The sequence below is a fragment of the Scomber japonicus genome, chromosome 1, assembly GCF_027409825.1.
Source record: "Scomber japonicus isolate fScoJap1 chromosome 1, fScoJap1.pri, whole genome shotgun sequence".
NCBI lineage: Eukaryota > Metazoa > Chordata > Actinopteri > Scombriformes > Scombridae > Scomber > Scomber japonicus.
This window is the reverse complement of record NC_070578.1, coordinates 14,884,395-15,025,374: the sequence shown is the minus strand read 5'-3', so window position 1 is coordinate 15,025,374 and position 140,980 is coordinate 14,884,395. Positions and strand designations below refer to the sequence as shown.

General features: G+C 39.1%; 14 protein-coding genes across 15 annotated transcripts in view; 7 read left to right on the top strand and 7 right to left on the bottom strand.

The window, feature by feature from the left end:
- slc7a9 (solute carrier family 7 member 9) overlaps positions 1-2,808 on the bottom strand; it is a 7,811-nt gene extending 5,003 nt beyond the window's left edge. Inside the window, exons 1-2 of the mRNA XM_053318502.1 lie at positions 2,674-2,808; positions 1,976-2,123 (exon numbers count right to left, since the gene is read on the bottom strand). Of these exons, the coding sequence (XP_053174477.1) occupies positions 1,976-2,123; positions 2,674-2,808 (283 nt within the window). The remainder of the gene's footprint in view (positions 1-1,975; positions 2,124-2,673) is intronic.
- A 7,402-nt stretch (positions 2,809-10,210) lies between these two features.
- nudt19 (nudix (nucleoside diphosphate linked moiety X)-type motif 19) lies at positions 10,211-12,197 on the top strand. Its single transcript, XM_053320635.1, has 3 exons — positions 10,211-11,061; positions 11,519-11,726; positions 11,880-12,197. The coding sequence occupies exons 1-3, from the start codon at positions 10,291-10,293 to the stop codon at positions 12,077-12,079; spliced, it is 1,179 nt and encodes a 392-aa protein (XP_053176610.1). The 5' UTR covers positions 10,211-10,290; the 3' UTR covers positions 12,080-12,197.
- Positions 12,198-17,873: 5,676 nt separating this feature from the next.
- On the bottom strand, positions 17,874-18,617 carry si:ch73-167i17.6 (regulator of G-protein signaling 9-binding protein). The gene has a single exon (XM_053322660.1). It carries the CDS (start codon positions 18,615-18,617, stop codon positions 17,874-17,876), a length of 744 nt encoding a protein of 247 aa, XP_053178635.1.
- Positions 18,618-31,606: 12,989 nt separating this feature from the next.
- On the top strand, positions 31,607-43,388 carry zdhhc7 (zinc finger DHHC-type palmitoyltransferase 7). Its single transcript, XM_053319392.1, has 8 exons — positions 31,607-31,730; positions 32,919-33,017; positions 38,471-38,821; positions 40,193-40,317; positions 40,502-40,598; positions 41,315-41,396; positions 42,349-42,479; positions 42,764-43,388. Exons 3-8 carry the CDS (start codon positions 38,477-38,479, stop codon positions 42,944-42,946), a joined length of 963 nt encoding a protein of 320 aa, XP_053175367.1. The 5' UTR covers positions 31,607-31,730; positions 32,919-33,017; positions 38,471-38,476; the 3' UTR covers positions 42,947-43,388.
- Positions 43,389-47,250: 3,862 nt separating this feature from the next.
- Positions 47,251-54,208, top strand: terfa (telomeric repeat binding factor a). Its single transcript, XM_053319324.1, has 12 exons — positions 47,251-47,404; positions 47,950-48,045; positions 48,240-48,370; positions 48,647-48,733; positions 49,276-49,416; positions 50,021-50,133; positions 50,331-50,864; positions 51,173-51,298; positions 52,948-53,079; positions 53,441-53,517; positions 53,610-53,653; positions 53,972-54,208. The coding sequence occupies exons 1-12, from the start codon at positions 47,251-47,253 to the stop codon at positions 54,128-54,130; spliced, it is 1,794 nt and encodes a 597-aa protein (XP_053175299.1). The 3' UTR covers positions 54,131-54,208.
- Positions 54,209-54,291: 83 nt separating this feature from the next.
- Positions 54,292-57,289, bottom strand: nip7 (NIP7 nucleolar pre-rRNA processing protein). The gene is made up of 5 exons (XM_053319426.1): positions 57,157-57,289; positions 56,315-56,401; positions 56,078-56,216; positions 54,957-55,097; positions 54,292-54,756 (listed from the first exon to the last, which is right to left on the bottom strand). The coding sequence occupies exons 1-5, from the start codon at positions 57,210-57,212 to the stop codon at positions 54,637-54,639; spliced, it is 543 nt and encodes a 180-aa protein (XP_053175401.1). The 5' UTR covers positions 57,213-57,289; the 3' UTR covers positions 54,292-54,636.
- A 48-nt stretch (positions 57,290-57,337) lies between these two features.
- Positions 57,338-62,145, top strand: cdc42se2 (CDC42 small effector 2). The gene is made up of 5 exons (XM_053319446.1): positions 57,338-57,401; positions 59,164-59,410; positions 60,080-60,181; positions 60,263-60,341; positions 61,402-62,145. The coding sequence occupies exons 2-4, from the start codon at positions 59,357-59,359 to the stop codon at positions 60,335-60,337; spliced, it is 231 nt and encodes a 76-aa protein (XP_053175421.1). The 5' UTR covers positions 57,338-57,401; positions 59,164-59,356; the 3' UTR covers positions 60,338-60,341; positions 61,402-62,145.
- Positions 62,146-65,534: 3,389 nt separating this feature from the next.
- irf1a (interferon regulatory factor 1a) lies at positions 65,535-69,483 on the bottom strand. Its single transcript, XM_053319402.1, has 7 exons — positions 69,353-69,483; positions 69,060-69,159; positions 66,713-66,892; positions 66,466-66,636; positions 66,329-66,381; positions 66,021-66,111; positions 65,535-65,735 (listed from the first exon to the last, which is right to left on the bottom strand). The coding sequence occupies exons 1-7, from the start codon at positions 69,440-69,442 to the stop codon at positions 65,617-65,619; spliced, it is 804 nt and encodes a 267-aa protein (XP_053175377.1). The 5' UTR covers positions 69,443-69,483; the 3' UTR covers positions 65,535-65,616.
- A 1,221-nt stretch (positions 69,484-70,704) lies between these two features.
- Positions 70,705-76,852, bottom strand: LOC128358907 (uncharacterized). Its single transcript, XM_053319313.1, has 10 exons — positions 76,758-76,852; positions 76,602-76,663; positions 76,381-76,504; positions 76,062-76,210; positions 75,814-75,959; positions 75,343-75,505; positions 74,076-74,172; positions 73,861-73,939; positions 73,038-73,111; positions 70,705-72,955 (listed from the first exon to the last, which is right to left on the bottom strand). Exons 1-10 carry the CDS (start codon positions 76,769-76,771, stop codon positions 71,968-71,970), a joined length of 1,896 nt encoding a protein of 631 aa, XP_053175288.1. The 5' UTR covers positions 76,772-76,852; the 3' UTR covers positions 70,705-71,967.
- Positions 76,853-78,871: 2,019 nt separating this feature from the next.
- LOC128358965 (uncharacterized) lies at positions 78,872-82,038 on the bottom strand. Of its 2 annotated transcripts, XM_053319374.1 has the most exons (8): positions 81,993-82,038; positions 81,633-81,778; positions 81,247-81,386; positions 81,024-81,171; positions 80,638-80,731; positions 80,428-80,506; positions 80,086-80,159; positions 78,872-79,987 (listed from the first exon to the last, which is right to left on the bottom strand). In XM_053319374.1, the coding sequence occupies exons 2-8, from the start codon at positions 81,664-81,666 to the stop codon at positions 79,570-79,572; spliced, it is 987 nt and encodes a 328-aa protein (XP_053175349.1). In that variant the 5' UTR covers positions 81,667-81,778; positions 81,993-82,038; the 3' UTR covers positions 78,872-79,569. The 2 variants fall into 2 exon arrangements, with proteins under 2 accessions (XP_053175349.1, XP_053175357.1); XM_053319382.1 differs by lacking the exon at positions 81,993-82,038 and having other exon boundaries at positions 81,633-81,826.
- Positions 82,039-89,804: 7,766 nt separating this feature from the next.
- ddias (DNA damage-induced apoptosis suppressor) lies at positions 89,805-95,332 on the top strand. The gene is made up of 5 exons (XM_053319289.1): positions 89,805-90,050; positions 90,256-90,417; positions 91,972-92,080; positions 92,517-92,830; positions 93,344-95,332. The coding sequence occupies exons 1-5, from the start codon at positions 89,929-89,931 to the stop codon at positions 95,298-95,300; spliced, it is 2,664 nt and encodes an 887-aa protein (XP_053175264.1). The 5' UTR covers positions 89,805-89,928; the 3' UTR covers positions 95,301-95,332.
- A 1,740-nt stretch (positions 95,333-97,072) lies between these two features.
- Positions 97,073-99,428, top strand: tmed3 (transmembrane p24 trafficking protein 3). The gene is made up of 3 exons (XM_053319416.1): positions 97,073-97,248; positions 97,566-97,811; positions 98,687-99,428. The coding sequence occupies exons 1-3, from the start codon at positions 97,105-97,107 to the stop codon at positions 98,918-98,920; spliced, it is 624 nt and encodes a 207-aa protein (XP_053175391.1). The 5' UTR covers positions 97,073-97,104; the 3' UTR covers positions 98,921-99,428.
- A 1,354-nt stretch (positions 99,429-100,782) lies between these two features.
- LOC128358939 (isocitrate dehydrogenase [NADP], mitochondrial-like) lies at positions 100,783-105,336 on the top strand. The gene is made up of 11 exons (XM_053319344.1): positions 100,783-100,960; positions 102,098-102,189; positions 102,290-102,455; positions 102,688-102,848; positions 102,943-103,086; positions 103,222-103,358; positions 103,544-103,695; positions 103,833-103,945; positions 104,447-104,544; positions 104,638-104,730; positions 104,866-105,336. The coding sequence occupies exons 1-11, from the start codon at positions 100,858-100,860 to the stop codon at positions 104,948-104,950; spliced, it is 1,344 nt and encodes a 447-aa protein (XP_053175319.1). The 5' UTR covers positions 100,783-100,857; the 3' UTR covers positions 104,951-105,336.
- A 1,936-nt stretch (positions 105,337-107,272) lies between these two features.
- On the bottom strand, positions 107,273-135,028 carry znf710b (zinc finger protein 710b). The gene is made up of 5 exons (XM_053319300.1): positions 134,918-135,028; positions 114,343-115,920; positions 110,740-110,931; positions 110,452-110,623; positions 107,273-109,036 (listed from the first exon to the last, which is right to left on the bottom strand). The coding sequence occupies exons 2-5, from the start codon at positions 115,876-115,878 to the stop codon at positions 108,855-108,857; spliced, it is 2,082 nt and encodes a 693-aa protein (XP_053175275.1). The 5' UTR covers positions 115,879-115,920; positions 134,918-135,028; the 3' UTR covers positions 107,273-108,854.
- Positions 135,029-140,980: the final 5,952 nt, after the last annotated feature.

Genomic DNA, 140,980 nt, shown 5'->3' with positions numbered 1-140,980 from the left:
ATTGTGGGAGATACTTTTTTTATTTCTATGAACCACTGTTTTCTCTGGTATTTTATTACCCAGGACTGAACTTGGCACGGTGTGTTAACACTTAGAAGGTACATGGTACAAGGACAAAACTGGCTCATAATATTTTATTACAAAGAACATTTCAGGGTGTTAGTAATGATTACACTGCTGCTGCCAAACCAACCTTAATGATAAACATTAACATTTACCACCTTTAAACTAAAGGACAAAGTATCAAAACCTTAGGTATAAAATGAGAGATTTAGAACACAAACCCAGAATCTTTAACCAAGCTCATAAAGAGCAGCTTGGCTGTGTGAAAGTCTTGGCAAGTTTCCATCAAATAAAGGAACTCTTTCAGCAGTATGTTTGATACATCTGTTGTTAAACACAAAAACACAAGTTTCTCCTTGTGTCCTTTGAGTGACATCATTTTGTCCAGTGTGGCATCTCTTGTTAAAGCACTATGGAGATGATGTATGTTTACCAGAACAGAGAAAACTGAAACATGTGCTGTTAAGCAAACACCAACTGCTGCATCTGACAGACATGTTCAATTGGTTTCTGATGATTCCCTCCCCGCATAACAGAGGGCCATACATATACATGAGGATTTAGTGAGATATGGTTGGAATTAGAATTGAGTTGTACGTGTTACACAGCAAAGTATGTTATATATATTTTCTTTATACAGTAATTTATCCCATAAGAAGATACAAAGAAGTGGCAAAAATATAACAAAAACAATGTCTTATAAAGTGATGTCATAGGTATGCTGTTTGCTTAGAGGATGTACAATTTTTGGTCTATGTATACGTGTGTTTGTGTTTCAGTCAGTCCACAGCCCTTGTTTAAGTACACTTGTATCTATCAGAAAGCCCCTTGAAAAAGGGGCTCAGATACGCTGCTTGGTAAGGTAGGACACAGCAGCAGAGAGATAAACGTCTTTTGTTTTCTTTTCTTTTCTTTTCTTTTCTTTTCTTTTCTTTTCTTTTCTTTTCTTTTCTTTTCTTTTCTTTTCTTTTCTTTTCTTTTCTTTTCTCTTTCCTTTGCTTTGCTTTGCTTTGTTGAAAAACATGATGGAAAGGTCAAGATGTAGCCCTCTTGGCTTTTTTATGAAAGCACAAGGTGCTTGTGATAAACTTTGCCTCTCCAGACTCCCTGAAGGACATCCTCTGATTGAATTCTGCCACCTCTGATGCAGCTAGAGACTCTCGATGACACACTTATTTGATTTTCAGACAACACCATCAATAGCTAATAAGACCCAGGTGCCATCTTATGACCAGCTTACCAGGTTTACGTGATTCATAATGTTATAATGATATACGCAATTGGATGTTGCTTTTTCACACAAGCTTAGCACAAATCACACTTAACAGGTCCCCTCAGGCAAGAACTTTTTTCCATCTTTTAGTTTTGTGTCCAACACAAACAGCTGACAGGGACACTAGCTTGGATAGCAGTTCTGCTTGCGACTGCAGCCTATTCATGTGTAAAGTGAGGATTGGCTTCAACCAGTGAAAATACTCATGTTTGGGCTCTACCTCAAGTTCAAATTTGAAAATTGAGCTCCCAGCTTAACATTATTGACAGTTCATGATGAATGTCTCTAATAGTTATTCAGGCATACAAAGGACAAGGCAGCTGTAAATCTCAAATCTCTTAGCTTTCTTGCAGCCAACCTCCCTCCTATCCAACACAAGACGTGTCTTTTGTTTCATTTACTATCATTTACACCTCTCAATTTAATTCCAACCATTAAACCATCACCTCAAAAATGACAAAATTGCATGTGTTATATAACCAGAGCTATTATCATTATTATTGTGTCTATCATGTTCACTGTGTGTCAGGAACTGAAATACTCTGTGAATCTCTGAGTCAGTCTCTATGCAAAATGAAAGAGACACAGATATCTCTGATGCTGATTTAAGTGATGCATTAGTTTGATTTCCCTTCTTACCCAGAGTGGCTAACACACCACAGGCAGCCCAGATAAGGAGGCAGGGTCCCACAGCTCCAGAGTACAGCAGAACAGACTTGGGAGAAATGAAGATGCCTGAACCAATCATAGTCCCCACAATCAGACAGATGCCGCTCAGCAGACCAACCTGAGCTCACATACACAGAAAAAAAGAATAGTTACTTCAAAGGTCACATCTCTTGGGTGTTATCCAGCATCCGTTTCAAAGGAACTTATCTTAGGCAATTAGATTTCACTAAAGTTTAAAACACACTGGGATTTATGTTGTGATATGATTGTGTTGTGAAATATAAATTACTTTACTAGCTGAAAGCCAAACCAATGCTAAAAGACAACTGAATATTTGACTTATGAATAACTTATAAATGTCTCAGGTTTGTTTCTTTATTCTAAGCTGTCACAATTTAGTCATGGTTATAATTTACCCAGTGAAACACTTTCATTCCCCCTCAATTCCTGTTAGGGCTTAGGAGGCTTAGGGGACCAAGACAGCACCATGGAAATCATTGTGGAGTTAATGTCTAGAGACAGTTGTTGTGGTACTGCCTGGTACTAAGTCTCAACCACCATTACTTTAAAAAAAAAAGTATGGTGGGATCCTACAGTTTGAACATCTAATGAGACTTTTTCCCACACACATACAAAGAAAAGGAAAAGAGATACACACACATACTCACATCCTTTTGAAGCACAGTGGCTTTCACAGGCAGCTTGTCTTCAGCCTGAGAGTCCACGCTGAGGCCAGTGGAGCCATTCTTTGACTCCTTCCTCTTCCTAATGCTGTCTTCACCCATTTCAGTCTGCCAGTGCATGTGAAAACACAAAATCATGCACGTAAAAATGTTTATTTTGGTATCTCATTTGAGTTGAAATTCTGATCAGATTTTGTTAATACATTGATTGAGTTTATGCTCATTTTGTTGGTTTCATAATTGTGCACTTATTAAGGTATGTACTTTTTATAGAGATGATGGCTGTTAAGTTGTAAGTTTTCTACCTGCATCCTGATACAATGTGTTCAACTTAAGCTCATCCCTTGGTCTCTGTGTCTCCTTTATTACTATCACTCAGCACAGCATTTACCTCCATGAACCCAGACACTGGTCCACTACTCAGGTAACTAGTCCAAGCTTACTTATGGGTTTCAATCATTACAGGAAGGTTAACAGGGTTACAGTAATTCCTGGTGAGCCAGCCCAGAGGTAAATTACTGAATTTGCATTTCAGATTTAATATTGATCTCAAACCAAAATGGATATCATTCAGAAGCAGATGAAAAAGCTGGGGATGAGAGAGATGAGGGAATTGCAGATTTCCTGAAACAATATGGTCCACAAACATAATCATACAAGCAAAATGATCTTACCTTAGAGCTTCTCCAGAGCTTAACAGTAGAGTTCAACTCAGGAGCTCCTATACAGGAATTATAACCGTTTTTACCCTGTGTTCACACAGTTGAAGATATTGGTATTAGCTATCACATACACGCTCTTGCTAGTGTTTACACACAGAGAGTGGGGGATAGTACAACTGGGTCTTACCATACTGAGCTTAAATATTATTCTAAACATCATTCTTAAGAACATGATGTCCCACAGAAGAGTTAAATGATAACTCACCTGATTCACATATAGCTGAACATCACCATCAGCTGTGGCATCTCCTGTTAAGGCACACCATTGAAAGTTGATAAGCCACCTCTCCCACCTCAATGTAGTGGAGCTGTGAGTTCTCACAGCACAGGTTTTAAGTTCTCCAGAAGGGCAATATATGGTGGTGGAGCATATTGTATAGAGGGATAACAGTGCACTGCAGACACAGTCTTCACTGAGACTCAGTGGTTTCTCAGGCAAGGCATCAACATGCAGCAAAAGCTATGTGCATGAGACAACAGGAGAAGAAGGAAAATAAATATATGCTACCTTACATACAGTCACCCTAGAACTCACTAAACAGGTATGAGCCATTCAGAGCCAGTTAGTAACAGTAACTGCAAAGCAACAGACAAGAGAGCCTTCAATGCTAAGGGAGCTTACGCTAACAAACCAAGAAAAATGGAAACCAGAGAAACAGGAAAAAGGGTCTGTTGATCAGACCAAAAACCAAAGCTCCAGACCTAAACCATCGTACTGTTTTTCATTGTGGAGAATATGTCACATTAAACCTGACTGTGAAAAGGATGCAACCCCAGCTCAGGTCTCAGAGAAAGGAAGTTGCTTAAAGAAAAGCTAAGGATATGGGAACTGGAAAACCCCACAGCTGCAACTAAACACATAAACTAGGGACAGTCTCAGTTATGGGGTAGCTGTAGCTAGTCAATCATGTCCCTCTTAAGCAGGAGCAGCATGCCTACAAACTGCCTAAAGGCTTAGTAGGATCCAAATGCACGGCTTCAGTAAGAATAACTGGTTTTGATTGTAACTGTACTCTGGATATTTATTCACAAGTAACTACAATCTCAGAGTTACTTTAAAAACACAACTTTTCAGATCAAGACATCAGACCACTTCGCGATTTTTTAGAGAAAGAAGGTGCAGCTGTCCCATACTTTGGTTATGTAGAGATGTCTGTTTCATTCACAAATTTCTTGAAATTGACATTTAAATACCAACACTTGCTCTTGTTGTTCATGATGTCCACCCTGATAGCCAAACACCAGTGCTGATAGGAACCAACACACTGGATATGCTCTATGTTCTAAAAATCCCAAATTCCCTAGCTGGTCCATACTGTACTGTACACACTTGAGCTGAGACAGAAAAAGAAACAAAGACGACAAGTCAGGTTTAGTCACTTTGCTGAGCAAGACTACAGCTGTCATCCTAGCCGATCCGACTGTTGTTCTTGAAGGGGCAGCCGAGGCTCTTCACCCTTCAGCAGACAAATGCTCTATTACTGAGCACCCTACCCAGTCCTCCTTGCCTGGTGGCCTCTGTATCAAGAATTGCTTGATCCCCCTTCCTACTTGTGCGCCAATACAAAGTCCCAATGAATCAGAGCAGGACATTACTATTCTACCTACCTGTGTCATCGGAGAGCTTGGAGCTTTCCAATGTATTTTGTCTTAACACAATAGGATCAGTGCAAATGACTCAAACAAACCCCAGATATCCAAGTTGAGCTTTAACTTTGGTAATTCTCCCATAGAACCGGAGTAGAAAGAATAAATCTACAAAAAGCACACAGTGACCAAGGTTCTGATTTTGAGTCTAAGCTGATCAAGGAGCAACTCCCTATGAGCTGATGTTTGGACTCAAGCCCAGATCGGCTGTAGATCTAGCTTTTTGATTTCTCCTGAAAGGAGACCAGCAAAAATATAATTTGCAATATGTACAGAATCTCAAATCCAGCTAAAAAGAAAGCTACCAATTTGCTTCCAGAAATGCACAGACAGTCACTGAGAAGAACAAGGCCCAATTTGATTTAAGTGAGATACTGTCATCCATGCTGTGATCAAACGTGCTAGAGATCTGCCAGTTTACACCGTTAAACCAGAAGGCAAAGAGGGCCCTACCTATATATCTCCACAGGGATCAACCACTGAGAACACAGTTGACGAGGAAATTTTATTTTAATTCTAGATTGTCTTTTGAGTATCCTATACCTGTAAAAGACAACGCTGCCAGAATACTGGCCCACAGTCTGATTCTGTTCCTTCCTTCAGACAATCAACCTATGGACATGCTATTTCAGTAGAGCTTTTGAATAGAAATCCGCCACGGACACCTGGCAAACATGATGAAAACTCAAACAGTCTATTTAAGAGTCAAGATTAATCCTCTGACATATCTCGAATGGAAAAGGGAACCCAGATCATGAAGCAACCTGAGATTCTACAAGATGATGATCCCATCACATCTCAACCTCCGAGAAGGTTAGAGAGAAACCAACAACCACTACAAAGACTTGACTATTCAGATCTTGGAAATCCCTCAATTACTGTAGTGAAGTCATTGTTCCAGGGCTTAAGTTAAGCCTTTATTGATTCTCTAATTAATGATGATAGAGCTTTTGTGACATCATTCCCACTACAAACATATAGTAACATGCCCCAGGGTGTGTATGATATTTAAAAGGGGTGGGTGTAACCAGTAGTAATGTTTCCTTATTTTATTTCATTTTATTTCATTTTTCTATACTTTCTGGTTTGTAAAAGTTATTAGGTTGATCCCTTTGAAATCTCTTTCAAATCAAGGTGTGAAAGAGATTTCACACCTGTTACACCTTTCACCTAACTAGTCAAAGTTGACTTATTTGTCTCAATCATTACAGGCAGGATAGCACAGTTACACAAACACACTGGTCCGTTACCAAGTCCAGCGGTAGGCTTTCCTCACTTCTAGTTAAAACAATGAGGCTCACACAAGAAAAAACTACTTCTTCAAAGTCCACACAAAACATTTTTTTCACAATGTTAATCTTGTGATTTTACTCATCGTATTAAAAGGTGCTAACCCTGATCTATTGCACAGATTTTGTTTTTATTTTTTCTTTAAGGTCCTAGGTGATGACTGATAGTAGGTCTGAGCCAAAAACGCATTAAGTGGTATCTTACAGCACTGTCAGCAGGGCCACTCAAGAAAATGTTAGCAAAATATTAGCATTTGGAGACTTGATCAAGTTTTAGAAAAATTTAATCTACCCTAAAAGCAAGGCTTAATTATTAAGTTTTGATCTAGTTCAGGATTTAATATATTCCAAGAAGTAACACAACTTATAAAAAACATTGTTGCTGTTTGCTGTGTAAATTTAAAAAATAAAATAAGAAAAGGTTTATTCAGCTTGATGCACTTTTTGTAAGTATTAAAATTATGAGTGAGTGTTCTGCAGTATCTTAAGAAATAGACTAATGGCATATTTTAAGGACAGAGGTGGTTGAAAATAGGTTTGTAAGAGCAACTTTGTTCGCATTCATTCATTTTATCGAGTCAAATTAATTTTTTACACCTCCAACACATGCAAGATGAGATACTGGACAAACTGTAAACACACTACACAGTCCACACCATAATGTCTAACTGCCAAACGTTATGTTAATGTCTAACAAACATAAAAACATTCTTCCTTTAAATGTTTTACTTACATATGACCAGCACTATAACCGCCTCAGAGATGCTCTATGATCCTTCAGTTAAGCTGTTTTCAAATCCAGGTGCAGTGATGTGAACCCACAAATTATACTGAGCCCAGTTAAGCAAGGGAATGCAGGAATGTCTGATGCAGATGAAAACCTGGGGCTCCCTGTAACCAAGCACACTACTGCTGTGGGAGGTTCCTAGACCTGATTGGACATGCCAGATGGCCCTGGAGGAAAAAGGAGGTGGACACTCAGAGTGAATGAAATCCAGTCATCAAAAACATTCTCAAAGGGAAATGATTGCTTCTTGTTTTTGTTTTTTCAGATCACTTTTTTTAATTACAGTGCACTAATATTTTCTTTATTATTACATCACTATTATTTCCTTTCTTTCTTTTTTTCAATATATAACAATCAAAATGAGCCACACTCATATAATATTATATGGTTGTGGTGTAATAACAGGCATAATGCCAAGTTTCAGTAAGCAAAACAGATAGTGCCATTCCTCATTATCAGCAGTGTTTTGTGACAGATCAGTGTATCTGTTATGTGTTATCAGTTTATGTGTTGCTAAGGTAATAAATAGGCCATCAATCCCATGGAGATGCTACAAGGGGTCACTGATCCATGAAGGGATGTTTTATAGTTGTTGTTTTGTTATTTTTACTAGTTTTTATTATATTGTCCATGCTTTCAAGGCAGTTCAGTTTTCAATAAAAACTCTGATATACTCCCTCTGCTGTAAGCTTGCTTAGCCTGACTTCCTTCACAATGCCTCTTTGATAAGGATATATGACACCAATGTGTGTGTGTGTGTTTGTGTGCGTGTGTGTGTGTGTGTGTGTGTGTGTGTGTGTGTGTGTGTGTGTGTGTGTGTGTGTGTTTTTTTTTTTACATTCCCTCTCCAATCTGTGCCTCATTATCCTTTCTTCTCTTCAAAAATGCCCCTGTGTTTTTGTGTGTGTGTTTAAGTTCTTATTTAACTTCTGAGCATTTCCAACTTCTTTAATTTCACTTCAACTTATAATTTATAAGCTGAGAGTCAATATTGATGGTTGAGTCTGAATCTAAAATAATATCAGAAATTCAAATGACATTGATATTGTAAACTACTGCTTGGAGGATGCCAAGTTAATAAAGCTATTTAATCATATACGCATCATAGATTTTATTACACACTTATCTCCACTTCAGCATAAGTCCTGTTTTGTCTTGAAAAGTCAGACCCCTGCGATGTTGACTGAGGCTCCCCTTTATCTATATAAGCTCCAGCTTAAGTTGCAGACTAGTCTAGACTCTGAAATAGGGGGGGTGGTCTAAATATGAAAAGAATTTGCTTATATGATTGACCAAAAACAATGAAAAGTATAGATGTTAATTAAAACTAGCAGATTGTTTTCTGTGGCATCTACATGGATTTTGAGCATGACCTGTGACATATCTTCTCGGCATGTTCAACATCAGATTCGATTTCTTTACATTTCAAACCAAGTTAAGAATAATTTCATTGGTTCAGGTACAAGGTGGAATCTTTCATACAGACTGCTGGGATAAAAAAAATAGATGGATACCTACTGAAAGACACTACAATATGTATATACAGTAGGTATGGCAGCTCTTGCTGCAACATACAGAACATGTGTTTGTAAAGCCTGTAATACTGTGGAACTTGAACAGTTGCCGCAGACACAGTTGCCGCAGACAGACAGCCTTGCCTGCTCATGGTAATCTACTACCACAAGAACACATTGGCACATGAACCCAGTAACCCTGACAAAAAGAATTTATGACTAATAACAGACTGCATGTTTCGGACACGGTCACTGGGGCTTAGGATCTGAGGACTGGGGGTATTTCTGCACAGCAACAAACTCAGTCTTGTTAAGCCTGTGTACTTAGAGTGCTGCATATTAGATTTTTGCTTGAAAAAATGTCTCCAAATGTATAACTCTTGCATTTTTGTTGCTACCTGTACAAATTCAGGTGGTGAAACATTCAGCTGATCTGGTGATAAGCATGGACATTTTACCACATGTACATTGTCAAATTTTATCCCATATTGTGTTATTCCTGAAATTACAAATACTATAATAATAATAATAATAATCATTATATTTTGCCTATAATAATAGTAAACAATATGTTTCATGTTCTATTTAAATTTACCTTTTGTATTATTGTAAGCCTGTAAGTTAAAGAATTTTACACCTTTCTCTTTTAAGCAACCGGGGATGAAAAGGAGGAATATCACACTCACGCCAATTTACTCACACCAATGCCTCTAGACCCGGTAAACATCATTAATAGTGTCAAGAAGAAATCAATGATATTACAATGTAGACTGTTCTTTGATTTATAGAAAAACGAAGCACAGTTTATGTTTTCAGAGTCATTAAAAATTGTGAAAAAGAAAAACTTAGACAGCACTCCGAATTGACTTTTTTTTATTGCTACATAGATGTTTCGGGCTTTACACCCTCCTTCAGCTTGTGTATTGACAATTTGGCAAGCAATAGACACAAGTTAATTATATATGTCCACAACTGGTACAACAGGTCTATCCCAGCAGGGGGAGCCACAATTATATGATAGAAAATAATATGTAATAAAAAAGATCTTTTTTAAAGAAAAAAACAACAACACAGATTGCGTTTCCTTTATAATAAACAAGAAAATGAAATCTCTTTATTCAACCCACTGGGAATTAAATTATCAAGGGAGTGTATCCAACAAGCCTCCCTCATTTAAAGGTGAGCAATGTTACAATGTTGTAAAAACTGGTGGTTTCTATGGGCTTTGGTATTTGATTGCAATAGATTTTGTAAAATATAAATGAAGAAATATTTTTTCGAAAGAAAGAAAGAAAAGGTGATATTGGCCACGCTCAGTCACTTCTGTTATTAAAAAAGTTTTTCTGGGTTCCCTGATTAATTTAATAGTTTGTGCAAAATACAAAACATATTTTGATCAAAAATATTAAAGTGCATCAGTTCCATAAAATCCAGTGATAGACACCTTAAAACGGTCTGATCTTGTTTCTGTGCAGCTCATGAGTCATCCAGCCTGTAGGTGGCACCAGTGGCTCAGATGAGACTCTCTGATCACTTCCACCAAAACAATGTGGGGAAACAACATTCCAGCGTGACCTTAACTTGCAGAGGTTCTTTAAAAATCAAATGAGTGAAAGTTAAGGAGACAAGCTCGTAGATACAGGATGAACACCGCTCTGAAGCACTGGAAGGAGGCGGCCACTCTCATCTTAGCCGCCGGTAACAGACTCGGCGTGGACGCTTTATCGTCGAGGACACCACCGGCCAGCGGCTGCTACGGACGGTCACACCTGCCACACAAGTCCCGCTATGATTACGACGTTTTACTGCTAAAACGAAGCAGTAAAAGTGGATTCATGCCCAATGCGTATGTGTTTCCCGGCGGTATGGTGGACTCTTCGGACTTTTCCAGTGAATGGTTGGACATTTTCAAATCTTTCACGAACTCTCCTAATTTCGGGTTGAGGAGCGTCAAACAGTCTGCGGAGACCAGACCTCCTATCTTCGCCACCAATCGGCTGAAACTGGGCTCCCCAATCCCGGGAGAGGTCGCCTTCCGGATCTGCGCCCTGAGGGAGACGTTTGAAGAGTCCGGTGTGCTCTTAGTTGTGCCTCAAACGGAGGAGGAAAGCTTGTTAAAAAGCACAGAGGACAGATGTGCTACTGATCAAATCCTCCACTACAAGGTAAACGAGCTGTGCAGTAATGAACTTACCAAGTGGAGGGCTTTGGTGAATCAGAACCCCTCCAACTTCATCAGGATGTGCAGAGAGTTGCAGGTGTTGCCCAACATCTGGGCTTTACATGAGTGGGGCAACTGGCTGACTCCTGCCGGCCGATACGGAGTGTCAAGGTTTGACACAGCTTTCTTCATCTGCTGCCTGCAGGAGACCCCCCACACACTGCAGGACCAGAGGGAAATAGTGCGCTTTCAGGTGATATATAAAGTCACTTTATAGAGCATACTTAAAACTTGTTGTGGAAAGTGCTTTACAGAATCTTAAGATGGGTAAGCAAAAAGATAAATAACATGTATGCAGGCATGTTATTTTTTTTATCACTGAGGGAACTCAGAAGCAGGTGTAAATTTGCAGTTCTTCAAACAGATGTGGAAGTGGCATCTGATTTTACTATCTTACAAGACTCAGTAAACCAGAAAATATTCACAGAATTTGGATTATTTTTCTTTAAAAGAGTACTCGGAACCATAGATCAATTATTAATTTCTGTCAATCAATTCAGCTCTATCAGTGCAGCTCTATCAGTCTCTGAAAATACTAACGGTGGTTGATGATTATATAACCACTACCTCTGTGTGTGTGTGTGTGTGTGTGTGTGTGTGTGTGTGTGTGTGTGTGTGTGTGTGTGTGTGTGTGTGTGTGTGTGTTTCAGTGGTCCACACCTTCAGAAGTCCTGCAAAGCTACCAGGCACGAGAGTTGTGGATCGCCCCTCCGCAGTTCTACGAGCTCAGCCGCATGTGCCGCTACCCTTTGCTGAGTGACCTCCACAAGTTTTCCAGCCAGCGAGCAACAGAGGGCTGCGAGCACTGGCTGCCTGTTATTTTACCAAAAGATGAACACTACATATCACTGCTGCCAGGTGCTGATCGTCTGTCTCATTCATTCCACCAATGAAACATGCCAAACAGATGTTTACTAAGTCAGTTTATATGTGATGCTGTTTTATAATATGAATATGAAGTGGTGTTCTGAATAATAACACTACTCTCACTACTCTCACTACTCTCTGCAGGTGACAAACTTTACCCGTTGAACAGTTCAGGAGAAGCTAACCCTCAGGTGGAGGATCGTCAGGATAATTCTGCACTGCACCGCATCCATATCTCAGATCCATACACTGTGACGCTACATGTCAACATCACACCCAAGTACAACCACCTGTTGCCTGTTGTCGGGTCAGCCGCACCACCTGACTTAAAAAGTGAGCTCTGATTTGCTCCATGTGCTGTACGAGCCCCTCAACTTCACTGTGCACACATGAAGAAAAACACTCTTAAAACAATACAAGTTTATTTTATTAATATCATTATTATTATTATTAAACATTCATATTTACAGCACTGTCCAAAGTGGTTTGATTGTATCAGAGATGCTTCTTTCATTGCAGATGTTTTGACATGTTGTAGAGAACGGAAAGTGCACATGTCACTGATAACACTAACAAGGCTGCACTCCATTTGTGGGCTAGTTTGAAGGTTCTGGTACTGTGCATGCTCACTCAGTCATAGACTTATATACATAGATGCTGCATTGACTGTTTCAACCCATTGCTGTGATACATCAGTGTCATCACCATTTTGGACCAGGCAAGACCGCCTCTTAACAAATACAAGTAAATGGTGAGCTGGGTTTTTTTCTGGATAAAAAGCACTAACATTTGCATTTCTCAACTTCAGTTAGTCTTTTTTATATGTAAGAGTTTATGATCTACGTTTTGGTACAAAAAAAAGATTTTGCCCCCAGGTATAAAGAATGTCGATAGTTGTGCTGTAATTGCTGCTAGACACTCAATGGAAGAGTGTGTATCAACTTTAGGTTTATAGTACATGAACTTCATTTTCATGCACTCTAATTCTCAATATTTATAACTTGTAATTCTCGGGAAAATATATTTTTTGAAAATTACATTTAGCTATAGCCACACCATGCAGCTTGATACAAATCAGCACCACAGTTGTGGTTCATCAGGTTTGCAAAGTAGAGTTTGAAAAAGATATATTTACTGAATAAACTAGTAATTGCACAGCGTTTAGATGATTTATGTTAAGAAAAAGTAAAGATTTTAATTTATTTCAGATACAACTGTGTTTCTCTGAATTGAAGGAGAATCAATGAAAACTAATGGCCTTAATGATAATCGTACTGTTGAGTTGTAAAGGATACATTTACAGCCCTTTTTTCACAGACACATGAGTGGACGCAGGTCAGTAGAAAATAATAGGCCGGGGAAATAAACATTATTGTGAAACTAATACATTTTGTGTTGTGGACCAATGTAGCTATTGCATATTTTGATGTGAGGCTGGGCTGCATCTCACAGTCAGGGCCATCAGATCTTGACAGTTTCCATATTTTTTCTGTAGTAAATCTGTTTTTGAGAAATTTTTACTAATGGCCTGATTTTACACAGGACTCACAGTTTTTACATGGACTCATTTTTAATTTGCAGCGGTACATTAAGAGGATCAGACATGGAGTGCGTCTGTCAAAAGTGTCTTTAGTGTAAGCTTTTGGGTTTTGTCTCATCAATGGTGCTCATTCATTCTTACACATGTTTGATATGAAACAGGAGCCATGAGGTCATGTCTTATGATCTCAAAAACAATGACAACAAATGCATCTGACTTTGTTGGTATTGATTGCTTAAAGCTGTTTACTGCTCTGTGCCAGTTTCCTCCATAATGTAAAGAAAGTAATTATGTAACCATTTCATTTTTGATCAAATTTAGTTTGTAACCATAGAAACAGTCTGACTACCAAGTATATCAACAGGATTTAGAGACAACACCTGCGGTTAATAGGTGATGTGTGTGTGTGTGTGTGAGAGAGAGAGAGAGAGAGAGAGAGACACTCTCAGTAGGAGTGCACATGTCAGTGGTGGAGGCTCTGTGGGATTTCCACCCTCTCTCCTTTGGGTGTCTTTCCTGCTCACAGCAGTGTCTTTCATGGCAAATTAATAACTCATAAGAAATCATCTCTGTCAAACGGGTTGTACCCTGTGTCTGCTATTTACAAATTAATTTATTATTAAAGACAATCAATTAATTAATGATTCATTTGATCTTTTAACCTATGCTGTCTCAAACTGCTTTAAGCTGATTTCTTCTACAGTGTTTTATGAAGGTTTGTGATGTACAATGGTAAAAACACGGAGCAAACAAGCTCATTGAAATAGGCAGAATATTAAGTCTAATGGGTGCTTGACAAATTTTTACATCTGTCCTCCCAATACATGCTCATAAGGCAATTTATGTACAGTAACTGGATTTGTTTTTCCATTTCTACCACCTATTAGTCCAAATATGTAATGTTATCATGACTACACACACCATATCACTTTATAGTATAATTTATAGGAATTATGATCAGGTCTTTATTGTATAATATCTGTGCTTCTGTATACTTAAAGTGTTACTATATTGTTATACATTTCATGTTCTTAAAAAATAACCTCATACAAGAAAACAAAAGAACAAACTAAATATGGGGTATATAGGATCACAGTTTCTGGTCATCAATCCTCATAATGTTGGCATCAGCTCTCTTAAAACACTGCACTTTACATGTGACAATCCAGGAAAGATCTTTAGAGGATTGAGTAAACAGTGACAAAAAACATACATAAATCTCTATTTTGTATATACAGTATATAGAGAGAGTCTGTCCCTGTATGGGGCTGACTTATCTTTATGTCTGTCTGATCTGAATGAAGCATTTTGTTGATGATAAAGCAGACTGTAACAGGTCAGCACTGAATTTCATCATTTGACACATTTCATCTGGCAGCTTGAAAAGTGTGTGTCTGTGTCTGTGTGTGTGTGCGCGTGTGTCTGTGTGCGTGTGTGTGTGTGTGTGTAGGGTGGTGGCGGTGGCAGAAGGGGGTGAGTTGAAATAACAGCTCAACCGTCTGTGCTGTTTGTGGTGGCGAGTCCGTTGAGGGTTTCTATGGCAACCCACAGCCTTGGAAACCCTCCATCTTCGTCCAGATGAGGTGATGATACTGTGGTCTGTCTCTGCCAAGTGTGTAGGTAGCCTCTCTGCTTAGTTTATTTGTTTCCAAGCAACAGGGTGAGACAAATTAATAGTGCTGTCATAAGTTGAAATAAAATGCCTCCAAACAACTGTAGAGAAAGTCGATTTACTCACCTGTGAAGGGCCCACGAAGGTCAAATTTTATACCTAATGAAGCACATATAAAACTTTGATGCTGTGACTATTTTGAGGAACTGCTTGCATAACAGATTGCAACAAAATCATTCCAGCATGCCTGAAACCGTCTCAAAGTGGCATAAAAGTAGACTCTGGCATTCCTCTTCCTCTGGAACTATGAGGGACAAATTTTAAAGTGCAGTGTTTTAGGAGGCTTTATCTCGTTCACTATTTAAATCCCTTCCCTCTCCTCCTCATGTTTAATTAATCACCTTTGTATTTTTGGATCTCTGGATGACAAAGTCTGTCAGGAATTTCAAGTAGACTGTGTCTCACTGTTAGCAGAACTTACAGTAGTGCCAATGTGAAATGACAATAAGGATAAACAAGATGTCAGAAAATCTACTGTGAATCTGGTGTGAGCTTAGCATGCCACTGATTTCATGCTCGCAAAGTCCTGCCAAAAAGGGATGCTCTCGACTCCACAGCCTCAGTGCTTTTAGGAGTCGGATTATTTTGCATGTGCACTTTTTTGTACAATGTCCTATTAATGTTTCTCCACAGGTCCAGCCTCAAGAGACAGACAGCCAGGGGCAGAATGATACAAAGGGATAAGAGAGACAGAGCACAATGGACAGCAGAAAAAGGCATTTGTCTGCTGAATAAACAATTAAGGTTGCAGAAATATTTGCATACTTGTCAGCATTTTTTTAAATGAGAAAAATACAATTTTCTTGTGTGCAATCCATTACTCCTAAGGGGAATCAGGCCTCTGTGTACAAGTGGAGGGCAGTTATTACATGTGCCCCATTGAGATTATTACATACTTTTAACGGGCTGCAACTAAAACTGAATGTTTCTTAAATACCAGGGATCTATTTACCCTTTACAGTTATTGGAGAACCTCCTCAAGAATGGGGGAGGTGATCACTCCAGTCAATTAAATGAGGCCTCATTTAATGTGCAACTGTTGAGCAGTTACATCAGACTTTTCATTAGAATTCACATCAGAGCAAATATCGAACAAAAAGATAATTAGAGAAAGAAGCGGCTGATATATTCCTTCAGCTGTATTGTGGATGTAAATATGCAGGGGAGCGTATGGATTTAAGCATCCTCGCAGAAACTGTGGGGAAAAGTCTCAGCATTGATAATCAAACACCTCTCTTTACCAGTTATAGAGAACTCACTGGTTTATCTGTACCTTGTTTATCCTGAACTGCAAGACCAACAGAGAGATATATTTTAATTTTTTTTTAATTAAATGTGGAACTTTGTTCAACTATGAATAAGCATAGTTATTTTGGGTCAATATGTGAATATTTTGAATTTGAATAATGGTTTCCTTAAAACTGTGATTTGAAAAAAGAAATATGGGAGTGAACACACAAAATAAAGTGAATTTATATCAAAATTAACTTTTCTGAATTTGCATCTTGATTTTTAGTTTTCAAACCCTCCCAAAAAAGATAAGCCATTGCACAGAAGTATATCAATTACTAAGTCATTTTTGTTTCTGGTGCCAGCCATTAGCCTTAGAGGCTTTCCCCATCTGTCTTCAGTTAACCTACGTGCTATTCCAGGAATACCCTCAAAGACTCTTACAACTAAAACCATTAGGGAGGGAGATAAAGCATCTTCATTAATCACCTTTCCCGTTTAAATTCACCATCATGATTACGTCTGAGGTAATAATCCTTATCTTAAAATACCTCTGCAAACATCTGATGTATGTATCTCGAACTTTGCAGTGATTACAAACTAGGCCTGACTTTTGGCTCATCTAAAACCATTAGGCTTATCTCAAAGCAGGGATAAATATATCCCAAAGCCTTGCTCCTAATAGAAATGTGACATTCAATCCATGTTGGTTTGGCACTGTGTGCTCCTTTTTAAGCACCTGGGAGCAACTTCTCTAAAACTACAAGTGCTCGATGTGTGTTCAAAAATGTTTTATTATAATAAATATACTCGATTGTATGTACATTATCTGACACAGCAGGAGACAGTATGTACAAACCACTCTATTCACATGTTGCAACATTCATCACTGTTTGCAAGAAAAACCCTGAAAAGGAGCTTGAGTGGGGTGCATTATTAAAAGACTGTGGACGTCTCTTAGGTCCCAAGGCTCTCAAGAAGTACATTGTGATTTGATGCAATGAAGATGTGGACTATTCAAATCTGGCTGTACAGATTTTATCATGTGTTAAAGCTGTGCTAACAGGAGTGTAAGAACAGTGCAGATTTAATCACATCCAAGCTGTGTGGTGTGAAGAGCAAACCTTTATACTGGCTCTGTTGTTTTCCAAATAACATAACCCTACTTCTCTTACTAGGGTCCCCTTTTTCGTCTGAACACATCTGACTTTGATGGTTTAAATTCATAAATTTAAAGCATCAATCAGCAGAACATCAAGGGGAATACTTAACAGTAGACTACATTTATGCTTGAGCTTTTCCACTAATCCACTTGGATTACGGGTAGTTTATATCATCCTGATGGCCAGACACTGTCACGTAATTTTATGACTTTTTTTTCCTCTCTCCAAAAATACAGGACTCCTTGGCCACTCAAAATAGGCCTACTTAACCTCAAAATTCTCCATTCATCCATAGCCTAATCTCCGAATGACAGCTATGTTGTTCTACATTTTATATCTAGTGCATATCCTCAACTCCACCGAATACATTCACAAATCCGAAAAGATTAATAACTTCGTGTGTCCACAATATTTTCCCCTTCAAGCCCACAAAAGCTTTTCTCTCTTGTGGGGCTGCTGGCTCTTACCCACGGTGGCGCTCCTGTGGGCAGTCTGGCAGGGTGTCCGTCAGGGTGGGCTGGTGGTTATCTAGTTCATGACATATTGATTACCAAGTATCCTAGAACCCCAGCGACCATAATAATGACAAGGAATACAAACACAGCGCAGACCGGCGCCAAACTTGAGCCTCCACTGCCTCCTCCTCCTTCTTCTTCTTTTGGCTCCTCTTCGCAGATGGAGATGACACCCACGGAGGAATTCCCCACGCTCATGTTGGACTTCAGCTCCGCGCCTGCCTCCTGCTTCGCCTCGACGGCCCACGGTGCCACCTGCACTTTCATCTCCATCTCCTCCACCATCTGGGTCACCTGGGTGATCTCGGTCTGCAGATCCCTGAGGTCCGCCGTGTCGATATTGCTGTCCGCCTCGTACTTCATGTTCTGCACGCTCATGGCCCGGGCCGCCACGGTGGTGGTGCTGCCGGTCATCCCCGTCTGGATGAGGTGCCTCGTTGGCACCTTCAGTGGGAAATCCTGCCCTATCTCCAGGGACCTTTTCATGTCTACCTCCAGGAGGTCCATGCTGCTGGAGAACAGCACCCATAGGCGCTCGTATTCGGCCCGGTCCTCTTTGCTGATGGTCTTATCTTTGAGCAGAGAGGTCAGTTTAGTCCTGTTGGCCACGGCCAGCTCCTGGGCCTTTTTGCGGGTCCTCTTCAGCTCCTCTCGCAGGTTCTGCGAGTCCGAGGTGCTTCCCAGAGCGATCACCAAATGCCTGTAGCAGGCGGTCACTTTGTTCAAAGCATCCAGCATTGTTTTGCACTCGTCTTTCCCCATGACTGATTTAAAAAATCTCCTCGCCCAAAAAAATTATATGAAACAATAAACAAAAGAGGCTTGAAGAGAAATGGCGAACTGTTTATGACGGAGGTTTAGCCACTGTCCTTAGTTTAGTTTCCACGGGAGCACACCCCCAGCTCTACAAATCCCCTCAATGCACTAGTAAGAGCAAATTCCTCTCTATCCATGCTCCTTCCTGTCAGCAAGCAAGCACAGAGAGCGGCTTAGAAATTAATGCGTAAATGGCTTTAGACTACCTTTGCGCGTCCTCACTCGAGATCAAACAGCGCCGGAGCACCTCTGTTGCAGGACGGATGAGAATGGATGTAAAACAATGCGACCTCCCTTTTCATGAGACTGCAAATGTCTGTTCAGATTCAGCTACAGGTGTCACAACATCCGCCTCTGACTGCTGACAATCTCGTCATCAGCTTAAAATAAGTCCGTTAATGTTCACAGATGACGCGCGGCTGGGATATGGAGATCGTCATTTGGGAGGAAAAAAAAATCTTCAAAGCCTCCAAAACATGGGGAAAACAAGCTATTGGTTTGTTTATCTGCACGGGGAGCTGTCCACTTCAGCACCCATTCGATGATGTTTAAATACCAGTAAGCGCCTTCTGTGGTCACATGTGAGCACAAAACAGAGCCATTCAGCGACAGGAGGAGAGGCTGGCATTGAAACACAGCTGCTTCACTCCCATTGGTTTGGTCATGTAGTTGTCTAGTCTAAATGTATCCCGTCATTGGCTGTTCAGTCCCTCCGGTGGGCAGGACTGTGTTGCCCATCCAAGTGGATGTCAAATCACAAAGCCCTAAACTATCTGCCACTATCTGCTATTTGTCATCAGGCTCCCCCATACTGTATATTGTCAGCTACATGTCCGTGAAGCCAGTGAAGCAATGGCTGATGACTGACAAGATCTTACCTATATGATGTGATCATGAGATACAAGGCCTACCATACCCAGAAGCAGCTTCAGATTTATGAATGAGGTTATTCAACTTCATTTATGATCATCTTTGCATTCAAACAACATTTCTGTTGTCATTTTATACCTCTTGATAAAATTAAATAGATGATCACTGTCATGTGCATTAACCCACATATTTGTCTCTTTCTAGGTAGTTGCATGCCTTGCAGTCAATTAGACACACACATGCCTGGACATAGTTTATGGCCATAGAGAATGTCAGTTGTCACACATAGTATTGATTGGATAATGTGTTGTTTGCATAGTTGACTCCTGCTGTGTTGAGAGATGAGAGGCAGATAAGGCTGTGAGGTGTTTGCATGGTTTGCTCTTTTTGCATTATTTAAGCAGATGGGGCCTAATGATCCAGTGACTGGAGTGTAAAGCTAATAGACTGGAGCTCAGAGGATGCTTGAGGAATCAAGGGCGAGGCTCATTGTTTGCTTTGCATAAAATGACGTCTGCTGTAGCACAGGGATTTATGTCTTCTATTCTCTTCTTTCCCTATTTTGTAAATATATATTTTTTAATATATTTGCTCATGCTTTTTGTTGATGCACATTATGGAAACGTGTCACATTTTCGCGATACACCAATATCTATAACTCGGAATTTCATTCAATTGAATCTAATTCTGTTCTGTTTGACATGTCTTAACTTCTGCCATTGATGCCGATGATGTCCGACTAATAACAAATATCTTGGCTGAGTCAGATGTTTTGTTAAAGATCTTGACAAATGCATCTTCTTTCCTTTGAATCTGTTTCTATGGCAACCTATCCACTCTTGACAATCACTCCAGTTATTTTTCACAAGGTTACTGACAGCACAGTAAATTGTCATTCCCATATTGTATTTAGAAAAAACATGTCAAATAAAGATTTGTGAATAGCAGTGAGATTAACTGTACAGTCAATTGGATTTAAATTATATATGATTTTAATTTTGATGACCTATTTACATGTTTTAATTGGGTAGTACATGGGGTATTTTTTTAAAATAAGTAATGTATATTTGTAAAAATGCTTTAGTTTTACAAAGAATGAATGAACAAATACAGGAGCACAGTTAGATTCAGTGACACAAACAACATGCAATATTTGGCACCCAACACCAAACTTCAAAAGTTCAAAAATCAGTCTCTTCTTTATCACCTTTGCATGGAACCACGGACAGTATACAGGTAGAATTGCAAGGTTACATAGTAAAATTGGCTGTGCTGTATCTCTCTGCATTCCTATAATAAGACTGCCAATAACCCGGTCTGTTAGATTCAAGTGTTGGGATGAGTCAGACATGCTGTGGCCAAATTGCTCTCAGAGTGAACACATCATGGAAAACTCAGTGTGATTTCCTGTGGTTTGCTGTTACACAGAGATGAGTAACAATGCAGAAACGAGTTTAAGATGTTATTATTCTCTTAACACTGATGTATGCATCACACTGACTCAGGAAAAGACAAGTAAAGCCCCCCAAAAAGGGTTTTTAATCAAGATTTCTGATTGTGATTAGTGAATGGCACATATTTAAGGTCTTTTTGTGTTTTGTTTTTGTCTGTATATTTTTGAGCAACATTTCCTTAATATAGATAAAAGTATCTAAGATGAACCATCCATTGTTTGGTTTTTGGTCAGATTTTGTATGTATGAGCCGGATTATAAACAAGACGCAAAATCTGGCTGGATCAAAAGTAGTATTAATTTTATATTTAAGGCAATACCATAATGAATGATGTCATAATAACACCAGTTAGCAGTATTTTAAAGCATTTAGTACACCAAAGCACAAGTGAAAGGTGTCTACAATGTGACTGTGCCAAAACAATTATTGCATTGTTCATGGATTGAACAACTGAAAGAGATGTTTCAAACAGCTACACCAGTGTCTGTATCAGGCTGTACTTCACACAAAATGCTAACATCAGCAGGCTAACAATGCTCACAATGACAGTGTCAAGCATCATACTTTAGCATGTTAGCATGAGAGTGTGATCAGTTTTGTGGGTATTTGGTTATGAATTGGAAACATTTTAATTTTGACCCTTATAATGGCACTAGATACCGTAACATATCGAAGCCTGACTAGATGAATTCTTGCATGATCTTGTGATATTTTCATCTCATGAATCCAGCTGCCTTGCAATGTAAGACACTAGATGAAAAGTTAAGGGCTCACCAAAGGACATTAATGTCTGTGATAAATTTCATGGTAATACATCCAAAAGTTGTCAAGACCTCACACACAACAACTCATGGTGGCACAAGAGGAAATGTCAGTGCGTCATCCTCTGGGCACTATGAATATCTGTACAAAATTTCATGGCAATCTACAAGTAGTTGTTAAGACATTTCAGTTTGGACCAAAGTGGTGGAAGAACCAGGTAACGGACATTGTCATGCTTCCTAACATGGCTAAAAACACATAATGCCACAAGGTGAACATCAACCACCAGCAACAACTAGATAAGATAAGATAAGATAAAATAGATTTTATTTGTCATTCAGATTATACACTATTATATACAGTGCACAACCAAATTAAATGTCACTTCAGTAGCTAAACAATAACCTTTTGAATATTAGATTTTTGTTGGACATGATTTGCAACATCATGTGAATTTAATTGCAAACAAAAGAAGAAAATATAATATTTTGATCATATTTAAACTGTAGCTAAATGTCAGTTATGAGAGAAGTATACTTAATTGAGTGTGACTATCGAGACTGTTGGGTAGACATGGCAGTTTTTGTTGCTACTGTGTGATATCAGTTTGTTGCATTTAACCCATATTCAGATGTCCTGTGACATCTGAATATGGGCTCAGATTTGTTTGTGTTCACAGCAGACCCCTGGAAATGCTTTGCAACTTAAAGTGGTATCTGCTTAGGGAGTGGCTTTTGTATTTACAAACAGAGCCCTAGCTCACTGAACTGAGCCGGACATTAACCCCCAACCCGCTGGACACAAATTGTGTTATTTTTCCATAAAAATTATCCTAAAACACGTCTGATACCACTCACACATAAAATGACAGCATTTTGTAAGAGCCTAAACTGTCCTGAAAATATCAATAGGCGGAGACATGACATGGTAATACCTAAAGCAGAGATAAAATGAAACATGACCAAGATACTCTCAGGTTCAAGAGGTTAAGATGACAAGGAAACCAAAGATGAGGAGAATAACTTGGTATAGGGAGGTTAACAACTAATGCTATAAAATGATCTACAAACTGTAATCCAGATTAGCAGGTTCCTAAAGGTCATGGGATTAGCAGTATAATGCTCACTAATGTATCTTTTAATGGAGGCTGTCGTCTCTCGCTCATGTATTTTCATCATATGGAATTGATGGTTTAGGTAGGAAATAGAGCGTGCTGGCACTCACTACACTTCGTGTGAGATAATGGTCAAAAGGGGACAAACATAAAGATGTTTTGCCTCAAAGCGCAATAATACTGCATGCAAACACATTAGAAAACTCTTGAATAACCTCTGTCATCTGCCTTAATAATCCCAGTAAAAAGCGTGTGCACTGCCCTTTGCGCTAACATGCACGGATGCTTTCTAGATAAGGCCTCACCTAAAGTTTACTCTAATGCAGTTACCATAATGTGCTGTTTTTGTTACAGTAAATACTTGTGTGTATGTATTTGTTATTTAATAAAAGGCAAAAGGCTGTCCTGACAGCCACTGTCATAACATCCAACTGGAAACCACACATTTAACACCTGTACAACACTTTTGTACAATAAACATGTTTTATGATGTCACATTATTATATCATGCAGATCTTTTTTTTATTGTGTTGTCGTACCTTCTTCCTTTATGTTTTTTTTTAATGGTCAGGAATAGTGATCAGGAATAGTGATCCTCAGCTCCTCAGTCAGTGTGGTTTGAATGCAAGAACTTCTGGCTGTGAGGAAGTAATAATTACGAACCATTTAGCCACTCTTTGGTCAACATAATTTGCTAAAATCCCGTCCTTTGACTCCTCTAAGTTTGACATCTTACTTAACAGTGCCCACATTTGAGCGAAAGTGTCCAGAACAGGATTAGCACAGCGTGTAGCACTAATCTTACATGATCATGGAAAGCTGACTTGATGTCTTGTTACTAATGTGGAAAAAAAATCCCTAAAAGCCAACGATTACTTGACTGCGCCTCAGATTTAAATTTGGTAGTGTGTAACAGCTTGTTTTAAGTGGTTTGGGACGGTTGGGTTGGCAGAGAGGCAGGCAGGCGAGAGAGCTCAGAGATGGACGCTGTTTGTGGTAGTATGAGGAAGATTCAGTCAGTCAGAAACAGAGGCATGAAGGAGAGCGAGAGAGAGCGAGAGAGAGAGAGAGAGAGAGAGAGAGAGAGAGAGAGAGAGAGAGGAAGTCTGTCTTTGTTGAATTATTGATGGACCTCATCCACTATGTGGACACGGCGCAGCAGGATGAACCATGACTCATGCCTCAACTCCATGATGGTCTGGACTGAGGAGGATCTCCACTCAACCTTGAGACACACACACACACACACACACAGACATTAATGCTCTTCTCTCAACTGCCTATGAAAAGGAAAGCTAAGCTTACCTTAAAAGCCCTCATATAAACTTTGTATTGATCGTGGCAAATGTGATGTAGCACTCAGAAAGAATGGGATGCATGTGCGCGCATGTGTGTGTGTGTCTGAGGGTGGGGTAGACTGAACACATGATTAAAGCCAGTCTTTTGCTCCTTGGTTACTTAAAACTGTCCAATGCTGGAGTGCTGTTTATAATAGTCTGAATTTTTTCAAAAAATCTATTAAATTAAACTATTTTTCAGTCTGGGAAGTGGTAAGCACTGGCCACCATTATAAAATATTGTTTTTATTAAAAAGAAATTGACCTAAATTTCCTGAACCAGAAAGCTTAATGAATAGTGTGTCAGTAAAGCATACACCTTTTTCAAAGATATATGTGCTTTACTGAGTATCGTAAGCCTCTCTAGTGTACTACAGAATATAGTATGCTTTCTATGTTAAACTGAGATGATCCAAAAGGATCTATGGTCCCTTCTGGGTCAAGGCTTAGTTCTAATCCTATCACATCGAGGTAAACTCTGGAGAACCCAAGGGAGGTTTGGCAAAAGAGGTGTTTAGGGAATAATGTCATTACATCAGGCTAAAATGCATGACATTTGCCCTCATGCTGCAGGTTTTAATCAGCCTCATAACATTTATTTAATGACCCTTTTCTGTCATCCATCATTCCCTTTACTCTCTATCTCTAATTTCATGTAAAAAACAGATATATTCTGCCCAGCTTGTCATTTAGTGGAGTGTGTGAAGGAGGTACTTGTTTGTCCACTGGCTCCTCTCACCGAGACCTTAATGTAATCCATTGTACCTTACCCTTCTGCAGAAAACTGAACAGTGCAGTGAAAGGAGGAAACAATGAATGGATTAAAAAGATGTCCTTCACCGGGCTCTGAAAAGACATTCAACCCCATCACAATATACTTCAGGAGCTTTCTATAGTAAATCAAAGATATATATTAGTAACCTTTAATGATCTTAAGCTGTTGTCGGTTACTTATTTCTCAAGCTCGTACTTCAACCAAACGTTTTTTGTTGGGTGAATAGTGCATCCAACCATGCATGGAGAGCTGATGTTTGGAGAGCAAAAGGTCTTGGCCATCCTCAGTTTTACTCCTGCAGTTTTAGTCAACAGATTGCCCTTCTCAGAAAATCCCCTCTAAAAAGCTTCTAGGTTGGATTTGTGTGGGCGAGGCGAAGGTGGATGCACCAGAGATAAGCCTGTGCAAGGTTAGAGGTCATCATGGCTTGGGTCTGTGGTATTCTTCATGCCTCTGTAGACAACAGTGTCAATAGTCAAGACTCTAATACCTGTGCTCTGGTTTTCTGTCAGTCTGCCATCTCCCAGTCTCTTGTTTGTGTGTCTGAGGGAGAATTTCCATTCATGCATTCTTCTTGGATGTTTTCATCATAGACAAATGGTATCGTATGATCAGGTCAGTTGTGTGAAATATGCATTAGTAGGTCATGTGATGATTGAGTTCAAACATCACATGACCTACTAATGGTCATGTGACCATTAGTAGGTCATGGCTTACCATAAATACTTATAATAATAACAATAATAATGATAATGCATTTTATTTAAAGCACTCAAGGACACCTTACAAGGCACATATAACACAACAACAGTACATCAAACAATATAAATCAGGTAACAGTGCAAAGATAAAGAATAAATATGAATGTGACTACAAAGTGCATTAGTACAATAAATAAACAAGAATGTGTTTGCATAGCTAGTGTGAGACAGAGTATGCCAATCTGAATAAGACCGATTTAAAGGTGGAGACAGAGTCAGAAGTGCGAATGTCTGGTGGGAGAGAGTTCCATAGGCGGGGGGCAGATAGACTGAAGGCTCTTGACCCCATGGTTGGTAAGTTGGCAGATGGGGCAGAGAGTTCGGGAAGGTGTGTAGATGTGAATAAGTTCAGAGAGATATGATGGGACCAGGTTGTGAAGGATCTTGAAAGTGAGGAGTAGAATCTTAAAGTCAATGCGAAATTTGATAGGGAGCCAATGAAGTTGCTGCAGGGCAGGAGTGATGTGTTCAATAGAAGGAGTTCTGGTTATGATAAGAGCGGCTTTGTTCTGTACCAGTTGGAGTTTATGAAGATCAAAGAGGAGAAAGTTACAGTAGTCCACACACCAATACATCCTCATAATTAAATGACCACAGAGGCTGATTATACCATGTGCTCCAGAATGCTTTTCAAAACCATTACAAATTACTTCCAAAACATAATTATGTTTTACGATGTGGCCATGCTGTTGTTAGGGGCTGGTTAGGTTTAGGCACAAAAACCAAAGATCATAGTTTGGGTTAAAATGTTCACTTGAAACATGGTCTGGATCAAAGTTACTACTACCTTAATGTTAGGCAGACATCATTGTCATGGCAACAGTAGACACCATGACAATCATAATTGTAAAAAATTACTATGGCCGCTAGATGGTATCTGTCACTCGTCACTCGAGCGTAACTATAAGTCAGTTTTTGGCCTATACTGTCATTTCTACAAACTGCATACCCATCATGCATTGCATTTGACTGTAACTACTACAACTACCATTTCTCTTCCTGGTCTTCTTTCTTCTTCTTTCTCTCTCTATTTTTACAACATACACTGATGCCAGGTAACTGCATATAATTCAAAACACCAAGATAATTTCTCTTGAGGTGCTTCATTCTTCAACAATTAATGAAGACATTGCTGCTTTCTCTTGTTTATGTTTGAATAAGAAACTGCATTCAAGTTGTAAGTCTCAACAGGCCTTCATACTCTCTGTGTTTTCTCATTGCAGCTCAGGTTGGGTTGTATGAAAATAATGAGTTTCCTCTGGACAGTGTCTGGGCTCAGCCTGAGAGATAGGGTTCAGACATCCTTCACATCAAAAAGAGCCAGCTGAGTTGATCTGGGCACTTGGTTAGGATGCCTCCTGGACACCTCCCACTAGAGATTTTCTGACTGGTAGGACACTGATAGGAGACCCTGGGGCAGGCCCGTAACAAGCTGGAAGGACTACATATCTCTCCTGGCCTGGGAATGCCTTAAGATCCCCCAGCAGGAGCTGGAGGGCATTGCTGGGGAGAACGATATCTGGCTTTCCTCACTCAGCCTAAGACCATCTCGACCCGGTCCCAGATAGGCAGCAGAAAATGGATGGATGGATGTTCAGTTTCATAACTTTACCTTATCATAATTTTAAATACTTTAATAATAATTTCTCTGAAACACAACACAGCATATGTTTTTATTGCTTGCATATAAACAACTAATTGATTCTCTTCGGGGTTCACATTATTACCAGCAGAATACAATGCATCATACCGAAAATGAAGTGGTGTTAATATGTGAGATAATTATAATACATTCTTTAAACATCTTCATTCATCATCCTGGTTTATCAGGTAGACTGCAAGCTGTGGCTTTGTTCCCTGGCCAAATCATAATAAGACAGGCTTTACTGACAGAAAGATTAATGTGACAGTGACGCTGACATCATTGTGAGGATGTGCTGTCCTGTCATGTCTTTTTATTCATCTTCTGCTTGAGTTTACTTTCTCTCTTGTTCTCCAAATGTATTTTTCTCTGTCCACCTTTACCTCTAAACCCTACAGCTTCCGTTCTCCTTTTATTCATGAAGCAAAACCCACACAAATATACACACACATATGAGGGGACCAGCAACAGTCACATCACACACTCACTCCAAACCACTCTGCTCTCCACTCCACTTTGCTTCACTTCATTTCACTCCACAAGCCAGCATGTCAACAAAGGGTGGTGGGGACATACTGCGCCAAAATAATTATGCACATGGGAACCCAAGGCCCCCAGCGAGAGATTTTATTTGTTACATGAGCACTTAGCATTCATTATTTAATCGGATACAAGACTCCTGATTACATTAAGAGTTACAATCAAATACCCTGCTTGTCTCAGTTGCTATTCACAGTCTCTAATGTCTATTCTGGTATAAGTAGGAGATGTTTCAGGGCATGTATATCTGTGCAGGTATGAGTGGAGGATCGAGTAGACAGCTTACATAGCCTGTAGCTGCTCCTTTGGCAGTCAGTCAGATTCTCATTTAGTCATAATGGAGAGAGAGAGAGAGACAGAGAGGGAGAGAAGCAGTCCTGGAAATGGAAATGGCTTCAGTCCCCTGATTCAGCCTTTAAGCTGCTTTAGAGGATTGCTGGGTATTTTTTCTCTCCCTCTCTCTAAAACAGACAGCTGATATTTGCTCTGAACCAGAACAGAAGAGGGCAGAAGCCATGAGCTGTCATTGCGCAGCTGCAGACACAGGGCAAGGAAGGGCCAAGCTGCTTTGTCTTGGCTCTATAATCCACTCTTGGGAGACACGTGACAGCAGAGACTGCTGCCAGGAAGGTCCTGCTGCTCCCTGCTGGGGAAGTGCTGCTACAAATGGACATATGTCCTCAGCTGACCACTAGAGACCTAAAGAGAAGCTAAATATTTCACTTAGTTACAGCATCTGTTTTTCTTTAGCTCTCAATCCTAAAAATATCTCTCATGCCGTAAAGCTTTAACCTAGAGCAGGACACTAAAGGTTTAGTGTTGCACTCATTCATGGATTTAGGTGAAGTTCATGGATATGTGTTCACATTTCAAATATTGTTGCATTTTAATTACAGCAGTGTTCAGATAAAGTGAGTTTGGGCTTCTATGAGAGACTGGGTCAGATCAGGCAAGTAAGAGCACAGTCAATATTCATCCATTTTCTATGCCTGCCTATGCTGTTCAAAGTTGGGGGCTAGAGTGGTTCAAGTGCAAACTGATTTGAAAATTAAAGTCAGACATAGACAGAAATGTGGATCTAATATTCACTGTTAATGTTTACAGCATTCAGGTTTTAGGAGTTTGATCATCATGGAGTTTCATATCATATGGAAATGAAATAAAATCAACACATTGAATTTGAATACTATGAAAAGCAAATCCAGAAACACAATGTGAGGTACAACTGAAAATGCCTGTATGGTCCTTTAATGCAGGCAATGAACTACTAAGCTGAAATAAATAACAATTTTTACTTGTACCTGTAAGACTCCATATAGAGTAGAACATACATACATGCAGTGGATGATTTGTTAATTTTAACAGGGGTGATGGTCCAATGGAGGATTAGTGACCCCAGCCCTATCCCTGCAGCTGCAGGATGATCATATAGACCTAGCCACATTCTTGATTTCATAACTGCAATTATAAATATACATATTTTGTGTAGGCCTATTATTTTTATTGGATGTAGACATTAAGCATTTTAATAATGCACATTTTTTAAAACACATCATAGTTTTGATGGTATAAATGCTACCTTAAATTATGTAACTGTGGTAGCTGAGCACGGTGCAGTCAATGCAAGTTAATTCCCTCAGTCATATTGCCTGCTCCACCTGCAGGTTACAGAAACATCTATAGAAAAAAAACTATATCTGTACTTATGAATCCCACAAAATATTTAGTCACAGAGGTGACTTGGTGTGGGGGTGAATTTTTAACAGCACATATGCTGATATGTATTAACAACAACATTAATAAAACAGAGTAAACAATTAATCCTGGGAAATTCAACAAACGACCTCAGCCAAAGCAAACAAATACATCAAATCTCCAGCGTAGCAGCAGGCTGCCACTTTACCTGCTCTATCACAACTGAACAGTGACTGCCGTTTCATCTTCTCAGCCTCACTTAACTGGAATGTACCATCTACTCAGATTACCGCTAGACTGATCAAGCCTTCACAACATAAAGAGCAATATTGAAGTAGGAATTCTCTGTTACTGCTGACAATCACAACTTCCTACAGTCACAAACGTGCACCAGATTATACATAATGTCATTTTACTACAGAATAGTTTTAACCGCCCTACCTCAACATGACAGTGCATTGTGACTCACTGCTTAGTGCAGCTAATGATGCATAGCCTACCTGTTGCCACCGATCTGCCCTAACCATCACAAAACTGAAACTTCTCACATAGTGTCAGAAAATCGAATTAGGAAAGACCCTGGCCGGGACACGCAGCATGGCTTCCTGAAAACACAGAGTTTCTCAAACCCTCTCTCTGTCGTCTGCCGGTTAAACGCCGGTAACTCGACGCTGTGTCAAGCTTTGGTCTCTGATGCGTCAAAGCCACCAGTGCAAGAATGGGGTGGGTTGGTGTGACACCTGCCCGCTCCACAACTCTGGTGGCTGCAGCAGGGTCCCCTTGGAAACTTCCCTGATACGTTAAATGTTATCAAACAATTGAGTGCAAGGCCCAAAAATGGGTCCGGAGCTGACGACAACTGGGCTGAACAATGTCCCGAAACTGTCTAAATGAGCAAGGGGGGGGGGGGGGGGGGGGGCAATCTCGCCAGATTGGGCGGGCATTGCCGTGACTTGCACTTAAACGACATTGCTGTTTACACTGTATCTTGAGTTTTTAAATATACTTTATTAGGCTACATTTTTGGACAAGGTGTATTCATTCATACAAAAGTAAAAAACTACTTCAATGCAATAATAATCTGGGATGATATGGATGATATTGCATATCTGGACTGGGCAAATGAAAGGCCAGGAGGCAGCAGCAACTAGCAGGAGACTTCATAAGGCCATGACTTAATGCATAGACAGTGATGGGTGCGAGGCGTCCATTGAGGATGTCACTGAAGGAAATTTTACGAAATAAAGCAGGACTGTTTGAAATATAATATCTCTGATGTCCAACATGGATTGAAATGTTTTTTTAAAGTCACACCTACTGTAGCACCTTTAATATTATGTATATGATTAGCTATGTGGATTATTTGATGATGTATCTGGTCAGGTGAACCACAGGAGAATTTAAGGGGTCTAAGACAGAGGGGAAAAAATGAATTGTTCCCCTGTGCTCATTTTAAACATCTGATTGAGGGTACTCTACTTAGATAAGAGAGAGAGTGATGACACCTGTCATTTTGTAGGCTATGTTGAGGGGTCAGGGTTGCCGGGCCTCTAAACTGCAGAATGAACGAATACTTGCTCAAAAATAATTGTCTTAACTTCTAACCTATATATCACTGATTTAGCCTGGTTGCATTTATCTTCTCTTTTGTTTTTGTATAAATAGGCTACTACTTGAGTGTGTATCTTTTGCTTTTATGTCAGGTCTGTCACAGGCATACACATCTCTGCATTTATCTTTCGCACACCGATGGTCCTGTCATTGATGTATTTCTGTAGACACACCCTTTTGTTTTAGATATAGTCTTAAATCAGACTGTGAGTTACTGATTTGACCGCCAGATGACGCCGCACAACCAAAAGAAGAAGAGCCGATGAGCACCACTACACGGCTCTGCTCTGACGGTCTGTATGTGCCTTTCTCCGAAAACTCGCGAACGGAAACGAAAAAACCCGAAGCGATGCCCGGAAGCTCTGTCGCTACTGGTCGCTGCTGTCAGTCAGCCCGTTGTTGAAGCGATGTGTTCCAGTGGAGCTGGAGCTTAGCCTAAATGAAACATCAAAAGGCATTGAAAAGGAGTTCCCAGCATAAGAAATAAGCAGCATTAAGGTTTGTAATTTAACTGTCACTCGAGAGGAGTTGTTTTTTGCGTTCACCACACGTATACAGGGTTAGCATGGTAGCGGTTAGCTTCCGCTATTGGCTAGTTAGCAAAGCGAAGGCAGTCCGGTAGGTAGCATGAGAGGTGTCCAGCTAGCACGCTGGCTGTCTGTGTGTGTTGTTAGGTTAGGGTTCAGTCACGACCTTTTTGGTTATTATCTTAGCAGGGAGGAAAACACAGGTTCGTACCTTTAGCTGTACTGGTGCTCAGCGAGGCTTTACTAGATGGTGAGATACACATATGGAGGCTGATAAATGAGAAGATGGTGATTCATAGGTTGGTCGATGTAAAGAGGAGCTGTAATCTCAGTCACACCTCTACAACTAATCTGTGGGAGATGCTACACTTCGTGGTTTATCTAGCCATAACAAAGTATTAGCTTGCTGGGTTCAAGGTTGAACAGCCGGCAAACCAAAGTTGTCTCCTCCAACTACTGAAAATGATGAAATATCAGCTAACATTCACATCTGAATCTAACACAAACAAACACAAGCGTGCTCTTGTAGGCGTCAGAGAGGGGGGCGATAGTATTTGTCTGTTTTTATTTAACTGTTTACAATGACTACCTGCTACTAAAAGAATAATACTTTACATTATTGTCTTACGCTGTCCTGTCCTATGGTCTTTATTGCTTTTGCACTATAGTCTTCGCACAAATGTGTTGTTCGCATATTGTTCAGTTTATACGTCCTCAGGTTTGGGAAACCCATCACAAATGTATACTTGTATATGGATGGCATGACAATAAAGAGAGTCTAGGTCTGAGTATATGTCACTGATTGTGGTATGTCATTAAAGTATTACATCTTTAATTTAGTGATTTGGACAGAGACATTGGAAACATTTAGGTGGTCAAACACTTGATTGATTTACCTCCTCAGAGTCAATTCACTGGAGAAAATCTGGATCTGTACTAACAAAATAATACTTGCAGTGTCACCACACTGCTATGAATAGCTATCATGATGGGTGTGTTTCCTTTGAGTAACAGAAAGGGGAACCAAAATCCTGCACACCACACAGTCTCATTCAACCAGGCGAAAAAGCAACAAGGAACAGAACTGATAGTTAAGAGTTTATATGTTAATAAGAAGTTTTAATGTCAAGTTTTAACACATGTTTGTGTCTTTTTTCAGGTGTAAGCCTTCATGTCATGCTACATATGTATCCCATCCTGAATGCTGGTCCAGGAGGTTCACATCACAGCATGTCATTGTGAAGAGGGAATTTATTAGGTAGGTTGTCCCACATTTTTCCTCATCTTGCATGTCTTTTGTGTTACAGAGTTTTTAGAGTCAAATTTGTTACATCAGCAAACAGGCCGAAGCAGCGAAGCTCATATCATCTGTTTAACTCTTGTGTAAAAACTTGAAGAGCAGCATTCCTCAGTTTGGCTTTCGCTGATATAATGGAGGTTTCCTGGGGGGTTGTTCCAACAGACAACCATGTGTGATTTTATTTTTGGTTCGTAATGTGTCGTAACAAATCACATTAGGTTGGCTTTTGAGCTGTTTGGCAATTTGGAAATGTGACAGTGAATCGTAAAATCACTTAGTAAATCGAAACCCATTTTCGAAAACACATTTTAGGCTTCAGCTATTGTTTCATCTAGATTTCTTTGACAGAATACGCAAGCCCTTGCTCTGACTTTGTATGCGATGACTCTGCAATGGAGTCACCCTGCAAAGTGATCTGAGCAGGGTGACACAGGGGTGAAGGCTGGTTGTGTATGTCAGAAGATAGATGAGGAGAAGCAGAGGGGAACAGAGAGATATTGGTGGATCTTGTTTTGTGTCCTCCAATTGGGAAGGGCAGCTGAATGAGCAGCTGGCGTTGTTTAATGGACCTCCTTTTCATTGACCACAGGAAAAATCAATATGTCCTAAACTGGCCCGCAGTGTTTTCTGTCCTCTTAAAGACTATGCTAATAGTTTTTGTTTAACAGCAAAATGACATGGTATTCAATGCTAGTGAAGTAAACAAAACTGTTGAACACACTTGCAGACCTGTGTGACCTGTATTACTATAATTTTAGTTTTTAGTTGTCCAGTTTCTGACTGGACATTATCGGGAAATAATCAGAGGTTGTGTACTGGAACTGAAGTTGTCCAAATGCCAGAAATGCTGGTGTTTCTAGCATTTTCCAGCATTTCTCCTCAGTTTCTTTGGCTCTTGGTGTCATCAGCTTAGTGAAAATCCAACTTCAGTATAACCTGTAGCACTGCCTGAGCCTTCATGCATCATGTACTATGGCTTATTCCCTATACATCTCTATTTGATTGTGACAGATTCAGCCACTTGTTGCCAATATTTTCCAGTTGTTAGTAATCAATCATTCGTCATCATCTTCTGAGCTGACTTTTTCAAATCCTGATGCAGCTCATCTTTTCTCATCTATTTATTCACTGCTTTAAACAACAGCTTCAGTCTTTTTGGCGTGCTGTCAACTCAGACAGTCCTTTCATCCAGTGCAGCATGCTGCCATGCTGTCATATCATTAATTGAAACTATGGCTCCTGTTTATTTTGTTCACTGCATGGTTCACACAGCGTTCACTTGCTGACAAACCTTCTGCATTTTTGGCGTTGGTGTACAATAAAAAAGCTAAGAATTGGGGGTTAATGAGGCTTTATTGAGCCAACACCTACTCATTAAAATATGCCTGGATCAGCCCTGATCCCAATCAGCTTGGGACATCTGTCCTCTTGTAGTGTCCACAATGAAGATCAACCCAGCTGCTGTTATGTTTATGTTTGTTGTTATGTTTGGTGAGAAAGTCTACATCAACGGTACGTCATATACCAGAGAAGAGTGTGTAGTGTGTTTATTTTCCTTTGGTGGTAGTTGTTGTTTTAGACGCATGCTCATTACACAAAGCAACAACAGGCATGCATGAGTTGAGGTATGATGTCATTATTTCCCAAACACTCTATTTTACAAGTTCACATACACAACATCAGCACTTTGAAAAGCGTCTTAAAAATATATGTTTTAGTGACCTAAAACGCAGTTTGTGTGTGATATCCTGTAATAGTGTGGACAATGCCTAAAGGCTGTTACATACCCATTCGAGTGGGTGTTGGGTGGAGTTATGGTATGAACTAAGTCTTGTCATGTCTATGTACTCGTCAGATTGATTGTGGTGTGAGTTATCCTGGTAGCTCAAATGTAATATACTAGGAGCAAATTCAACTTGACAAAATGTTTTTGTAAAAAAGTTATCTTTGACAGTGATCCTCAATGGCTGACGAAGATCACCAAATGTTTGTCAATTAAATAGAATTTGAAGGTCCCTGTCAGTAAAGTGTGCATATCTTTTGTCTGATTTGTGATTTCTGCTTATTTGATCCAGCACTTGTAGAGTTATTTAGATGTGCGTGCTCCACACTTTGTTTAGTGTAAGCTGTCCTGTCGTAACAGTCAAGTGTAGTTTGCACACAGTCTTGAGAAAAGCACTCAATCAGACTATGTAAGTGAAAATGCTTGTGTGGGTGGACAATCTGTTTCAGCCCTCACTGAAACTCAGGGTTGGTTTCCAAAATGTGAACTTTATAAACCAGCCAGCAGTCCCAACATATCAGATAGTCTATCTCTGAAACAGCATCATTTTACACAAGTCATTGATCCTCTTTCCCTTAAAAACTGATCATATCGACAGGTCCTGTTGGTCTTGTTATTAAGACGGTTTGATTTTGGCTAGGGACCTTTGTTATCATACCTCCCAACTCTCTCCTCATGTTAACTGCTTTTGCTAGACTACCTGCCTAATAAAGGCAAAAAATGCCAATAAGCTGATGTAAGTATAAAATAAACTGTTAATACTTTTGCAGGATTAGGTGTCACTTTTTTCCAGAGAGTGGCTCTGTCATATCTGAATAAAGCTTTAGGAGATACTCATTGCACCCAAACAAATTCTCATCAGCCCCGGAAGGGGATGAAAGTCAGCACACTCTGTCAAACTGACTGTACAATTATACTTGACATGACATTGAGACAGGGCCCTGAGTTAGTTTGAAACAATGACCGAACAATGACCTTGAATGTGAAATACTGCCAACAAATAATGTTAAAACCTGTAGAGTGATCACCACTGATATACAGACTCACATCTAGGCAGAGATGTTAACCTACAGTATTATTCAGCATTTCTTTTTGGTTTTGTATTAGCTTATAGAAACTGACTCAATGTGTTATTGTAGGGATTTTTCTCATTTCTCATTTGAATTTAAAGCCTTGTACCTCTAAGTGCTCAGACAGTATAGCCTCAGAAAAGCTGTTTTTATGTCAGTAAAAATTCCTAAAATTAATATATTGTAATGTAATGATTGATCCACAGTGTGCTCTTAAGCTGTTTGCGCAGACTTACTGCAAAACCAGCCTGTTATTAGCTTGTTTGTCTTTGTGTAGTATTATAACAGTTGTGACAGCACAGGTCCTACGCCTATTTTCTGACAGTCTGGAAGACATCTCTGCTGGTTTTGCAAACGATTCCAATGACGCCCACTGACAGGCAAAGTTTTTGGATGCAAGCAGAAACAAACAGCAGTGTGGCGTTTGAGCGGCAGCCTGGCTGGTCAGCTAGAGACTGACAGCTTTGCGTTGTACCAATAATCTTATTCTTAGTGGAAATGTCTAATTTGATTTAAACACAGAGCAAAAGGAAGCAATCATTTGATTCAGAGCATTACATCTGATTCTACTGAAAAACAACATATCAACAAATACAGTAAGTGCGTAACTACTTAGTAGTTTACTAGCTTAGTAGTTTAGTTAGGATTAAACTACATATGGCTGATAAGCTGTAAAAACATGTTAAACAGGATGCTCCAATAAGAGGTTGTTCTCTCTGCACTAGCTCAAGCTTTCATTTCAGAAATGGAGAACATGTTTCTTCTCTGGCTTTGCCCGACTCAGAATTTAGTCAGTCTAATGGGATTTGGCTGTTTTTAATATGAAGATTTGACTGTTCATTCCTTTTTTTTTCCAAATAGGCTATCTGGCTATCAGAAAATACATTGAATGAATTTCAGTGATTATTTCGATCAAATGAGAACACACTTTTGGGCATTTAAACTTCAATAATATCAATAAAAGACAGCTGCATATAATGAAAAACTTGAATTGCAGACATATAATGTCAGGCTAGCTTGAAATAATGAGACAGGCAGCATGTAAGTCCGTTTAAATCAAGCTCTTCTAGGCTTTTTTTCTCAAAAGATGACAGGAGAGCGGGAGAGGAATTGTTCTGCTGTGTTTTTTTCATCTTGAATAGATTCACACCTACTATGCTGATATCATCAGTAGCCACCAGAATGTTATTGTCATTAATAAAAGATGTTAAAATCATTTCATTGAAACACACAAATCTGAATTCTTTTCTCAGTGATTTTGATCTGACACGGTATTCATCTGGATCTGTTCTAAGTGCTTAAAGAGCAAATATACAATTTCACACTAAATCCATGGTTTATCTAATGAATAAGCATGATTTATTGTATTAAAGTGGTACCTGACTAAAGTGGGTCAATAAAAGAAGAATAATGTTTTGTGTAAGAATTTAAAACTTTGCATTTTAGTTATATATTTAGGTCCATAAGTTCATGTAATAAATATAGATTTTTTTTAGATTGGACTTCCTCTAATCTAACACTAATTGCTCTCTGAGTTTTCTTTTTGCACCAAAGAAGCCTGAAGTGTGTTTTTGCAGTGAATCCTGTGAGCTGAATGTATCTGGGTCTACAGATTATTATTAGCCTGTATTCCTCATGCACATTTACCTCAGCTGCAGGATCAGTTTTCTAAAGGGAGCAGAACGGCCATTGATTTATCTTGAAGCTGCCGACACAGTCTCTCGGGTTGGTCCTGAATGTTCTCTCGTGACCTTGACACGAATTTAGAAGAAGAAGAAACCTTCAGTGACTCACGTCTCGTGTTGTAACAACAACTGAGCTCAAAGAGTTTGAGTTGAGTCACTCGCTCACAGGCGAACTATAAGGATGATGATAGCTGGTCCGTTGATCATCTGACCACCACTTTGGTGGATACGAGATGCCTGAACAGCCAATCCCATTCACGAGTCATGAAGTGTCAGATACAAGTGTAGATAACTTCTCTTATTCATCAGTACAGCTCATGAACTTCAAATCTGTTTAGGCATTATAATCCGCACACACATATGCTTTTTAAATGCCATTTTTAAAGCACGTAGCTGTCTTATGATCAAACTGTTGATACTGGAAGAAGAACAAACCCCAATCCACACACACACACACACACACACACACACACACACACACACACACACACACACACACACACACACACACACACGCAGAGCTGAATGATTTTGAATTCAAATAGAAAACTTGAGAAATACTAATAATACATTAAAAAAACTAACTGCTGTGATTGAACATTGAAAGTATTTCAACAATTTTCTTTTCAATATGCAAACTTCAAAAAGTGTGATGATAATAATAAAAGCAGTTTGTAAACCCCCCAAATTTCCCCTGATCAACACTTTAATGCTCTGTGAATGGAAACACAGCTCATAACAGTTTATTTAGTCATTTAAATATATTAATGTCATGTTGAGAGTAGCTTGATTTGTATTTGAACCTTTTTTTATTGGGGGAAGAGAGAAATAATATTAACACATTTAATGTTGCTTTTAACCCCCCTCCTCCAGGGCAGGATGCAGTCTTCAAACCACCGACTGCGAGACATGGAGCAGCACCACCCACTGCTGTCGGCAGGTGCAGATGTCGAGACGGGGAGCCTGGCAGCCGGAGTGATGGTTGGGGGTCCCCACGCGGGCCACACAGCGGGAAACCGTACACTGTGGTTCATTCAGGACAGCTGTGGTATGGTGTGTGCAACCATGACCTGGTTTCTGGTGCTGTACGCTGAATTCGTTGTAAACTTCGTCATGCTGCTGCCCGCCAAGAACTTCTGGTACTCGCTGCTGAACGGGGCCACCTTCAACTCCCTGGCTGTGCTTGCATTGGCCTCACATCTGCGCACCATGTTGACTGACCCGGTAAGGATGTATAGGAGAGAAAGAGAACTTCGAGAGAGCTTACGAGGAGGAAAGCAAGGTTTAAAAGAGAAGAAGATAGTGTGAAAACAGTTTTTGTGTTTAGATATTAAGTATCATGGCTACAGTTTAGAATAACAATAATGTGATGCATTTAAAAAACAACAACATTTGTTTAAGGAGGTGTCTGACTTTGACTTCAAATTCATCGAAGCAGTGCTCAGGATCAGGACAGGGTTGTGCAGGAATTGTAGCAAGAGATTCTGATAGCACTTGCTCGATCAAGAACAGCTGCCAAACTCCTACCAGACGCTGTCACTCACTGATACTTGGACAGTGAGCTGAGGGGCAGTGTGTGAGGAGATGCTGGTTGGTAAAGCAGTATACCACATCCTATTAAATTGTAGACGTCTTCTGACACAACAATGTAATTTGCTAACATAAGAGCAGTAAAGCCACACAGGAGCAAACACTGGGATTTGTTGTTTTCATTTCAACCTCTGAAAACTGTGAATTCTCTCAGAGCTTTTAAGAAACAATATGTACTGTTTTGTTACCCAACAAAAGGGATTTAAAGGTCTTATTAAACAGCTGAAATCCTGTAAAATAAATATTTTTTTTCCCAGAAAGTCCAATTATTTTGATACAGATTGCTTCATTAACAGCTGTTTTTAATTCTCCTGTATAATATAACATGAAGTCTTGTGATATTTACAAATAGTAAATAAATTCAGTGCCTTTTCCTCTGAGAGTGTATGATGGCACAGGCAAAAGGAGATGCCAAGGGTGTTATTCTTCAGTTTGTTTTGATACATTGTGACTTGTCTTGTTGAATTCAACCAATTCGTGCTTGGGGGGGTTTGTGGGTCAAATACTGTCGGTGCTGCTGCTGCATCGTCGACTCATGTTTACTCAGAGGAGCTAGATGTTTGATGACAGCTCTGCTGGTGCTTTCCAGACCAACAGCCTAGCCTTTACACAAAAGGTTGTGCAGTAGTGTCTCAAACTCTGGGTTCATTGAAGCTTTAAAAGTCTTAGGTTTATTTGTACATTTGACCTTAACTGGCAGTTACACCTGGTTGTGATTCACACAGGTAATTGCTCTGTTGTAGTTTCTCAGACCAAAGAGATTCCTCTAGTTGGTATCATACCCTGCATTGTGTCAGGTTGAAAATAAACTGTTTCCTGCATATTCAGTCAAAATAAAACATCCATCCAGGTACATCTTTTTCATAAACCTAGAAATATAAAATGAACAGTTAAATTGCTGCATACACAGACACACAACTTGATTTCTCAAAGCTTGAGGCATATTGCATGTATTTGGACCTTTTGTAACTGTAAGGTTTTGTCTTCTGTCTGTCCCCTCCTAAGGGCGCAGTCCCCAAGGGCAACGCAACCAAGGAGTACATGGAGAGCCTGCAGCTGAAGCCAGGAGAGGTCATCTACAAGTGCCCAAAGTGCTGTAGCATCAAGCCTGAAAGGGCTCACCACTGCAGGTCGGTCTAGTTGTCGTAAACAAGTTTAGACAAAACAATTTATGCAAATGTTCTTTTACCCCAACTTATAGTGTTCAAAATAGGTTTTAGAAAACTACTTTATACACCCATTTTGTTTTGCAGCAGTAAAGTTGATGATATTAACAGAGTCAACAATAACATCTTTTCTCTCTGCTGCCTGCAGTATTTGTAAAAGATGCATCCGGAAGATGGATCATCACTGTCCCTGGGTCAATAACTGCGTGGGAGAAAAGAATCAGAGATTCTTTGTACTTTTCACTGTAAGTACACTGATGTACTCATATATAGTTATAGTCAGCTTTTTTTATTTAACAATGGTGTTTTAGGGATGCACATTTTACACATAGTTTCTTTGATAAGTTAATGCCAATTATGATAAATATATTATCAATAAATGTTATATTTTCATTACACACAATAAAGATCCAAGTGGCTAAAACATATCCTCTACCCTGATGTCCAAGAACAAGTGCATCATTACAGAGACTTTCAAATGGCTCTTTTCAAAGTGGCTTTATCCTTAGTTGTATTTAAGGAACAATTAATTAAAGAAATAGTCAAATCCCTTGCAGAAAATTGTCCCACCTACTTGCATTTCAGGGTGAAATAACCAGCTCAGCAGTGATGCTGTGCACAGCATCACACACATAGGCCTACATGAGATGTGCTCTCATAACCATTTGTGACTCTCTTTACTGCATCAGCACTTTTTTATGGCTTCATATGCTGACAGGAACGTGGGATGACAGAAACATAAAACTGCCATGTCTGGCTGAGCAGTACAAGGTCACTTATGTGATGAGACCCTTGGTTTGCTCTCCATAGACGTAGTAAAATAATAGATTTTAAAGTTTGACAACGGAGCAAAAATTAAGGAGGTTACATGAACACATGGAGTGATATGACTCTTTTTTCCCTTTCCTCTGTCACTTTTTCTCAATATCTCTTTGCCTTGTTTTTGTTCATCCCTCCACAGATGTACATATCCTTGATATCTGCTCATGCCCTGGGCCTCAGTGGGATGCACTTCTTTACCTGTATCAAAGTCCAGTGGAACGGTAAGGCCTCTCTCTCTGATAGGATTGACTATAATGTGTTTGAGACAAAAAGTCAAACACAGAATGTCAACGTGATGAAGTTTTATGTGTCAATGATATTTATACTTAAGATGTAAACAGCTTAGAGACATAAAGAGAGACAGAGTGGAAAAAGGACAGAGATAGTTACTCTGTTGTAAGAACAGCTACTCTGGATAGGTCGTTGAAGCTGCCATCGATTTTTTTTCCTGTTCCCTTGTGGGTTTCTCTGTAGTACTGAACCAGGAAAGATATAAGATGAATATTTCATTCTTATACCATTAGCCTCTGTTGCCCTCGACTGGAATATAGTTTGAAATTGTTTCCTATGATCTAAGCCACTGATTCCCAACCTGGGGGGGCCCGACCCCTCCAGGGGGGCGCCAAAGATCCACGGGGAGTCGCGAAGCCCTCTTGATTTTAAGGGGTGTAATAAATATAGATGAGTCAGCATTTAATTCATTAGTGTGAGAAAAACAACTAAATTTAAGGGCTACATTAAACATTTTTTCAAAGTAAAAAATCACTATAGAAAAGTTAAAAAAATATAGGCTATATCGCGAGGATAAGGGCGTGTATAAATCCCTCCTGCAGTATACACAGAGGTAACCTAGCAACAGAAACAGAGAGCTAATGGAAAAATGGCGAAGCGTCAGGGAGACGAGAATGCTGAATATCTCAAAAAGAAAAATTAGAGCCTCAGATATTAATGAACATGTGTCAAAAAAAATGTCCCTCAAGAAAAAGGTTGGGAATCACTGATCTAAGCTATACTGTGAGAGACCCATTATGCAGCACTTTACCCATTTTTAAAATTTTTATTTTGGTCTTTTAAATCCTTTAAAACAAGCTGTATAAGCTTTTGAAATCTAACATTTCTTTTATTACATGCAAAATAAAAACTCAACCTTTCTTCATCTCTGCTGGCGACCAGAGTGCAGTGAATTCTCTCCAGGGGTATCTGTGCTGATGCTGATCTTCCTCTGTCTCGAAGCCATCCTCTTCCTCACTTTCACTGCTGTAATGTTTGGTACGCAAATCCACTCCATCTGCAACGACGAGACGGTTGGTACCCACTACACTTTGCTGTGTGTGTGCGTGCGCGTGTGTGTTTGTGCGTGTGTGCGTGTGTGGTTACTGTAAGATGTGTGAGTCTAGGGAGAAAGGTGACAACGAAACTTACGTCGAGATAAATGTTTGTTTTCTCGGATGAGGAAAGAAAGTGTTAAAATGATGATGCTTTTTCCTGTCTTACTATATTTGAGTGTCTTAGCATGCTAGTAAGCCAAATTAATCAGATTACTTGATAAGGAAACTTTTACTAACGGACAGGTTTGAATGTCTTGCAGGAGATTGAACGTCTTAAAAATGAGAAGCCCACATGGGAGCGTCGCATGAGATGGGATGGAATGAAAGCTGTGTTTGGGGGTCCGCCCTCTCTGCTGTGGTGCAATCCATTCACAGGCCTGCGTCTGCGGCGTCTGATGCTGTTGACCCACAGTCGCCGCGGCGGGTCTGAGTTTTCTGTCTGAGAGAAGGGCAGACTAATGCAGCTCACCAACACTAGGTCATCTCTAAAGCAAAATCTCTTACATGCCCTACTTGGACGGGGCCAGGATGGATATCTGCTCCCTGGAGTTGTCCTTCACGTGTGGGTGACAGTGAGACAGGCTGCTCCAGTGGGACTCCAGTGCATCGCAACCACCACTGAAAGTTTGTATTCTCACTCTCACATGCTGATGTAGACCCAACACCTTCGGGTCTGCACAAGTATGGTAAACAGCTGGGATATGGTTTAAACATGAGCAGCTTTCCGATTTGTTTGTGTGTTTTTAAGTAACGCATGCAGTATGTAACTCAAGTGAGTCTTTTATTCCTTGTGAGGCCGTCCAAGGTGCTGTTCAAACTCAACTCATGCACCTTCAGTACACAACTTCAGCAATTTATTTTCTTTGCTGTGCAGATGAGATTCAAGTTTAGTGTTTGATTTGGGTTTTTTGGGAGAAGGACCAGCAGCAAATCTTTGATCACCACGGGACCCAGACAAGTGGATCTAAATGACCGTTGCACTGAATCCAGACAAGGGAATCACAGTCAAGGACATGCACTACTTATAAGGCACTCGAGAAAGCCTGTATATGAAGCACAGTGGACATCAGAAATGGATCTGTGCTGCCTTGATTTGCATGTATAACAGCCCAATCAGTCAGTATCTCAGCCAGGAAATGAGGCTTTCACTATCTTTTAAATGAACGAACAGGTGACTGTGAACACAAGCCTCATGCTTATTCAGCAGGACTGATTGGCTTCTCCTATCTCTTCAACTCGTGTCATGTTTTTCCTTCCGTGGGCTAAAATCTTTTTTTCTTTTGTTTACTCTGACCAGTAGAAATGCATTTTCCCTTTTTATTAAATAACTGCTGAAATGTGTGTGTTAACTTTCATCACAGTGACCAGTCCTCAACAGGTTATCATAATGACTCACTGGAGATGACTACTGTTAATATGAATCTTTATTTTGACAAAAACATATTTGTATTGGTGGTACATAAATGTCCATTTCACCACTCCAACATGCTGCTCCACAGCTCATTCTCCACAAACCTGCAGTGATCCTCAGACCACTGATATGCCTCCCTGAGTTTCCATAATGAAGTGATTGGTTGAGCGAGACTTCATGTCATTAAGTTTGGATTGCTACACTGATACATCAGCAGTTCTTTGTGTGGAAAAAAACTGGAGGCTGCGTCTGTGTGTAGCTGGAATCCATATGCATATACAGCTGGATACGACTCCATAGCATTTAAACCTGAAAAGCGAAACCTTACAAACTCCCTGAGACCGAGCCACGTTTCAGACACGGTGGCTTTGCCTGCTCTTTGCCCATCGTGTGGTGTGATGTTTTTGAAAAGGAGAACTTAAAACACTAGCACAACCTCCTTTGGCAAGCTCTGAGTCCGTTCTGATCTACAGGGCCAAGTTCCATTGTGCAGTCAGCCTGTAGAATTGAAAAGGAGCTGCTTTTGCTAGAAGAGGCTGTGGGACAAGACTCATTATACAAGCTGAACAAAGTCTTGTGGAGCACAGCAGATGCTTGTGGAGGCCTTTCCCACTTCACTCCAGAAATGTCAGGCCCGTAACAGCGAGCAAGACAGTAGCAAAAACGTTTCCAGTGTTACTAGAACACGTATTCATGCCTTTTTTTAAATCGTTGAGTCAAGTGAATTTATCAGCTTGCAAGATTTTATCATTATTGCCATATTTATGAAAGTGTTTTCTCAATTCATGACAACTAGTCTCCAATTTTTACTCTGCGTAATTATGGGCGTTTTGCACTGGATGAATGTGGCTTTTTGAATCTAGAGTTCAGGATTCAAAGTCAGGTTCTGACTCATCAGCTGGTATTGTCAAATCTAGATTCTCAAAGTCTCATTTTTTTCGTGTGTCAGACAATATACTGCTATTTGTTCTCATCTGTGGTTGTCAGGAGAAGTAAGTCCTTCTCCACTGTTTACACTAAGTGATATATGATGCTAAGGCTAAACTTCAAGAACAAGCTGTTATTAGAATGTAAAATGTATCTATGTTGGGACTGAGGGACACAGCACTGAAAGCTAACTGATATCAGGGGAATTTATTAATGCTGGCCTCTCGTTTCTCCTTTTATTCTGCTGGACTGCATCAACTCAGCAACTGTTTTCTTATTAAATGCTGGAAAATCACTTTCATCTACATATCTTATATGTAACAATGACATATATTGTCTATTTTCATTTTTGTTCATTCAGCAAGTCCCCTATCCTAACATGCTCAGTGTACTTTTTATTTAATGTGGTGCAAAATGAAAATGAATAAAGCCAATACACATGGCATGTCTATAAATACTTTATAAATGAAAGACTAAAGAATATATCAGATGTCTGAGAATACAACAGGAACATTCATGCTGTTTAAATTTTGCAGATGCAAAAAATATCTTGCTAATTAAGCAACAGCTGTCATTAAAACTAGCTGTGGGGTGTTAACAGCAAAAATGCATTCCTAGCCAATGAGAGGCCTAGTGTCCAATAAACACACAATGTTAATAGAATAGAAATACATATCCGAGGCAGGACTAATGCACTCCTAAACTTTGATTTCTATCTTTAGAAAGTAGCCCAATGTAAGATCTAATTATTGATTGACACATTTTACTTTGTTGACTGGGTAGAAAGATTTGATGTTGACTGGTATCACTTGGTTGATGTAACACAAGTAACCCACAGTAGGAGTAGTCCTGTTTTCATGACCAAATTTAGATGCTGTAATGATAATGTCTGAAACTGGGATTCTGTTACAGGATGGGTAGTTTCACTGTCATGTCCAGTAATAGAATCAGTGAATAATGATTTTAAAGGATTACACTGGTATTTTGAGCCTTCCTCCACCTTCTGCTTTATTACTTCGAAAGAAGACAAAATGCGCCATCGCCATGGGGAGTGGATTCTGTGACGATGTGCAAAATTGTGTAAACCAATACAACACTATTCTGTCAGCGATAAAAGGGGATTTGCACAGGAAATCGAGGATAAAGAACAATTTATGATGTAAAGTGATGATTTATAACAGGATGAATGTCTGAACACAAAATTACCATCGACATTGTCATGAACATTGATAAATGTTTTGTTTCCTACTCTCCTGAGAGAATGTTTATCAAGAACAAAAGTCCTCCAGCTTTATAAACAAAGTATAAAAGTTACTATTAACATAGTATAAATGGAATGTTTTATTTGATTTTTTTAAATTAATGTGTCATAATCTAATGTCATATCTTTATTGTCATTCTTTTACATAATAAACTTGATTAAATTAAAACAACTGTTCTCTATTTCTGGGTTTTGTACATTGTGGATGTCAGAATGTCAGGACAGATGTTAGGGACAGCTGATTAAATTACATTCAAATTTAAATTTGCTTTATTGGAATTAATGTCACAACGATAATATTTCCAAAGCATGACGAGTCAATGAAACAAATGACATTAAGACTACATTAAGATTGTTGTCAACTCTCTAAAGATGCAGTAGAGCTGTAATGGCCTGTGGACAGTAGTGTTGCTGCAACAAGGAGCAAAAGAGAGACCCAGTAAAAAAAACAAGGGGAAGATTTTGCATCTGGTATGTAACCCTCTGAGCAAATTAATGATAAAATTAAATTATTTTAAGCGTGTAATTATGGTTATTTGGAATTTCCTGCAAATGCTTCTGAAGTTAAACAACAGACATGCACAGGTCATGCTAAGGAGTAGGACATGCTAAAAAAACAAGTATAATTAGGTAAATGCAGCCTAATTTTGGAAATAGGAAACAACCATGTGAATATAAAACTGAAAACATAAAATGCGTGTATGAGTGATGAATTAGCTATGGTGAGTAAAATGTTATCACATAATGAAGACATTCTAAGAAAAGAGTCGACAGTGTGTTGTCGACTCACTCCACTCCACTAGATGGGAGTATTGTGCTTTCTGCTGGGGTGCGATCCGCTAATAACCTTATAAAAAATACCCTGACTTCGGTCTTGAAGGCAGCATTTACCGTCTTCGTCATGGCCAATAAATTGTATTTATGAGGAAGATCGATGGGAATCCTACAATGCAATCCTTACTTTGGTCCTCAGTCACAGTTATTGGTGTATAATATACGCTTTTTGACAGGTTACTCGCCATATAGGCGGGACGAAGCTGTGCCTGATAGGCTGAACTCAGGGTAGAAACGTAGAAACCATGTTTGTAGTTCCCGCCTTCACTGGGAGTAACATTAGCTCTCTCCTGTTTCCTCCACACAGCCTGAATATGGCGGCAACAGAATCTGTAAACAGCCTCCTGAGGTCTGATGTCGAGTCAATAGTCAACCGCTGGCTTGTTGACTATTATCTGTTTCTGGCGACAGAGTTGTTTAAAAACGAGGAATACACGGACTTCTGTGAAATTAGAGATGTACTCCAGAGTAAGTAAGAAATTGTCTCCTAGAGCTCGCTTTTTGCCCGCTAAGCTAACTTTGATTAACTTAATCTCAGTCTAGTCTTAATCACCTCCAATACGTGTGTGAATATTAAACCACCAAATAGCACATTATCTCACTACAGTGATGTGCTGCAATAGTCAGAGTTAAGTTAGTTATTTAACATGTTGGTATGCAGTACTTGTTTTTAATTTATGTGATCTTGGCGTCATAAAATGTCTCAGTAGTTAGTTAACCTGCTGCCTGCCTGACAAAAAGAGAAGATAAACTGTAAACTGGCTTTTTCTAAACATGTAGACGTGTAAACATTGTGTTAATGGACAAACATTATGACTATTTTAAATATAAATATCCGGCAAAGTTATTCAGTATCTCCATATAATAAGTTTGCGTTATCTCATAAGTACATTTTCTCCTGTGAATAAATAAATAAGTAAAGTAAAGTGTGCAGCCAGTATGGGTTTAAATGATGTACTTGATCATTAAAGGCGTGTTTTGAGTGGAAATGACCAATTCATTCATTGTTTCAGCTATTTTGGCTCGACCTTTGGAGTCCACAGACTGCATGCGGTTAAAGATTCAAATATTGCAGTTACTTTCCCGGATAAATGATGGCGATAGACTTGGTGAGGTCAAGATTAATGCATCTATTCTTTGTACATCGCAGTAACTTTTGTTGGAGATTCAATTTATCTACATCCATGTTTACAATTGATTAAGATAAGCTCCATGTCAAGTGTCATATTTACTTTTCCACCAGTAAATAAAAACCTTACACGCTTCATTACACCAAGCATTGCTCTGCCTGTCATTGTTACAGACCTGACGTTTGACTCTGATGAGTCTGTATCTCCGTTGGAGTCAGCCTTAATGTTGCTGGAGAATATAAGCGAGGAATATAATGTTCCGCAGCAGGATTTCGAGAATGTAACTACTTCATTGAAAGAGATGGTACGTGTTCTTCAATCTTATTTAATTGAACTGTTTGTTGTTATTTTTAATATTCATTTTCTGCACTGCTTTAATCATGACAGCTTTACACAAAGACATGTTCCTTGTGAAAGCTAAAGTTTAAAGTATGATGTCAACCATGAATACAGCAGCTATACTATACCACAGTGCCTAATAAAAATAAAAAAAACCTAGAAGGCTTGTTCCATGATATTTGCTTTCTTAACTTTTAATCAGATTAGATTTTACAAATTGTTGTTTTTCTCTGTCTTTTAGATTGTTGGGTTTTTTATTAAAGACAACAGATTTGACAGAGCAAAAGAGGTGCTCAACAAACACTTTCCCAAACCAATGGTTGGCAAGGTGAGTTCAGTAACTAAATAATTGGCTGTTATCAGCATCTTTCTTTTGTGGTTGCTGCATTCAGATTAAATCATTTAAATAATTTTTTATTTGAACAGTGATGCATCTTACTCTTATAACAGAAATGCTCAAAGGTCTGTGTGCACAGTATGTGTTTATGTAAAAGTCACTCAGTACCAGGGAAGTAATGTTCCACTAATCAAACCCTTAATTTGAAATAATGTTAGGTCATCCTAACCTATATCATAAAGGCGTTAAAGGGTATTCAGGTTGTTTGTAGGGGTTTGTAAAAATATTTAGATTTTGTTAAATGTTTACTTGCAGGGCTATGAACTTTTGAGTTAATGTTACAGACCCCTGTACAGTATAATGTGTCCCCTCTAAATGTGCTTTATTAAATCAAATAATTTCAACTGTGACTTGTATGTGTAAACATTGTAAAATTGATTATTGTTCAGTCCTGTTATTACATTTAGCAGTTTTGACTTTTATTGAGTGTATGCCTTTGTGTTTACCATGACTACCATCTGTCTCCTCTGTAGAAAGCAATATTCATGGGTCTCATCAGCCAGCAAAGTAATACACATGAAGTCATTGAACAGATCAACTTTCAACAGTTCAAGGAGGAGGTGTATGCCTTCTGTCAAAGACTTTGTCCGTTCACTGTTCCTTTTCTCCAAAAGGTATGAATGCTCAGTGGTAAGCATAATATTAATGCTCACTGTAATAAAAAATACACTTTTTCAGCTTTTGTTCTGTTGACTGAAATATTTTGTGACAGAATATTAAAAGTTTGGGATTTAATTGCACTTTGAAGTTGATGTGTCAAGAGTGCCAAGTTTGTAAATACAACAAAATGTTTTTAAAAGCGTATTCAATTGTTAACCAATCATGAATCTTCCTAAGACTTTGAAAATGTTCCCATAAGAGTTTTATAAGAAAATAGCAGTGATTTTGTTTGCATTTTTGTAACTTTTTGTAAACCTTGTACAAACTACGTCATGTACTATCACAGTTACTGTACAATTACGATACATAGAGAAATGCGAATATTTAGTGTGAATAAATCGCACCTGGGTTAAAAAATTGAAGATTGCCTATCTGTCTTCACGGTGCAGATCGTTTTTTCCCACAGCTGGTTCGATTTCTGTTCGATTTGGTCTGTAAATGTTTTAATAAAACAGCCTCTGACAACATTTGTTCATCCAATCAACCGATCGAATGTTTATGTTTAAGTACAAGTCTTTATATCAATTCTTGTCTTTTTGGTTTGTTTATGTGTACTAGGCTGCACGACAACTTATTGATAAAAGACAGATGGAGGGAGACAACGAAGCTGTTGGACCCGATGAGCAAGACGAACCTGGCCCGTCCTCTACTCCACAAATAAACACAAACAAGTCAGTAACATAGTACACACTCTCTCCCTCTCAGTTCAGACCATTTCAAACCAGTTTAATTATCATTACTGTTGAAATACAAACTTCCCAACACATTTCATTATGGTTTCTGTGTAGTCATGTGACACAACACATGCAATGCTCCTGCTTAACTGTCCTGTTCTGTTTCTTTTTCTTGTTTCTAACTGATCTTCCAGTAAACACACAATTATCCAGAGGTCCAGGCTGGAGGCAACCTACAAGGCTTTGGTTGCAGGTTCAGACAAGAGATCCTTCACTCAGCTGGAGGAGGAGGTTGAAAGCGAGGAGCAGGTCAGAACAGAAAAGGAGGTTTCCCTTCGCCTATCACCTCCTCACCGGAAGTCCGTTATCTTGGAGAGAGACTCAGGCAGTCCCATGGAGGGATCACCAGCAGACCAACCACGGCAAACAGATACTGTTCCTCCAACACAGGCAAGGTCGCTTTCAAAGGCACCGCTCTCAAAGGCACCTATAACAATGAGAAACAGGCGGCTTTACACTGTGGCACAACTGGTGATAGAGCCGGACAGTCAGGGGAGCTCGCAGTGTACATCAGCTTCTCAGGAACTGGAGGATGAAGTCACAACAGAAGAACCAGAACAGACACTGGATATATCACATAAAAGAGACCTGCAGAGCTCAGAAACGGACAGTGAGGTTTCCATAGTCACCAAGAAACGCTTCAGAAAAGCCACCAACACTTGCAACAGGTAAATATGTTTTTTCACACACTTTTTTGGCTGTGATCACAGACTACCTACATAGATTTAGAAATGCTCTGATCAATCAAATGACAATCAGAATAGCCCTTTATCAGAAAGAATCTTCATACTATAGACCACTTTCCTCACAGGTGTAAAAAAAGAAATATATATTTTATATATATATATATATATATATACATACATACATACATACATACATACATACATACATACATACATACATACATACATACATACATACATACATACATATAAAATCCATCTCCATGAACAGTGCTTGTTTTGTCACGCAGAGCCTCATCTAGTTTGGAGGAGTTGTCAGCAGACAGTGAGGAGGAAACCCGTCGCTCTGTGACGGGTGGGAATGTACGTGTACGTGTACAGAAACACCACAACCAAACCAACAGTTCAAAGGGCAGGTAAATGCAAAAAAAAAGTGTTCTTTGTAGCTGAGATAATTCTCAGTAACAATTGCCTGTGTGTGATTGCTTTACTGAGGATTAATTACCTCACATATTATATCATAATGACGAGTCATGCTAGTGACACCGCAGGCCGGTAAGGATGGAGTCAGTCTCATAAAAACTGGCCTCTGATGGGTCTTTTTTATTTTGCCTCTTAAACCACAGAAACCTTTTAGAAACCCAGGAAGGTTTTCTGTTAGTTTTCTCTGTGCAACAAAGTATGCACTACATCTATACTAACAGATGTAGTGCCTAATTGTTAACACCAGGGTTTCCCATTCATTTATTTATTACTCTCTCCCTCCTCTGAACTTTTACCCTGCAGTCACGTCACACCATCTGCACTTGAAAGGCGCGGTCACACTTTCCGTTCCACTTAAGTAAACATTATGGCTTTGTAAAGCGTTGATCATAGACTCTAAAAGCAAGGGACATCATGATGCATTCAGGTGCACTTGGTGAACTTGGAAATCTAGATTAAAAAGGTCACGAAGTTTAAAATGAGAAAGTTTCCATTATTTGTTTTTTACTGTAGCAATTTAATAATTAGATGTTAACAATTTGATCACATGTAAGTTCTATTTAAATAAATAAATAAATAAACTCCACCAGAGCCACCACCATAAATACATAATCTGATTATCTGGATTTTTAAGATCAAAGGAAGGAAGGTTTAACATTATTATTATTATTATTAGTATCAGTATTATAATAATAAACTTTATTGCAGACACAGGTTCACATAACACAACATACAGTAAAAAAAAAGTATAAAAAGAGATTCAATAAGAATACAAAAACATGCATATTATAAGATATACAAGCTATTGCACCAATGGCGTCTTAGCCTAGACGTGAATCTATAACAGCTTTTCAGAGGGCTGACTAGGGCTTCCATTATGTTGTTCTCTGACTTGTCCAGGCCACGCATAAAACTAAACATCAGCTGTCTTAAGAGTGCCTCACAGGTTGGCACTCTAGTGGACACAAACAACTGACAAACAAGTGGCACTACGCCACACAGAGTAGCAGCCTCATTGCATCATTGTATGTTACCTTGAGCCTCTGCATACTCTTTTTCTTATAGTTAGACCACAATTGGGCAGTATAAAATGGAGTGATATAGGTTCTGAACAGGGAACACTTCAGAGTCAGAGCACATAGAAAACTTCCTTATGAGCATGTTAGCTTGAGAATAAATTTTACAGCGCTGTCAATTGATGCCTTTGTATTGTTTTTATAGAAAGTTGTAGGGAAATATTGTCCTTTTGACTTTGTTTCTTATTTGGTCCATGTGACTTTCCAGACCTGGTTACTGAATTTGACATACGAAAAACACATTTCAGCCAGAACAGATTTCTTCTCTTCTGTACAATGCTTGACTTGCCTTAGCTCTACTCATGCAGAACCACTGAGTCAAAACAATCGTCATCAGTGAGGAAGACAAAAAGCACTATTTCAAGACTCCACTGAGCCTGGTATAAAACTGGCCAGTGATCCTTCCAGCAAGCAAGTCTAAATACTGCAACATCCATTTGATGGCAGTAAATTAGTTTATGATACAAGAATTGATGACATCTGACAAACATTCTTTGTTTTTGCAGGGACAAAGGTAATACAGGTGAAGTTTCCATCACCGATTATTCATTGGACGGCTCACCCAATCTGTTCCCTCGAAGGAGCTCCACTCCTCAAAAGGACCCTGTTGAAGAGCCAGGCCCCTCAGGTTCAAAATGGTTAGTAAAGAGTACACCGGCTGCTTTAGCTGACTAAGGTCTTAAGAAATTATTGATTTACTTTATCTATCATTTCAATTAGTGCACTTTTTCTAAGGCTTAAGGTTGATAAATGTATTTAAGCTTCCCTCATCTGCTTTAGATGGTGATTTTTATGACTTAAGAAAAAAGAATAGCACAGAAAAAGATTCAGCGTGTGGTGTTTGAATTCATTTTAAAAGGTTTCATATTGGCTCCACTCAGTAACACAATCCAGCACAGTTAAACAACTCTAAAGTTACTATTTTGTTTATTGCACAGCTGTTTATCAATTATGAATCAGGGTGCCAAGCATTAACATAAATTCTGCTCTTGATGACAGGAAACAGCTGTTCAACAACGCAAAGGAGAGTAAGGATACCTGGAATGATGAAGATGTGCTCTTCACAAAGAGAAGCGGTAATATTCTTCAGATATCTCCTCCTAATTAAGCCTGAGTTCATCTTGTTGTGTCAGTGTTGTTAATGCAGTGATTTATTTTTTCTTTAAAGAATCACCCAACAAGAGCACCATTTCAAACTCAGGCCAGAGGAGGGTGAGCATTCACTTCACTTATCTACCTTTTTTTTTTTTTAAACAAAAAAAAGGCCTATTACTGCCATTTAGACGCCTAGTACACCATATTTACAGAGTAAACTGAGGGAATATCAAACCTCAGCAACAACTACTAGAAAAGACATTGATGTGAAAAGGCTGAAATGGATTTGGTCATCTATATTAAATGAAAGTACCACACAAGTAGACTAAGTTCAGTCACTTGCAGTAACATACATTAATGATTGAAAACAACTCTGTTTTGTATGTGTCACAGCAACAAAAAGCTGAGTAACACCATGTTCTTGTTGTGTTGCAGAAGTGGACTGACAGTGAGTCACAGAAGCTGATTAAAGGAGTTAAAAAATTTGGAGAGGGAGCCTGGGGCAAAATAAGGGATTACTACTCCTTAGACGGTCGGACAAATGTTAACCTTAAGGACAGATGGAGAACCATGAAAAAGTCCAAATTGGTCTGAGGAATCAATTTTAAGTTCATAACTTTGTGAAATGTTTGACTGAATGTTACCAATCTTCAATAAATGTTCGGTTGTTTTTTTTTCAAGTTGGTTGCCCCCCACCCCCCCCCCTTTTTTTTTTTTCAACAAAAGCAATGTTGTATAGTAACATAAGACGAAAATACAAAGACATGGATTTATTTGAAACTGACATTTACAAAAGAAATAAGATCGAACACAGCCAATGGGAAGGGGAGTATGATACTGGTGCCTGCCTCAGGAGGCTCTGTTACAAAGGAATCCTGTAGATGACGGATTAGCAGTATCCCAAGGTGAACGGGTAAAGATGTCCTTATTTCAGTCCCTGGACTGTGCAGGGAAATGTGGGCCAGTTTTAACATCGTCTATCGAGGTGGCCTTCAGCCGAGTGTTTCAATACAACCACTTCACTGTTGGAAGCAAACAGCAGCTGAACTTGGGTGAATGTTACTGGGTATGAAACGGGTAAAGGAAAAGGGCATCTTGATCTATGTTAATGTGTCTTCATTCCTAATGAACTCTCCTACATCTGTCTGGTGGAACACAACAATGGCCATGGGGTCCACTCGCCGGCACTCCTGGGTAGTCTTGGCTGCCACTCCAAAACCCTGAGAAACAAGACACACAACTGCTTCATTACCCTCATCTATGAACAAGAAGAAATATCTAAATATGTTTAACATGTGATATAAACAGGGTGCTCTAAACCTCTGACAACAGAGAGTAGGTTCAATCCAGGACTCGTACACTGTTATTTTACAGCATCAATGGTCTCAGTAGGAGTACAGCATCATAGATTATGACTTACCAGAGGCACATCAGCCATTGAGTAGACCACAACTCCCTGGTACTGATTTGTGTTCTCAGTGATTCTGCCCAGCCCAGATTTTAGCACGTGGTTGCCATAAAGGAAAGACTGCTCTGCTCCAGGTTTCACCCACACCTTGAACTGGAGACGTGCCACAAAATTGAGTTACTCATACTTGCATACAATCAAATGTATTTACCTAACCAATTTAACAGAAATATTTAAAGACTGTAAGGATTGACAAGATCTCAGCACAGAAATGGATTGTAGTGATTTGGGTTTATGAGCAGCCTTTAATACAGTGGGAAGAACAAAACATGTAGAGGTCTGTAACTTTTATCATAGGTACTCTTCAACTGTGAGAGACGGAATCTAAAACACAAATCCAGATAATCACATTGTATGATTTTACTTACAGACTTCTACATGCTTTGTAAGTGGGAAAACCTGCAAAATCGGCAGTGTATCAAATACTTGTTCTCCTCACTGTATATTCATGGCCCAGACAGATGATGTGGAATATTTCTTCATGCAGCTCTCACTGGCTTTTAAAATATAATGGACCTAATTGTTCAAATAAAAGTAGGGCTGTCAGTTTAAAATGTTCACTATTTAGGTGAAATAATAGAAATATACATAGTTATGATACTGCAATGTCATAATATCAGATCATTTGTAACATTTATTTTAAGCATTTTATTCCAAAACTCTATATCCTAACAGTATTTCCATGTTTAAATTTGCCAAACACTCCTTCAAAGTTAAAAACTAACAATAAATAATCACATATGTGTGGCAGGATAAATGAACTTGTGTGTTTATAGAGGTGTAAACATAAGGGCTCATACAACTGATTAAGTTATCTGTTTGCTTCCTGAGAACCTGAACAAACTTTTCACTTCAGTCAGTCCTGTGCTCAGTATTTAAGGGGACTGTATCCTGCTTCATAAAGGCAAACATGTCCATACTGCCTTCACTAGATATTACAAGATGTTGTTATTGCCTACTAACTTTACCTCAGTATTGCATCTCTGTCTATTAGTGGAAAGATGAGACACACAGGCATGCAAATGATGGAAGCAAATACACAAATAACAGAAATTAGATGCAGCTGAAGTCACCTTTGCATATGGAGCCAGGAAATCCAGAGCTGTAATGTGCAGGCGAAACTTCTTGGTCTTAGTAAACTTCCCAAAACAAGTTCCCACTGACACCAGTTTGTCCCGGGAAATGTTTGTGGCCAGCTTGAGAATTTTCTCACTGTGGATAGAAAATGACGATACATGAATGGTTCCTTTTCAAAAGAAAACGACAGATACCAAGACACCCTTATGATTACTACTGTAGCACTGGGTTACCTCATGTAGTACACACGGTCATCATGAAGCCTGAAGCAGAAGGTGCCGTCAGGTCGGTCCACTAGAAGTTTTATGTTTTCTCCGATGCTGTAGTGGAAGAAAATAGAGTGAAATTAGTGTAATGTGTGACACAACAGTTCAAATGAAGATTTCTCTGTTTCTACCAAGTGGTGAACTGGATTAAGACTGGTGTCAAATTAAACCTGGGTTTACATGTTATTAAAATCATGATTCCACAGGTGATGCCATAGATTAGGCTGTGAAGTTCAGTTAAAGTGAAGTGACAAACAATTTTGAATAACTTCATGTGAAATTACCAGATTAGAAAATGTGGTTTGAAATGTGGCACAGCGTGTTTTACTAAAGTGGGACAGTCGTATGTCATCAAATTGGTAGAATATGCATTTACAGAACATTAAATGTGCAACATCAATAGTTATGCAGGGTACATAGTCTTACAATGCTTAATTTTAATTTACTTAAGGCAGGTTGCATAATATATTATTACTTATATTCATACATTACTACACTATCTGTTCATTAACAACATATGAGCATGTACTTTAGCCTCCCATGTTACTGACCACAGGTTTTATTATATGAATTAAAACATTTCAAACTTTTCAGCCTGAACCTATCCACATTAGGAAACACACAGTACAGTGTCTTTTCTGTTATAATTATAGAATTACATCAAGTGCGGATAAAATGCCTTGGCTTTATAACAAAATGTGCTGCTGAAGCGTAAATGGCAGAAATTGTCCCACATGACGAACTTGCATGGATCACACACACACACACAGGCCTAACAATCTGCGCCATTCTGAAGGAAGCTCACTTACTACTTCGACAGCTTCTCAAACATCGTTGTCGTCTCTTCGTCTGTTAGTGGCCTCATCTTGAGTATTTAATAATAGTAGTGATCAGAGGATAAACGTGTCTCTACTGTGAGAAACGTGGGTCAAACGCGGAAACCGACACCCTTCTGAGCGGAAGTGGTTTGACGTCACGGGGAGCGTAGTTCCTGGAGTACTTTTTGGGCAATTTGAGCTTTCAGTCGATCTCCGGCAAACCCAGCCGACATCTGGTAAGTTAATTCTCTTAAAACGAACATTCATCCCTATTATACTTGTTGTTTAGCTGACAAGGAGCTCTGTGAACATTATTTTATGTCACATCTCGTTTTTTGTCGCACATTGAGGTCATGCTTTCGAAAACGGGTTGAGTTAGCCTGGTTAGCTCATCTGGGTTAGCTAGCTGTCAGCGGAAAAAAACACGGCAAGCTAACTCTGCTAGCAGCCGATGACGCTAACCACCCCGCTCTGCTCAAGCAACACTTTGAATCAATTCCGAAACACTGAATGTCATCAGTCGCTACATGTATGTTTCTACTGATGTAGGTATAGGTCGGACTCTCCGTGTGTAGAGATTGTCTTTGCCGCAGCGCCGCTAAGTTACATAACATTCATTTGTTTGTAAATACCGACTAGGTGTAATCTGAGATCAGAGTAACTAAACCTTTAAAGATGTCAACAGTCATTAAGACCACCATTAGTCTCTTCTGCCATCTGATTGTATGGTTGAGCTGTGTTGAACAGCTGAATGTCAGCTGCAGTGTAAGAGCTGCACATCAGTAAATCTACTATGTCAGCGACATCACTTGATCCTCCTGTCACCTCCTGTCTGACAGCAATCATTGGCATGAAAACCCCTGATACTGTCTTTTTGATTCTGCCAAGCCACTGTACACACAGCAGAACTATTATATTCATTATATTCAGACGTGACACATCGCGAAAATAGCTGACCCCGTTGCTCTTTAATTTAAAAAATGGATTTAATCATATAAATGTAACCTCAACACAATACTGTAATGGCGATAGTAGTGGCTCCTTCTCAGCCCTTATTGTCCATCTTTTTCCTGCTTCCGCCTCCTTATAGGCAGATGCATCAACCTAAATATAAATAATGACATAATAGTCTACAGTGTGTGATCCTGTGCTCCTAAACAATTGTTTCTCACCTACAAAATTGGTCATGGAGCGGACATGCATTACAGCATCGGCTAAATTTTCTGTTCTGCTTCCGTGTCTGCCCCAATTGTGAAATAAGCCTGTAGATCATTCAGCAGAGCTGACATAGATATGCATATATATATATATACACACATACATAATAGCAGTGTCTGGGGAAGTCCAAGGTTATAATCTGAAACACAAGAGATTATCCACAAAATGAAAAGTGAAAGCTATGGATCAATAAGACAACCAGCGAGTGACTGTTCCCACGATGTAATGTATGCTTCAGACTGGCTCCATTTCTTTCTTTTAGAGATTCCACAACAATGCTCAACCTCTAACTTTGTACAAGGAAGTCAGAGTACTTGAAATGTACATACTGTAGCCTGTCTTTGTTTAATGGCACTTCAAAGTAGCCTGACAAACCTCAAACTTTCCAAATCGGTCACGTGATACATGCATTTATGTGAGCGCTAATACAAATATGGAAATGGGAAAGAGAAGTAAGTTTCATTAGTAAACCTACGTCAGTTTGACCTCCATTATTTTTGAGTTTTGTCTGAGCCTGTTGAAGTGAAGGCAGGGGTACACTAGGCACAAAACTGTCTACTAAATCAACAGGATACTACCGTTAACCCCCGAAATATTTCCACTAGATGGTATTCAATTTTTTCTTTAAGAAAGCAAATCGTTAATCCAGATCTATGATGGCTTGACAGGAAAAACAAAGTGTAGATGTGATGTTTAACCATCACAGTAATGACTGATATGACAGAGCATGTAAGGATTTACTTAAGAATTTGTTTTTCTGTAACTTTCGCATGTCAACAGGAGTGTGCTGCCTAGCGTTGGGAAAGCAGTTCTTGTGCCAACGGTTTACTCCCCCAGAGAAACCAGCGGTGTGTGTCTGTCATCAGCTTCCGCCGTGTGTTTGTGGCTCGGGTGAGACAGAACAGGAAGACAGACGGAGAGAGACGTCTGAAGTGAGAGAGGAAACTGCTGTGGCTTCTTCGTTGGCCTCAGAATGACTGAGTTCTGGGTTTGTTTCAGCTGCTGCATTGCAGAGCAGCCACAGCCTGTGAGTATCAAATTAACCTCCAGAGACTAATTGATTGACTCAATCTTTAATATAGCTGCATTGTTTAAAGTGGAAAATGCTGTGAAAGGTGGTTTGTTTTTTTTTAGGTGATGGAAAAAGTTTATGAACAACACCATCATACTCTAGTGTTACACAGTGTCCTGACTCGATTATCTTGCACTTCTCGTGAAAATGATGTGCAGTCATATATATATATAGATAGATAGATAGATAGATAGATAGATAGATAGATGGATAGAAATAGATTTCTTTAAAACGTTGTGGGTGATAACAAAATGTATATCACATCCTGTTGCAATCATATAGTAAAGAACACAGCAGCTGGGACTTCACCTAACCACATAGCATTCTCTGCACAACACATACACTCAGTATGATCCAATATTTGTGACAAGGAACAACCAGTTGTTGTCCCTACAGATTAGATACATGGTTGTCATAATTGTCAACCTCTGGCTTAGTTTTAGCTCCACAGCTCAGGAAACAGAGAGAATGTAAACCAGGAGTGGGATGAGGAGGCTTTGTTGACTCAATCCTTACGGACTAGTCATCTTACTTTCAAATGTTTTAGGATGACAAAAGCAGCGATCTCATTTTAATATATATTATTTTATAAATAGAAACTCATGTTTGATGCTTTTATTTCAGAAACGGCGGCGACGGATCGATCGCTCCATGATCGGGGAGCCGACAAACTTTGTTCACACCACACACGTAGGCTCAGGGGACATGGGTCTGGGACTGGCATCAGTAGGTTTTGGTTTTCTTCTCAGAATCTGACAGTGTGTAGCAGCTTTCAGTCATTTAACACGTACTTTTCGACATTTACAGGTGGACCTCGTTCAGGCCCAGATGAAATCCAAAGGAGGCTACGTGCACGGAGGGTCCGAAGGTTCTCAGTTGTAACAAGGTGAGAGATGCTTTTTTTTTTTTTTCCCATATCCCTTTGTGGAACCGATATTCAGCCACAGGATTTCACTACCCACACTGCCCAGCACCAGCTCCAACATGTTTTATGCAAATAGTTATTTTATATATGAGTGCCCTGGTATTTAAGCAAAACTTGATTTTTACATGTGAAGCTGGGGTGTAATAATGTAAAAATACTTTGGAGTAGTATATAACAGAGTAGTGCAGCTTTGTTGGTAAATACTGATATGCAGGCTGCTGTATGTGAAAGGATCATTTCCCAAAAAAAGGTTGTTCCTCTGTGTCACATGCTGGCATGAAGATTACACACTTTGTTGTTACTGAAAAACAACACATATATTGAAAAGAGCACTTTCCAGTTAACATCAGTGACTAAATGTTAATGTCATGACTCCACCCATACTATGTCATAACAGATGAGGGCGTTTCATGTTAACACACAGCAGCAAACGTGTGTGATGTGGCTTTGAAAGGAACTGGTGCAATGCCACACCACACGTATTTGTTTACAGTTTGCGTTGTATGGAGGAGGAATCCGTCCCTCCATGAAGGAATGACTGCCCCATTTTTCCTCTTGATTAGCTTCGTCACATTGTGTCTGTTTTCCTTGTGATAGTGACTCAGCCATTAGTTTGTTTGTTGGTGTGTGTGTTTCTTTTGTTTTACAGCTGTAGTCTGAATGTGACGTTGAGTGAGTTTACCACCCTGATATGACTGTTAATGGTTAACTCTTAATGTTGCAGTCTGGCTTGTTTAGAAACACACACCATGGTCACGTCACTTTTGTTTTCTACATCTGCTGGAATAAATTAAGCCTAACTATTTCAAATGTGATTTGGAAAAAAATTACAGAAAAATGAGCCAGAGGCAACACTGAAGGCTTTTCAGTCATTCTATTGAAAAGTGAACGCCTCTCCAAACTTTCAGTCAGGCTAAGGTTTGATGTGAAATTTGTTGTGACTCTGGTTTTGTTCATATGACCAAAACCAGACAGCATTTCATATCCTAACCTGTGTTTCACTTTTTTTTTCTCCTCACAGCCCGTCAGTCTTGTGGAAACTACTGTTGTTGATATGAGGAAGCATTTTCAAAAAGCAGTTCTGTCTGTAACGGACACAGGACCAAAAGATGAAAACTACTGCTTTTCCATAATGTTGTGTATATATATTTTTATTTTCCATTCCTTTTTTTTTTTTTTTATGAAAGCACTGCTATCCATTTGCTGCCATATTGTTGCACTGTAAAGAGTAACTGTTAAAAGTAGAGAAGAGGGTTTAGAAAGCTCATAATCTCAGTCAGACGGATGCTTGTGTGTATGCATGAGAATATTTTCAAAAATATTTGCTGTCGTAGCCCATTTGGATGCCTGTATTTATTATCTGATTTGCTAACGGACCTCATGGTGGCTGGGCCACGCTGGAGATTTGGAACATTCAGTTTCCTTCTTTTATTCTCAGAGGTTTATCAAAGGACAGGTAGAGGTAGCAAGGCAAAAAAAGCAAAATGTTCATTGTTTTATTCTGAGAAATACTCATTATTCTGAGTTGCTTTCAGGGTTGAAGATTGCTGTTGTAATAAACTTGAAATGAGTAGAGTACACTGGACCACACATTGTACACTCACACTTGCTTAGGAATTTCGCATTGATTTCAACTGTTTTTTTTATACTCATTTAGATTTGAACCATAATAGAATTTTAATAAACTATGAACCTCCTAATCTGCCTTTTGACGTCATGTTTATTTTTCCTCATAGTGTGATTTTAGCAGCTGCTACTGCAAACGCTGAGCTTTGTAGTTAAAAGAAGATTCATATTTTTATATACTTTTTTTTTTCGTCTTTTTTTTTTTCAAAATCTCGTATACCAACTAGAGAACAAGAAATAAAATTGTAAGTAACCAAATCAACACTGCAAACAAACGTGGGTCAGGTTGTGTAGAGTTAGAGGTTGTCTTAGCGATTAGATGCCACTTGTTATTGTTGTTGATTTGTTGTTACCTAATGTTCACTTGTCACGACTTTTTAAGACTATTTGTCTTGGCATTCAATCATTTTCAAGGTTATTATTGTTGTTTCGGATGGTTTGTTTGGACACTCACAGTAAAAGCAGAGATGATTTGGTCCTTCCAGAGGTCTTGGTAGTTTCATGTTTCTTTGAAAACTTGCATTATTGACTGTCGGACTTGTTAAAGTTTGAAAAATGCCACTAAATGGGATTCAACCTAATCTGACCCACTTTTTGCATCAGTGTTAAAATGATTAATATTATACGTTATTTTGTCAAAAACCAACAAAATGGACATTAAACCCAGCTATTCCTCCTTTTCCTGTTTTTATGTAAAAGTTTATCCACCTTCTCACAGCAGATTTTATATTTTACATTTTATACACATTTCCTCTATTTGGGAAAAGCAAATAAATGCAGTTCTTTCTTATTGCCTGTTTTCTGCTGTTATCAGTCTCGTCAGACTCAAGCTCACGTTCTCCTTGTTATTAAATGCTGTTGAAATGACAGCAGAAACCTGACCGGCTGGTACGTTTTCGTCCCATAGTATTGTCGCACGTTGTCCAAATTTCTCAACCAGGCCCGGTGGAAGAAGGCCTTACTCAAATCTTTGCAGGCAGTGACAGCAGCAGCAGCAGTATGAATGTTACATATACTGTATGGCCTCATTTAATTGGGGTGTTTACCGTGTACACATTTCTCATCGCCACTAACAGTGAATATTGATGAGCAGGCCTGGATCTGTTAATGCATGTGATTGTGTTTCCTCCATGTGCATCCTGTGTGTGAGTATGTCTACAACAGAATGTGTTTGTAATACAAAGTCAACAATAAAAGTATGTAGATTGATGTTAAAAGAGCTTTTTATGATACAAGAATGAAATCATTGGTGTTACCAAGGCGATGTGATATACCTGATAGGATATACCTTATAGGCATGTAATATCTGACCATTTATAAGCAGTTGAGAGTGGAGAGAGGTTTAATCAGATCATTTAAAACTGAAAAGGTTTCTCAGTGAGTGCAGACATTAGGATTGGATTCACCAGACAGAAGCTTTAGACCTTCTTTGTGGTGACAGCTACTTCCTACAATGGTCTGTAAAAGGAAAATTGACCAGCATTGCATTGATTGTGTTGTCACTCCTCCCAGCATCGCGCACGAGGACCCTTGAATCTGTAAAACATTCACTGACAGACGTGATCATTCACCAGGCAACATTATTGTAACTCATTCATTCCTGTTTAAAGTTTTTGGAGTAATTTCAGTTTGAAAAGTGATCCTCCATTTGTTTGTTTTGTTTCCCCTCTGAGATCAACGCTATATTGTCAAGACCTGATGGGGTTGCAGTATATTGTGTGACCAGCAGGTTGTGCTAGTGGAGTGATTGAATGTGGTTTTAAAAAATGTTTCCTCATCACAACACTCTGTGATAGGACTTATTGTATGATGGTGTAAATACATAGCAAAAAAAAAGAAAAAGTAATGAATCCATGGTTTATATGTCTTCAGGTTCAAACATATTTTTGGTTACTTTTTTTGTATAACATTGCTGGAAAGGCAGAATTGGAGCAGTGGTTTGTTTTTGTGTCATTTGTTTCTCTGAGGATCTGCCTGACATGTAGTTCCCACTTTTAGGGAAATCCATCTGTCTTTTATCTGCATTTTTCAGAATAAGCAATGAAAAATAAATGTCATCTGTTGATGTTTCACCAACTATGTCTTCCTGTGTTTTCACTGCCTAAACCCCAAATTTATGACACTAAAAGTACATGAAGCACTTCTTTTAAACAACAACAATACTGGTTGTCTTCATACATGTTTAACTATATAAGATATCAGCTCTTTGAACAGGTAACTATTAAACTATGTAAATAGACTTTTAAAGACTGCGTTACATTTAGGCGTGGCAGTTTCAGAGCCTTGCCCAAGTGCATGTCGACACACTACAGCAGGACTGTGACATAATTAGCATCATTATTTGCATTTGTGTCTCTCCTGTTGAAGCATATCAAAATATCTACCAAAATAACCAGTGTAAAAACATACATTTATGTTTAGAAACCCTCCGTTTTACACAATTGAAAATATGTTATGTATACTGACACTGAAGCTGAGCAATGATGAGTCTGCAGATAGAGTCTGAAAATGTCTTTCTGAACATGTTAAAGCAGAACAAGTTTCTAAAAGTCAATGCAGGTTAAAGGAAATTCATCACATCTGGTTCTTTTTTTATTAATATCTTACAAAACAGCAGCCTACAGGGGAGGATTGACCGTCAGTGTGTAAAGATAAGAGCTGATGACTCCCTGGTAAAATGATACACACGGCAGCCAATCAAAGCTTTGAACTGAGCCTTGAACTCTCTCGCTCTCTCTCTTCAGCGTTCCACGTTCCTGTGCTGTGCTGTCAGTTTCTATAATCTTTTTATGGAGTGGAGACACTAGTGAAATAGATCTGAGAACAAACACTCCAAGCTCCTACTACAAAGTAATTATTATTTGGGGCTATAATACTTGCAAAATGGAAACAAACAGAAAACCAAACACAAAGAGTAGCTTTTGCATACATTATAAATGCTGGATGATTTTAAAGATACATTTAAAAAAAAAAAAAAACACTAAACACATTGTACAGTACTGTCACACTAAACAAATCCTCACAAAAAGAAAATATACAAATCAAATGCATACAGTCAAAAACATACATTGAAACTTAACTTTCTGTATAATATGATGGCAAAGCATGGGACAAACTGTAAAAGCCACATGTGCTGCTTCTGTGTGCTGCTCTTCATTTACACTGTGTTGGTTAAACATGAAGAAACAGCAGAGCAATAACTCATCCCTCACTGAAGCGAAATGAGATCTGTTTACACTGTCAGCTGTGGTGTGAGCTTGGTGTCGTTTCAGTGAGTGTGAGGCACTGAACCGTAATGAACTGAAGAAATGATGATGGCGGAGCAACAGCTTGGCTTGGAACAAGATCTTCATCTCAGCCGGCTCAGCAGAGAGGATGACCGACAGACCTGATCCACTGACAGAGCAATATTGTCTGTCCTCTATGGCTCTCTTTAATACTTCTCTCTCCTCAGAGGTCAGATCAGCAGATAGATGCCAGGAGGAAAAGAGCTTAGCAAGAAAAAAAAACAGCTTTTAATCAAGTATGTGCTGTTACACAAACAGGAAGAGGATGAGCTGTTTATTTAAGTAGGTTTGCACATTTAGGTACTGTTGGCTGCATCATGACTCTATGGCATCAGTGTTTGCTGATGTGTGGACCAGTCAGAGAGCTCCTTGATGTAGTTTGGGCCAAACAGATCACTGTAGTTATCTGTATGGAGGGAGTACAGGCTATCATCACCAGGACCTGAGGAGCACAAAACACCATGAAAACACAGAGAGACAAACACACTCAAGTATGTGATTATTAACACACATGCACATGAACATTTAAAAAATACCCATCAGCTACTCAGTCATTAAAGCCAAATATGCATTACTTTTAGTCCCAAACAATTAGATATGCTTTAATCTGCTCTTTCTTTCTTTTACCTGCTGCCAGACAATACATCTGAGTCACTTAACAACAAATATGAAAAACCTCTCAACAGTCCTCATACACACAATCACATAAACATATATGGTGTCCTACAGTGCCAGTGGTCCCACAGTGTGTGTGTTCTCCATCCTCTTTGCTCCCCAGTCTGGTTCCACAGGTCAGCATTGCTTAAGTGGTCCATCAGCTACAAGAATACAAAACACATTCTGACATCTAGAGAGCCACTTTGTTTATTTTCCGTCATACAATTTGGGCAGAGAATATGTCTAAAACACTTTAGCTGTACTTCATCTGTAATGAAAATTGGGAGGGGAATGCATCCAGAAAGACTGTCAAACTGTCACACACAATGTCCAGTCAGAAAACCAGGATTCATCACATTTAACATGAAGTTGTGATACCTTAAAGACAGCCTCGTTTTGTTCCTGGTCCTCTGGTTTGGCTTCCCACGTCCCTGCACAAAGACACCAACTATCATCCTCACCAGTTTTTTTATCATTAACAACATCCTGAACGACAATAAAGTACTTCCTCTCACCATGTGTTTGAGTGCTGTGTAATGCGTCTTCTGCAGGTGTTTCCACTTTTGGCGGTATGTCTGAAATGGGTCTTGTGGTGGGTTGCCAAGTATGCACGGTGCAGGTATCATCAGGTGTGCACCCTCCTAAACTCGCCTGTCTCTCTCGGGGCCTGCTGAACAACCGAAGCCCTGAGAGGAGAGGAAGCCGGAGTCAGAATATGTTTGCCCTCTGAAGTGATAAGAACATTCTATGTTAGCGTCTGACCTCTCCTGCGTCTGTGTGTTTGTGTGCTGGGCAGCATCCTGTACACTCTGTAGGCATTGCTGCCTCGTTTCCTGCTGTGCTCCCGCAGCTCACAGATGTCAGGCAGAGAATTCAAGGCACACCGGAAATTTGCCTTCCACGTCTTGGGATCCGGCTTGTCTTTGCCCGGCTGGTATCGTCCTTAAGTGAAGAAGCATAGAGACAAACATGGTGTTTATATGTGTGCAGTTTTTTTTATGCTGAAATACTACTTGGCTTCACATTTGTTCTGTGGTAGTTTCACTATTTTGATCATTGATTCATCATTTTGAGTCATTTTACAGAAACAAAGTTTGAAATGTGAGTATTTTCTGATTTCTTCTATGATTAATCAGCTATGATAGTAAACTGAACTGTGGGTTGTGGACTATAATCTGGGACAAAAGAAGACCTTTGCATCTTGGGCTTTGGGAAACAATAATCAACATTTCTCAACATTTTCTGACATTTTAAAGACCAAACAACTAATCGATTAACCACAGTCAACACAGTTAGTGTTTGTGCAGATACCCACTTTGTCTGATCTGTAATCTGACCAAATCTGGAAAAGCAAAAGAGTTCAAACTAGAAATGAGCGTGATTGCAGTATGATTTGGATAATAGCCAGCCTCATTCATAAAATCACTGGAGCTTTAAAAAATTCACTGTGGATCATTTACAGCAGACAAGTCATCTAAATGTTTCAGTCATTTATTTTTTGAATGGCTCAGTTATGTATAATATGTACTGTATGTTATTATTATTTATGTATCTTTTTGTTGAATGAAATTTCTTGAATATTTAGAAATGTGCTGATTCTACACAGCGTCCTCAGCTGAGATGTGTTCTCTGGGACTAGTGAAGAGAAGTACTTTGACAGCAACACGATCGCTCTGCACTTTGACAGCAACTGAAGCTTTCCCATGATGTGATGCAGCTGTTGTACAATCACAAAGCATGACTTTCCCAAGACTGGAGGGTGATAGGTTTCAAGATGCAGTGCATGCAGAAATTTGACTACAGTTCCAAAAACATCTGGTTATGAGGTTATTAACTCAGAGAAATGTACACATGTATTGTATTAAATTCTGTAAATGACAGATTACAGATTTTTTTCCAATTATTGGATTTTATGCAAAATAAATCCATGTGTGAAAAGCTTTAAAAGGGCTGTGCGCACGCACTTAAATCTGACTATGGTAGATTTCTTTTATGTATTTTCCAACATGTATTCCTTTGACTTTCATTTGGCATTGTAGTAAATTTCATGGATTGGATTGAGATTCCTAAATCTTTACAGAAAACGGTTTCAAGGAACTACCAATTCCAGGATGATTTACACATAAAATTGCTGCACACTGGTGTTATTTCAGGTTTCGTAGAATTTCTCATCACTCAGCTGGAAACTGGGGCTTTGTTGAGTTTCAGGAAGTGCCCATTAAGATCAAAAATCTCTTTTACAAAAGAGACGCGGCCAAGGTAGCAGGCGTACAAAATCACAACATACACAGCATCATATCTAAAAATTCACAATAAAACAGAAGCACAGCTAAGTGGCCTCTCAACAGCTACATGCCTCCATCACCACATTGTTGGCGATGCCTTTGACTCATTCGTGGATAAAACGGTTTCCACCATGGCAGGAATGTGGTAGATCTTGAAAGACATGGACTGAACAAAGCAGGGCTGCTTTTCACTGGAAAGAGGGAACAGCTCTGCATTGAAACTTCATAGGAAGGTTGAGATAATTTCTAATTGCTATCTGATCCCAAATGCTCTACAATTGCAGTACGGGCCAAATTTAACATTTAACATAACATTGTGTGCTATTTTCCTTCTATATTATGCTGTGCTGATAGATGACAAGTGACTTTGCTGTAAGGCAGAGCTCTTATACATTGAACTATTTTTAATTAGTTTGTCTTTTCATTTATCTGGCTTAGAATAGTGTTGAAATCATATGATCATATTGCGGTATCCTGTTAAAAAATTCTGTCAAATTAATGATTCCACACAAATTTCATACTGAAAAAACTGTTTCTGTTGTGTCACAGTGCAGTCCCGACATGAATTAATATATGTACTAATAAATACATTTGGTGTAAATATATATGTGTGTGTGTGTGTATATATATGTATATATACATATATACACACATATGTATATATATGTACACACATAAATGCATACATATATATATATATTTATATATATATATATATATATACATATATATATATATGTGTGTGTGTGTGTGTGGGTGTGTGTGTGTGTGTTTGTGTGTGTACATGGTCTGGATGGATCAGAGGACCATTGTGAGGCTCCTACCAGTGTGCATGGCCCAACTCCTAAAGAGTGTAGCATCACGGTCAATACTCCAGCCATGACGAGCTGCATGTTTCCATGGGATCTGGAAAATTCTTGCTGACTGTAGAATAAAATACAAGAGAAAAGGTTTCAATGTTGCGTGTTGAGTGTTTTGCGATTCTTCTTTTCTTTTTTTTCTCTTGTGTTCCTGTTGTGCCAGCAATTTGGTCTAACACCAAAACATTTTGCACCCAGCCATGTGTGCATGTGTATTTGTGTGTGTAGAGATGCAGGTGAGGTGGAAGGGAGTGTACCTGGTCGAGCCAGCTGACTCCTGGATACTTCCCAGAATGAATCTGCTCCTCCAGCCACGGCCTCAGCCTCAGCCTGCCTGGTTGTTGCATGCTGCAGTCTGAGCCTCAGGTATCCAGAAAGGTGATCTTTATGGTTGTGTCCCAGCGTACACAAGAGTTTCAGCAATAACAGAACATTTCTCAGGAGCTCAGATTAAATCAAAGGTTACTCAGGGACACCCTTCCTCCTCTGCGGCACTTTTCCAATCAAGTGCTTCACAGTTATGACAATCCTTTTCCTCCTCCAATAACCTTCCTCACTGTTTAAGTGGCTCCTCCAATTACAGGAAATACTGTAGTGTGTGTTGTTGTGTGAACTGTGATGGAGTGAGGAGTGAAGATCCTTGTACAGATTTTCATGCTTTTCTTGCAATTCTACATGCAGCGTGTGGACAAAATTGCACATCCTTCAAATATACAGTTCACTGTGTTCATATAAACAGTATATTCGAGTATTTTTGGTTCCAAAATATTTAGATTACCATGTGGATTATTTAATGTGGAGGCAGTAAAACAGAGTGAATTATTTTAAGACCACCAGGTGGAAGCAGAGTTAATATCTGTCAGATGAGCCAACTCATATATTGGAATTGTGACTTTTTACAAAAAAATAAAAAATAAATTGTGACTTCAATCAAGAAGGAGCAGCATTTTAGTCATTTAGTTGTTACTTTGTTAGATTTTTTAGATTAACACTGGTAATGTACAATGCATAACTCACTACATGTTACGACTTGTCAGCACTACGGGTATTATATAATACTGTTGTCAGTGTCAGTGAAACATTTCACCTTTATTCATTCAAAACTACACATGTATTATTTATATGTGTACATTTGTCAATATGTGTCAAAGTGAAACATTTCTTACCATTTTATATTAATATTAGACTCTAGATTTAATCGTTATATTTATCATGACTTAAATAATTATAAATTAAAGTATATATTTATATTAATATATAAATTATATTACCACATTATTATACAATATAATGGAACATTAATAGAGTTTATTATATGAGTATTTTAATTCTACATTTTACAGTACATGATATTATAATGTATTTTATTTAAAAAATGAATGGCATGTGTTGAATTGATCTTTTTAATCAGGAAATATGTCAAATTTGGAGCCAAGACATTTTCGGCTTTTTTCCCCCCTGTGTATCTCTCACAAGCTACCTCCACTGAGGCTATACATTGTGTATATAACTTAAAGGTTCAGTTCATCTATCACAATAAAGCAAACCAGATAGTATCTTATATCTAATTATACCAATAACTTTGGTTTTACAGTAGCCTATCTGCAGATAGATATCTCAGTATTAAAAACAATTCTCTTTCCAGAAAACACAACTCACTCCAGTCTTCTCAGTGTAAATATATTTTATTGGAACCATAGAAGTATTCATTAACAGTCAAAAGTTGCATTGACTTATTCCCTTAAACTTGACGTTCATACCGTAAAAAGTAAAAAGGTCCTCTGAGTCACACATACTAGCTGGGAAAAACTGCTGTGTGCAGCTGACGTGTTTCTGTGGTAATGTCTCAGCAGTTCCAGAGAACAGAAATGAGGAAGTAATTTCCCAACCCTAAACAGAGTTGTTGTGGTTTGTTTCAGACACTACATTCAGTCAATTCATGGCTGCATTGTGTACCACAAACTGTTCTATAGTTCACTTAGATATCTTAGTCTTACTGTGGTCTTCACAGCATGTATACAGTATAACATTTAAGGAATGCATTTCCATGAGCTACATTCATTTAGATATGAAAAACAAATGACATTTGAATATCACACGTGAGGCACATGAGCTGACTGCAGCTGTGTTCTTTAACTTTGTGGCAAGTAAGCAGTCAAAACATAATTAAAACTAGTTCGTTCTGTTTCATAGATGTGTGTTTGTGTGTGTGTGTGTGTGTGTGTGTGTGTGTGTGTATGTGTGTATACAATTTCTTTTTTTTTATGTACAAACTTCATACATGTTTTACTTCTTATATTTACATGCCGACATATAATCTAATAATAAACTGTACAAAACATTTTCACAAAATAAAGATGCAAAGTGCAAAATGTGGTAACTTTGGTTCAACAAAACTAAACAGAAATAATTTGTACAACACATTTTAAAACATGTTACAGTTAATGCCTAAAAGTTTATTTTGTTGCTGATGAAGACGGGATCTTCATCTGCAGGCAACAAGTGTCACAGAAATGTAGAATATGGAAAGGAGTGGAGTTATTAATGTGGAGTCAAGTTATCAAAAATGTTTGTACATTCCCATGACAACTGGTCAAACTCCATCTGCTGATGAAGGTCATGTGACATGATAAAAAAGATAGAGAAAAACTACTCAATGGCCTCTGAGGTGAGACTGTGTTCCTGCCCCTTCCAAGTTCAAGAATAAAGTCAGAAATCATCATGTTAATGATTTGAATGCCTATCATATCATCCTGATCCTCTCCCTCATCTTTTAAAATGTATCAACCATGATAATAGTGAAAAGAGGCGGAAATTTCAGAAATAATGCACACACACACAAAAAATAAAATAAATAAAAATAAAATCAGCTCTACACACTTTGATAGCCACTGTCTGTGATTATTGGCACAGACTGGCCAGCAGAGATCACAGTGAGAAAAGGACTTTGGAGCTCAGAGAGACACCGACCACCATGCACACCATTAGTGAAATCTGGAAACACTGGGCTGAAGCTTTGCAGGATGCTTGTGGATGATTTCTCTGGATATCTGTCAAAATGTTCCTCTTCCTCCCCACTTCTCTGCTCTGAAATCAAAACATCAGGTGGTTTCACAAGACTTTGAAATGTCTGGTAGTTGTCATCCACTGGAAGAAAGTCGCATGAGTTTGGGGGCACACAGTTGTAGCAGGGATTGTCATCACATACAGTGACCTCTTCATTTTGGCCATCAGGCTTTGTCGCAACCACACACTCGTCAAAGTTCTCAACTCTGGACAAGAGATCATAAGACGTGGTTGTGTTGGTGCTGCTAGAGATGGAAGACAAACTGGAGTCTTCTGCATAGGAAAATCTCCCAGAGTCGGCATTGCCCTGATACGACATCTCTGTTTGTATAAGAGATGGAGCCACTGGTGGAAAATTGATATCTTGTACAGGAACTAAACAAGCTGGTGCCTGCTTGTCACCCTCACTGGGATGGTATGCTGAGTCACAGAGCATCTCAGCCTGTGTTTGATTCTCAGAGCTGTCTGTCACTGTCTGACAGGCGGGAATGAGGATGGAATAGGTTTTATTGTCAAATCCAGATGACCCAGAACTCAAGTCATCAGCTTTAACACTACAAGTATTGTAGGGAGTGGAGAATAAACCACTCCCTTTGGTTGATTCTGTAAGCAAATTGGAGGTGACAGGTGATATCGGGCTGATATTGGCTAAGGCTTTACCGAGGGCGTCCTGAACACAAGCTATAATGTCAGCAGGTTCTGTATGAGCATAACTGAGTGAAGAGGAGCCAGTACTGATCCCACTGCTCTGATGAAGGCTGTTGCTGCTGCTGTCTGTCAGTGACCCCTTTGACCTGAATACAGAGAAATTGGTTACTCAAAGTTGAAATACGAAGAAGAAAAAATGTGTTGTGTTGTTGTCTTGTAGTAGCTAACCATGGTTTGCTGTCAACTGGAATGAAAGGCTCAACACAGACAGAGGAGATGATGGGTGCTTTGGGCTTCAACATCTGCAACGAGGAGGACAGAAATGATCTCTTATATGTTATTTTCCAAAAGATTTTGTATGAATTATTCAGTTCTAAAAATGCATGGAGAGGTTTAAAGGATAGATTAACAATTGTTCCAAGTCTGTCTTAAAACAACAGTCCATATGAACAGTGAAAGGTTTTCCTTACTGCAATCATTCCTCCTGTTCATACTGACTATTAAAAGATCTCATCCAAATGTGTCTTCAATGTAAGTTATGGAGGACAATATTCAGTTTCTCCATACAGTGATTTTGTACAAAAATGCAATTAAAAGTTTATATGAAGCTTATATGAGGTTTCAGCACTCTGAGTTAGTCATATCAAGTAGATATCTGCCACATTTACAGTCTTTTTAGCATCAAACTTCTTTGTGTTTCCCTGATGAACTGTGGTGGAAGTATAGTAACAAAAAGAGGGACTTTGGCACTAAAAACACTGCAAGACACTGCAAGTAACACTGAAAGATACTTGATTTGATATATTTGCACTAACAACATAAGGAGCACTGTCGATTGTGTTCCCCATCACTTACACTGTGAGTGCATGAGGGGATCTTCTAATAGTGAACAGAAGAAATTATTATGGCAAGAAAAACCTATTTCAATGTCCATTTGGGTACCTGGCTATTGTTTTAAAACATTCTTGAAAAACTGTGAACCCTTTCTTTAAAGTTCATTTGAACAGAGCACAACATTTAAAGTGACAAGTGTTTTACATTTCTCACTCACCTCCTGCTCGCTTGAATGCATAAGAAGAACTTTGGGATTTTGAGAATCAGAAACTGAGTCCCACCACTTAGCTTTAAACCTAAAATCAAATGCATATATAAATCATCAAGATGAAAAACAGGACATGTAAACACAACACACCAGTAACAGTATTTCAGGGGAATGCTTTTCTTTTTACAAACAAGAAACGAAGATGATCTATTTTTATGACTTACTTTACACAACAGCAGTATATCGCACCGCTGAGGATGGCTGCAAAAATACTGAGGCTTATGATGACAGCCCAGAGCACGATGTTGTTGGGGGAGACAGCTGTGAAGTAATATGTATGAAATACATTTTAAAATCTTCTTTTTAAGTTCTTCTTTTGTGCAATTAACATACAATAGAGAGAAAACATAGAGAGAAGTGAATGGTGTTTTGTTTTGTATCAGCAGCTGTTGGCATTGTAATGTCTTTAAAAAGTGAGATGAACAATTTCCTTTAATTCAAATAAACATGCGTCTTTACAGAAGTTCAATATGAGAATAATATGTACCAGTGATGTTCACATACTACACAGATGAATTAGATGCAATTGAGGGTTAGCCCGCTACATTTCAATATCATGCTAAACCAGGAAAGCTAGAATACGCCAAAAAAGATTACCAAACTAACATTGGCAAACAAAAAACATCAGCATACACCACAGTCTGTAAACTGTGTGAACACCATTCAAGTCACTCAGGCATAAGACAGTGTAAGGCAATGTTGCCACAGCAGGCAACACATATAGCTAAGAGATGTCTGAAAATAGAATTTACAGTATCCTATAGAAAAATACAAAAAAAAACCCTTAACCCTCATCAACAACATACTGCCGTTCTACGGACCGGGGTCCCCAAGAAAAAACACAGGGAAGGATTTATTTGAAGACTTTTCTCAAAATATGATTTGTTATGTAATTAATGTCATATGAAAAATACAGATTATTATTATTTTGCCAAAGCTACAGTTACATTTGTATATTGTATAAAACAAACATTTAGGGTTTTTCAAAAGAGCACAAAATGACTGACAGAGTGCCCCCCCTAATAGTGTGTGATACTTTAGATTAGGACCCATGGCAAACATCAACTCTATAAATAGAGCAGATAGTTCCATCATTTAAACCTGCACAGGTGGAACTGGGTGCTCCCCCAGGACCCCAATACATTGGTATTTTTGAAAAGCCCAAATTAAAACAGAAACAGACAACAATGATATGAAGTCATTACATGAACATATTGATCGGCAAAGTCATTAAAACTGGAATGACAGAATAATGAGGAGTCCTGTAGGGACCCCAGTTGGTAGGATTAAGGATTCAATTCTGTCTTTTATATGTTTGTGAAGAACAGTAGTGTGATGTACAGTATGTTGAGCATGACTACAATGAAGGAGATATAGATACACAGTGTAGTATTTTAAAAGTGATAAAAAGACTGTAAAGAAAACACTCACGAGTTGTGAATTCATACTCTTCACTGCTGTCACTGTAAAAGGTACTGATTTTCGATGTGCTTCTCACTCTGACCACGTATGTCGTTGTTGGTTCCAAGTTCTTACCGGATATTTCAAAGATATTCTGTCCATTAACTTGGGTTGGTTTGACTTCAACAACTGTCTGATATGGACAAAACAAAATAAAAAGAGAATTCTACAATTTCCTAACAGTAGTTTAATAATAATAGAAATGAAAAATAAAAAATAGCCAAAATGTTCATTATGACTTTGCTACCAAGCGGTTGGGTGCAAATAACTTTTTAAAACCCTCCCAACACACTCAGTACATCAATATCGATGCATCTTTGTCATGAACTCTCATTTCTACAGCACAAATATTTTATCTGCTTGGCCACTCTGTTTTATTTCAAGTGTTATACGACCAGACTGAAAGACATAAAGATCTGAAGGGTATAACGCTTTTCCTACCTTGTTTGTGTCTCCTTTTTTATGGTAAGTCACTTCAGCCTTCAAGGTGTTTAAGATACTTTGCTTTTTAACGTTTGACCTCCAAATAACTATGAAGTTCCCGTTGGATTCATTGACCCGGATGATTGTAGGTGTGTTGGCCTTTACTGTAGAACAGAGATGAGAGGTCTATTAGATTTTACAAATGACTCCTATAATAAAATGTGTGGGTTGGACAGGTGGTTTTGTTTTAAAACAAGTCAGCTCACCGGTGTTTGAGACTTCGAAGGTTTTGGATTCCAAAGGTTGGTTCCCTGTCTGAATTATTGCTGTGTGTGACTCCCCGAGTATAAGAGCCAAACCGACAGAGCAACAACACAGTCCAGTGCCACACTGCTTCACAGTGCAATTCTCCCTGCTGAATACAAGATCATGAACATGCTTTAACGAGGGTACTTATATTTCTGACTTCTCAGGCTTCTTGTTTGAAATAAGTATCTAATACTGAAAAATCCACTGAATGGACAGAGATATTGATGTTATTATATTTGATTGATCTGATCGAGAAAAAAAGAGAAATCAACTCACCCATAGTCCTTGTAGATCTTGATAGACAGTTTGTATTCAGTGCAGTTTTGTGCCTCGAAGTGGCAATTCATCGTATCGTCGTAGTTGTTGGTACAATCCAGATTTAGTTCTTCAGTATTAAACCCTGCATGAAACAGACGTGACGCGACAAGATTGATCGTAAGAACTACCTACTGCCTAAAAAGATGATTTAAAACAGTCCACATCTATATTATACGTACCAGGGAGAGCCGCGATGCTTCCTAGAAGAAACAGGATAACAGAAATCCTATCGCGAAATCGCCTGAAAACAAACAAGAAAACCACACATTTTCTTCTTTTTAATCCATAAGATTGGATCATATAAGTGACACAACTAATTAAAACAACATGATCACCTGTTAAACTCCATGCTGAACGATGTATTCCTTTTATTTCCTTCGAAAACAGCTCTCCAGTTCAGGAGCGACACTTTTCGTGGCAGCAGATACACAGTTTACTGCGCAGTCTTCCTGATATGGAAAGCTATTACTGGAAATGTTGCGCCACAGATTCATGGGAAGTGCGCCCGTCCCACTCCTATTTCCTCATCATGAGAACTTAGTACGCACGTCAGCCGATAGAGTAAGGTATTGTAAATTTGCATGAGCCCTGTATCCACCATATGAAAAGGATGTTGAGTCCAAAATGTACATTGTAGCACCACAAACGTACAGGTTCACTCACTGAGAATTAGTTTTAATTGATTATCCATTTATTTATGTGTCTTTTTTATTTTAATATATCACTTCAGTCCTTAATGTTCAAATGTGTTGGTGTCTCTACACATACTAAGGTGCATTTTATGGTCTTGTTCTCTTATTTCAAAAATAATAATAATAATAAAACATGTTTTTATAAAAGATAAAAACATTATGCATGCATCTCTGGCAAAACAAAACGAAAGTACTGTCCAGTGAAAACAGGTAAATTGTCTTTACACTTCTTTTAGACGAGATAAAATCTTTGTTAGGCCTTCATAGATTTAGTCTCAGTAACATATTCATGACATTAAATATGAATTTATCTTAACATATAATCGATGTATAAAAAATGAATGCTTTTTTCATGATACAATGTTAACAGCTGATTTAATCTGTGTAATGTGTATTGCGGGATTTCTACCATCTCATAGCTTGAAATATATATTTTTTTTTTTAGCAATTTACGCAATTATTTACAGAAAATAATTTATGAATTCTCTGAATATTACTTAAAAGTCCACAGTTCATACTCTCTATGTAATGAAGACTGACATGTGGTTACTGTGGCCGCAGTGTGCTTTTCTGACCACCAGGTGGAAGCAGAGCTAGTAAAATGTGTCAGATTAACTGCTTCACATGTTGTCATGTTGCCATTATATTTTTTACATTATATTTAAAACTAATTTATTATATTATATCAAACTATTATCATTATATTCTTTACAAACTATTAACAGTGTTAACAGTAACAAATGCAGAAGAGGTGCATTTCACAAATGATTTCTGTTGCAACAGCTCCTCTGATGACAGAGGATGTACAGTACACGCACACATTTTGCACAAGACTTGAAATATGAAGGCCTGTCTGATAATGTCACTGTGCACTGTATACACTGCTGAATTATAAAAAATCTATTTGTCACAGTACATATTTAACATTTAGTGTGTATGATGTTTTTTCATATGTGCACAAATGTCTTCAGGCTTTATTTCAGATGCACATATTTTCAGTGAAATAAACAAATCGACACATTTCTCACGTTTTCATTCTGTATCTCAATTTGAAAAGCTTTATTGGTCACTGTGTATCAGTCAGTACACGCTGATAAAATTGTCACACACTTTTCTTTTTGTTTACAGTTTTGGATAATCTAAACCCTATCCCCTACTGGATATCCTGTGTCAACAGATAACATGTCAAAACACAGAGCAATACTTTTTCACAACTTGCTACCACTGAGGCTGTAAACATCTTGTGTTTGTGGGAATCAAAAGCTGAACTGTTGGTGTCACAGTACTGAGATCATAATCCAGTCATTTAGCATGTTTAAAAGAAAATGTGTGGTAGTTTTTAGTTAAAGAGTTGGTTGACTCAAATAAAAACTAAATTCACTTACTACTTCTGCTATTATATCTGGCTAGGCAGATAATGTTGCCTTTTCTTTACAAACACAATAAAATGTAATTCATTTGAAGTAAATGTATTAGGCTGCGCATTAGTTCCAGAGAAGATTAGTATAAGGAAGTCATTTTCATGATGAACTTTGCATGTAAGCTGAGTCATTTCTGATGTAACTTCTTACAAAAGATCAGTATCAATGACTTGACTCTTCTGGTCTTTATCTGCAGGCATCCCCTGTCTCCCATCTTTTCCATTATTTTTAGTGTGATATCTTATTTGATGCAAAATAGAGTTTAACTCTTGTATTTCTGTCTTTTTAGAGCTAAATTCCTTTTTAATTATGATCCCCCCACTTTATTCTTTTTTTTTTTTTTTTTTTTTTTTTACTAAAAAGACTAACTGAGGTAGATAGCCACTTTATTTGGACAACTGAACCCCCATATTATCTTTAGATTAACTTCAAAATACATTTACGCTCAAAACAAGGACTGGATTTTGTCCCCCCTCACTTACATTGTTGAGCACAGTTGGAGAGGATCTTCTATTAGTCACTATGAACAGGAGGAATGATTACAGCAAGCAAAAGCTGTTGGAGCTGTTGGCTATTGTTTTTAGACAGACCTGAAAAATGGTGAACATATCCTTTTAACTCATAGATCACTGAAGTGATTTTTATCTAATGCTAGGTCTAATGTTTGAGGCCTGAAAGGATTATAACGTTCCATGACCCAGAACACAAATGAAGTGAATTCAGTTTCTATTATAGGATTATATAATATTTCATACAAGAACATTGTGCACTTTTCACATAAAAGATGTCAAAACATTGAACACAGTTCCAAAACCATTCATAAGGTGCAAAGCAGAGTACTGAGTACTGAGTATTGAATGCATAAACAGCCATGAAATCAGCCATGTGATGACTGGTCAGAAGAGATGAAAGAGAGACACTGACCACCCTGGACTGGTGCTTGCTTGTCAGAAAACCTCCCAGAATTCACACTGCGCTGATATGACATGTCAGTTGGCATCAGAAATAAAACCCACTGGAGGTAAAATGATATCTCATTGTGCAGGATCCTCACAAGATGGTGCTTGCTTATCAAGAAAGGTCATCCCATCACCCTCACTGGGATGGTATGCAGAGTCACAGAGTATCTTAGCCTGCGTTTGATTCTCAGAACTACTCATTATCTCACAGGTGGGAGTACCTATCAGATAGGTCATGTTGTGAAAGTTAGTGAATTGAGGAGAATTTTTCAAGTCATCAGCTGTGGAATAAGGACTGTAGGAAGCAGAGAGGAAACCATCGTCTTTGTTTGATTCTGTGAGCTGACAGGTAGCCATTGATGATTTTGGACCATGGGCGAAGGCTATACTGAGGGCATCCTGAACGCCAGCCTTGATGTCAGCAGGTTCTATGTTTGCAGAAGATGAGCTGATACTCATCCCAATGCTACTTTCTGTCAGTGACCCCTTTAACCTGAAGACAGAGAATCAAAAATGTTTAATTCCTGACACCTTGAAGAATCCTTCTGGACATGTTTTGAGTTGATAATGCCCCAGAGCAGCCGTACTAACCGTGGTTTACTGTTATTTACAACAGCAGTCTCAATGGAGACAGAGGAGATGCTGGTTTGTGTTGGCTTTAAGAACTGAAACAACAAATACACACTGGATTAAAATCTTCAGATATGATACATTTTAGTTAAATGGGCCGGTTTAAAAATACTGCCTTAAGTGGAAAATGTTGGATCCAAGTAAACATTGTTGGGAAAATGGGCACCTTTGGATTTAAATTGACATCTTCATGTTTCAAGGATTTGCTGAATGTTAATGTTAATGTGGAGAGACGTTTGATGTGTGTTTTTCATGTAGCAACAGGTTTGCTTTTACTTTGCTCAACTTCACAAGGTGTCTTACCATTTGCTGGCCTGGACGCATTTCTAAAAGTTCTGGATTTGGACATTCGGTAACTGTATCCCACCACTTAGCTTTTAATCTAAAACCAAATACACAATAAATCAGCAAAAATGGCAAACAGACAGGACATATATAAACATTATAAAAGAGGGATTACAGCTTTATAGTACTGTACTAAGATGGAAACAAGTAGCAGACAAAATTACTCACTTTTGAAAACAGCCCATTACAACACTGGTGATGATAACTGCAGCAATAGTAAGACAGACGATGACAGACAAGAACAGCATCGGTCGAGACGCAGCTGGAGTGTGTGTAGATTTTAAATATTGAACCAGAATTGAGTTATTTTAACAGCATCCACAATGTTACTCTTTAGCCTCTGTAAACAGCAATACTGAAAACTGATTTCTGTTTTTATATGTATATGCATCTAAAAGCCTGAAGATGTTTCAAAATTTTAAGTATTAATGGACAACGGCTGAAGTATAAATACAGTTTAAAGTCTTTTACATGTTTTTTTTTATAATAACAATAGAAAAAATATACAGTTTAATGCTTAAAACTGATGAAAAGACTGTAAAGATGACACTTACAGGTTGTAAATTCCAACTCTTGGCTACTGTCACTGTACAAGCCACTCCAATTTAAATAGTTTCTCACGCTGACCACATATGTTGTACTTGGCTCCAAGTCTTGACCACGTATGTCATAGGAATGTGAGGCGTTAACTTTATGAGGTGGCTGGTGAGGAGAAACAAGAATTAAAGAGAGTTGTGAAGAAGAGTGGAGGAGAATATTACTCTGATTCCACACTACCTCTTTTGTGTCTCCTTTTTTATGGTAAGTCACTTCAGCATGCAAATAATCACTGACACTTCGGTTCCAGTTTGTTTCCCACGTGACTTCAAAATTTCCATTGATTTCCTTCACTGAGATTGTTGGGGCTTTAGGTTTTACTGTTGAAAAACAAAGTCGAGAAAAAGTAAGAGTAAATGTCTCATAACCTCCATCCAGTTACTCAAAGTCTGGACCAGTCCTCATGGTTAACTTACAAACACATTTACAAGCAGTATAGAGGTTTAAGGAATGGTGTCACTGTGTTTTTGCCCTCAAAGAAACAGTCCCTTTTGCTAAAACGTGCTAAAAGATCTTCCATTCGAGATTGGAGCTGACCCAAGTTGGACAATCAGAAGTCAACTCACTGCTATGTGAGGCGCTGATGTTTTTGGACATCATAGTTGTTCTCCCTTTCAAAACTTGTGCTGTATAGATGCTCCCAATGATAAGTCCCAAGTTCACAGGGCAACAACATACAGAGTGACACTGCTGGAACCTGCAAACCTTCTTCCTGTAAATAAACAAACAGCTTTGAATAACTCAAATATGTGTATTTCTGGCTTCTCAGACTGATTCAGACATTATTTCAAATGCCACATGCATATTTAAAAATAATCTAAAAAGACAGAAAGAAACATCATAAACAACATATATTCACAATATACACTGTATACTGTAGGCTTCACTGAAGCCAGTGAGACAATAAAGAAAAGAGCCTAACTCACTCATATCCATTATCAATAGTCAAAGAATAGACAGTGCAGTTTTGCGCTTCAATTGGTGGCTGAGAGCGGCAAGTTACCGAGTCCAAGTCATTTACGCAGTCAAGATCCATGGTTTCATTCACAACCCCTGCATGAAACAGAAATGAGTACCCAGCATCATCATCGTCTTGATAGATTAGGATATGTATACTATTCAAATTAAGTATCCATACAAACCAGAGTGATGTTTTGCAGTCAAAATGTTTCCCCAAATAAGAGGCAGGAAGAAATACATCCAAAGGTAAAGTCGCCTGAAATCAAAGTGATGCAGTATTTTCGTGTCTTTAATGCTGCAATACCACAAACAGGGAAGTTTGTTTAAGTATAAACCAGTGTCAATTTTAGACCCTGAATTTGATCTCAGCACCCATAAAAATAAATAAATGGGCATTGTATTTTTTTTTACTTTACATAGTTAACTGTCATTACTATTGTGTTTCCCTCAGGGTTCATTAACTATCTCAGGGTCCTCTCTGTAGAAATCTGTGATTGTTTGTTCTGAACCATTATTATTATTATACACTATAGTAGATCAATCTACTTGAACACTTGCAGGGTATTGTATGTCAAATTGTCATTAGGAGCTGAGCCCCCCCTAAAGGTCTCATCCTAGAATCGCCCCCCCATGGTATAAACAATATAAAAAAATTACCTCTTCAACACCATTTTCTTCGAATACGATTCAGCCGTGCTACTTCTTAAATGTGTACATACAAACTGTCGAATGACATTTGCTGAACATATTACACCAGTCTTCCTGGGGTGTGTGTGTTCCTGAAAATGTTGCGCTACTAATTCACAGGAAGCACAAAAAAAAGAGTATGACGCAATTCAGCCAACATCAGATTAAATAGGCTAGCAAATAGCAATCCGAATGGAAATAACCATTATAAGATTTGTTTAAGAACTTTTATACAAGTTCAAAATAGAAACAAGACTTACACAATTAGCCTACAACACTATGCTCTCACTTTGTAGGCTATGTCTTTTTAATCAAGGAATTTTAAAGCAAATATGTTAGTGTGTCAAATGAATGTTGAATATTTAACTAACTTAATGTTGGCGGCGTTAAATTGCAGATTTAAAGACTTGTTTTGAAAGTGCCTGACCGGATGCAGCGTAACTGTGTTGTCTGGCTGCTGCATGGATGTATAAAGTGAGTTGCTGCTGCTGCTGTTGCTGTGGATGATTACAATGGCTAACGTCAAATCACCACGTTTATCAAAGACCTGGATCGCTCTGAGACGACTTGACAAAAACGGTTCGTAAATTTCTATAAGTTTTTCGTGTTTTCAATGACTGATATATTAATGCTCAACCGGCGATGTTGTGCTCTGTGCGAGCGTCTGTTTCTACGGCAACCAGCCTCTTTAACCCATTGAGGACTGAGATTATGCGCTCGTCTTTGTCTCAGACCATACATTCAAAACACACGTTATACACACCTTTTTCTTTTCTTTCTACCACAGTGTTGGCTATAAAGACTATATCCATGTATCCTTAAAGGACAGCAGCAGCTGCATTTGACTGCTGAGTGTTATTAGCTGCAGAATCACCGCCCACCTCTCAGATTTTGTGAAGAGAGTCAAACAGGGGATGAAAAGGATGATGGGAATGGGATTGCTGCTTGCAGTAGGAACGCGATATTACTGGCTGCTTCTGGACTGTGTGTTTGAAGTAGAAACTTTCTAGTTCATGACACTGAGATTAAATAATTTATACATAGTAGCTAATGGCATTTTACTGGTTAATACATAATTTACTAATGCTGAATGGATCCGATATAACCCAAAAATAAAAACAACTCAGCTGAGGTCATTACTATCAATTGTTTCCATTTTTGTCCAGATGCTGCTCTTTTCCAGAAGGGGCGGGAGGTCAAATCATCCATTAGTGAAAAATGTCTGATCAACTAAAAAATTAAAAAGTCAAACCACCTCATGTTGTATCTGTTGCAGATGACAGAGTGGTGGCTCTTCGAGAAGTGACCATTCCTCCTGCAGCTGAGATCACCACGATCATACAGGTGTGCATGTGTTGTTTCTATTGTTGTACCTATGCAGATTATTGAGTTTTGGCTGATATGGTGTCTTATGAAAATGAAAAGTTTATTAGAATTAGTATTTACCCTTATTAAACACTAAATTTATTTTCAGTTGCATTTATTGTCATTATTACTGCTAGTTATTGTGATTGTTTCGCCATCTTATTTTATCACAGAATCTTTTTTGAGCCATATATTTTGATTGTGATCCTTTTTCATCATCTATTTTCAGATCATCACCAATACCTTTGAGCTGAACTCCTCTGATGTTATATTCAAGGTAGTCATTTGCCCTCATGTTTAAGTTGTAGGTCTATATCTGAATGCTTAAAGGAGACATATACTGCATGTCTACAGAATAAAATTAACAGGTTGTACCTGAAACTATCGATATGAGGCTAGAATCCTTAAAAACTGCAGTGAGCTGGATCATAAGCTGTTTTTGTCTGTTTCTAGATAAGAAACCACCGTGGCTGCCTGATCCCTCTGAACAGCTCGATTCCAACTAACAGCAAACATATGTAAGTCATGTGAAACCCCCAGCATTATCCATCAATAATGAACTCGGAACCAACTCGAAAATGTCAAATCTGTATTTGATTTTATTTCATCAAAATTTGCATAAGTTGTTTGTTGTATTTACGGATGTGGTTCAGGTCTTCCATTCTTGTATTGTGGTTCATTATCTGTTATACAACTATTCAGTGCCTTTATAAGCATTGTGTTTTCTGGAAACATGTCTTTTTCATCACAGGCCTTATGTGCTCGAGGTAGCCAAGATCTTTCAGCATGGTAAGAATGGACTCAACTTGATTAACACAGGATCTATGGAAGAATTCTTTCATACATACAGTTTTATATGCTATTTTATAATTACAGAATCATCCCATTTCTCCCATTTATATATATGAGAAGATCACACATTCTCCCCATTAAATGTGCAGCATGCAAATAAGAATAATACATTCTAGTTAAGGCACAGCCTGAAATAGATATGTTTTGAGGTGACTGGAAAGAAAAAAGCAACGCAGTATCACAAAGCGTAGTTCCTGGCAAACTGCTATAAATAAGTCCTAAGTTAGATGTTCACTAACACCCCATCATTGTCGACACTAGTATATTGTACTCTCCGGTGTATGAAGTACTGCTAAAATACACAGAGTAGTCGCAGGAGAAATGTGGTGCTGTTGAAGTGCTGTGTCTTTGTCAGCCATGTTTCCCTTCATTAGTAGTACTCATTTTTATGGCCTCATATATAGTAAAACACTAATTCAGCCTGAAGAAAAGGTTTGTTTTTTGTTTCTGTGATGATTGTGATTTTTCTGTTCCTAGTGTGTCCCAAGCCCAAGACCATCCCCATGACTGTGATAAACAAGACCATGAAGACCAGGCTACAAACTATTGACAGGAGGGTATGACACAGCATATAGCAATGATACAAAAACATGTGGTTAGTGGTGTGGTAATGATTCAGTAATTCATCTGTGCTGTAAAATTATCTTTTGCAGTGAAGCAAATGTGCACACTCCTTAGAAATAGCAATTTGGTATGTTTTAAAGTGTCAAAGAGGAGATAATCTACTTCAGACAATCTCCAGTGAGAACAACATAATTAGACTCCCTCTGCCACAGCGGAAGTCTGTATGAGCTGACGAAAGAAAGAGATGACAATGACAGACGTTTGCAATTTAATTTAAAAAGAACAAAAAAGTCAAGTCATTTGGATTCTATATTTCATTTCAGATTCAGAGACTGGAAGATCTTCTGCCTCAGATCAAACTCAGGCACAATGAAAAACTAAACCAGGTATTAGAACTTTCCTGCAGGTCTTCTACAGTACAGTGAAGAAAGTCTTAACCATAACATAACTGTGGAGTCACATTTGTGTCTCATTCTTAAGCACACAATAAAGCATTTTGCAATAAATGTCCCAACACACGCTCACTGAGGCACAAATATATAAATGGTATTTGAGGCTCTTCCTACCTTTGTGCAATTTTTTGGAAAAGGTGATAATATGAATTTGTGTATAATTTGTTCTATGATTAGATGACCATAAAGAGGTAATTGAATCATATGCATGTTTTTATCCGCCTGACCATGACTTTATTGTTTCAGGAGATTGAATGTCTGAATCAGAAGTTGAGGTTTCTTCATAAGAGAATGCAGGTGAGTCATTCTACTCAGACATAGTAATCAGTCAGATATCTTAGATCGATACACAGGGGATAAACACAGTCACAGAGTTATTTAATCACAATTACAGACACTGCTATATGACAAGGTAAATGAAGTTAGAACATATTTAAAAGCATTTGTTAGCCACAAATGTAAAATCAACTTGACACAAAACAAGGGGGCTAAAAGTGTTCCAATGAGATCAAATCACCCGTGCTGCCGTGCACGTATAAGCAACAGCTGAATCCCAAAAGTGAAAGTGATACAATATGAAAGCTTAAGCAGAAATAACCTCCATGATGACAACCAACTGGGAGATGAGTACCACACTTTAGTTGAAATTGAAAATGAAAGCAGAGTAAATTCAAAAAAACAAAAACAATATCAAGAATTAAAACAAAAAAGCTTATTTTGGATTAGATGAGATGATTGATACCTGGGCAAGCACATCTTCCTACCACACAGCTGCAACCTTGTCTAAGCTGACGTCCTCCAAACACCACTTTTAATTTTAATTATAACCTCATTAATAAGCCTAATTAACATGCTTATTCCTATTTTTTAACTGCAGTTTAACAGTCACAAACACACTTTCAAGGAATGTTTCAATTTATTCTTCACGTCTTCGTGTTTCTTGCTGTATGCTGTTTATTTCAGTGTCATGTTCACACACACACACACTAACACACACACACACACACACACACACACACACACACACACACGCACGCACACTGTCCTGCTCTGTTGCAGGTGGCAGAGTCTCACAACTGGAAGGGGGTGCTGACCAGAGCGCCTCTGTGGTAAACCAGCTGCATCCATCATTACAAATCATCCGTCTGAGCAGAATCTGGATGTAAGGGATTTGAACATATTGATCACAAACTCACTTCTCTAGCTCTTTGACTGACCCCAAATATAGATTAAACACACACTTTTAAATGTCAAACCTACATAGCTAAATGTCTTTCATGCCATGTCCAATCACAGGTTGCAAAATGAATAACTCCACTGACCAGTTCTGTTCTGCTTCTCTGCAACAAAAATACTTCTACAGTTTGTGTTTGCCAGAAATGGTCATTTAGGCTTTTTATTTGTATTTAATACCACACATGTCAATTGTAAACTTAAGAGATAAATGACTAATCTTGTGACAGATGATATTCAGCAGTTTATGGTATATAAAAGTAGACTTTGCATATTTTTCCACCTAGGAAGAAAGAAAGAAAGACATTTAGTGTAAGGAGCAGTATATTTCTAACATGTTTGTCTTGGGACCCAGCAGATTTAGTGTAACTGTAGTCAGCCAGTGGTTTGAATTGCAGATAAAGATTGACAAAATGGCATGTAATGTAACCATAATTTGTCTGTACCATGGAATCAATTTAATAAAGGAAATAAATGGAGATGGCCTTTTCTTTTTTTTTCTTTTAATGACTAGCTGCAACATCCAGAAGTGAATCACACAGCCTCAGGTACCATTAACTTTATAATATTAGATCTCTACACAGTCAGTGGAACTTCCACAACACTACTTCATTGTTTCAATTTCAGCTTGATAGACTGTCTAGACTTTTAATCCCTTTGAATTTCAGACAAAAAAAATAAAACAAACAAACAAAAGTGAAAAAGAAACTGCCTGAAAATCACAACTTTGCTCCCCTTAAATTAATAATACATTGGCTGCACTTGCTACATTGCTCGGGCACTTATGACTGTGTTTATTTTGATAGAATAAGTATTCAAAAAGAATACATTGCTATGTAAAATGTTTTGTAGAATGAAATATAAATGCATATATTTAGCAAAAGATAGCGCCATCATGTGGACATCTTGGACTACTTCACTTATTATTCAACAATAAAACAGTTCAGTTTCATTCTTGCTGTCCTAAGTTCCTTGATTAGTATCATTTCTTGTTAAAGTGTTTGAATTACTGGTGTTATGGCTGTGTACTTTGACTAAAGCCCAGACTTTCTTTGTGTTAAGGTGCTGTACGGCTCAATGTCTAGTGGCTCCTGCACATAGACATTGAAACATGATTAAAGTAAACACTTTTCTGTACTACACCATGTTTGGATGACTGAAAGATGGCGACTGGGTCATTCATTTTTCATTAAATCCCAAAAGTTGTGTACAATATGCTGCCATAGAAACGATGTCAGCTGTTGGAACTAACCAGAAACAGACGTCTGACGTCAGAGTAACCTACAGCCTTTTTTACATTTTTGTTTGGATTGAAAAAGTGAAGGGCACAAAATTCATCCAGAACTAAAGTGATATTATGAATTATTATTAAAGTATATGATGAAGCCTGATCAGAGAGGCTGCAGACGATCAGTGTTGTTGAGATTAGATGTTGTGTTATGAGAAAAGTTATATTCATAGTTCATGTGCAGATCTAACTGGCTAGTTACAACAAGAAAAACAAAGCCTCTCATTTATAGCATACATATAATATTTACTGGAATATGGTAGCAGAAATGTGATTATTTAGTCAAGTGCATTTAGGGAAACTCTTTCTGTATGCAACTGACTTAAACACACTTCTACTGCACTAACACAACAGTACAGCAACATTATTATTGAATATGTGTGACTAAATGCAGCACAGATGGCCAGGTTCTGATGTCAGTCCTCTGTCAGTTTTCCAAAGACTCAGCAGTTTGTGCGAAGACTTCGGTACAAAGGAAGAGGAAGCACAGAGAGGAAGAGAGCAGTCTGCCTGCACCAAAGAGGAGCTTACGAGTGTGATTGGATGACCTGTGGTCACACACATTTGTATGTAGTTTTTATATAATTGGTACATCACAGGTAGGTCAGCATTTGTGGTGCATCTTGAACGGTGATGTAACCACATGATGAAAAGTGAAGCTCAAATTATACAGAAAATAGCTGCTACTTAAATAAATTAATTGTTCATTTTAGTCTATCCAGGGATTTGTTGTTAAAAAGCTAAAATAAAATAGTCTTTTAAAACCCTGTTTCTTTGATGATAAGATTTTAAGATTTGTGTCATGCCTGCTCTTTGTGTTTAATAAACTAATTTTCACAAAGGAAGATTCACATATTTCATTGATACTCAGAGTTTTCAGCACTCATGGAGAAAACTGACTACATATTTTACAGTGCATTTGTTATAGTCTGTGATGTAAAGTCAATTTAATTTATCTTTATTGTGCCTTGATGATGACATCCAGTCTCAGAATATGAGAAAACAGGTCATTTTTTGTTTCTAATTGCCAGTGATTTTATTTTTTATTATTGTAAATATGAAAAGAAAATCCAACCATTTAAAAATGTCTACTCATCCCTTTATGACCATGAAAAACAAAAACAGCTCGTATTTTGTTTTTCAGTACTCGTTCCCCTATATATACATTTATACATACATAGTATTTAGTTTACTTCTTATTTTCTCATTTGTATAGTATTTTTATTATGGTCCCTGCAGTACGCAGTGCAGCCTCCAGGCCAGCAGGAGGCGACAATGCACCGGCTGCTACCCGCCCACAAATCAAAACAACGCGGAGAAGAGCAGGGTTGGTGGCCAATTAGAAACTTGTGTTCGTCTTTTGAACCACATAAATAATGACTGGCATGGAAGCCACTGCTGTTACTTTACAGTGAAGTTGATGTAAAACTGTGCCAGCTGCAGTCGAGTGTCCGTGACTAAATGTCTGTGAGACGGGCTCTGGTGGACTGTGCTGTGCTGTCTCTGCAGGACTCCTGTGTGTTTTATCCGTGTTGTAAACGCTGCTTCTCAAGGATTGATGTTCAACAGCAGGACACCAAGAGGTAAACATGATGTACACCCTGAAAATACAAGTTATTTCATGATGTCTCACTGACGAGTTCACATAGAGGTGTTCATAAAGACTGCATTTAATTGATGTAGCTAGATAAATTACCTTAAACTTACACCACAATGCTAATTAAAGCTAACTATTACTAAAGCTACATGGGCACACGTTCACCTGCCTTTTATGTCTGCCCACCACAGATACAGATGTTCCAAGTGTGGTTACAGCTGTCTGAGGGAGCAGGTGGACTACAGGTACCGTCTGTCTCTGAGGGTGACCCGGGACAACACTGTATTTGGAGTAACCGTATTTGGCAACAGCTTGAACCCATTTTTTGGCATTCATGCAAGTGGTTTACAGAGGTGAGCATGAAAATCTGTCAAGTAACTCCCAGTCATATTTCTGTTTGTAGTGTATCATTTGCATCTGAATTTCACTACTAAACACAGGAGATGAGGGTTTCCCAACTTGTTCCCAACATTTTATATTTGCAGCAGGAGGTGATGCTTTCTTGCAGGATCTTGAAGATTTAAATGTCAGTGGTGGGAGGTTTGACGTGTGAAGGACAAGATCAAATTGAGAAAACAAACATGCTATCTGAGGAGGGGGACAATCTCCTCTACTTGTTTTTGGATTTTGCCTGTTGCACTGCTGCAACTTTCATGGCCTTCATTCATTGACCACCTGTGGTGACCTGTTTTCTAAAATTCAGTTTAACCTTTCCTGCTTCACCATGAGTTCTGCTGGAGTCTACATTAACCTGAAACATCACTTAAGACATTTTTCATCAATGAAGAGTCAGGTGTCCTGAAGCTCTTGGCTCTCATGGCTCTTTATTTTCTCCTTTTAACTTATAAAAGTATCATGACAAAGTAGAACCAAATTGAATCAATTGTTGGCAGATACTAAAAGATACTTTAAAAAGTGGAGTATCTCTGTTTAATTACGTATAGTTATAAACATCTAATTTATTCATTTGTTTGTTTAACATATATAAAGTCTCTGTCCCTGGTCAGGCTTTGAAATCAAGCACAAAACAATTATCACAAAACAGATTTAGGTTAAAAACAACAGTGACAAAACTGTGTGTGAGTTTATATGCATGTACTGTATATATGTGTGATTGTATACTGTATATATAACTGTAGTGTTTGTGTGTATGTGTGCATTACAATTTCCTATCAGAGTTTTGTGTGCCTTGCTTGATGCTGTCGTATGCTGAGATAGCATAGCTGCCACTGACAGGAACAGGATGAACAAGCTTTTAAATGAAAATGCTGGTGGTTCTGTAGCTAGGTTGACTAGTGGTTCATTAGAGAAGATTTTGGAGAAGAGTAGAAGAAGGAGAGTTAAGACCATAGTTTGGAGGTGTTGTCTAAAAGTGTGTTGAATGATAGTTTACGATGCTGAGATGCACCAGCATTAATTGTTTTATGTATTTCATGTGTTTTTTTTGTTTGTTTTTTGTAACGTAGTCTTTTAATCCAATCATAAAGTCCTCTTGCTCTGTATCTGAAGCATCACATTATTCTCTGAGTTGTTTCTAATCTTACTCTTTTACATGTCTCTGTGTAAACTACCACTAGAAAAAGGTTAAGCAGAGACCCATCTTGTCTCTTGAGTCAGTTTAGTTCAGACTGTGGCCTCAACCACAGTGACACTTACTAAATATGTGACATTAGCTGTGTGAAATAGCACTTTGGTTCTTTTTTTCTGAGAAGGTTAATGTTTAATGTCAAATGCCAAATTTATATTTTGTACATTTTTCTGATGTTAGCTTTTGATTCAAGCGATTTGAACTGCACTGCAGGAAACCCTGTGTTTTTCAGAGAGAATAAAGTTAACTAGTGTTTATGTGATCAGTTTGTTATTGATGACTAACAGTTTGCATTTTTGTTGTGTCTGTAATTTTGTAGGTTGGTGGAGAACTTAGACAGACCAGCTGACCCATCAACCAGATCCGCTTTGTTGGTGAAGGCTGTCAAAGACTGTTTTATTGGCAGACATTTTATCTTTGGAATACAGGTACAATTACACTGGGTATTGTATTCTCCTAATTGGTTGTAATAGGCATGTACCACTACTGAAAATATTGTTCCCACAAGTTTTGTCTGACAGGTCAACAAACATCAGGTAATGTTAGCAAAGTACATTCATGTGCTGATGATCTTTGGTCTCACTTAAGACTTTTAAATTCCTTTTTTAATTTTGAGTCCAACATAGTGGCGTCTAATTGACTTACCCCTTTAAATGTAATGTTATATTTGATGAAATGTCTAACCTGTTGTAGCTTCAAAACCGACACCTTGAGTAACCCTGATCTATATCATCAGGGTAGCCACACAGTAATGCAGAGTCAAGAATAGTGTAGAGCCATCAGAGAGACTCAACAACATGTGCAAAATGTGTATTCTGTTAAATTGTATTTGCATTTCATGCTGCTTCTTGTCTTTCCCCCTAGGTGGCAGAAACAGAAAGTGGGCCATGGTTAGGAGGGCATGCTCTGAATGGCTCCAACAATACAGACCCAGCCCAATTCATTGCTAGTCAGATGATTCTCCCAAAAGCTACAGGTCTGGGAGGCTGCTCAGTAGTTAGTTATTATCGGATCCTTCTTCAGAAAGCTGCTGAATATGAGCAAGAAACCGCTGATCCCAGCATAACCTACAGACCCCCATCAGCGACCCCCTTGATGATTCCTCATCATTCTTCAACCAGCAGTTTCAATAATGCCACACTCTCTGACTCAGGTCTACTTTTCTGGTCACTGCAAAGGTAATGAATTTAAGAATATATTCAGTCAGTAAGACCAACTCAGGTAAAAGGAAAAAGGAAAAATACAGAATTCATACAAGCTGGATACACTGGATTAACTTGTAAACTTACAACCATGCCTCAAAAAGTGTCCCCTACTTGAAAGTGCTCTTTGGATCGGATGAAAATATAAATAAAATGTAGATAGATAGATTTTATTGTCCTTTCCAGGATAATTATTTTCACATTCCGTACAGCCACAAGAAGATACACGGGTACTTTCACGGGTTACAAGAATAAACATACCACAGACATATACCCACCATACATATACATATACCATACATATATCCATTTCCCACAGTTACAATCTCTTGTTTCTTGTGTTTAGTTCTGTTATGGCATACGGGATGAAGCTTCGCATTTATAGTCAATAAGTTAGACATTTAGATAAGTTAAATGTTTCACTGCAATATTGGATGAGTTGTTCACTGTTATTACATATGGTTACATTTGCTTTTGTTTTCCTTCTAGATCACAGCACCAAGACTGCACCCTTAATCCCACCCCACCATGGGATCAATCACTAGGACTAGTTACTTCATCAGCAGAGCAGGAGGAAGGCTGCAGTACTCAGGAGAGTGGAGATGAGAGCAGCAAACAAATAGACAACACAAAAAGACCACGTCATGCACAGAGAGGCTGCCTGGATAATTATAATATCAAAGAAGGAAAAGTGGCATCATCACTTCTTTCTTTAGACAGCAGTTATTGCAACAGTCAATCATTTGCCAAATGCTCATACTCATCTATTGAAAATGCTGTTGGAAACACCCCCATACTGAACACTTGTTTCAGTCCCTCCCCAGTAAGCCACAAAAAGGATCTAGCACTCAGCTCCGAGGCGAAGCAATTTTCTACTGACACACTCACCAAAACATTTTTGTCAGGCTCTGTGGCTTGGGAGGATTTACCTTTTTCTGAGAGCCTCTCAGAGTTCTTGTGTGAGGAAAACAAAGATTTTGACAGAGTTAGTGAAACCCATGTGCCTCTAAATGAGAAATGTCAAAGAGAAACAACAAGAAACAACCTGAGCTCAGGAACTCAAGACAAGAACTCATCAATTGAATCAATTTCTGTTTGCCGGAGTAACACAGATATGACAGAAAGTCCCTCACGACCAGTACTGGATATCACTAATACAACTGCACAGAGTAACAGAAGTGACAGACATGATTTATCTGACCGGGCATATCGGGACCAAGCCAGCAACTTTTGTTCTGATAAGTGTAATCAGGAGGACGAGAAACCCATTTCTCTTTTTCTTGAAAACAATAAAGAGGAGCAGTTTGAAGGGGATGTTTACAACTGTTCAGCAGACCTATTCAGTAGCTCACTAACAGATCCGAACACAACAATGCTTAATATGCATTCAGAAACTGTCAGGACAACCACAGAAGCGTGCACACCTGTTTGTTGGTCAGATAAACAGTCCCTGAGAAGTGAAAGGTGGGCTAAAGGCCAACATTCAACACCAGAAAAGCAGGAACTAAAGAGCAACAAATGTGTCAGCAGAGATAGTTATCATAGTTTAATTTCACAAGACAGTCAAGATCAGAACAGGGATAAAACAGCCACTGCAGATATGATCCAGTGTGAGTATTCACAGACTCTTGACTTCATCCCTTCCTCTCAGTCCACCCCCATTGTAAAAGTACCTGTTGGGTCAGGATCACCTACCTCTTTGCACAGCACCTGGAAATTAGGTGGATTTAGTTCACAAACTGATGGGCGAGATTCTTCTTTGCTTTCCAGAAATCTGCCTGAATTGGTCAGTAAAAAGCCAGCCAAGATCTTGTCTTTTCCTCATAAATTAAACAGTGTCAGTGCTGACCAGCTGCAACAGCATGGCAGAGAGTCTACAAAAGAAAACTTGGTATGTGGCATGACACCCAGCAGACAAAGTCACAGATTCACCCAAAAAAGGAGGTTCTGGAAACCTGACAAGCAGAAACACCATCTGCTGGCCCCGCAGCACCCGAGGATCCAGAGAGGGGCTTTAAACATGGCGTCAAGAGGAAAAACAAACCACAAATGTGACTCAAGTGTTTGTGATTTGACTGTAGGTGATTATGAGGGCGATGACATAATTGTTCCTCCTACTCCTGCTGCTAAAACACTACAGAGCATGAATCCCAGAAGAAGGCACACTGATAACAACAGCAGTAATTTGGGTTGTATGTTGGAGGGGCAGCAGGCAGATGAAGTTAGCTGTAAAAGAACTCTGTTGGACCAAACTGTCATGTCCTCATCTTCAGATCCAGCACAAACAGGTGTTTATAGTCAGCCTTGTGACAGTGAGGCAGAAGGGTGTGATAAAATCATAAGAGTTGATGAAAAGAATTTGGATGGATCTCATGGTTACCTGCTTGATGATGAGAATGAGGCATGTGATTGGTCCAGAGATCTGTTCTCTGACTCTCTGACATAGTGATAAGCCCTACGTTTGTGTTGAGTACTACTGCTGCTGCTACCACCACCACTACTACTACTCTATTACTGTGTGGAGGGATCTAGGAATAGATCTCAGCCGAACAATCTCCTTAAACAAACATTGACAGTAGTCTCCGTATTGGACCTCACTAATGCTCTTGTAAATGGGAATGAATCTAAAATACTGTTGAAAGCCTTCCAAGAAAAGTGAAGGCTGTTGCAGCGGTGGGTGAGATGTTCAACAATCATTTATTTATTCATTTATTTAAATTCTGGGTGTCCTAATACTTTTAGAGATATATTTCAAAAAGAAGAAACTCCTGCACACTGTCCACTTTTAAATGTATAAAGCTTTTATTGGAGATGTGTCATGTGGCTAGTAAAAGCTTCATCAGATGAACTACTAAATATATTCAGGTCTGTCTTTGTGTGTGTGTGTGTATGTTTGTATTTATATTCTGGTCTCTAGCCTACTTGTCAAAATAGGCCCCCTATCTTGTCTAAGGCATTAGGATTACACCAGTGTATATCGTGTAATATTTTATTTATATTTTTATCTGAGGGCACTTTTCATATAGTGTAGGTCTACACTGTTCTCTGTAATTTACATAACACTTCCTTATTAGCAAGCGTTAAGTAACAGTGACACAGTCTACACTGAAAGGAACCTTGAGCAGAACTCGGCTTTAGGTGGGCGGACATCAGCCTTCAACAGGTGGGGTTTAGTGTTGCCATCATCGATTTAGGTCACTTTCATGTAGAGTTGCAGAGATGAAAACTGATTCATTGATCTCAAATAATACAAGAAACAAACTTTAAAAAATCAACCTTCTAAAAATATAGGCTCATTTGAATGTGTTTGTGTTCTTCAAATAGTCAGTTCTGTAAAAATGAGCTAGTAATCACAGACTCCTTGGGGATGGTTAGTAACTAGTGTGGACCTCTGAAGCCCAATTAGGCCTTGCATGTGATGCTGAGCAATACACATAAACCAGGCTTTCCTTAACTGACCTATTTTAATACTTAGCCCATCAATATGTGGAAGGATAGAAGAATGGGACTGTGGTCTAGGTCAAATCATTGGGTGCAAATGCCCTGGTTGCATTCATCCATATACTGTATATAAATGTGACGTCATGACAGCGCCTCAACAGTGAAGCCTACACATCTGGATCGCTCCCTGGTGGCTGGCTGCAGTAGGCCTATATTCCATAACTCCAGCCCCCTCTATGTTAGCAAATGGGGCATGAGCCAAACCAAAGCGTATATCAAACACATTTTTCCTACAGATACATGTTTGTCATTTTAGGTCGTACCAGTCCTCAGTATTTCTGATGAGTTTTCCTTTAATTATTTGATTTGTATTGAACAGAATGTCATTCCACTTCATTAAACAGAATAAAGAAAATGTAGATATTAAGAAAGAAATAGTTGCAATAAAAACCAAATTAATATTACACTATTATTTTCACGTTATAGGCTATGTAGGCCTATATTTGAGATTTGCAGACAAGGAATGAGGTCGCAAGTGACTTTTGGTGTAATTTGTTCAAATTAACGCGCTGCAGTAACTTATCGTTTCATCACTGTAGAAGTTAACAGGTCAGAAAATAGAATAGAATATAAATATTATAGAGTGTCTTTTATGATGACATTTGAGGTTTGGTAACAGAGGGATAATTTTTAACAAAAAAAAAATTAAAAAAACGTGCCCCGGAAGCTGTTCACGCTCATGCCACGTCAGAGCTACTAAAAGTGTCACATCTGAGGAAGACGCTTCAGCTTCAGCTTCAGCCATCACTATGCTGTACTTAGGACTGAGCTGTTTGCTGCTTCATGTGTTTGTGGTGTTTGGGACCGAGCTCACGTTTGAGCTCCCTGACAACGATAAACAGTGTTTCTACGAGGAACTAGAGAAAGACGTGAAGTTTGACATAGACTTCCAAGTAAGTTACTCTAAAGACTTCATCACTACAGTCTGTGTGTTGACAGACAGGACGCTGCCCTCAGTTATCTGTTACTCAAATACTGTCTGACTCCTAATGTTTTACTTAGAATATGAAAAGTTAAAGTAAATACATGTTTTATTCTAAATGCATACAGTGTTAGTTAGGTGGCCATATGGTTAGTCACTATGAGGAAACCCGCTGGTTAACTGAACGTATGTTACAGCTGCACTATACTATCTTGGCATGTGTTGTTCATATCATTCACACACAGCCGTATCTTTAAATCTGTGTTTTTGTACTTTGTCCTCTTTTAGGTGATTTCAGGAGGGAACTATGATGTGGACTGTTTTGTCACAGATCCTCAAAACAACGTGTTATATAACGAGAAAAAGAAGCAGTATGACAGCTTCTCTCACACCACAGCTATGAAGGGAATCTACAAAGTCTGCTTTAGCAATGAATTCTCCACTTTTACACACAAAATTGTGTACCTGGAGTTCCGACATGGTGATGAGGATCCTCTCCTGCCGGGCATGACAAGAACCACAGCGCTGACTCAGGCAAGTCTGATGAACTTATGAGGAACAAGGCATTAACAACTCTGCAACCTTACTGCACTGACTAAAAATGGACATCTGGTAGACAGGCAAAAAGAAAACCAGTATACATATTTGCACATGCATGATAAGACTGGTTAAAGAGACACTGGGGAAAACTGTTAGTGGACAACAGTTTCATACAGTATCTGTTCAGAATAGATTATTTATCATGCCATTTGTGATTATTACAAAATAATAACCAACTATAAAAATGATCTGATGGTAATGTGACTACTCGACTATGCTAACAAATCAGGAGATGAGGTAATAGCAAGTCCACAAACACTGTTGATATTCCATCATTATTTCAAAAGAGGGACCGATTTCATTAAGCTCCCAAAGTGGAACCAGACTTGTTATGAGTGTCTAAACCTGATGTGTAGAGCTGTGTATTGCTTAAAAAGGATACCTCTCCAGTACCAATACCAGTAACTTTAAAGTGACACCAAAAGGCATAGAGTTCTTCATTTAATCTTTTTTTCTACTTCATTTGACACCCATCATGTCAATGGAAGGATTCAGATGTGTGGAATACCACTTCAAATATTTTGAGAGTGTAAATACACTTGACACTTAACCCTGCAAAAACATATGTGAGAAATAGTTACCATTTTAATAAACTAAATTCTTTAAAAAAAAAATTGAAATATTTTCCCACCAGGTCACCCAAAGTAGCCCACCTCCATATTTACCTTGATGTTGTGTGCTATAGTTAATAGTGGATAGTATGACGTGTACATGTAAGTTGCATTTTGGCCTTTTCAGTGTGAAACCCACCTTCCCCCCGAGCTGTTGCTTTGCTCTTGATTAACTCGGGTTGATGTTTCATCTTTCAGCTGGAGTCGACATGCGTCTCCATTCATGAGATCCTGAAGGTGGTGGCTGATTCCCAGACGTGGTACAGGCTACGAGAGGCACATGACCGCACTAAGGCAGAGCACCTCTTAGAGCGGGTCACCTTCTGGTCAGTTGGAGAAACTGTCCTGCTGTTTGTCATCGGCATCGGTCAAGTCATGTTGCTTAGGAGCTTCTTCACCGATAAGAAAGGCTCTGTGGCAGCGATGACTTGAAGGCAGTAGAAGCCTGATGTGAACGCAGCAGTGCATCTGGAGATTAGCACACATCTTGTAGTATTTTCAGTGAACCCTTTGTTAAAGGGATATTTCATGTAATTGTCTTATTTCTTCTAGCTTATTCAGTGTGAATACTATTTTTGTTTTGTTCTTGACATATATAAATATGAAAAGAAACACCACTCATCATACTTTTTGTTGAAAATGATATTGACATTGTTAAATCTTACACAGATTATTTATTTTATTTTTTATAGAGGTCTGATAAAGCAGTTTCAGTTACATCTACAGTGTCTGTTCATGACCCAGATTGCCTTAGGACTGGATTTTCCTCTTGATGCCCAGCATTTACAGTGAAAGCTGTGGCAAGCAAGCAGAAACCAAAGAACTGGTGTTTGTGATTGTTAGTTTTATGTGTTTTATAGTGTTTAGTTTGATATTAGAATCTTAATTTATGTGCTATAGTTTTTCCCATCCAGGCAGGGTTTTTCTCTCCCATCAAAAAGTGCCTTAAGTAAGTTTTTCCCCCTAATTTCCTACAAAAGTGAACGTTTTGGTTATTATGTGTCAACCTGTTGTTACTGATTGATTGGATTCTTGGCTTTCATTCATGCACATCTCGGTTATTTCATTAGAAGAAATGTTTAATGGACTTTAGAAAATAACCGGATATGTTGTCAGTCCCTGTCATTTGTTTATTTGTCTGTTTATCTCTGAAACATGTCAACAGATTTAAATAAAATGTGATGGAAAGTCATTGATTTATGTGTATTTATGTTACTGTATGTTATTACTTTGACATTGTTGGTGCTCTAGCTAACATTGTTTGTTTAAGATTAGTTTAAGAGGTAGGTGTTGTGTGATTGGCTGAAGGGTTAGAGTAATGACACTACTGTCATGAAATAGAAATAAATTATTATTCTCACATTTATGTATTTTTTAATACATTATTTGTTTTAATAATAAATATTAGGAAGTATTCTACTCACACCATAATATCCCCAAACCTAAAAACAAACTTCAGTATATCTGATATACCTTTTAATGTGTTTAGACACCCTGAAACTGTAAGTAAGGCCATCTGAATTATAGTATTATCCATATGCCAAAAACTGTCTCTTGAATAATCAAAACCCTGCAGCACCATCTTGAGTTTCAATTTTTTGATTTTATCATATTTTCTATATCAACATATTCATATCTGAATGAGATAGCTTTCTGTATCCTTGATGTAAATTTGGCTTTGTCAATTAAAAATACATAGTGTCCCATAAAGTGAAATTAACATTAAATTGCGTAAAATGCCATTATAGAATAAATACTTTTGAAAAAGGCATTTTGAAATAGCAAGTCCTATCAAACTCTGTTCATGTGAGCATTAGAATGATGAAATAGCATTTTATTGTGATGAGGCCAGTTTAAACAATTTAACAAATGTTTTCATTTATGTATTATTCACAATGTATTAATCTGATTATTTACTTCCTAATTTTAATACTGAATACAATATGACTCATTGTCCCATAGTCAGGCATTAGGATTAAGAAGGAGAGTTTATGTAGTGCATTAAGGAATAAGGTACATTCCTGTGAACAAAATGCCATAAACAACACATGAAAAAGAAAGAAGGTTACATAAAAATAAATAAAAGAGATAAGAAACCTCTCATTCATTAACATATGAGGGGAAGCTGCTGTGAACTTGAACCCACACACAGCTCACCGGAGGCTACTGAACAAGAATGCTTCATTTTGATTGGCCCAGCGTTGCCCCCGCGTACCAATCAGAGTTGAGCGTGCTGTACTCACGCTGACGTGGGTGGTATTTATTAGCACCTACTTCCCGGGCTCTATGCCGACCTGTAGTACATTGATAAGAAAAGACAGTGAAGTCTCGGCGGCTTTATACGTGACCGTAATCAATCCGTGGTAAACATGGCGGGTTACCTAAAAGCTCTGACCAACGTGTCAAGAAGTGCAACCGCAGCGCTCTCACCGGCTGCTAGCTGCCACCAACACAGACCGCAGCAGAGGAACTGTAAGTCAGCCGTCTATCAACTAAACATCCTTTCATTTTTGAGAGAGAGGTTTGACACATTAAGGTAATCATGGTTGTGTGTTGTGTTAAATGACAAGCAGTAGGCTAGTGACGGTAGGAGGTTGTTGTTGCTGGTTGACAACTGACCATCACTCACTCCTTCATTCAATTCACTTCAATTCATTTCAATTCAACGCTTTATTGGCTATAAGAACAATGTTGCCAACGCATCAAAATACAACTTGTATAATGAACACTGACACAACAAAAAATAAAAATTAATCATATATATTGATTCATATATATTGTATATGTTGTGTGCATGTGTTTCTATCCATGGGTGTATGTATTTGTGTCTGTGTCTGACCTGTGTGTTTATGTCTAGGTCATTCACTGTCCCTCAGGTTGTGGCATGTTAGGCAGTCAGATAAGGCCTGTCTCATTCTACTGGGCGTTTTTGAGAGGTCATTAAGTTCTTTGAAGTCTGAACATATTAAAGCAAATGCTCCTTATTTCATTGAATGGTTCACATCATAGGTTGTATAATTACAATATCCTGAAAATAGAAGTGATAAAGTTAGACTAAAATGACAGATGTACCAAACCCTGAGACAAAAAAAGTTTTATATCATGATCACTACTGAATAAAGTTCAATGAAAGAAAACTCTCACCAGTGAAAGCATTGACACATAGTGCAGTACTGCAGATATGAATGACATAAATAAGACAAAGTAATCTGATGAAGATAATAGGAGCTGGTGCCAGCCTGTCTTGACATGTGAGTCCACGTGCTGTCAGGTTGAAAAAAGGGCTTGACAGATAATGACTGCTATCAAATCAGTCCTATAATCCTAAGGTCAGAAAATCTGGCAGTATTCACCGTCTCATTAAGAATGAACCCTGCTTAACCACGTGGTGAAAGATATACTGAATTGTGCTTCATCAGACAGGTCTCTCAGGTAACACAAAGTGTATTAGAAGGGAAGCATATTCAGTCTAAACCACCCTTGGTCTAACCCTAACCCTAACCCAATATGCAAATTATGACCGTTAGAAAATTCAGCTAAATGAATTTGTAGTAGATGACAAACTGACAAACCTGTCAAGACATGAACATGGATGTAAACATTTCACAGATGCTACAAAGAGGATCAAGGTGGACCAGCCAGTGGTGGAGATGGACGGAGATGAGATGACGCGCATCATATGGGAGTTCATCAAAGAGAGGGTACAGACCTGAAAATAATAGATAACCTTTACAATCTGTACAGGTTATCAGTATTTCTTTTTTCCTTGAACCTGTTATTGAACATTTTATTAATATGCAGCTCATCCTGCCCAACGTGGAAGTGGAGCTGAAGTACTTTGACCTGGGTCTGCCCTACCGTGACCAGACAGGTGACCAGGTCACCATTGACTCTGCACTGGCAACTAAGAAATACAACGTGGCTGTCAAGTGTGCCACCATCACCCCTGATGAGGCCAGAGTTGAGGGTAAGTTTGATGTATTGAATTTAAGCAGCAGATTCAAACATTTTTCATTATGTAATATTTCCTTTTCTACCAATATAAGCAGCAACAAGGTCAGTTGTATGTATGTGAGCATGTAAATAGTGGCACATATAATGATGACTTTGGTTCTGTATGAGTTGGTTTCTTAGCTATAGTGAAAGACTGAAACTGTTTGGAGTCTTCAACCAGCAAAAGCCTTTGTTGTTTTTCTCAGAGTTTAACCTAAAGAAGATGTGGAAGAGTCCGAATGGAACCATCAGGAACATCCTGGGCGGCACAGTTTTCCGTGAGCCAATCCTTTGTAAAAACATTCCCCGTCTTGTTCCCGGTTGGACGCAGGCCATAACAATTGGCAGACATGCTTTTGGCGATCAGGTGAAAAAAAAAAGAAGCAAATGTAGCGTTTTTGATATTGCCAAACTTACCGAAAAACGGTGTCACTCACCAGGTTTGATGTTTAATCTCACAGTACAAAGCCACAGACTTTGTTGTTGACCGGCCTGGCAAGTTCAAGATTGTCTTTGCCCCAGCTGATGGAAGCAATCCGAAGGAGTGGGATGTGTTTGACTTTACTGCTGGGGGCTGTGGGATGGGAATGTACAACACTGACGAGGTAAATACATTTGTCCATTTATTTAAATGACATAATACAAACATAGATAAACATAATTTGTTAAAGATAATTTTGGTTTCTGTGATGTGATTTCCTCTGTTTTAAAATCTGGACCGTCATGTTTTCGTCACACAGTCCATCAGTGGGTTTGCTCACAGCTGTTTCCAGTATGCCATTCAGAAGAAATGGCCTCTGTACATGAGCACCAAGAACACCATCCTCAAGGCCTACGACGGGCGATTCAAAGACATCTTTGAGGAGATCTTTGAGAAGTAAGATACTGAGCAAGGACAACTCATTGTGACTGTTTTAACTGTTTTATTAGAAAAAACACTTTTCAGCAGGCTCATTAAAATTTCAAGATGGTAAAACCAGATGAACAGACAGTCCACTGTGTCCAGTTATAAAGTATGAAAACAACGTTATGGTGACAGTTTCATTCTTCCGTCTCCATCAGGGAGTACAAACCACAGTTTGACAAACTGAAGATCTGGTATGAGCATCGTCTCATTGACGACATGGTGGCCCAAGTCCTGAAGTCTTCAGGAGGATTTGTTTGGGCCTGCAAGAATTATGATGGAGATGTGCAGTCAGACATTCTGGCTCAGGGTAAGAGACTTTTACTGCATGTTCTCACTATGACAATAATGTCAGGAGGTGATTGCCGTATAAAGTATTGCTTTGTTTTGGCTTATTCTCATCACAAGTTGCCCTTTTAATGGCTCGCTTGTCTGTGTTGTGTTCAGGTTTTGGCTCTTTAGGTCTCATGACATCAGTCCTGGTGTGTCCTGATGGTAAGACCATTGAGGCAGAGGCTGCCCATGGCACTGTCACCAGGCACTACCGTGAACACCAGAGGGTAAGGGTCACCAAATCACACTGCTGAAAGTGTGTCTATTCTATGAGGAAAGAATCATGTTTATGGGTCCTTTTTCCAATAGACATCAGCGACCTCACTTCAACAATGTGCAAATATTTGCACAATGAAGGACATCTTAGTCACACCCTGCTTTTTCATAGGACTGTTCTAGGTCTAGGACTTGTTGTTCAGGTTGTGTAGAATCAGGGCTTCAGTTGTGAGGATTAAGAGCTGCAAATTGCAATTAATACCCTAAATGCCAACTGTCACTCACATCCGCTTATTCAGGCATTTTTTATTCAGTTTTGTGGGAATCTTCACTTTTTGTTTTGCAGGCATCAAGCAATAAAACTCTTTTTAGACTAATTTTACACCAATGTTAAACAGTCACACCAAGAAATTCACTGTAGAAGAGTAGGAGTTATGACTGACTCCCTGCACAATAGACCAGAATGCAAAAAGTCATGTTAAATTGTCACTAACTGTGTTCTTGCATTGTAGGGAAAGCCAACCAGTACCAACCCAATAGCTAGCATTTTTGCCTGGACCAGAGGACTGGAGCACAGAGGCAAACTAGATGGAAATCCTGACTTGATAAAGTATGTTGTGTCATTTACATATGTGAGATATGTTGTTGTTAATATGAAATGTTACATCATATTGAGTTGTCATCCTTCGTTTTCTTTCTCCAGGTTCTCCCAAACGTTAGAAAAAGTCTGTGTGGAAACTGTGGAAAATGGTGTGATGACCAAAGACCTTGCAGGCTGCATCCACGGCTTGGCTAAGTGAGTTTACATATTCAGATCTCCAAGTTATGCCATGTGTATGTTGTATGTGTATGGTTGTTTTTAGGAAACTTTATATAATGGACAGATTGTATATTTTATCACATGACTCACCCCTGCTCTGTGATCTTGCAGCTGCAAACTGGATGAACATTATGTCAACACATCAGACTTCCTGGATGCAATCAAGACCAACCTGGACAAAGCTCTGGGCAAATGAAGAACAATCAGAAGACGCACCTGCCAATGTCTATAGATTTTTATAGATTTGTATCAATCTTTGTATCCACTTTTAAAGGAACCAAGTTTACTATTTCTTGTGCCATTTTCCTATTTGTTTAGATAACTTACAAAGCACCTTGTGTAGCTTGTGTTCCTCTGCCTTTGCTATTGCCAGCAGCCCTTTTTTGTATTGCACAACTGAATGATTGTACTGAATTAATATTATTGCTAATATTAACTTATAGTGGTCATTACAAGGAAGTTTCTCCCTTTGCATTTAATTAAAAGATATCTTCAGGAATCTATATGTACAAAAAAGGACCGTAATACCATGTATTGCTCTAAAAGCTTGAATATTAAACAGTAAAAGCTAATCACTCAAAGTCTTTCTTCTGCAGTAACACTGTTTGCAGTGCAACACATATCAAAACAGGCTGCACAGAATAATTTTGATTGTGGTTAGATAAACGTTCAAAACTACTATGATAATCAAGTTGCTTGGGTGTTTTTGTGAAAGGAGTGAAGACACATTTTGGTTTCAGTTTGACAATCTGGCTGACAAGAATGATGCATTGAGCACCTCTTTTCTGTTGATCCAGTATTAAATACACAACTCCTCCAGGGGGTGCTGTAAAAGGTAATCTCACATTGGCCAATCCAGATGTGGCACTCTGAGTCACTAATAGTAAATGCCATCCACACACACACACATTTCATTTCACATTTTAATTTCATACACTTGCTCATATGAGCTTCTGTCCAGCAGAGCATTCATGCAGTGCTGTCTCCTCATTTAGGAGGCGTCATATGAACCCGACAGTGCATGACAGGGAGCAGTGTTTGCACCAGCAGGGGGCCAGACCTGATGGGAGGTTTATTGAAGCTCTTTGCTGTGGAGGTACCTACAGTGTGTCGCCAGCAGATGTCGACATGATCACAGTCAGCAAGCCATGTCTTGTACAGTATATTATCTTATTTTGTAAAAATGCCCCAGTTTACTTTACACTATTCTTGTCAGAAATTGATCATGAGCAAATTGTATCTGCATAAATGTACTGCTCCAGTCTGTGCATAATGAAGAATAACTGAAGATTGCTATAGACACTTCAGATAATGTGAAGTAAGCTCCTATCACAGGTTACCTGAATTGAACTTCCAGCAATATTAATCTAATTTACCTGACTGTCATTATGTTGTCTCATGAAACAACATAATCAATGTAGATTAAAAGAAAACCCATTTTGAGGAAATATGTGAATTTAGCATAGATGTGGCTGGAACAATGCTTAGTGTCTCGTTATTTTACTGTTCACTCTCAGTCTAAAACTTACAGGACTAAGAAGTCTTGACAGATTGATTAACTTTATAACAGGGAATATGTCTCCCTCTCCCAATCATTAAAACGTCTAAGAAAATGAACAAGGTGTCTCTATCAAAAATGACCAGAAATTAGCATTTAGATTACCTTTTTTTTTTTTTTTTTTTTAAACCTCCTGGATGAACATTTTGCTGGAACTTCTAAATGCTAAAGAACCCCTCACTAAATATGATCTGCAGCCATAAAAGAGTCATATCTCTGTGCAAAATGATCAATCAGGTCCTGAGAAATGATTTCCAATTAAAGTATAAACCAGACACAATGCAAAGCATCTGTGAAGCAGTGTAGGACCAATCCATGAGTTCATTTTTACACTTAGCTGTTCAGAGGGACAGCAGCAACCCCAAAGTCCCAATTTTCTTCCCACAACAGCCAGTGTGTTTTCACCCAAGGCACGGTCAGCTGACTGCATATGTGAAAAACTAACAGACTACAGCCATGCTAGTGGCTCTATGAGACTTAAGGCACTATGAACTAAATGATAATGTTAGCATGCTGATGTTTAGCTACATATATTTACCATGGTTACATCCTAGTTTGTCATGAAAGCATGCTTTATGCAAATAATGCTGATGGGTAATGTAATTAGTTCTTGACTTCATGATGGTTAAATGAAAAGCTAACAAAGATAACAGTTCACTCCAAGAGGAACATGGATTTCTGAACCACATTTCATGCCAATACATTCAGTAATTTTTTAAAACATTTTTTTAAAAACCCGTGAATGTGAACGTCATGGTGTTACTAGAGGAAAAGTCAGCAGGATTCCTTCACTGGTGATCATCCTCATCCTCATTCCAGTCCACCCAATAGTCTGACCCAATGCAGTGTATGGAAAAAAATGTCCCAATGCCTCTAGTGTGGCTAAAGAATAAAAAAAAACATCCAATTAATAACCCCCCAAACAGTGACAGATTAAAACACCAGTCTCCATCATTTAAACTAGAGAACCTTTATTAAATAATTCATGGTCAATTTCCATGAGGTCTCCGTTTAATATTCCTCATCTCAAAAAAGAACTAGTAGACCATTCCTCTGGTTTAGTGTGCATATCAAGGCTGACCTGCATGGCAGGACAGGTGGAGCTGACCGTCTTCCCCAAAACAGAATTATGAATAGCAGGACCATCATCAGTCCATTTTCAATTCAGTCATTTCAAAATGTAACCGCAACCTCCAAATAATTTGTAAGTGACAGAGCAGTCATCTTTTTTAATCTCCACAATGGATTGTAAATCCATTTTCAATGTTTTTTTCCCTTGAGGGGGGGGAAGTATTTGAAAACTGAATTATTTGAATTGAAAGTGAAATGAAAACAGTCCTGGATTTAAGAGTGTTGAAACTACAAACAACCCAAACTGCTGATTCTCCTCACAAGCTGCTCATTCTTCAATTCGCATTTGAACTGACTACTGTCAAACATCCATATCAAGACAACTGCAGTTTACAAAAAAACCTACTGAGAAAGCATATTTGTGTTTAATAATATTGCCATTTTGGGGGTCTGGAAGATTCTACCATCTGTATGTTTCCCCCAGCTCTTCTGCTTTAAGCGAATTGAGTTCACTCTTACTGAAGACAGCCTTCACAGAAAAATGACAGGTCTCAATGAAAAAAGTGCTTTGTATTTTTCACTCAATAATTCAAAAACTAGAGTAGTATATTCACTACATGGGATAGATTATTCATGTAAAGCTAAACCTTGTGAAACAAAACGATGGGTAAACATACTGCATGTTGCAGAATCATTTGTACAGTGAGAGGGCTTTACATGTCGGGTACAATGTTTTCTGGTATCAGCCGACATGGAACAGTAGCAACTTTGGTAGTAAATGCCCTGGCATGAAAGAGGCTACGATGTCCTGTGCAAAAGCACACACAAGCATTGACAGACCGGCCTGTTTGAACTGAGGACTGGGCAGGAAAGCGTAAATACAATAAGGAATCATTAAGTAAGAGCATTCAAACCTATGAATATGTTGTGACTATGTATCAAAAGTTCGATATACAGTGAGTAAATAGCTGACACGGTGGAAGCTTAGTTGCAAATGTATCTAGCTGGCACTTTCAGTCAAAAATATAAGGGCATACATTGGTCGTGAATGAAAAAAAATGGCATAATGGTAAACAAATTTCTATCACATCAAATGTAACTGATGGCTCTGCAACTGCAACTTTTTTCTTTTTTTTCCCCAAATAGCTGATACATACACACAACATACAGATTTGACTGTCCGCCAGAGAGAGTCTTTGAGTCGGTGGCATAGTAATCCCAGAAAAGGAGCTCCAAACCATGTTAACAGTTTCAGTGTCTCTGCTATCAGCCACAGAGCTGAAACTTCTCCTTTGAGGTGCGTCTCCTTCCTGGCTTCCCATCAGAGTCGGACAGTTCTGGCTCTTCTGGAAGTAGGTCAAACTTAAAGAAAACCCGCTTCCCTCATGTCTTCCAAAGCTTGACAACAACTCTGTTACTTCCTTCTGCCTTCACAAAAAAAAAAAAAACATGTTCTCTGGTCCATCACCACTCAAGGTGTAGTGTAGCTGCTTGTATCCTTCCCAAAATTGTAATACTCCTCCATGTCCTCCATATTTGCTGTAGTGAGTTTAGTGAGGTTTTGGGAGCCACCATTGTCCATATTGTCTGGTGATGTAAAGCTGAAGTTCTGTCCTTCATACTCGCCCTGGCTATCCATTTCTGGAAGAACTTCTGGAAAATAAAAACAAACATAAAAAGGAGTTATAAAGCACATTTCCAAAGCTTCCAATGATGTAAGAAAAAATCCTAGGAGCAATGCCCATCACATTTAACATTGTTTTCATCTTTAATGTTATAGAAGTTCTTGCCTTGATTTAAAACATTGAAGGTATTACATATTTCATAGAATTGTACTAAAAAACCTGTAAGACATTTCTGCTATATAGTAGTAAATGTAAAAAAAATACATGAGTAAATAACTTATCAGTCAGTATATCTGTCTTGTCTGTCAGTAAGTTTCAATAACATGGAGTGGAAATAATAAGTGAAAAAATTACAATGAGTGAAAAAGCACAAACAAGCAAGAGAAAATTGAGAAACCAATACAAAAATACAGCAAACAACAAGCTTTTTTTCATGACTGTAGCCTTTATAAAAAGCAACAACAAAAATAAAATCACATACTGATTGTATCTTCATACCTTTTGTGAAATTTCCAATAAATATTCTTTTCATAAAAAAACAAGTTTGCTCTGCTGAGTTTGCTCTACTATCATGTCCAGGAAATATAATCGCATATATTATAAAAACAGGGTTTGGTTGAGGTCTGAAACCCGAGCGGAGCATGACTCGCCCAAGGATATTGATAAATTCAGGCCCATTTTTGTGTCCACACTGAGGACCTAGGTCCAGTTCAGGCTTGAATAAAAATATTAGTGTAATATTAGTCTGTTAAATATTACTTTTGGCATTAAACCTACAGTGTGGAACTTTTACATAATAATAATGGAGGTCTGTTACATTCAAACTATTGCCAGACAAGTTCACACAATGCTGATTAAGCCTATCAACAACAGATAAATCTCTTTGGATTTCACAGTATGCAGATTTTAAATCTCATGTCTGGTGCGATATCCCCTTGCTGTCCATGTGGCCATTAATTGTGTGGGTCTTCTAGTCTTCTAGTCTCTACTGGACCAAATGTATCAAATTCTGATAGTGAATAGAGTCATTTTGTGAGGAATATGTGACACTCAAACAATTTATTCGCAGTTTTACAAATATTTCACAGTACTTACGGCCAGTGGTGCACTGGCTAACAGGCATACTGGGACAAATTCCAATAGGTCAGTAGATCATTAATGAATAAATGTTCGGACTGGTGGACCGTCGCAATATATCAGTCATTCGGTGTGCACATGAGAGTGTGCTACAAGCCTGTGTCAGACAATTGCAGCCGAGTGCATCCCTTGACTCTCACTGCAGGAGGGGAGAGCCGAAAGTCCCACACTCCAGCTTTATGATTACCATTAGACTACAAACAGGAAAAACGTGGCTGGTAAAAAATAAGTCAGGAAGCTACTTTGCCTGGAAAAATAAAAGTTAAATAGGGGGAAAAAAGTGAAAATGTGTGTGGTGAGCCTCACCTTGTCCTTCTGGTGATACGTCCATTCCATGTTTGACCTTCATGTGCCTGCTGAGGTTTCCCTTCAGGTTGAACTTACTGGTACAGTAAGGACACTTGAAGGGCTTACTGCCAGCATGGAGATGCATGTGGCCCAGCAGGTTGTACATTCTGTTGAAAGACTTGCCACATACCTGGACAAAAACAAAAACAACACAAAATGTTGACATCAATCACCACAGACATACAATAATGCCAAGTATGGGCTTTTAAGTAGTTTCTACTTTTGAAATGAATCAGGTCCAATTACCTTGCATTTGAATGGCTTCACAGGCAGGTGGACAATCATGTGGGTCTTGAGGGTCTGTTTCTGGATGAAGCTTTTGAAGCAGACGTGACACTGGAATGGCCGCACGCTGTTGTGGATGAGCATGTGCCTCTTCAGGTTGGCAGACAGAGTGAACTCTCGGGAACACACGTCACACTTGTGGCCTTTCATCCCCTGCAGAGTCCAAACAGAAGGAAGGGGGTCAACCTCACAGATGCATCATTTCCTTGCCATGTTTTCTACTCAAAGTGAGAAAACAGTGGATTATTTTAGCATTTCATCTCAATACAGTGTATGTATAATGTGTTATATTTGCAAAGCAACTGTTTCTCTGGGATACTGGTGACAAATTTGTTAAACATTGTAACTAATAACAATTCAACGGCAGCCATTTTAGCTGACCCAAAAGAGATTTCTATAGTACAAAAGTAAAAGCCCTGTCCAGCCGTCCTGATTCTACTCCTGTAATATTCTCAGCCACATGCCACAGGATATGTACAAACATTGAGAATTAGGTCACAAGAGTAAACAATTCACAGCATCCACAGCCTTGAGGCTTGTCTAAATGAATGAGCTGTAACGCTCTGCAGTCCGTGTCATCACACAGAGTGGGACTGAACTGAATGACTGGATTCTGGGTTATTGAGAAGAACAAATATGTATTACGGGTCACGAGTAGGTCGAGAGACAGTGTTTGTATAACCAGATAAAACTGGCAGGCTGTCAGTCCACCCACCGTCTGCACAACAGACAGGGTGTGATACTACTGGCCACCAGGGGGAGCAGTCAACAGGTTCAATGACAGTGAACACAAACCACAAAGGAGAACATTCCCACTCCTCTGAGACCACATACTGCTGTATGTCCATCGTATCTGCCCCATTTTCAGAATGTTTGTTCCCCTAAAATTAATAAAAATTCTCAGAGCAACTCTGAGCAAGGAAAGAAAAATCTGCCTTAGTGAGGAGGTGTGGTTGACCTGTTACTAGGTACAACACTTTTTAAAAAAGTGTGATTGGTTGATTAAAAAAAGAATAAGAAAAAGAAAATAAATAAATAAAGAAAAATGCAGTCTTAATTATAATGGGCATAGAATGGAGAGGGAAATCAATACGCCTTAAATCATAGAGTTTAGTGTCTCCTGGCTCTAAGACATGAAATTATAAAAATTATTTTATGTAATGAACATTTCTAATGAATACTTTAAAAGAAGCCTATGAAATATTTGAAAGCACGGGCCCACTTCTGCAGCAGTCTATTCACATGCAAATAGTTGTTGTATTTATTTGCTTTATTTGCCATGCTGGTATTATTTTAGTGCTTAATCTATTTGACATTAATGGGGGGAAAATGGCTCAGCTTTCATTAAATTCTGTGACTCCTGGCCAGTCTATATAAGTGGCAGCATTGGTTGGCATGTAAATCTTTTTTTCCCAGCTGCCAGCAAATTCCAAATTTTTCCAGTTGCCAAATATCTTAGTGTTGTGATCGCTTTCATTTATGTCATTATAGAGTTATTGCATTGGTTGGGAGATGTAAGGGCATCTTTAATAAGATCGACCACAAACATTATCCCTGCATGATCTAATCTGAAGCATTTCATTAACGCAGTGACATTCAGCATTTGGAGAATAATTCTCTTACCTTTTTGTCTTCCTGCCTTTTTCTCCTCTGCTTAAGAAACTTCTAAGCCTTTTAAAAGTCCTCCTCTGTACTCTTAACCGCTTTTCACCTTAGAAGCTCTCTTGAGTAACTTTTATCTTCACCTAGATCTCGTCTTAACTACAAGGGGAAATTCTTAGAAAAGGTCATAAATCAAAGATGAACACTAGTAACAACTCTGTACTAAGAAGCTTTATAAATACGGTAGATCTATCCATCCCTGCATCTATCTGTATGAAGTTAAACTCTGGCACTTTCCAAACATGGCCTCATTCAAAAGGTGAAATGAACAGTGCTGACTCTGAGAAAGGCCAAGATGTCATATGTTGTATATTTTATACATATAAACCATTAAGAATGAATAATATAGAAAAAGATGGTGCTGTGTTTATATAAAATGAACTGTGATATCTTAGCATCATCATCATCTCACTGTTCCTGCCTGGTATGTGTGTGTGTGTGTGTGTGTGTGTGTGTGTGTGTGTGTGTGTGTGTGTGTGTGTGAGAGAATAATCAGTGTGCATGTGTATAGAACAGACAGTGGGGACTGAGCAATTACAGACATCTCATTCACAAGAGGATGGTCATGAGGAAGACAACTGGTACTGTGGACGCAGAGCAGCGGATCTTCATGAAAATGCAACATTGAGTAGACATATCTATTCTGCAGCTTCTTTGCTTCATCTAATGCATACATCTCTTGCAGATGAACTAACTAACTATAACCACACAGAGGGGATGTGCATGCAGACGCTTGTATAGGCTCCTCTCAATGAACTATTCACTTTTGCACACAGCTGCCAACTCTTCTTTTCTTCTGTGTTTTTATCTTGTTATTTATGTGTACGAGTATGTTGTGGTGCGAGCTGTCAAATGAATTGCCCTCCAAGGGATTAATAAAGTTGTCTTGAATCTTGACTGCACAGTACCCCGTTCTTCACCTGTTAGCATATTGATAAACCTTGTGTGGATGAAAAACCCTGCCAAAAATTCCTTACTGTATAGTTGATGAAATAGCTTCAGCTTTTGCCTTTTAGTGATATCAAAGACTGAAGCATGTGCTCTGATGTTTCAAGAGTGGGTTCTCATTTTTAAAGGCTTAGGTGTTTGTTAAACAAAGGCTTACCCTTCCTATTTTCGTTGCTTATTTCACTTTATCAAACATTCAGGCTGGCAGCAGTTTAGTTTTGCTATAATATTATAATAAAGTCATATATTTTACTGTTTGTAGATGCTTCTAGTCCTAATTTGAAACTCCAAAACAACAAAGCTCTGACATAAAGACACTACAGTTGCCTGCGACTAATTTCCATTATTGTTTGTTCATTGCAGTTCACTAAAGTCAAAGGTGACATCTTCTAATTGCTTGGTTTATTAGACCTATGGTCCAAACCCCAAAGATATTCAAGTTACTTTCAAATGCGACTAAGAAAAGCAGCAAATACTCACAAATGACTCACTAGGACTGGGGAATGTTTGACATTTTTGCTTTAAAATCATCATCAAAATAGTTGCTGCTTAATTGCTCATTGACTATTTTTCTCTTGATCAACTAATTCATTATTTGACTAATCAACTAATCGTTACTGCTCTAAAAAGACACAGCGGCACGAAGCACAGAGCAAAGATGCCTGCCAAGCTAAGTGCTCTTACCTGTCTACTTTACCCAGATCTTATTGGGTAAAGGACAGTAGATGAACTGAGGTGAGGCCTTTGGACAACAGAAGTGTGGCAGCCTCCCTTTGGTGATCCAATGTTCTCTTTTTTTGTGTGCCTGTTTGCTTTTTGCCTCCTCTATCATTCTCTTTTACATGATAAAAGAAAACTCTCAACAGTCTAATGAACTATTCAGGTGTGTGTCTGAACCTAGAGCGGTCAGGAATTTTGTGTAGGAACAGAAGTGTCTGGCGACGGTGTCAGTACCTTATGAGTGAGCGAGTGCTGACGTAGGTGGTGAAGCTGAACAAACTCCAGGCCGCACTGGGAGCAGGTGTAAGGTCTTGGGCTCTGGTGCTTCAGGAGGTGATTCTGGAGTTGGCTACGATAGGCGAATGACTTGTTGCACTCTGTACACTGGAAGGTATGGGGGCCCTGGTGGCTGGTCTGGTGGCGTTTGAGGTGGGCATAGGTGGGGAACTCCATGCCACATTGTGAGCAGACATGGCAGCGGCCACGCTCGTGCTTCACCTCGTGGGCTCGCAGCTCACTAGGATAGGCAAAGCCACGGCGGCAGAAGCGACAGCTGTAGGGCTTGACGTCTGTGTGTTGGAGCATGTGCCGCTTCAGGTGGCTGGTCTGGGTAAACCCCTTCTTACAGACGGTGCATTTGTGGGGCCGTGTACCTTGGTGGGTTAACAGATGAGTTTGAAGATGACTGGGCTGTTTGAAGAGCTTCCCGCAATGGGGACAGGCGTGTGGTTTGATGCCGTTGTGACCCAGGATGTGTGTGACCAGGTTGTACTTGGAGGTGTACGATTTATCACACATGCGGCATTTCCAGCGCTTCAGACCATCCCCCACATCTACACAGTAAGATTCGTCAATTTGAATGTTGATATCTAGCCGGTCAACTCTGCGGCCGCCATGTCGACGAGGAGGCTGGGGTTGCTGAGGCTGCTGGTGCTGCCCCCCTCCACAGCTCCCATCTGTCCACATCATATTCTGGCTGCTGTCTTCATACTCGTTCGCCATACCCATTTCCCCCGAATCATAGCTGCCCACTTCACTGGTTTGGAAGTAGGTGCTGATGGCTTCGTCTTGCTGTGAGGACTTCATCATGTTATTCCCCTGGTGTTCTACATCTTCTTCATCCTCCCGGACACCTCGACTGTGACCCCCCATAGGACGCTGGCCTTGCAATCCTCTGTGGGCTTGCTCCCCTGGTCTGTGGCCCACCTGGGTGGGAGGAGGGTGTCCGTGTGTGTTGGGTTGCTGCTGGGTAGATACCTCCCGCTCACACTCTACACAGTTCTTGTTGGTGCCTCTGAGACTGGCCGGATCCACCTGAACTAAACCCCCTCTGGGAGCCATACTGTTCAGCATGTGGACACAGGAGGACATCGCAGAGGCCACCCCTTCCCCTTTCACATGAGATGAGGTCACATCACCAGCTTGGAGGCTGTGGCGTTCAGGGACAACCATTTTCCCGTCTGGATGTTGTTGAGGCGGCCCCTGCTGCCACCTCCTCTGACTGCAGCTGGGTTGCATCTGTCCGTCTTCTCCCAAGTTGTCTCCTAAGTAATCTCCGTTGGCTCCAATAAGCTGGTCTGCGTACTCGTAGTCGACTCCGTCTACTGGGGGCGCGGGGGATTCTTTGGGTTCACCGGTGTAGAAGCCGTTAGGTGCTATGGTAGCTCCGAACACTTCATTCTGGGAGATGAGACCTAGCACGGCGGCCTGGGCCAAGGACAGCACAACAACTGGATCTGTTTGTGTGCCTATGTCCACCAGCCTGGCCATTACCTTGGGCTCACATCTACCCAGGCGCCGGCTCGCCTCCTCCTGAAACAGAAAGAGACAAGCACACGGTCAAGACCTCGGCACTGCAAGGAAGCAATCAACAAATATATATCTGAGTATAAATCTGTACTTCAAATCAAGTTTGTTATGACTCATTCTATCACACAGTGTTGCAGTAGGGAGTACATTAAAACATGGATTGCTTCTCTGTCGTCATACTGAATTCAGGTAATCGTCTGTCTTCTGTCTGTCTTGTTGTTTCAGACAATTTGTGAGGTCCAACTTATTGGCTAGGACAGTTCCCAACCTTTTTGGCATGCGCCACCTTAAAATAAAGCAAAGTCTACCAGGAACTCTTCATCACATGTTGCATTGTGTACAAGGTAAACCAAAGAGGACTGAGTTTGTTTCATTTGAATGTTTAGACTTGAGGATATAACAAATTAGTAGAAAAGCTTGCAAAAAAACACAATTTTGTGGGTCAGAAATATGTTTTTGTTGCCCTATCCTGTCCAATCATCTTACAGCCCCTTATATTAATCCAGCGGCCTGTTCCTGATCCCAAACCAGGGAACCAATGGGCTTGGAGAAGCTAAGGAAACAATTGAGAACATAACATCCCTGTTCAAAAAGTTTAAACTAAATTGATATAAAAGCAACAAAAACTGAACCACAGCACTCTGTGTTCCAATAAGAATGAGTCTTCCATCAATAGTGATCCAATACGGACAAAAAGGTGCTGAGACTCATCATCCAATCACAGTGTCTCTTTGAGCCGGTTGTCGAGTGAGAAATAAGAGGAAAGAGAGAAACTGAAACGGAGGTTTGATTTTAAAAAGCCTGTTATTGCATCACTGTGAAGGATACACAAAACCAGAGGAGATTTCCTCCTACATGGACTTCCCTATTCATTAATTAATGGTTCTGGTACATGAAGCAAACCATCATTAAGACTGTCCAAAAGCAAACCTTTTAGATCTGGTGACTGAGACACCATCCTAATCCAGCATGCTAACCATGTATGGTTTGGCTTGTGTGTGTGTGTGTGTGTGTGTGTGTGTGTGTGTGTGTGTGTGTGTGTGTGTGTGTGTGTGTGTGTGTGTGTGTGTGTGTGTGTTGTGGGGGATTAGATGGCCTACTGATCTACACACACACACACACACACACACACACACACATAGACACACATGGACACACACATACAAGTGCAAGGGGGAGAGGAAAAAAGAAGAAAAACTGAGCAAGATTAAGACACAAAAAAGAATGGAAAAGCAGGAGAGGAGACAAAAACAGAAAGAGAACGGGGGGCAGAGACAGAGAGAGGAAGGGAAGGAGGGAGGAGAGAGCTTAGAGCAAGCAAGAGTCTAGAGGAGGGGAGGGTGGAGAGGAAAAAAGGAAAAGAGAGAGAGAAATGAAAGGTAAAGGGAGAGTGAAGGAGAGATAAGGAGAAAGGGGGGGTGGGAGGGGAGGGGGACAGGAGGGAAGGAAGCAGGCTGAGAGAGAGAGAGAGAGAGAGAGAGAGAGAGAGAGAGAGAGAGAGAGAGAGAGAGAGAGAGAGAGAGACTGGAGAGGGAGGGAGGGGGAGAGAGAGAGTGAGAGAGAGAGAGAGAGAGAGACTGGAGAGGGAGGGAGGGAGGGAGAGAGGGAGAGAGAGAGAGAGAGAGAGAGAGGGAGAGACTGGAGAGGGAGGGAGGGGGAGAGAGAGAGAGTGAGAGAGAGAGAGAGACCGGAGAGGGAGGGAGAGAGAGAGAGACTGGAGAGGGAGGGAGGGGGAGAGCTAAGTGAAAGAGTGAGAGGGTGAGTGTGAGGCAGCAGGCAAAAGGGAGCAAGAGGAAGAAAGAGAAAGAAAGATATGTAGAGACAAGAGGGAGGGAGGGAGAGGAGAGGAGAGGCAGTGAGCAAACCAAGAGACAGAGGGAGAAAGAAAAATGACAAAATGAAAGCCAGGCAGAATGAAAGATTTTAAAAAATTGTGAAGTGAAACAGGAGCAGAGAAGAGTTTGAATAAAAACTCAAAGAGGGTATTTCTGGTAGCTGTAGGAGAGTAATGACTTAATGACAATTAAAGACTATTGTTAATTTGTGACAGAAGGGGTAAAATAACTAGAAAGAAATATACTGGTGGCAACTTTAAAAACAAAGAAAATCTAAGAAGAAAAAAAAAATCCTAATCCAAGACATCCCCCTGTCTTCCTACCTGTCTTTCAGCTGATCAACCCATGTTGCCCGTCACCTCAGTAAACTACCACTCAACATGCTATGAGAGCAAGAGCCAATAAACTCACCACGCTCCTCCTGCTGTGAGGCTTCAGGTGCTTTAAGGATCTCATTCTTCTGTGCGAGTGTTGAGTGAGAATAGGTTATGTTCGGCTCCTATTTATACGTGAGGGACGGGGTGGAGGCGGAGCTAACACTGCCCCCCCCCCCTTCTACACACACACGCACACGCACATCCTCTATCCTCCCCTCCGTCCCTCCCCTCCCTCCCCCTTCAACACAGTTTCAGTAGTGACTCTGGTCACACCAGCGCAAACACAGAGTGGACACAAACAAACAAACAAATAATCTGCCAACCAATGAGCATGTGGGCAGAAGGTTTAAAAGAAAAAAGAAAAGAAAAAGGAAAAAAGAAAAGAAAAGAAAAGAAAAGCGCAGCTCATATATTACTGACGCACAAGGCTGCTTGATAGTCTGGTGATAAATGGACTAAGTCACCTCAAAGTCACAAGACACACACCGACAACAAAAATAAAATCAACATATCAGTCTGAAATTATGGATCCACCAGGCTGTTTCACTTCCTCACTCACCCTCCTCTCTTCTATCTCAGTCTGTCATTCTTTGTCTTTGTTTCTGCCTATCCCTGTCTGTCTCTCTTCCTCTATCTGTTTATTCCTATGTCTCCATCTATTGTTGAGTCCTTCTCTGTGTCTCTCTCTCCTCTCTCTCTCTCTCTCTCTCTCTCTCGCTTTGTATATTTCACTCTCATCTATCAAGTAAGGTTTTATGAGTACAGAAAAGTGTTGGAAGATTGTTTCGTGCACAGACTTGGATGCAAATATGCGATAGAAGAGGGGAAGAAGAGAGAGAAATAGAGAGAGAGAGAGAGGGAGAGTGAGAGAGACAGGGCGAGAAAGGAGAGGAAAGCGATGGAAGGTGACTGACAAGGAGATGAGCGAATGGAGGAGAGAGAGAGAGGATGGAGAGAGAAAGAGGAGGAGGAAAGAATACTGTAGGAAAAGAGGGGGGAGGGGGAGGAGGGGTGGGGAGAGAGAGAGAGAGAGAGCGATAGAGAGAGAAAGAGAGAGAGAGAGAGGAAGAGACGGAGGGGGATGGGAAGAGTAGAGCAGAATGCGGTAAATGAATAAGAAGAAATGGAAGATGGATGAAGGGAAGAAACAGACGGAGTGAGGGACAACGAAAGGATAACACTACTGCTAATGATGCATCAAGCAGGCCTGTGAATCCCTCTGCCCTCGCCTCAATCGCACACACAAATCAGGGTGATGATTGACGTTCCAGTGTGAAAAACTTTTTTTTTTTCTCTACATCATCATCATCATCATCATGTCATCTTTCAGACAAGCATGTATGTGTGGAGAGACCAGCAATGTGGCCTGAGAGTCCACAAAGGTCAAGCACATCCTGAACAATGATGACACTGAGACAACACCATAGCTTCTGTAAAGGGAAACAAGAACACTGGACATAAATCACACCTCCTAAGAAGTAATGCATTAGTTTAAAAAAATACCACACATACAAAACCGAGACTCACTCCACATTTTGCAGATGTGGATTGTTGGATAGGTGCAGATTAACAAACCAAAGCCTTATTTCTTTTGATAGGATTTCCATTACCAAGCCACCACGAGTGAACGGACAGTTGATTGTAACTGTAGATGCTGGTGTGCATTATTAATGAGTGTGTGAGCCAATGCATGGTATGTTCAAGGTTTCTTCTCTGGCATGTTGTATAGCCACAACATCAATTTCCACAAACTGACCATCTACCCTTCAGATCGAACACGCCCCCAACTTGCCTCCCATGTTACAGAACACAAGTACATATCATAGTTTCAGTTCCTGTGACAGATAAATACATTAAAGCACTTTGACTTATGGTGCAGGGCTGGTGAAGAAGAACAGCCTGATGTTCAACAAGCGTAAAAAAGACTGATCACTTGGGAGAGCAGGGATCTGATGAAGTCAGATTACACAGACAGAAAGAGGTTAACTGTGAATTCACAATAACCCAAGAATAAAATGGAAATGTTGAGTACGTCATAATCATGAATACTGCAGTTTGTTTGTTTTAAAAAGCCTGAAAATTCAATTTGCCCAATTAATATAATTAGTCTCTTGTATAAACTAGAGATTCAATCAACTAATCACTGCAGTCAAATCATTTTTTTAGCTGGTTTTTGATGTAAAATTCACTGGTTACAGGTTCCCAGATATAAATAAGGTTTGGTTTTCATACACGTCTCCTCTATTTTTAATAAACTGATAACCTTTGGCTTTTGAGTAAATAAACATTACATTAATCAATACTGAGAATAATCTTATTTTGGAGCCCTGGTTTAAATTTGTGTTTGGGGTAATTTGTGGAGTTTCCAGGTGTCTCTCCATACTATTACTCAAATGTAACAATAGTCTAATCACTGTTCTCCAACTACAGATCAAGGTTTATTTCAAGTATCTCTATTATTAATCATAACAGCTGTTTTTACTCATTTGCTACTTTTGTGATGATGACAACATGATCCTGCATGCTGCACCTGAACCTGATAGCACTTGTAAACATTATCAACTAGACATCATCCACTGTTTCATATTCTGTGCTGTGAGCACATATAGACACACTGCAAAAGCTTAGATGTGACAGGTGGGGTTGTCTTTCTTCTACTTTCAGCCTCACTGATTTCCATGTTTTCATTTAGAGAATGCAACTTTCCACAAATAGTTAACGCTCTCTGTAGTTATTGTACAACACCCCCCCCCCCCCCCTCCTGTCAGTCACAACCCAGTCAGACAAGTACAAAGCAATACAAGCTTCCACACTGTCTCTATAACATAAAATCAGGAAATATCTAGTAGCTTGATTTGACAATATTACCAGCAAGTCGAGACACATCTCACAACATGATAAAGCACAACTACACAATCCTACTGATCTTTTAATTGGTTTATTTAGCATTTCCTTTCAATTCTCACATAAAACAGTCAAATTTACTTTATCTAAAACTACTTAAACCTGTTTGATTCATAGTTGCAAAAAGCTCCATTAACAGGAAGTTAAATAAATGATTCACCAGCACAGCTACACAACAGACCAAGAGGTGTGACTTACATTTCACAACTGGATTAACAGGTGCTCTCTCAGGTCCTGTTCATAATCTCAGCATTACAAATGTGTCTGAGCTGATCTGATGAGATTTCAAAACTAAATGTAACACTAATTGAGATCCATTTACATACAGTATAGCATGGATTCATGTGTCAACCCATTGCTCTGGCTATATGCTCGAGAACAAGTGTGATTTCTTTGTTTCCTACAGGTAACATCAAGTGGGACCAAGGACATAAAATGTGACCAAATGTGGCTACTCGAGATACTGTCTGATGTCGGGTGTGAAGTGTAGTCTGTTTCAACTGGATTCAGACATAAAGGACAAATCCTGACAAAAGACACCAAAGCAGAACAGGGGTTGACAGGTTGGAGTCTCTGTGACATGTTAGATCCACATTCCTGCTCTGTAACTGTGGCTCCATTAACTTATGATATCCAGCCAGATCATTCTGAAAGCACATGGTTTCTCACCACTGCAGTATTGGGGTAAATATTTGCTATGGTGCTGAAATGATCAACCGATTAATCAAGTGGCAGAAAATTAATCGTCAACAACTTTGATGAACGTATCAGTTTAGTGTCTATTTAGGTTTTTCATTTTTTGGTTATTTTCTTTGTTAAAGACTCCCTTCAGACATGTTTTAAGATATATGAATATTGGACGAGGATTGGCTATTTATGATGTCACAAATCCTGCTCGTTGAACAACCTCCCAAACTTTCCATTTTCAGTAGATGAATATAAAAACATCCTTCTGGTATCAAACTTCACATTCATAAATCTGCACAGTGAAGCTCAAACATCCAGCTGAAGAAACAAGAAGACAAAACACATCTGTAAGAGGAGGGGAACTTTAACTTTGATATATGTAGCTGTTCATTTTGAACTTTTCTTCTGCAGATATTTGTTTTCTATTAAAAGACGATGATGTTATTTTATGCGTATTTATGTCCTTTGTGCCCATATGTTCTTTTTTTTAAATTCACTGGTTCCAGATTCTCAAATGTGAGGACTGCTGTTTTCTTTCATTTAACAGATTTAATATTTTTCAGAATTTGACTGTTGTTGTTGGACAAAACAAGAAATTAGAAGCATGGTGAGCAGTTTTCATTATTTGCTGACATTTTACAGACAAAGTGATTAATCAATTTATTTAGAAACAAAGAGTGAATTAATAATTAAAATAATCATTAGCTGCAGCCCTAATTGGTAGAAGCTGCACTTTTCTTTTGGTACCAAGTGAAATGTGTTATCAGAAAACTGGCACGTCAACGCTTGCTCTGACCTCTTTCACCTGTTCATTAATCAGTCAGTTTCTCATTTAAATCCTAATTATGACAATTTCAGACCTAATTTTCTGAGGCAGGGTTCCTCTGAAGCTGCTTACCCTCTAACAGAATTTACCTTATCAGAGCATTGGCTACTTTTGTGAAAAGTGTTTTTGTAGACACCATGTTTACATTTCTCACAGTGGCATATGCTAGTGGGGGAACGTATATTTTTGGCATTACTGCAGAAGCAAAAAGCAGTAAAATGTGGTAGCAGCCTCCAGCTGTGCAGGAGAGGCTCAGTGAGGCTATCATCCCGTCTGACTGTGACATAGAGAGGTGAGGCAATCACCTGGTTCATCTAGTTTACATTCCCTTGAGGATGAGGACTGTCATTTGTGCTTGTTTTGACACAGAGGAAGTTTGCCACTTGTTGAATACAAGCAACCGTCAAGGATTGGGGCAAACTGTTAATAGAGACAAAAGATATCTGGATTAATGTGAATAACAGAGGCCAGTGAATGGCACTATAGAAGGGTTAAATGAGAAACAAATATGCAGTGACGGCTTTTATTCAGGATACAGCTTTTTCAGCTATTCTAGAAATATAAATGTTTTCACCAACATGTTTATTTTTTCTGTTATAAAAAAATGATTTTTTTTCAATAAAGTTTGTATCATAAATGTCATGGGGGAGTGTGGTAAACAACGGGATAGAGAGAACATGGAGGAAAGAGAAGAGAGGGAAATGGCAGAGGACAAAATGGGGGCGTAATAGAGGAAGCAGAAAGAGAGAGAGAGAAAGAGAGAGAGAGAGAGAAAGAGAGCAAGAGAGAGAGAGAGAGAGAGAGAGAACAGATGATTGCATGGAATGAAAGAGGGATTGAAGGGGGAGGGAGGGGAGGAGATAAAGAGAACAGGGACGGGAGGGGGAGTGAGTGAGCAAGTGAGTGAGGGAGGGAGGGAGTGAGTGAGTGAGTGAGTGAAATGGTGGAGTGAGAGAGGGAGAGAGAGAAAATGAAAGGCAGCAGTGGGGGAGGGGACGATGTAGAGGGAGAGCAAGAGAGTACAACAAGCAAGAGAAAGAGAGAGACGGAGAGCTAGACAGAAAAAAGATAGAAAGAGAGAGAGAGAAAGAGAGAGAGAGAGAGAGAGAGAGAGAGAGAGAGAGAGAGAGAGAGATGGGGCAGGGAGCAACGTGAGAGCAAGACAGAGAGAGGGAGGGAGGGGCAGTGTGCAACGTGAGAGAGGAAGACAGAAAGAAAGAGAGAGCGAGAAAGAGAGAGGAGAGGGAGGGGTAAAGCGTGATGGAAACCGAGAGCAAGAGAGGAAAAAAAAGAGAGAAAGAAAGAGAGAGAGAGAGAGAGAGGGGGGAGGGGGAGAAGGGAGGGAGGGAGGTAGGAGAATGAAAGAGGGAGAGGAGGAAAGAGGAACAGAAAGAGGGGGAGGGGAAGAGAGCCAGAGAGAGAAAAACAGAAAGAGGTAGAGAGAGAAAAAAAAGGGGGGAGCGAGCATGGGAGAAAGAGAGCACAAAACGGTATCTCGCTCTATTTTGTGGTTTCACAAACATGGCTGCAGCAAAAGAAGAAGAAGGGGAAAAAAGAATGGCATTGTTGGTTTGCCTAAGTCCAACACACACATGCACGCACGTACACACACACACAGACACACACACACACACACACTGTCAATAACATCATAATAACCAACATCCATGTTAATCACTGTGTGGTAAAAACAGCTGCATTCAGGTATATGGTGATGAGTTGAAAGATGGATGTCAGGCTTTGTTGAAAGGCCTGAGTTTACTGTTGGGCTAAACTGATGAAGGGCTAAACACCATACAAATATATTCAGTCTAATTTTATCTTGTCGTGGATAAACTGGCGTTGGTGTGTACAGAAAAGCCAAAAATACAGTATGTTTCAGGTCATTTACAAACAGTACTGCAATTACATAGATGATCCACCAGAGAGCACTAACAAGTTTACTTTTTGAATGCAAAAGTATCTCGTCATCATTTTTAATAAGCAAATTTAAGGGATCCTATCAAAAATGTTTGCTGTGCTATGTGTTTTTTTTGTTTTTTTTTTTACCAAAAAAGTGATAATCTGCCGTTTTTTCAATAAAAAAGGTATCTGCCTCAGAAATCCTTTATCGGTCAAGCTTGTTCCTCATGCTGCAAACACACACACAAAATGACACGCGCACACACACATACACACACAAAATGACCAGCTCACACCAATGTCCAGAGGCAGTTTCGAGCTCCACTAAATACAAGTGGAAAAGATGTACACTGGAAACAATGAGTGATAATGTGCTGCTGTGGTCATATTTTAAATTCTGGTGATATAAATACACTTGGCAGGCAGACAGAAATCATAAGAGAGGGAATCTTTTGCACATTTTGTCATTTAAAGCACATACAATAAAGGACACAGGAAGTGCTGAAGAATACAGAAGAAAAGCTGACTTCTCAGGGCTGGTGATATTTTAGGGAAGATTCTGGATTATTTGTTCGTCCCAGCATAGCCACATTTTCAACACTCGAGGTGCAACCCTGCCAGTGTGAATCTTACTTTGGTCATTTCTGCTTATGAGCCAATGAACTCAACAGCAACAGAATTTGTAGGATTGCTGCTTACCCGGCACCAAAGGTGACCGCTCAAGGTGAAAGGGTCCTGACACGCTGAGCTGACCTCTGCCAATAGACGCAGGCTGACTCACGTCTTGAACAAAGCAAGTACTATGACTGGTATCTATAAAAAGTTGCACTGGCACTGTGAAATCATTAATTCGGTAGGCTGAACAGCCAGTCTGAGCAGCTGCTGATTGATCACTCTCAATCGACCAATGAGGGCTGACAGGTGCATCACAAAAACTGTCCATAAACACTCAACAATATCCAGTCTATGGGGCCTCAAATTTTGGACAGCTAATGTTTGCTTACTCATTGTGGTAAATAAATAGTGATAATGTATAGATAGTGTAAATCTGCAACTTTGTCTAGCTGGAATTATGATCGATACTTAGTATTGATACAGACAATACAAAGAAAGTGTGTTTTCAACAAAGTGCAATTCAGCATATTGAACGGTGTCCGAAAGCATTCGATGGCAGGATTTTTAAGACTTTCCAGAAGTAACAATCAGTCCTATACACTTTCCACTGCAATGATTGAGGTGTGCATAAGTGTGAAAAATACTCTTCTTCTTAAGACTTATGTATTATTTAAAGGTGTTGGAAGCGATGGATAGACACTTCCTTCAGAAATGACACATGGATAAAACAGCCATCAGCAGGATCAAGCACAATGCTGGAGAAAGGTCTGACTGCACCCATAATCAATTCTTCTGTAGGGGAAAAAATGTTGTTATTTCTTTAAACCAATCACAATCGTCTTGGGTGGCACTGAGCCCAGAATGCAGTGACGGTGCCATTGCAAAATAGTGTCAGGGGGAACCTGGCAAACTCCTGCAAAAGAAAACGTCACATAACAGAAATATGTCGACTATGTGATCCGACTTTTACTGATAAAAAAAACGTTTTAATTGTTGCTGGTTTGGTTTTCTGATGGCAATATGCAGATAGCATAGGTGGAGGAGAATGCTGCCTGTGATAAACAGCTATACCCACAAAGTACCTCTGGTGAGTCAGACTAAGTTCTCAACAACAGCATCTCAGCATTTTACAGTCTATAGAAATTTGAGCTCAGAGCATTTGTATTTACTGATTGCTACTCCTACGATTTCTCTTAATTTTTTTGATATGTCCTAAAACAACTAACAATTATTTGAAACTCAAATGCAGTGAATTACAAAAGATAGAAACATTTCGATGCAATCCCATACAAACAATAAAAATGGATGTCACATTAATAAGTGCTGTGAAAGAAGGCCTCTCTCCCTTGCAGCCAACAACAACAACAGCAGCTCCAGCAGCACAGAAATAGCCAATTTATGTCCATTTCAAAATGGTGGATTCGAAGAAAGCAGTGAACACAGAGGTCAAGCACTGCTGGCCATGGGGCGAACTTTACTGACCTGTAGTTCAGTGGCCCATAGACCTCTCATTCTTTTGCTCTGCTGTTCCTCTGCATGAAAGACCGTGTAAAGTCAATTCAGACATTTTCTTCTAAAACACATTAAATAGGTCATAAATGTATTTCGAGAAAAAAAAATGTAAAAAGCATTTCAACCATTTAGATTTGAATTGTGGAGCTACGCTTCACAAACTGTGTTTCGAGATTTCTGTGTTCAGGATTTAGTGGGCAGGTTTGAAAATCACCGCTGCGTTACGTAATGGTGATTGGTGTAAACCTGCCCTTGCTGCTGTAGAGGTATAAACATTCAGCGCACACTACTACTACTAAAGTCTACAGTTAGCCAGTTAGCTGAGCCGTTGAGCTAGCCGCCGAACTAGCAGCAGAAAGCTGTCAGACGTAGCGTCCATGTTTCTGGTAGAGGTTGTGACTTTGATTGGGGTCAATAAAGGAAAAAGAAAAGAAATCAAAGCTTGAAATTACGGGTTGTATTTGTAAGAATTAGAAATTCCATCTCATTAGTGACACCGGTGGACGTTAAGAAACAGAAAAAAGGGGTAAGCTATGTTTTGCTTCTTTGTTTAGGAAAAAATGTAGTTTTGGCTGCGTGTGGTCAGGAGTGGACAACTTGTCATTGCTAACATCTGCACAATGTTTCTATTTATGTAGCACCATTTTTGGAATGCTGTGTTGTTTTGCCATATCATGTCATTTATTGACGTTAGCTAGACGCACTTGGGAATTCACAAAAACGTAAATCTGTGGATTTTCGAATAAAAACTCGGTTCGAGTCTTTCACATAGCACGCTGTTACACGCAACCAAGAAACTTTCATTTTTTTTCGTCACATTAGTACCTATTCACACATTGGTCATAAAAAACAAATACATGTAAATTGCTTAACAATACTACATACAGAACTCTTAATTTGGAATTGAAACCCATACTACATTACTAACTGTGAGTTTGTCATCGCAACTTTCAGCAGGTGTAAACGGCATATTTAAAGCAACAGCGCTAGAGGCGAGTATACAGTATAATATATTTATGAAGAGCCGTCCTTTGAGAATAAGTCCCTGAGTCCCAAAGATGTGGTGTTATCTGGTAGCATCTGATCTTTCCTCTCAAATGTTAGAAGTGCAGTCACACGACTTATCATAGACACATTCACTAACTGTTCCAGTTTTATTTCAAAATTTGTCAGATAAATATGAATGATCAGGCAGCTGAGTCTGGTTTTGCTTAATGTTTACGAGGCCATCAATCCAAACCGACCAAACAGTGTTTAAAACATCCGTCCAAGATTTCATTTTATTCTTACCATGTTTCATCCTTATGTTATCAATTCACTTACAATAGCACAATAAAATATCAAGGCATGAAGCTATCAAACTGAATCACCTTGTGTGGAATTATGAGAAAAGACACATTTTAAAGTCTCAATAAATGTCGAGTCTGCAGCTCTGCTAAATGCTGCTGTGGGGCTACCATTTTGTTCCAGCATTTTGTAACTAACAGTTTCAAACTACATTACTCCTTTCTACTCCTCTCTCTTCCTCATGTTTCCATGGATACGTCTACCCTCTCCCCTTTCTCTCTCTTTTTTCCCCAACTTTTTCCATCACTTCTTTCTTATCTTCTTCTCCTTCTGTATCATCCCTACCACTCCTTCATTGCCGTTTTCCCCAAGTCAGTTTCTCTCTTACAGATTACATATGTGATCATGAGTCATGAGCCCCCCTCACTCTCCAAACTGATGGGAATACAAAATAAATAAAAATAAGACATGAAAAAAGAAACATTTATAGAGGAAAATATGGTATGACTCAAAAACTAAACCCAGTAAGAGGGTTAATGATCTGATACTTTATTGATCCCTGAAGGGAGACTTGGTTTGTTCTTCCCCAGATGGAGATCAGCTAGACAGCACCCCCAGAGATACTTGAGATTTAGCATCTTGCTCAAGGACACTCCAGCATGCCTGATGCTCGCTGAAAAGATAGTTTTGAACTTCCTGGTTGTATGCTGTTCTCCCAGTCCACCACTTAACCTTTTTAAATGCACAGCAGATCCTTGGATACGGACATTGAGTGGTGAAAATTCTGTACTCATGAAAATCATTCGCCCCTATAGCTGGTTGAATACAGAGGAAAATGATAGTGTTCATCAAGTCTGTCTGTTTGAGGCCAGCGATTCCTGGCAATGAGACGGGCAGCTGTCACAAGGCCTCGAAATATGAAGCATGTGCACACTGCAAACGAGCAGAACGTAACAGACAGGGCATAAATATGTCCAGAAATACATTCAAAGGAAAAATAAGGTACTTCAGCATCACAGACCGTTTTCACTCGAAGCCAAATAATCCATTAGAGCAACACAGGAGATACCAGAGAGTAGGCTTAATGATTAAATTAAGCATTTGATCCATAATGACACTGCCGACAGTTTCAATCCTGCAAGCAAAGCATTTAGTATATTATAATGATTCTTTTAGAGGATGCATATCATCAACTACAAAACACAGTCCTCCTAAATCATATGCACTGGACACATGTATCATGCATGTTTCCATGTTCTATATTTATATTCTGGGCTCTAATGGAATATCTTGATGATTTTCAGTTCAAAAACGTATTTTATATCTTGTACTGAACCTTTACGCAGTCCCTCAGTTTAGACTGAAACGGGCTATTTTAGCTCCTGTCTTTTTAAGGGTCCCCTCCCAGTGAGCCCATTCTGTTCGGATTGGCCAGTTCCAGAGGCCACATTCACAAAAAGTATTAGTAAGATTTCACTTCTTTTTCTCATTCTTTACTTGCCATGGAAACATATCCGTACATATTTGAGCCCGAAGTCCAATTTGAAATATGCAAGTGCGTAACGTGAACAACAAATGGGAAATCCTTAGCAACAAAGGCTACCGAACAGATGGCCGTTTGTAGCAAAAAATCTGACATCATCACAAGGGCGAAGTAGAGTGACATTAAAAATGAAGCATTCAAAACCAAATGAAGCCTTGGCTTTTGACTTGCAGGGAGCATTTTTGCATACATTAACCTCAAGTTTTGCAATTTTGACCATAATTAACAAAGATGTCGGACATCTTACAGTATAGAAATAACAGAAAATCACAAAAAACCTGATATGTCCCCTTTAAGAAAAGCTGCTAACAATATTGTCATTGCATCATGGCAGTGAATTAAAAACTCATTTGCTAAATGGAGCAATTCATCCTATATGCACTGACCTTATACAAACACCTCAGTTTTTACCTTATTCTCGTAAAATCTCTATTATATACTTTATTGCCAGTTAAGATCCTGGTCAATTCTAACTCTTGAAGTATGTTTTGGATTAAATGCTTAATGTGACTTTATTTGAATTGCATCATTGTACTGAGCTCCTCCATCACATGTACAGCTGATTCTGACCATCTTGCACACATACAGTGAGTATAAGCCAACCCCAAAGCAAGCAAATTGTAATGATTTTTCAATCTGCAAAAGACTTTTAACTAGCAGCTGCTTGATCCAATTCTCCAGTCCAACTACTTTCCACCCATTTGCAGCCTCAGTGTAAACCAGATATCAGCAGTAATGGCTGAGCAATGCAACGTGTCAATCAAACCGACACTGTAAAATGGCTGTACTGTCTCCAACTCCCTCGAGGATAACGCCATGCATCCACAGAGGTGGAGCATGGCTAAACATACACTGCTAACTGAGAAAATACTGAGGTAACTAGCCCTGAGTGCTGCACAGTGCCAAGACAAAAGCCTCTATCACTAACAGAGAGAGACAGTGTGAAAGAAAAGAGGGGGGAATGAGAGAATGGGAAACAGAGAAAGAGACAAAACAGATAAGCGTGCACATACACACACGGCTAAAATTACATTCAAGAGGGCATGAACTAGGCCACTGCGCTGCACTATGCTGGAAAGTGGTAGTAAGCTGAGTGAACAGAGGCTTGCACAGAGCTGAAGGCGTAAGTGTAAAAGTGCATGGTTACCTATGTGACTTAACTGTTGGCTGAATACTTCGCAGGATGCCACACAATAATCACGACGAAAGGGAAAAAAGGACAAAGAGCAAAGAGTCGCCTTTACACATCAACACTGAATATTCAAAAATAATTAACAGATTGCACTGGAGCAAAATAAATTCAACAATGCTAATCTTTTGAGGATTTGGGAGGATTGACAGGCCCAAATCGACTCACCAGACACCTAGTAACAACTTCTCACAGCCAAAGCTGGCAAGAACAGAATTTAGCCAGACCAGCAGTAAGACCGGAACTGACAGGCATGACTCGCACCTAATAAGCATTACATACTGGCGTTGTCTATTAAAAAACTCCCTCTGAATACACAGCATGAGCCAGATCAGCAGACTTAAGATTTAATTTTTTTTAAATCAGTTTTAAACATTTGTTGTCGTATTATTCAAATCTTAAAGTCTGTGTAAAGGAAACAAACATTTCTTTTTAAACGCATTATACGTGCTAGAAAATTATTGCTGAAAATGTGAGAAGACAGTGAACGATGTAGTATTCAATTGAGTTAGAGCGTTTTTCACCATTTTATTATTACTATTACTAATATTCACTCACCATGACAGTAAAATAGTCCATCCTAAGTCAATCTACTTCAGTAGATTAGTAGTTCCTCTATCAACCAGTAGAAGATGTTGTGAACACCTGATTATGCATTTAAAAAAAAAACGTCATATACTGTGAAACTGTTAGAATCATTTTTGGTCATACCGCCCAGCACTACTAGCACCTCTCTCACTGCATTAACACTAGAGCACACATACTCATAGTTACTACTAAATTTACACCAGGAAGTTTTACAAACTTTCATCCAAGACAACTTGGACTCACTTCAGATGCTCTGCTGTTACTGGTGAATGGGGCCATTTTCGGTCAACATTTGCACTCAATAAGTTATTTTAAACCCAGCTGAAGCGTATGTTGATGGGTGGAGCTGCCAGCGGCTTCGTCTTCAGCACCGGCTGTGCGGCTGGGAGGTCCCAGGCCAGATGGAGAGCCTTTGCCAGGCAGCACCTCGCCAAAAAGCATGCCGTGAGAGGCTTTTGCTCCAAGGGTGACGGCCACAATGAAGCCACCAAGGATGTTTCAGCAGAGAAGTGAGCACTGTGTGCATTGAACTCCATTGAAAAAGACAAGAATTTACCATACCAATGCTTGTTAACTAGTCATTTAAGTTACATTTTTACTGACAAGTACACATTTACCTACAAAATATGTGCTGAATTAAACACTGGCATTTAAAACCTATTTTTATATACTAGGCAATCTTTAAAAAATCATTCAAATTTGGATTGATGGTTAACTACACATTTTTCTGTGGTGTGACAAACTCAGAACACATTTATTCTTGCTTTACAAGGACTTTAAATAATTGAACAGCTATTTTCCCACCTTCCTGTATTCAAATAGAAACATTCAAATAAAAAAGTATCCCCAACATTAGCTACAGATGTTTGGCAAAACTAGTGTATTGTAAGTAGTGGTCAAAGTGTGTGGTGAATTTGCCATCAGTAATTTTACGTTTGACAAAACTGCTCTTGTTTTGGATAATCTTTCCTCAAGTTGTCCTCTACAGTCAAACATGAGCACACAAAAACTGCAACCAAACCAGGCTGCGTGTATTATTAATGAAGCCATTCAGAATGAACTGTTAGTTTGCTCCAATGATACAGAAAAAAGGTAAATCTGGTGTTCTTCTGAACAATTCAATACTGCAGGCTTTGTGGCATTTAGACAGGCCTACACATTACGCTCATACAGCACATAAAAACTGGCACCACACACTGGAGGTCGTTCAGCGTGGCTGTAACCAACAGGCCCTACACATTAGGCCTTTGTGCTTCGAGAAACATCAGCCTCTCTTTTTTTTTTTTAACCCTGCCTGCAGCACAGCAGAGCGCTGCAATGTGCTGACACCATCATCAGCTATTCTAAACCTTTTACCACAGCTATATTCCCACATCCTGATAAAAAGAGGATGGAGAGAGAAAAAAGAGAATAAGCTTAATTTTCACTTATCTTCCTTAACAAGAGACGCATAATTTTCGGTGTCTGGTAAGATTGGTTCAGTTTTTTGTACAAACATTCAAACATCCTGTGCATGTCCTGGTGTGCTTTCTGCTTGGACCTCATTCAACAGTGTCACCCTGGCATCCCCTGAGAAGCATACAGATTATGTAGCAGCAGCAGTGGTATAATGACACCTTATCGATCCAAACTTGGGGAAAATCATTCATCACTGTACAACTCAAGCTGGTCAAGACATTTTAAAAAATCACTGTTAAACTTGGGAGGCATAATTTCTGCAAAGTCTGAATGGTTGAGAGCTTGCCAATGCTTTTTGTTCATCTCGACAATTCTTCAGCACACTATTATTAAATCAAAAGTTCACCATATAGAATACCGAATGCTATTCCATCACCATCGAACAATCTTTTAACACTTCAAATAAAGCAGTCTTGTCCAAATGCCAAAACACAATGCCTGTATTATTCATCATCACGGAGCGCAATACATAAAAATCACAAGGTAGGGCACATAAGACAGACCATTAACACAAGGTTAACACTGAACAGAAGACTGTAAATATAGCAGCATGCTGACAGACAACAAGTTTGCAAAGCAAATGAATATTTGGCAAAAAGCCTACAGGCAGAAACAGACCAGAGATATTATCGTCAAACAGTGTAAAGCCAAGAGTTTCAAATCTACAAATCCAATCAACAATGTGGCTGTAGCTCATCGCTCAAATCAGGAAAAGCCAAGAGACACACTATAAGAGGCGGTGGTGGACTCTACAGTCAGAAAACACCAGGCAGGCCACTTGACAAGCTCTGGTCAACAACCGATGAGGGCAGAGATGACTGAAGATGCTCATTCTGAGAGCTGCAATAAAATTGGAGCTCCTGGCACTGTGACTAGAAAAGGGTGAGCTGGACAACAATGGTTGACTTCCTCAGGCATAGACATGATGGAGTTGCTGAAATGTCATTTCAGGGCGATCAGAAATGGGTCACTTTGAAAAAATGCAAACTGTTAACATCTGCTGCATGGAGCAGGGTCTGCATGGCCAAGATACCTGACTGACACTGAGTCATTTGAATAATTCCATCTAAATGACCATCAATCAGATGACCCACAGACCACAAGGGGAGGGAGGCTTTTTAATTACTTGCAGCCCCTGAAGTGCACTGACACTGAGCTGCATCAGAGCTACATCTACATGCCCTGGGCTGCCAAATGGTATGCACAGTATGCAGCTTCCCTGCTGCATGCACCATCCACATCACATGATTAGACGCTGCATGGAAGGGGTCAGTGGTGTTATTACGCATCCCCAACGCGTCAAATGGCACAAATGTGAGTGCTATATGCGATTGCAGACAACCATACAAGAAGTCCATCTCTCTCCTGACAGCCTATGTTAGACGCTGTGCCCTCATTAGTGCGGTGGTAGATACCTGTGGCCTCTCAGTGATCTCTGACAGTTAAGTGACGAGTCAGCCAGCCAGCTGGTGGTAGTCTGTCTTCCACACAGGAGCGAGGAAGCAGCCCGGGCTACAGGTTATCTGCTGCAGTGCATCTCTCAGGCGCCCGGTGGTGTCAAAATATCCCCCATAGCTCTCTGCCAGGGTTAGGACCAAAATGTGGCTTCGACTGTGCGCTAAGGCTGACCGAGGCGAGTGTTATCTGAAGGCTGCTCAAAATAAACCATTATCCCACTGCCCAAAACTTGCGCTGTATCTTTAAAAGAAAAGGCCTGATAACTTAACAGCAAAAACTTTGTTGAAGACGGGCCATATTGGCTTCTCGTGTCACAGCATGAAGGTGTGTGTGTATGTGTGTGTGTGTGTGTGTGGTATAGATCGGTGATGGGCAGACCCGGGCTACTGTGGCCTGGTGTATCCCCATACTCCTTTATGCGTCTCTTTTCCCCCTCATTCTCTCCATCATCCCCCCTCTCGACGCCATCTGTTTGTGGCAATGAGAGAATGTGGAAGTCAAAAAAAAAAAAAGAAAAGAAAAGACGACATTTTGACTGTAGTTGCTGACCTACATCGACCATTTGTTTTCGATGTAGCGCCAAAAAAATAAAAAAGGAGAGGGAGTCCGCACCGAAAGATACCCGTCCAAAACGCACAGTCGGTGAAATCGCCATCCATGACGCGCGTACATTTTCTAGTCTGAGGAGGAATTTAATAAGTTACGGTTGAAACAGTCCGCCTCGCCGGGGCCGGACAAGCCAGCGCCAGCAGCAGCAGCAGCAACACCAGCAGCATATCCCGTCTACCGAAAACATATCATCAAAAAATCATTACTCACCTGATTCCAAAATCGGTTTATGGTGGCGACGTGACTGTGGTTAATTTTGATATGGGAAAAACCAGTTACAACGGTGGGTCCCCGTTGTGTGTAGCAGGAAGGAGGGAAGGGAAGGGACGAGGGGCTGACGTGAATGAATAAACAACTGAGCTCCTCCTCAACGCCACAAGTAAAGGCGCAATGTGGCTGACTTCGTCAAAATCCACCAGCAGCCGGTAAACATCATCTTTATGGAGCATTTACCATTTAACACAGATGTGTTTGAAGCTTCACAACCTTTGGTACCGGCTTAATATGATTATATTTAAACCTGACGATAATCCTTCTACAAATCTGAAAAGGCACAGTTTTTGGATACTAACCCATCATGACAGTTAGATTATTATATCAGTTGTATTTAAATAGGCTATGGAAATAACAACGTGTTACTAATTTTACTGTTAAACACAAAATGTGTTTCACATTAACTAAATCCACCAGGTGGCACTATGTCTGCGTCCTGACAACTGGACTCAATTTAAAACCCAGAATTATTATTTTTACTGCCAAATAAGTTTGCACGTACAGGGAACACAATATCACAACAACCAGGTGATCATAAATAGGTGACGTTTATAGTAATAAGTAAAATTATATTTTATAAGCGAGCTAGATTTTTTTTTAAATAAATTTGGGGTCTGTTTGACCCCAAATAAAAAGTTAGCCCCCATAATTATGAATGTGTGAATAAATGTAGGCTATGTAACTTTTCTAGAGCAAAGCTTTCTACTTTATATATTTAGACTATTAATTATGACACGATTACACACTTAGTACCAGACCTCTACAGAAACATTGTACTGTTTTTGTTTGTTCAGATTTTTAAAAGTGTGTTAAAATAATAGATGAAGAATATGCAGAAAGTGGGAAAATAACATTTTCAAATTTTTACACTTGTATCCTCAAATGAGCCAATGATGAGGTTTTGTTTAAGAGACAAAAAAATGAGTAAAAGTTCAAAATAGTGCTGCAATTATTCGTTTCCTGACAGAAATGCAAAAATCTGACACTAGAGGGCACAAGCACTCTATTAAACCTGTGGGCTTGAGCTTTTTTAACATGTCTTCCCAGGTCCGAATGATTCATGTCTCACATGATTAAAATTCCCCAATTAATACATGTGTTTGAATTTTAATGTTGTTAATGTGTAAACAACTACATCAGTGTTCCTGTTATAAACTGTCAAGGAAGATCAAGGGGGATCCACTGTGTCATCATTTGAACACTGAAATTCTCTGTTGAAACCAATACATTGGGCTTCTGGCTGGTGTGTGGTAGTGCTGGAGCTCTCCTTTAAAGACAAAAATGTTTCATCACAAGGAAATATTCAGTTGATGATGTTAATTTGTTAATTAATTCTGAAGCAGATGGGTTCTCAGTATTTGTCTCTCGTGCCTTCCAGTGCTGCTGCACTATGCTATCAGTCCACACAGAAGGATGTGATTATCCAGTATTAATAACAGAATATGGTCTTTTACATAAAGATGCCCTTCAGTATTCAGAAGCCCGTCAATACGAATGCGCTGTGAATCTAAATGTTTGTGGGTCGGTGGTCTCAAACTTAGACTGTGTCAGCAAAGTGGGATGAATTTTATTGATTGTTATGTAAAAGAGTCGAGAGTGGGAACACTGCACATACTGTTAGAACACATGCAGCACAAAATGTGGGGGTGTTATAGTATATCTCATACATGTTAGACTCTGGCATAATGGCTTTCTCGTGTCCTTCGTCATACAGCACATGCATCTGTCTCTCTTTCATATGTCAGCTGAAAAAAATACTGTTTAAATAGCAGAATATGTGACTTAGTTATGCAGCAAAAACATCGACTTGGATGAAAACAAGCTGCTTTTTTTTCAATGTCATCGTATTAATATTCTGGTCTGGTACTGTTGGTTCATCATGATGCGCTACCATGATAATTTGACTGCCTGCTTCTCACGTTGCAGAAATCTGTGCAGTGAGGTCTTTGAAAACGGCTTTAAAATGTTCCTGTGGGTGGTTGATTTAACAGCAAGGCCCATCTCCTCTTCGCCTACCTCCTCTCTGCCCTGCTTGTCTAGACTGTGATTACCATCTGCTTCATCACTTTGGACTGTCCACTGTTCACAGCACCTTTTCTGTCTCTCTCTCCCACAGCTACAAACACAATAAAATAAGGTACTAGATTCTTATTTGCCTGACCTGCCAGTAAATCCAGTGTTCTTTATTCAGAGAACATTTACCAGTAAATCATAATATTACAAAGCCCATACAGTAAATCCAGTATTTCCAGACCAATGCAAGAATAGCGCAGTGGGTGTAGAGTTTGTGTCCACATTTGTTTCTTAGGATGAAAAACATGTTGCACAATGATTAATCTGAAACAGGCATTCTCTTAAAGGGAGAATAAATCAGTGAGAAATTATGCCATGTGCTACTTGTTACAGCTTCAGCTAGCTGAGACCTGTTTTCTGATTCGCCATAATTTTCTTCTAAAACTACACATAATAGAGCCAGTGATGATGTCATGCACAAGTCAGTTGTGTAACAAAGTTACTGATGAGTGCAAGACAAAGAATAACAGGAATCTGGTGTGATTTCATGCACACTTTTCTAAAATTACTGTATGATGCTCAAAATACAATTTTGAGCCCATAAATCCATTGAAAGCGATTAATAACATTTATCATTTATTTGTCTCTTAATCACATAACAAACTAGAACCTTGATTAGGACAAAGCTCACTAATACTGATTTGACTATCTAAGAAAACAGGTTGATTCTGGTTTAGGTTTTTTCTAAACTGATTAATGAAGAAGTTATTTTTAAATTCTTGTCCATTACTTTGGGTTATATGGTCAATTTGTCATCCCCGTCATAAATCAACTTGACCGAGCTCACCTCGAAGACAATACTTATCAAACACTCTGCCATCTTTAATTAATTACACAAATTAGAGAGGACATAAAAGTGAAAGAGCCCAGCGTGCTCAATTTGTTACAGCAGTGGGTTTTAACTTTGGTGCTGCCATGTGTTTGCTATTCATTCAAGGCAGTGTAGTACTCTGTTTTCCCATTTACTTGACAGCATGTTTTTATTAGGGTGTAACAGTATTACCTCATACGTCCTCTGACAGCTCGCTTCGAGCCTTCAGCGCTTTCCAGAGATGTACAAGCAGGGCGTGTTGGGGCAACTGAAGTTCACATGTTCAAATTCAAACCAAATCCCTGGAGAATGTGCAAGCTATTGCATAAGACCCTCTTTCAAAGAAATATCCTGTGTTGTCATGAAGCATTTGAAGCAGAGAGCATTCTTTCTATTTTCTGAACAGCTGTGTGTTGAGACTCAGATCAGGGTTGTAGTTCACTTTCAAATGTTAAAATTGTATCAGTCTGTGCATATTTACATGCTGTCTTTATGTTTTCCAGTGTACAAAATGCTAAGATACTGTGCAGCATACTGACTAGAAGGTACTACACACAGAACTGTAGAAGTATGTGAACTATGACAGCAGTGTGGATGCCAGAGTGGGGTCAAGAATCCCACTCCAGTGAGGGTTTTAATATAGCCGAGGTTGTTCTCACCCCCTGTTGAGAGACCATTAATTAACATGGGGGCATCCCTCTCCTAGTACATGACATACTGCCCTGTAGCCCACTGGAACAAGCTCTCATGCCTATTTCAGGATACAGCATGGCTCCAGTGAGGTTTATTTCGGACTTTACAGTGTTACATGTAAGTCAGCATGCAGACAGACAGACAGACAGACAGACAGTACACACAGAGACGAGAAAGAGAAGAGACGTCTTCATCGACAACTGGGTAATAATCTCAACACATGCAGACTGGATGCCTTCATGGAGGTCTAGTGTCAGGGAGCCTTTCTTGGTTTGTTTATAGTTAGTAGCATTCACTGCACTGCTGCAACTAAGAATTATTTTCATTATTAATTACTTTGTTGATCATTTTCTCAATTCATCAATTAGTCATTTAGTCCATAAAATTCAAAATGTGGATGACCGTTGCATGAAATCTGAAATGTCATGTTTGTCCTGACCAACAGTCCATGATCCAAAGATATGCATTTACTTGTTTGGAACAAGACAATTTGGGCATTTTTTTCTTTAAAAATTACTCAAAATGATTAATCAACTATCAAAATTCTTTTGATTGATTAATTGACTAATTTTTTAAACTCTAATTCATTGCTGCTGAACTGGTGATTGCAACATCAGTTTTTGTACCATTTACAAGAAGAAAATAACACTTATAGTCTTCGAGTGTTACATGCATGAGACTTAAGTGATACAGTACATGTCCACTCAGTCACAAGATGAATAACACTTGAGGAAAATCTGAACACTTGATTACTTAAGTGCATGAGGTACATGATCTAGTCTTCAGCCAACCTAAAAAATGTGGTTGCATCATTCACCAGGTAAGATAAATCAAATGATTCTCATTTATTGCCACAAACATGTTTGAGCTTTTGAGTCCACATTTTCCATATTTTAACATTTCTAAATCAAAATGCAGATTGCTAAATTTACATTACCACCAGAAAGGCCACATACTACCACAGACTCAGAAAGCTGGCTAACTGGTGTTTGTGGGGAATGTGCAGAAGCAGCATAATATCAGGACGTATATGCATGACAGACACACAAGATGGTGAGGCTGACTGCTTCACCACACACACGTCTGCCAAACACTGAGTTAGTGCAGAATGGCTGATATTCCAATACATGGCTGCTGCCTTTAACATTCACTTGCATACAAGTTGGCCTTTGCACACACGCTTTCGTGAAAAATGTGCTTCAGGTTCACATGCACCTAAAGATCACAGGTCTCATCATAGTGCTGTTAAAGAGCACTACTGATGTAAAACTGGCTACCTTCTAATAACCAGAGCACTTTGCTCAGTGCACTCAGGTACTGAACAAATTGAACAAGCAACAATCCAGTCCCTAATCACTATCCTCCAGTCTATTTCTGTTCTGTCTTCCACGAATGTGAAAAGTCTCAGTGTGATTGCCTCTGTCTGATTTTCTCTCTCGTTATGTAGCTCTAAAAAACAATAATAACTTTATCAATATAGTTAATTAAACTGAACATATTATTGCTAACGCAAACGGTGCAAAACTAGTTGTGGATAAGATAACTCAATAGGAATGATATGATATTTAGGAGCACATGAAATTGCCCCAGGGGCTACAGTACATAATTAGGTAATAATTCTCATGACGAGTACTGTAGTGGAGCATGTATTGTGCTCTAGAGCCTCTACAGACTCACAGTGAGCTGGATTCCAGCTACTGCAGTTTGTTTTCCTTTATGCATGTTGGAAATGTGTTCATGTCTGTGAAGGATATCCTCATTACATGGTGCTGGAAGTGGCACTTACCCGTTGAGTTTCCCTGAAAACTGCACTTTTAATCAGCATGGAAGCAAGACTGCTGAACACTTAATTCTTTTTGTTCCACGTATATACTTTCAGAGCCATTTGCACTTGTAAAATAGCTAAATCTGCTTGTCATAGAGTCAGACATTATTTCTTAAATACAACAATCTAATTTAGTATTTTAAAAGTAGTTCATACAACATATATGCTGTAATAGATTCTCCCTCTCTCTCTGAAATACATACTTATTACATTACATATTATCCAATGAGTTAACATACACAGGCAGACTTATATTAATCAGATTGTGACTAAATTGATATATGGCAGCGAAAAGAAAACAAATTAATAGAGCACAGTTATAAACTCAGTGTTGTTTTCCCCACTTCCTCTCAGACTTGTAGACATTTTCTAATGCTCCCATTGTCTCAATTCACAAAACACATTAACTAAGACTACTACAACCCACTGAAAAACAGAACAATGGACTGAGCATGCTTTATTCTCTCTCTCTCTCTCTCTCTCTCTCTCTCTCTCACACATGTACACATACACAAGTACAACCAGCACAGCAAAGACCAAAGACTTAAAACAACATATTAAAGCTGCATAAGTATAAGAAAGCAAAATGAATGGAATA

What these genes read in the sequence shown, in the direction of transcription:
- nudt19 (XM_053320635.1), top strand. Translation starts at nt 10,291, where the DNA reads ATGAACACCGCTCTGAAGCACTGGAAGGAGGCGGCCACTCTCATCTTA. An exon ending in GGGAAATAGTGCGCTTTCAG is followed by an intron (nt 11,062 to 11,518) that starts GTGATATATAAA and finishes TGTGTGTTTCAG; the next exon opens with TGGTCCACACCTTCAGAAGT. An exon ending in CTACATATCACTGCTGCCAG is followed by an intron (nt 11,727 to 11,879) that starts GTGCTGATCGTC and finishes TACTCTCTGCAG; the next exon opens with GTGACAAACTTTACCCGTTG.
- si:ch73-167i17.6 (XM_053322660.1), bottom strand. Translation starts at nt 18,617, where the DNA reads ATGGGGAAAGACGAGTGCAAAACAATGCTGGATGCTTTGAACAAAGTG.
- zdhhc7 (XM_053319392.1), top strand. Translation starts at nt 38,477, where the DNA reads ATGCAGTCTTCAAACCACCGACTGCGAGACATGGAGCAGCACCACCCA. An exon ending in GCACCATGTTGACTGACCCG is followed by an intron (nt 38,822 to 40,192) that starts GTAAGGATGTAT and finishes TCCCCTCCTAAG; the next exon opens with GGCGCAGTCCCCAAGGGCAA. An exon ending in GAAAGGGCTCACCACTGCAG is followed by an intron (nt 40,318 to 40,501) that starts GTCGGTCTAGTT and finishes TGCTGCCTGCAG; the next exon opens with TATTTGTAAAAGATGCATCC.
- terfa (XM_053319324.1), top strand. Translation starts at nt 47,251, where the DNA reads ATGGCGGCAACAGAATCTGTAAACAGCCTCCTGAGGTCTGATGTCGAG. An exon ending in CCACAAATAAACACAAACAA is followed by an intron (nt 50,134 to 50,330) that starts GTCAGTAACATA and finishes CTGATCTTCCAG; the next exon opens with TAAACACACAATTATCCAGA. An exon ending in GCCACCAACACTTGCAACAG is followed by an intron (nt 50,865 to 51,172) that starts GTAAATATGTTT and finishes TTTGTCACGCAG; the next exon opens with AGCCTCATCTAGTTTGGAGG.
- nip7 (XM_053319426.1), bottom strand. Translation starts at nt 57,212, where the DNA reads ATGAGGCCACTAACAGACGAAGAGACGACAACGATGTTTGAGAAGCTG. An exon ending in GACCGTGTGTACTACATGAG is followed by an intron (nt 56,217 to 56,314) that starts GTAACCCAGTGC and finishes TTCTATCCACAG; the next exon opens with TGAGAAAATTCTCAAGCTGG. An exon ending in CAATGGCTGATGTGCCTCTG is followed by an intron (nt 54,757 to 54,956) that starts GTAAGTCATAAT and finishes CTTGTTTCTCAG; the next exon opens with GGTTTTGGAGTGGCAGCCAA.
- cdc42se2 (XM_053319446.1), top strand. Translation starts at nt 59,357, where the DNA reads ATGACTGAGTTCTGGGTTTGTTTCAGCTGCTGCATTGCAGAGCAGCCA. An exon ending in TTGCAGAGCAGCCACAGCCT is followed by an intron (nt 59,411 to 60,079) that starts GTGAGTATCAAA and finishes CTTTTATTTCAG; the next exon opens with AAACGGCGGCGACGGATCGA. An exon ending in TGGGTCTGGGACTGGCATCA is followed by an intron (nt 60,182 to 60,262) that starts GTAGGTTTTGGT and finishes CGACATTTACAG; the next exon opens with GTGGACCTCGTTCAGGCCCA.
- irf1a (XM_053319402.1), bottom strand. Translation starts at nt 69,442, where the DNA reads ATGCAACAACCAGGCAGGCTGAGGCTGAGGCCGTGGCTGGAGGAGCAG. An exon ending in GAGTTGGGCCATGCACACTG is followed by an intron (nt 66,893 to 69,059) that starts GTAGGAGCCTCA and finishes TCTTCACTTAAG; the next exon opens with GACGATACCAGCCGGGCAAA. An exon ending in AAAACGAGGCTGTCTTTAAG is followed by an intron (nt 66,112 to 66,328) that starts GTATCACAACTT and finishes GTATTCTTGTAG; the next exon opens with CTGATGGACCACTTAAGCAA.
- LOC128358907 (XM_053319313.1), bottom strand. An exon ending in AAGCATCGCGGCTCTCCCTG is followed by an intron (nt 76,505 to 76,601) that starts GTACGTATAATA and finishes TGTTTCATGCAG; the next exon opens with GGTTTAATACTGAAGAACTA. An exon ending in ATATACTGCTGTTGTGTAAA is followed by an intron (nt 73,940 to 74,075) that starts GTAAGTCATAAA and finishes ATTTGATTTTAG; the next exon opens with GTTTAAAGCTAAGTGGTGGG.
- LOC128358965 (XM_053319374.1), bottom strand. Translation starts at nt 81,666, where the DNA reads ATGATGTCCAAAAACATCAGCGCCTCACATAGCA. An exon ending in TGCGTCCAGGCCAGCAAATG is followed by an intron (nt 80,160 to 80,427) that starts GTAAGACACCTT and finishes TTGTTGTTTCAG; the next exon opens with TTCTTAAAGCCAACACAAAC. An exon ending in GTAAATAACAGTAAACCACG is followed by an intron (nt 79,988 to 80,085) that starts GTTAGTACGGCT and finishes CTCTGTCTTCAG; the next exon opens with GTTAAAGGGGTCACTGACAG.
- ddias (XM_053319289.1), top strand. Translation starts at nt 89,929, where the DNA reads ATGTCTGTGAGACGGGCTCTGGTGGACTGTGCTGTGCTGTCTCTGCAG. An exon ending in CAACAGCAGGACACCAAGAG is followed by an intron (nt 90,051 to 90,255) that starts GTAAACATGATG and finishes TGCCCACCACAG; the next exon opens with ATACAGATGTTCCAAGTGTG. An exon ending in ATTTTATCTTTGGAATACAG is followed by an intron (nt 92,081 to 92,516) that starts GTACAATTACAC and finishes CTTTCCCCCTAG; the next exon opens with GTGGCAGAAACAGAAAGTGG.
- tmed3 (XM_053319416.1), top strand. Translation starts at nt 97,105, where the DNA reads ATGCTGTACTTAGGACTGAGCTGTTTGCTGCTTCATGTGTTTGTGGTG. An exon ending in AGTTTGACATAGACTTCCAA is followed by an intron (nt 97,249 to 97,565) that starts GTAAGTTACTCT and finishes GTCCTCTTTTAG; the next exon opens with GTGATTTCAGGAGGGAACTA. An exon ending in GAACCACAGCGCTGACTCAG is followed by an intron (nt 97,812 to 98,686) that starts GCAAGTCTGATG and finishes TTCATCTTTCAG; the next exon opens with CTGGAGTCGACATGCGTCTC.
- LOC128358939 (XM_053319344.1), top strand. Translation starts at nt 100,858, where the DNA reads ATGGCGGGTTACCTAAAAGCTCTGACCAACGTGTCAAGAAGTGCAACC. An exon ending in GAATGTACAACACTGACGAG is followed by an intron (nt 103,087 to 103,221) that starts GTAAATACATTT and finishes TTCGTCACACAG; the next exon opens with TCCATCAGTGGGTTTGCTCA. An exon ending in TGCATCCACGGCTTGGCTAA is followed by an intron (nt 104,731 to 104,865) that starts GTGAGTTTACAT and finishes GTGATCTTGCAG; the next exon opens with CTGCAAACTGGATGAACATT.
- znf710b (XM_053319300.1), bottom strand. Translation starts at nt 115,878, where the DNA reads ATGGCCAGGCTGGTGGACATAGGCACACAAACAGATCCAGTTGTTGTG. An exon ending in TGAAGCCATTCAAATGCAAG is followed by an intron (nt 110,624 to 110,739) that starts GTAATTGGACCT and finishes GTTTTTGTCCAG; the next exon opens with GTATGTGGCAAGTCTTTCAA. An exon ending in CGTATCACCAGAAGGACAAG is followed by an intron (nt 109,037 to 110,451) that starts GTGAGGCTCACC and finishes TTTATTTTCCAG; the next exon opens with AAGTTCTTCCAGAAATGGAT.